This window comes from Diabrotica undecimpunctata, chromosome 1 (assembly GCF_040954645.1).
Source record: "Diabrotica undecimpunctata isolate CICGRU chromosome 1, icDiaUnde3, whole genome shotgun sequence".
NCBI lineage: Eukaryota > Metazoa > Arthropoda > Insecta > Coleoptera > Chrysomelidae > Diabrotica > Diabrotica undecimpunctata.
Window position 1 is genome coordinate 54811194 of NC_092803.1, and position 111959 is coordinate 54923152.

At 32.0% G+C, this 111959-nt stretch overlaps 3 protein-coding genes across 4 annotated transcripts; 2 read left to right on the forward strand and 1 right to left on the reverse strand.

Annotated features, from left to right (window-relative positions):
- Positions 1 to 364: 364 nt before the first annotated feature.
- On the forward strand, positions 365 to 98033 carry LOC140438947 (trypsin-3-like). Of its 2 annotated transcripts, none has more exons than XM_072528582.1 (6): positions 365 to 480; positions 50760 to 50922; positions 53662 to 53815; positions 76853 to 76966; positions 83318 to 83437; positions 97846 to 98033. In XM_072528582.1, the coding sequence occupies exons 1-6, from the start codon at positions 408 to 410 to the stop codon at positions 97993 to 97995; spliced, it is 774 nt and encodes a 257-aa protein (XP_072384683.1). In that variant the 5' UTR covers positions 365 to 407; the 3' UTR covers positions 97996 to 98033. The 2 variants fall into 2 exon arrangements, with proteins under 2 accessions (XP_072384683.1, XP_072384687.1); XM_072528586.1 differs by lacking the exon at positions 365 to 480 and adding an exon at positions 38879 to 39007.
- Positions 9388 to 26114, reverse strand: LOC140449367 (trypsin-1-like). The gene is made up of 2 exons (XM_072542524.1): positions 26048 to 26114; positions 9388 to 10141 (listed from the first exon to the last, which is right to left on the reverse strand). Exons 1-2 carry the CDS (start codon positions 26094 to 26096, stop codon positions 9429 to 9431), a joined length of 762 nt encoding a protein of 253 aa, XP_072398625.1. The 5' UTR covers positions 26097 to 26114; the 3' UTR covers positions 9388 to 9428.
- On the forward strand, positions 34537 to 36082 carry LOC140438942 (5-aminolevulinate synthase, erythroid-specific, mitochondrial-like). Its single transcript, XM_072528578.1, has one exon. It carries the CDS (start codon positions 34673 to 34675, stop codon positions 36059 to 36061), a length of 1389 nt encoding a protein of 462 aa, XP_072384679.1. The 5' UTR covers positions 34537 to 34672; the 3' UTR covers positions 36062 to 36082.
- Positions 98034 to 111959: the final 13926 nt, after the last annotated feature.

Sequence of the window (111959 nt, forward strand, 5' to 3'; positions counted from 1 at the left end):
AAACGAATGAAAAATTAAATAGGTATAAAGGACAAAATATTCAATCAAATGAAAAATACTGTATCGAGCAAAAAAATATATGAAATGCGCTTAACAACGCTATTCCCGTTCTATTGTTTTTTTACTCCACTTTTAAACCTTTTTGACCAAAATACAGTCACGAAATCATGGCTTGCATAAGTAGATTATAAATGATGAGGTGTTGAATGTGTATATTGCTGTCATTATTTATTTTTATTTTATTTCCATTTTCGTGAATTTTTTTGCAAAAATAGTCACGAAATCATGCCTTTCGTGTAAAAGTTATCATCACTAAAAATATGTGGCTACTATAAGTTACAGAATACATTTGCTTATTTTATTTACTTATTTTGTTAAATCATTTTTAGAGTTCCATATAATTTGCTATGAATAGTCTAAAATGGAATATTGGACTGTTAGTTTGTATTGTATTGCTCAAAAGGAATATTGTTGGTGCAGGTAAATATACACACAACGCAAAAGTCTAAGGATATTTTAATAATTTGACAATACCAATGACAGACATTTCATGACCATATAAATTTGCTTGTACTATAATTGTTGATACAGACACTCACTTCTTATCAACAAAAAATTGTAAAACTGATAGCAATACGAGTTTTAGAATGTTTTTTATAAGGGACAAAAAATCGACATTTTTATGTTTTGTTTGTTAATTTTAGTCACTTTATACCATTCTTGCTTAATTGGTAAGTTAAAAATATTGTCTTTTTACCATGCAACGACAACATTTAACGTTGGACGAGATGAATAGAGCTGTGAGGATCCTTCAAGCTGGCATGCGACAAACTCAAGTTACTGACCAGCTGGGTGTCTCCCAAAGCGTCGTAAGTCGTTTGTGACGTCGGTTTAGAGACACTGGGAGTCCAGCCGAGCAACATCCAGGACGTGGTTGCTCTACAACCGTTGCTCAAGACTAACATTTAATTTTAAATGCCAGAAGGCAGCCAAAAATCACAGCAACCGAGTTGGTTAATGAATTACATCTTGCACGTAATGTAACAATTAGCAGCAGTACTGTGAGGAATCGTCTCCATGAAGCCAATCTTCGTAGTCGGCGACTACTGAGATGTCCACTTCTATCTAGAGGCAATCGCGCTGCAAGATTAACCTGATTTCAAGAGTTTCAGAATTGGACTGACAATGACTGGGCCACAGTTTTGTTTAGTGACTAGTCTAGATATGGATTTCATCCAGATTCTCGTCGGACAAGAGTATGGAGATGACTCGGAAATGGAGAACGATTATGACATCTTCAAGAAGTGTATACATACAGAGGTAGTACATTAATGGTATGGGGCGAAATCATGATTGACGGAAGAACTGACCTCATGTTCCTACGTGGCTTTCTCACAAGTCAGCAATATTTGGACACTATTCTTGAACCTGTTGTGCGCCCGTTTGCTGCTGCTGTTGGAGAAAATTTTTACTTTATGCATGATAACGCTCGGCCACTTGTTGCGCATATTGTAAGAAATTGGTTGGATAACGAGGGTATTGATGTATTGCCGTGGCCAGCACAATCACCGGACTTGAATCCCATTGAGCATGTATGGAACATGCTCCAACGAAGAATTACTCCACATATGGGCAATATCTACAATGAATTTCAATTAAAAGAGCTTCTGAGAGAACAATGGACACAACTACTTCAAGCAGACATTAACAATGTGATTCGGAGCATGAACAGTAGATGTAGAGCTGTGATAAACCAACGTGGTGGCCATACTTTATTTTAAGTTTATATTTCGTATTTTTGACATTTTATGGTGGTATGTGAAAGATGGGTGATTTGCAATATATTTTTTTCTGATCCAATTTTCTGTTTTTTGCAATTTATGGTTTTTGACATATTAAACAACAATTTAAACTACAAATTTTGTATTTCTTTTTTTTTTTAAGTTGATTTCAGAAAAACAAAATATTATTCGCCAAAATAAGCAGTATCGAAAATAAACATTGTATTTGCAGTGTAAATAAGCTTCATAACGATTTTGCAGATTTTATAACATTTATAAAGAGTGATTATTTCTTTTGTGGTATATATCAAATTTCTATTAACATCTACTAGCGGAACTTTTGACTTAAATACTAATTTCTTCAGTATGCTTTAAACGTATGATGCATCAGGTGTTGTCAGATCAGGTGATTGAAATCACCACTCAAAGTCTGTTTTAAGAGAAATTCTGTTTCATCGTGAAAAATAATCATGAATTAGGGCTAGGAAATGTATAGCTGTATGTAGTCTAGTATCTCGGGTGGAAAAAAGGACATTACCTCCCAATTCTTACGGATTGCATGAATTTGGCTAAAAATAAATTTGAATTTAAGCTTATCTGACACTTATTTGCAAAAGTTATATATGGTCTAAATGTGCTTTTTGTTTTTAAGGAATTAAAACTACTTCTAAATAAAAAAAATGAAGTATTTTATACAAAAAATCTGATTGAATTGAGTAAAATAAAATTATTCAGTGATAACTTTAATCGTTTTAATACAAATTTTCAAACCTTAAAACCACTGCTTATACCGAAAGTGACGTTAAAAAATAATTTTCTACAATGTAAAATGTTTAACCTATCAATTAAATTTAATATTAATTCATCCGTCGTTTGTGAAATAATGTTTAATTGGTTTCAAGTTTTTTATCTCTAAATAACATACATACAATAATATACATAAATAAAAATTTATTTCTTGCTTATAAGCGATATTTTTTTAGTTTTACTCTTCAACCCCTAAAAATCACCCTAAAGACTACTACAACTTTAAAAATAGTGTTGTATATTAAAATTCTTAACTTCTGTATTTAAATCAACAAAAATTTGATCCTTGCTTTAATTGCAACTTTTTTTAACCATTAGAAACTACCCCCATGCTAATAACAAAACGAAACACTTAATATTATTTGTTGGTGCTGAGATATTCATCTACAAATCTATTATGCAAACGTTTATTAACGAAATCTCTAAGAAAACGTGTAATAATATTTTCCCTGTAGTTCTTTTGTTTAACATCAACTGAATGCTCATAGTTCCGTATCCCGGGCCCATTTTCTGTTCGGGCCAATTTTTTGTTCGTGCTGTTAGGCCTTGCGCTAGACGCTTGCTTACAAGCAAAGCAGTAACATCTCCAGAAGATGCCAACCCCTAGTGTTGGCGAAACGTCGAGACCTAGTCTCAGAAGACAACGCCCTAAGAGCCCGAACAAACAGTTTAACAAGTTAGACGATGACCGTGAAAGCCTAACTCATTTTTTCGTGAGTAGTTTCATTTTGACACCCAACTTTTGCCCTTACAACAATTTTCATTAGTGGTAGCTAACAGGGATAGCAGGGATGAAATATGTTGATTTGACCATTCTCAAAATTTCAAAATTTATTATTAACAGTTTTTTTGTTAATTCCCAAAATAATTATCCCAATTTTTCGAAAAAATATCTTTTCTACAAAATGCAAGGTTTGCACTTTTTTCTGCTGGTTAGGCAATATTTATATAATTTAACAACCACAACCCACATTGTCCTACAAATTGCGTGGTATGTTATCCTGTTGTTACAAATAAATACATATTTGAAATTCATGAAATTAAAAATTTATTTTTATTATTTAAAAAAGAGATAAAAAACAGCAAGAAAACTACAACGGTATAAACTTGTTAAATACTACGCTAAAATTTACAACTAAAATTTTACAAGTGCTAGTAAATCAGAGGATAAGTTTAGCAGATAAACAACAGGGTTTTCGTAGTGGAAGATCGTGTACAGATTAAATATTCGTTATAAAGCAAATTACTCAGAATCACTAGAGTATAATAGACCAGCATTTCTGTGTCTGATTGACCTAAAGAAAGCGTTTGACAAAGTAAGACTCAAAGATGTAATCCATTTTCTATATAATAGAGAAGTTCCCCTAAATATCATATCATATCTGACCAAAGTCAGAATCGGTGGACAGAATCTATAGAAATAGGCAGCGGAATGAGACAAGGGGATTTAAGCAAAAGCATTTAATATGGCAATCTCATCTCAGAAAACTAAAACAATAGTAGTCAGCAAAGAACCAACCAGATGTAAAATACAAATAGATGGCATCAGTATTGAACAAGTAATGGAAATAAAATACCTAGGAATTACACTGTCTTGCTACGGAGACCTGGACAAAGAAGTGAGAGATCAAGTACAAAAAGCAAATAGACTGGAAGGATGCCTTAATAACACTATATGGCGAAACAGACACATTAACACTGAGATGAGTTCAAGAATTTATAAAGCCAGTGTAAGACCAAAAATGACATATGCATCAGAAACTGGACCCGACATAGCCATAACGCAAAGGCTACTGGAAACGGCAGAGATGAGAGTACTGAGAAGAATCACAGGAAATATGCTGAGAGATCGAAAGAGGAGTGAAGACATTAGAAGAAAATGTAACGTAAATTTTAAAAGAAACAATAATTTATTTTCTGCATTTTGCTATTGGAGCTAAATCATATTGGTGCAAGTACGCATACGCACAGTGCTGCTTACTGTATATTAGCAACAAATATAGATAATTTGTTGTTGGTGATGTCGATCGGATAGCCAAGCGGGCTGGGCGGCTGGCTTCTCCTTCGCTTCAATGCGAGAGATGTCAGTTCAAATCCCCGGCTCGGTGAACAGAAAACAAAAAGGCTAACGCAGTAGTTTAAAATTCTAAAATTAATCTGCGGCTTAGTCTAGAATATGTTGGTATCTGATCGGCCTATGGTGGAGCAGTACGGCAAGAGATAAGGGCTGCGGCTAGGTGATACTCCTCCATAGATCCCTACCGGAAGGGCGTGGAACGCCTAAATACCGGGTATATATATATATATATATATATATATATATATATATATATATATATATATATATATATATATATATATATATAGATAATTTAATTTACTAATGTTTGGATTTTGAGAACGATTTCCGAAGTGGAAATCGAAACGTCAATAAACTTACATTTACCTTTAAAAAAAATGTATAGACGCGTAGACATTTTTATTACAGTTTTTTTGTGCGCACGTTAGGGTAAAGAAAGAAAATAGACTTATTGAAAAAAGAAATACGAAAATAACGAAAAAAGTGCCTCAATATGCAAATATTTTTTTTTAATCGATTATTATTTTCATATCTGTACGACAGGGAACACCGAAGCGGTGTCGTTATGGAGTACCTGTGTAAGAGCTATAAATCATTTAAGGACAATACATATTATTGTATAAATTTTCCAAACCCTTTATTTCTTTATAAACAATCTCGTGGTATGACTAGAATATTTTATTTGTATTAAATCCTATTTAGTACATACATTTGTCATTTTTACCTTTAAAAAATTAAATGATCTATTATATTGTTTATACAGTATAATAATATTTTTGTCAAATAATATATTTTGGCAACTATGTGTATGTGTGATTGAAAATATGATTGCAGATTACTAGACTATTACTATTCGCCTAACCAATTTATTAAGCTTCTTCGATCTACGAATTCAACTGTATCTTTTGAAAGACCGTACTCGAATACTAATTAATTGTAATTTAACTATTAAATACTATTTATTTATACTATTAGGCGAACTTTTAATTATCTAGTTTAACTTTAACAGTTGATTTCGGCAAGTAATGAAAATGGATTGACATCATTAATTAGCATGAAAAATTGTAGATTCGTCTCAAATCTCTAAAAGCATTTTTAAACATCAAAATGTCAAATCATCAAAACGGAAATTGAAACGGAAATTTTTTGTAATTAAAAATCTAATTAACCTTACAATAATTTGTGAAGATTATACCTACTGGTCAATTTAATGTTTCATCTTCCTTTTTGCATTTTTTTTGTTTTTTATCTATTAATACTTACGTATGTATGCATGTATATGGATGCTTATGTATATACCTTACCTATATTCATATTGTAGCAAACAGTATTTATTATTTATCGTAGCTAAATGGATTAAGAAGTCCAAAGCCAATAGAAAAAAAAAATAAATTATGGCTTAATCCCACAAAAACACAATATTTAATTTAGACATACCACAAGAAAACATTTTCAGAATCTTTTCAAGAAATATGTTTTCACTTTATGTTGTACTACAAATAGCAAAACGAAAATGACAATTCTTGTCGGACTAGCGCTACATACCTGTTTTATTATAGGACATTGTTTTAAGTCATATAAATATTATCTAACCAACAGAAAAAAAATCAATTGTTTAGTAATTATTTTTCATGACCTCGTTAATGGTACATGTTGGAAAGGTGGGACTCAAAACCTTGAACCTTGCATTTTGTAGGAGAAATTTTTATTTGGCTAATGTAGTTAATTATCTTGAGAATAAATAAGAAAGGACCCCGTTGGTAATAAATTTTCGAGAATCATCAAAACAATATATTTCATGCCTCATCAAAATTAAGCTGCTTAACCCTTATTCTTTTCAAATAGATAATGCATCTACTATCAGTCGTTTAATATCGCTGTTAGTGTCGACAACTAACCTCCTTAAATTATATTGAATTACAGTGAAAGTAGATAGTGCGAATAAAATGTCCCGAAAACCATTATCAGCTGTGTTGTATCAAGCAAGTGAAGAGGATGATCAGCAAGTAGTATTAAGTGATATTGAAGAAGAATGTGTAGCTATAAGTTCCCAGAGTTCAGAGTCTGTAATTTTTAAAACTAAGGATAGAATTAACTGGAAGAGTCAACCACAACCGACAGGACGTATGCGATTCTGCGACATAATGAAAAGCAAAGTGCACAAAGGAATGTTAGCATCTGTTCAAAGTGTAGATGATCCTGTTGACTCCTTTTGTTTGTTTGTGGACAAAAAAATTGTGAACGAAATAGTGAAGTGTACAAATAAAGAAGCCAAAAAAGTCCTGGAAATAGAAAATTGGAAATATTGCGACTGTACAGAACTATATGCCTTTATTAGACTACTACTAACTGCATGGCACCTGAGTTCCAACATCCATAATGTAGATATACTTTGGAGTAAGTTTTATGGATCTACTATATTTAAAGCTACCATGAGGTTAAAACGATTGATGACAAGGACACGAGGTGTGAACAAAGAAGGAACAACAAATTAGCAGCAATACGCGATTTGTGGAATCAAGTCAACCAAAACTTTCAGAAATACTATTTACCAGGAAAAAAAATAACGGTAAATGAGCAACTTGTTCCGTATTGAGGGAGGTGTCCTTTCAATCAGTATATGCCTTTAAAGCCAGATAAGTATGGCATGAAAATATGGTGGGCATGTGTCTCGGAAACGAATTGCCCTCTATGTGGAATACCATATACAGGTAAAAACGAAAATACAGTAGCCAAAGGTCTTACATCTCAAGTTGTTAAGCAACTTGTTGAGCCTTATTATAATTCCAAGTTCTATTGAACGGAACAACTTGAAACTAATTCCTACAGCATACACAAGGAATAATACGAGGAAAATAACAATACCATACATAAAAGGATTATCAGAAAAACTCAAAAGGATAAGAAAATAAATTCAACATTTCAACAACATTCAAAACAACAAACACATTGAGATCTATTTTGTCTAAAACCAAATCTAACAATGAACAAAAAAGTACAAAGAATTGTAGTTATTAAAATACCTTGTGAATGCGATCAGTTTTATTTAGGAGAAACATCGAGGCCATTAAAGGTAAGAATAAGTGAACATCAATCTTATATTAAAATAGTGAATTTGATAGATCTCAAATATGTAAACACGCGTGGGATAATGAACATAGGATTCGATGGAATGATTCAAGTATAGTCCTAAAAGAAACGGATGGTAAACAGAGAAAAATCAAAGAAGCAGCTCTAATTATGCTAAATGAGACCAACCAATTGTGTCGCAAGTTCCTCGGTAAAATTTTGTAGGATCTGGTAACTCATATTAAAAGAGGAAGTTAATAAAAGCAAAATACTAGTATTAAGTCAGTACATATCAAGGATACATCATTTATGGTTTTTACATAACAAACTTATAAAATCAGAATTTGTTGTTTATGGAGAGTAAACTAAATGTACGACCAAATACTTACCATGTCGGGATAGTATTACGAAGTTTTTTCCTGGTTTTTCCCTCATAATTTAGTATGGAATCATTAACAGGAGAATTTTAATGTCATCGTGGCATATAGTTGTTTTTTTAAAGACGAATTACATGCTACGATTTTTTCTGACGGATATTCTCAAGCTAAAGTTCATTTCATCTAATCGATTGAACTATCTTACAAGTAAAGTCGTCCCAAGAACGCAACTCACCAGTATTGGCAATATCATTTTAAAGTTGTCTACTTTAAAATATATAATATATATAATGTCTGAATTGTCAATATAAATGAGTCAGATAAAATTATCAGAAGAATTTTTCACCAAGTAACAAAAAACAAAATTTGTTTGATTTACTAATGTTTTTATTTTGAGAACGATTTCCGAAGTGGTCCGACAAAAAAGGACAGGAAACAAAAACAAGTTTGTGGAATATGCAGTAGAAATGTGTGTAACGATTAATCTTTAATTAAAAAAGTTTGAAAGTATTGCAATAAAGAAAAATAAATGACTAATATGGTTTTGTTATTTTTATTGTTTTTTTTTAACTAATACTTAATATTTTAATTCGTCATATTAATTTGCTATTCCAGTTGGGAATAAGCTAATCTTGTGGCTTAGTCCCGACTAAAATAGTAAACTGATATGACAAAGTTTTCATTTGTAAAAGTAAAATAATAATATTCTTCTGCCTTATGCGTTTTATTCATTTTCTAAAGATTGTATTTGTCGGTACTTTGTACATGAGCTTAATTACCATAATCTTTTTTCATAAGGGTTGTCACACAATAATGAAAAGCAACAGCACCGTAATCTTTTTTCTACGAAAGTTTTCTTGCATTTCATTATTTTGTGCAAATTCTTCAGGTAGATTGCACCCTCGAGGTAGATCTCATACTATAGTAGCATCTATCTTTTTATTTAATCTATACAATTTAAATTTAACTTTAATAAAAAATCAAAAATGGATATTAGAAATATATGGGTAAATATGAATAGTAAATTCAAGAACAGTGGTGGGCCCAAGAAACCCGAGTTGCTCGGTAACGTAAGTAAAATGTGTTGCCCGGATAAGGGTTAAATAATTGTAACACAACTTACTTAATGTTTTAACCAATAGCAGAGTTTTGTAAAACAGACCTATAAATAAAAGACAGGTATAAACTAAAACAGATTTAAAAATTATGTAAATAAAACAAAACATAATTTATTAAATAGAAAATATACCTTGATATAAAAAATGTTTATAACATGATTTTTTTTATATTGTAATTTTATTTTTAATTCATTTATCATATACCCGACACTTCTTTGATGTAACTTCTTAAAACAGCTACATTAGTATAGACCCCAGGTCTTCCCGCTTCTCCACATCCACTCCCCCATGAAATGATTCCCATTTGCACACCATCGACTACCATCGGTCCGCCTGAATCGCCTTGACAAGCATCTTTGCCTCCTTTCACTAAACCAGCACAAAACATTCTATCGGTGATAAACTTACCCATGACTCTTTTACAATCACTTTGATTCAAAATAGGAATTTCAGTTACCCTCAGAGATCTACTGGATGTTCCATTCTCCGTGGTAAAACCCCAGCCAACTATAGTGCCGATATCTCCCCCTTTAACGTTAGAACCTTCAGGTGGAAGAGGAATGGCTTCCGCGTAATCAGGATCCACTGGCTCTTGTAGTTTTAGTAGGGCTATATCATAATCTATAGTGTTAGTATCGTATAGTTTATGCATGTATTTCTTCTTAACTTGTATTACTTCCCCTCCAGTCTGCCTTGCTGTTGCTCCAGCTCTGATTGATATAAAAGGAGTAAACACTCCGAAGACACAATGGGCCGCTGTCAGGACCCAAGTAGGTGATATGAGAGAAGCTCCGCATGAGTGAAGACCCAAGTATTGTAGTGAGAGTTGGTAAGGGTAGAAGTATATATCAGTGTCCATTCCACCCACTATTTTACCCCCGTAGGAGTCTGAAGGCAATTGATCATCACCTAAAATTTAATTTGCCGATAAATAAAGAATAAAGAATAAAGGATGAAAGAATAGACATTACAATAAATAATGTCACTGAAAGCCCACCAATTCTAAAAGTCGAAGTGGAATATGCCATTAAACAATTAAAGACCAATAAAAGCCCTGGACCTGATGAAGTTTATCCTGAAATACTTAAATTGATCGAAAGTAATAACATTGATTTGTTAGTAATTTTGTTTAATACAATCTACGATACTGGGGAAATACCAGAGGAATGGTTAGAATCTATTTTTATTCCCATTCCAAAACAAGCTAACTCCAGGAGATGCGCAGATTTTAGATTAATAAGTCTTATGAGCCAAATGCTTAAAATTCTATTAAAAATACTTCACAATAGGGTATACAAAAGGTGTGAAAAAGAAGTTGGATACGATCAATTTGGATTCAGAGCCGGAATGGGGACCAGAGAGGCCTTGTTTTCATTACAAGTACTGCTGCAGAAGTGTTACGACCAACAAAAGGATGTCTTTCTATGTTTTGTAGACTTTGAAAAGGCATTTGATCGCGTAAACCATAATAAAATGTTAAATTCCTTGCAGAGCATCAACTTGGATAGCAAAGATCTCCGATTAATTAAGAACTTATATTGGAGGCAGAGTGCCAAGATTAGGATCGACGATCATACATCTAGAAATATTAGTATAAATAAAGGAGTAAGGCAAGGATGCATACTATCCCCTATGCTGTTCAATCTTTACTCGGAACTACTATTCAAGCAAGCCTTGGAAAACCTTTCCACAGGAATAAAAATTAATGGAGAACCAATATCTAGCATAAGATATGCAGATGACACTGTCCTACTGGCTGATACAGACACAAACTTACAGAGGGTTATAGACCACCTTAAGGATGCTTGTCGAGAGTTTGGAATGAAGATCAACGAAAAAAAAACAAAAGTAATGGTGATCCAAAGAAAACAGAATATCCCCTTACCTATAAAAATAAATGGGAATATTTTAGAACAGGTAAACCAATACAAATACCTTGGCTGTTGGATTAATTGCAAGCTGGACCCAGAACAAGAAATTAAAGCGAGAATTGCTCAAGCTAGGGATAGTTTCTTTAAGATGCGCGTTCTATTCTGCGATACACATATAAATATTAAATTGAGATTAAAACTTGTAAAATGTTTTATCTGGTCTGTTCTTCTCTACGGAGTCGAAACATGGACTTTAAAAATAAAGAGCCTGAATAGAATCGAGGCATTTGAAATGTGGGTGTACCGTAGAATTTTAAAAATTCCTTGGACAGCACGAAAAACAAATGAAGAAGTACTAGCTAGACTCAATTTAGAAAAAGAACTATTGAGAACAGTCAAAAGAAGAAAAACCAGTTATTTAGGGCATTTGTTGCGCAACGAGAAATACTACATCCCTCAGTTGATAATAAAAGGCAAAATAGAAGGAAAGCGAGGAATTGGAAGAAAAAAATTGTCCTGGTTACGTAATATCAGAAACTGGACAGGACTTGGATTTGAGGAACTCTTAAGAACAGCTGAAGATAGACAAACGTTTGCCACCATAACCGCTAACCTCCATTAATGGAGACGGCACTTGAAGAAGAAGAAGACCTGGTTTGTGATTGCTGATAAACAAGATACGAATTTATTTATTGATTTTGCTTATTTTTGTAATTATTCATTACTTATAAACCAAATTTTATATTTTTTTACATTATGTATATATGCAGCTTGTTTCGAATTTCCTAAATAACACATTAGTAAATGTTAAAATCCAGATATGGATTTTTAATTTTAAATATCGTGTTTTTACTATGTCTCTTTTTCTTTATAGTTTCTTTGTTTGTCATCGTTACGCCAAGGTCATGCTATCTTCTCTGTATCGTTACAATTTTACCGTATTACACTCCTCGTCAAAGACGAAAATACCACTGAACCTCCAAAAATCATAAGAACAAGCTTAATTTTGCTGAGAATATTACTTTTGGGATTCCAAAAAAGAGCAAAAAGTTTACCACTCCTACCATCTCTCTTCCCGCTAAAACCTTCCCTTGTACAGGGGGTAGAAACGGAAAAATCGATTTACCAAGAATTTGTACACCGTAAAAAGAAATATTTAAAAAAAAATGTAGCTAAGATAATTTTGAACAAAAATGTTTATTACCACGTTTTGTGTAGAATAAACCGTTCTCTCGGAAACTACTCTTGAAGCGACCGGCGGTTTTTACTCTGTTAGGCGCGCGAAATTAACTTTAAATAAAATGTGTATCAATTCGACGGTAAAAATTTGATATCTTTTAATCAGAGTATCTTATTTTCAAAAGTCAAAATGTATTTTAAAATGTGAAAAGTTTAGCTTTCGTATGCAATTTCGTATTTTGCTGCAAATATTTTCACTTTTTATAAAGGTACATACAGAAGTTAAAACACTTCACCATTGTATTAAGGTGTGGTATAATTTCACTATTTGAGAGAGTGAGTCATCGTTGAAAGGCCCAGAAATGCGAAAAGCTGTTTGGAAATCCAGTGACGTACACTTACTTTTATTTTAACGTTAATTATATTTTATTTTTCAAATATTAATGTTCGAAATAGGCCACAATATATTTATTTACAAGTTTTGACTGACGTTTCGATCTTTATATCCAAAGATCGCTTTCAAAGATATAAATGATAGTTATATTTATTTTATTTGTTTATTATTATATATTTTTATAATCTTATATTGTTTATTTTCTTTTTTTTTTCTATCTTTAAAAACGGAATAGAGATCGAAACGTCAATGTATTAAACATCCAAATAGATATATTGTGGCTTATGTCCAACCTTCTCCCTAAAAATACAGAATGCCACAAACAAGCAGCTATAGAAAAATAAATATATCTGTCATTTGTATGTTTGAAAACGGTCTCTTTATAGAGATTGAAACGTCCGTAAATTAAACATTTGAATAAATATATTGTGTCTTATTCCCAACATTATTTCTAAAAATACAGAACGGCAAGCATAAAGCCATAGAAAATAAATAGTACTATCATTTGTATAATTGAAAACGGTTTCTGGATATAGAGATCGAAACGTCAATAAATAAACATATGAATAAATATTTTGTGGCTTATTCCCTACATTCCCCTAAAAATACAGAATGCCACAAACAAAAAGCTATAAAAAAGAAGTAATTTTGCAGAAAGTTTACTGATACCAACCGGCTGTCGCGGAAGTTACGCTAAAACGTCTTTTGACGTGACCCGTCCTTAAAGAGTTACACAATGAAATTTTTTTAAAACAAATTTTAAGACAGTTTCCACACCACCCCAGAAGTATGTCTTTATGTCTTGTGGGGCGATACTTTTTTTAAATGGGTGTTCGCCAACAGCCATATTGTCTCATTAAATAAAATGAACAAAACACTTAAACAATATAAAACAAAACAAAATAAAATCCTATTAAACAAAATAAAATTCTATAAAAACAAAATAAAAATAATGTTTGATGTGTTTAAACACAAACACTATACACACTTACTATGTTCTTCTCGTTTTTTTTTGTTTTTGGTTTTTTTTATGCTGATGTTCTTATTAAACTACGGCCTGCGTAGCGCAAGCGGTAGGATGCTTGCCTCGCACGCCGGTGGTCCGGAGTTCGAATCCTACCGCCGGCAAAGAACAACTAAACATTTTTAAAAATGTCTATAGGCCCCAGGTCGACTCAGCCTGCATAAAATGAGTACCTTATGTAAAACCAGGGGTAATAAAAGGCGGTTGAAGCGTAGCACTGGCCATGTTACCTTTCTTGTATACCGTAGGCCCTAGATATAGCAGACTACCCTGCTATACTCCCAAAGCCGCGAAGCGGTATAAAACGGGAGACTATTATATTCTTATTAAACTATTAGAAAATATTATTCGCTGTCTAAACCTGGAGATGCAGTGCTGCTATCGCTGTCATTATCTTCACCACCTGGTGTAATTATAATTGGCTCTAGTAAAACTTTGATATGAGTGTCAAGTTCCCACATACGATGTTCTTCTTTAATTATGTGGCCTATACATTTAGCCCATTTCTCTGGAGTTACATGGAGGATTGCTTGAATCAAAAGTTTCTTAATTTCGTTAAATTTGAACGTTTTGTTATTGCGTGCTACTTCTCCTTTCACTTGCTCCCAGATAAGTTCAATGGGATTAAGTTTGCAATGATAAGGTGGTAGACGCAGAACTTCGACACCATAATCTTTTGCAGTTTCATCTACAGTATATTTACGATATTCAATTTTCCTTAACCGTGCAATGTCAAGTAGCTAAATTTTAAGCATTGATTCTTCGTATGCAATCCCCTTTTCTGTAAGCCATTCTTGAATCCCCCCTTTCAATTTCTCTAATAAGCACCTGTTTTTTTCGACTCAAATTGAAAAAAACCATCATCAAGAAACCCTGTATCACTTCCTATATGGGTGACGATTAAACGCCGTCCCTTTCCTGATGGAGCTTTTAATCCTGTATATCAGCCTTCTATAAATGCTTCGCGTTTACTTTTGACATTTAAATCTTGCCAAACTTTTCCAACTGTATGACCTTTTCCAACCTTGGTTAATCCAGGTTTCATCCAAATAACATATTTTGCGTCCAGTGCTGCGAATTTTGCGTATTTCTTCTAAATATTTTCTTCTCTGCCCAATAATTTTATTTTTTTCTAATAGCATACTTTTTTGTTGAGTTTTACATATCGAAAGTTCATTTCACGCATGGTCCTGGTTAAGACTCTACGAGATATCTTGGATAAGGAGTCATCGTTTTCGAGCTCTTGAGAAATATTTTTCAGTGTTGGAATTTCACTCCGAAAATAAAATGAATGAATTTTTCGACGTATAATATTCCTTGTCTCGTCATCCAAAACAATGCTTTTCCTACCTCTAGTTTTACCTTTTTCTTGCTTTTTATTTTCCGATGTATTTTTAAGTACACGATAAATACAGCTCATGGATACTTTTGTTAAACTGCTACAAATGTCGACCGCTTGGCTAACATTTAATTCCATTTTTCTGCCGACAATGCCTTCATAAACGTTTCGTATTATTACCTTCTCTTCGGACGTTAACATTTTCCGTCTCTTTTGCGGCATTTCATTTTTGGAATCAACATCAGAATTTTGCAGTCTTCTCTTGGAACAACTCGGTTTTTCGTCCAACTCCAATAAAACTTAAACCAAATAATCACAGAATATAACTAAAAATTTACTATAAAACGACAAACTATAACACTTGTATTATCAATAACACGTTTTATCAATAACACAAACTTATCGCATAAAATACCCTACCCTCAGAAACGCCAATGTAAATAACCTATTGTTGATGGGCACTCGCTCGACAAAAACTAGTTTTACGGCTTTCTGTGGATCTGAATTGAAACGGAGTTCCGTCGCTAATTCCAAAGTTGCCAAACGACTGAAAAATATTGTTTTAAAATATCGATTTTTATTTTATAAATTTAAATATGTAACGAAACGGAACATATAAATAAAATTTATTTCATTACAATTTTGTGCTTAATTTTTACTATTGAAAAAATCAGGTTTTTTTGTATTTTTATGACGGTAATAATCGCTGCGTGGAAGAATACAGGTTTTGTATGACTATAATTACTACTTGTGAACAAGAATTGGCTACACTGTACGACAACTTCTGGTTAAGTCTACTATAGAGAAGCACAAATAAATATACTACTTTATATATTCTGAAGATGATCTAATCAGATCATCTTCAGTGCCTTATGTACTTGAAGCTAACAATGAATTTGTGGCTATGACATCCATATATGGGTTTACGTCTTTACAAAATTAAATTATATGTTGACTCTAGGTCGATGACAATGGATAAAATTTTATTTAATACTTGAGGAGCTACATGTCTCTCTGCTCGGTGTTTTAACACGTGGTTCTTGTCAGTTAACACGACACAGACCAACTGGCTGAGGTGACAGGAATATAATTTAAGAAGACACCTAAACATGACAAAGTATTGGTGTGTTCTGCGACTAACGTAATTTTTAAAAATTATAAAATTTTTATTTTGTTGTAATAATACCTAATATCTTATTAATGAACCTTTAATTAAAATTGAATCTGTTTAAATGATAAATTTTTTTTTCTCTCTTAAATCTGCAAATCTCTATTATTGAAAAAACAACAAGTGAGTTATTAAATTAGTGAAATTATTGTTTGAGGTTGAATCTATGACATCATAAATGGTATGAAAATTGATTGACGTGGAAAATGAAAGAAATTGATGTGGTACTATCCACATAATAGTGTAAGAATGATATAAAAATAAGTATATAGATAAAAATATTAAGTTGGAATCCAATGAAATTTAAGTTAAAAATTTTTTTTTATTACATATTTAAATTTGGGTAATAGTGGTTGCCTGACAACAGTAAGAGACCTGGTGTGTAAATCGCTGAGAGTTTGAAATTTTTTATTAATTAATAAAATGAATAAGCTATTAAAATTTTATGAGATATATGATAACAGAATATGATATTCTAACTATAATTATGTTGTAATTTTGATAGTGTTAATATAATATTGCCATATTGTGAAGTATGTTAAAATGAATATAAATGTAGTTGAGAAAGAATGAATGAGAGTATTAATATAGGAAAGAGGAAATGTAAAATGTTTGTTGAGTAATGTACAGCAGCAAGAATGAATCGGATACTATGTTGTTGTGAACTGTATGGACAAAGTTAGATAAGTAAGTATGTATGGAAAACCAGACAAAATGATATGTGTGTGAATATGAAAGAAAGAATGAAATAATAGAGACTATATGTTGAGTTAACTGTGAGGGGATTAGATTGACTTATGTAATATAGGTGGTAATAGGGTCCACAGACTGAAAGTGTCGAATGGATGTGTGAAGATGACTGATGGAGTTTAATTTTAATTTTTAATATAAGAATATGTGAAGGAGTGAGTCATACAATAACTGACAGGAGGACGAGAAATAAGAAACTGCCATAGGATAAAATGGTGGAAGAAGAAGTATGATGAATAAAAAGAAAGAAGTGAGGGGGTGGACAAATTAAGTTATGATATCTGTTATTGGGTGATTAGTAAGGAAGTTAAAATGTTAGATGTTAGTGGGCTGGTTGGGAAAAGGAAAACAGAAGCAAAATGAAAAAGTTGAAATTTAAATGCAATTATGGAATGCTGATGAAAATTAAGAGAATAGTTGTCGGTGTATGGGAGTAAAAGGTCGGTTTAGGGAGTTTGGCGGTTAACACAGTTAGGGCTAGTCCTCATGTCTCTGGAGATCTCAAGATCCTCATACAAGTCCAACCGTAGAGTATTTCTATCTTGGATGTTATGAATTAATTTGACTCCATCAGGGATGTTGAAATAATGATTATTGACTTTAAGGTGGTGTGAAAAAGCTGATGTATTATCTCTTTTAGAGTGTTCAGCAGATCTAGTTGAAAGTGATCTATAAGTCCTGAAAATGTAGGAGGTATCGCAATCAGAACAAGTCAGTCTGTAAACTCCACTACGGTTCATATAGGGTATTGTATCCTTAGTATTTGTCAAGAAATGGTTAAGAGTATTTCCAACTTTGAAAGATATAAAAGAAATAATAAATTAGACTTACTCACAATCAATTTAATTTATTTAATCAGACGACCGGTTTCGCTTTCTACAATATGCAAAGCATCTTCAGGTCAAGATACAAAGTTAAATAATAGATCACGATACAAACTTAATGCATATTGTAGAAAGCGAAACCGGTCGTCTGATTAGTTAAATTAAATTGATTGTGAGTAAGTCTAATTTATTATTTCTTTTACCTTTTGAAATGGACTTACACAAGCAACACATTCATGATTTGAAAGATATGTGTGTGATTTCTGATGAATTCATTATAATACGTCTGATATTTTCAGATAGTTTGGGAGTGTGATACGGTAAAGACCTGTAATTTGGAGTAGAAGAAGAAGATTGATTAAAAGCAGAATTTTGAAGCAATCTAGATTCTCTTTTATGGATGATTTTGTCTATTATAAAATGATCATAACCATTGTTGACAGCTATTGGTTTTATGATATTGAGTTCTTTATTAAAGGAGTCAATAGACATAAGTATTGAATATAGTCTGTGGATGAAACTTCTAAAAGCAGCTAATTTGTGTGATAGAGGGCGATTGGAGGAAGACTGAATGACATGATCGGTTTGGGTGGGCTTGCGGAAGATACCAAAGTCAAATTAATTGTTGAATCTGGTAATAGATAAATCTAGAAAATTAATGGCTTGGGAAGATTCTAGTTCCATGGTAAATTTGATATTTGGGTGGATTTGATTGATTTTAAGAAGTAGTTGTTGTACTGAGTCATGATTGCCTGACATGAAGACTAAACAGTCATCAATATAACGGAACCAGTGTAAAATTTCAGGATTTTTTATGATGTGGTTGAATTCTAAATGATCCATAAAGTCATCAGCCAAGAAGGGGGATTAACAACTGCCCATTGCTAAACCATCAGGTTGTCTATAAAATTTGTTGTTGAATTGGAAGAAATCTTGAGATACACATAATTAAAGGATATCCAATATCGATGAGATGATGTTGGACTGAATCGACTTATTGACTAGGAGTGTTTTTACCAGACTAAGAGTTTCAAGTTTGGGCACTAAAGTAAATAAATTGCTAACATCAAAAGAAAGCATAGTAATGTCAGGATTAAGACTGATGAGTTGAAGTTTATCAACCAATTAATATGAATTTATTACAGTAAACTGTGGAGTAAAATTTTGGCAACAAATGTGAGGCATTGGAAATATGCCCAAAAAGGCTGAATTTACACATTTACATAACAAATGATGTAAAACATTTAAAATAGTTTTTTCTGACTACATAAGTACGTTTTTTGGAACTACGCAACTTCAGCTATAAACTGCACCTAATTATTACTCAAACTCAAAAATTATTGAAGGTTGTATGTATTTTTTAATGCCACATCATAAACTATGTGACACTAATATGGCTAGAAAACAATAGAGGTTGGTGATAGAAGGCTGAAGATTAAGGATTTGCCTGTATTATCTAATGCCACATCATAAAAAAATTAAACAAAAAATTTTGTCCAAAAATAAAAAAAATGTTCCAGTCATTTCGGAGAAGTATGGCAACTAATTCTGTATCACTAATATGGCTATTAAGAAATGGGGATTAGTAATAGAGGGGTGGAAATTAAGTTTTGTATGCATTTTTTAATAAAAATAAAAAATAAATTAAAGAATAATGTTGTGAATAAATGTTGTGAGCCACGCGTACCCCTTGGGGGTATGAAAAATATATAACAACCTATTTTCACAGTCACCAATGTGAAGGAGACTTTTAATAAATTGGTCTAAGGGGAAAACTGGTCTAAGGGTAAACGAAGAGAAAACCAAATACATGTGCATCAACAGACAAAAGGGACGAGATAGAATAGGGCAAAATGTTACAATAGACCCATATAACTTTGAAAGAGTGGAGAGTTTTAAATATCTCGGAGAAACAATCACTGCAGATAACGATATTGCGGAAGAGATTAAAGGAAGAATTCAGGCAGTAAACAGATGTATGTACAGCCTCCACAATACTATTAAATCTAAAAGCCTAACACGAACATCAAAAATTAGAATATATAAAACGGTGATTAGACCGGTGGTCATGTATGGGTGTGAGACGTGGACCCTGACCAAAGAAACTGAAAGAAAACTTAGATGTTTTGAGAGGAAAATCCTCAGAAGAATCTTTGGGCATTATCACGACATTAATAGCAATCAATACCGAATGAGAACATATGCTGAAGTCACGCAGATGTATAGAGCGAGCAATATAGTCCAAAAGATTAAATCCCAACGTCCAAGATGAGCTGGCCATGTCCATAGACTCCCTAATAACCGCCTTGCCAAGCTAATATGGGAGGAAGCCCCCACAGGAAGAAGGCCCTTAGGACGTCCACGAGTGCAATGGAGAGACAATATATGGTCAGATCTAAGAACAATGGGGCTACCCACTGACCCTATTATTAAGGACGACCATTCAAGATGGAAGCAAGTTGTGCAGTCAGCCAAAACCCACCCTGGGTTGTAGTGCTACGAGAAAAAAAAGAGAGAGAAAACCTATTTTCATATCTACCTTATTATAAAAAAGGGGTTGGTAATAGAGGTGCGAAAATTAAAGGCCATTTGTATTTTTTATGCCATATCGTGAAATCAAAAAAAAAATTTGTTAAAAAAATAAAAAAAAAAATGTTTAAGGTGAACCATCCTTGGGGGTATGAAAAATAGATATCAACATATTCTCAGACTTACAGCATACTCATGTAAAATTTGTTAAAAATCTGTTAAGCTGTTTCGAAGAAGGAAGGTTTCACATGGAATCAACATGCGGTGTTCCCAAACGGTTTCCCATCCAAGCATTAACCGCAACCGATACTGTTTGACTTCGGTGATCGAACGAGAACCCGGTATGGCTGTTGCCCAATTTATCAATACTGGCATTTATTTTGGTAATCCAAGGTTCGTTTGTTAGTCATAGTATGGCGACATCTATTAGTAATATTACGATTTCTAATGAGAGAAAAACTGTTTTTGAAGTCTTCCTGTACAACTTTTTGAAAATTATCTTCTACACAAATCTTCTCATAATAATAAGAAATACAAGAAAAAGAGAATTATCTAATTTGGTGGAGTCTTTCTAAAGTGATAACCATACAAACATTTCGGCGATTCATTTTTATTAACATAGATTGATTTCGCACGCGCAGCACATTCAACATCGACAGTAGCTGCAGGCGTTGTTTCTGAGAGAACGGTTCATTCTACACAAAAAGTGCTAATAAACATTTTTGTTTAAAACTATCTCAGCTACATTTTTTATTGAAAATATTTTTTTCTACGGCTTACAGATTCTTGGTAACTATTTTCCTCCTGCAAGGGGGATTTTATGGAGAGCCGGAGGTAGTATTTTTGTGGTCTCAAAATTGCCATCCTTAGCAAAATTCAGTCAATTTAAATTGTGTTTTATTTTATTTAAAAAGTTAACAAAAAGCCCAAAAAGAGACGAGAAACAATATCTTTTTTAAACCATGCTAATAGCAAAATAAATTATAAAAGAAATAAGTATCTGTCTATAGCTATTTTCAAAAGCAGTGGCGGGAATTTCTAGGAAGAAGGCGTAAGCTAACAAAGCAGTGGCTTTCCAAAAAATACTTATGATTTATATTAGGTCAAATTGTTAAATACAAAAATAAATAAAAGGTTTCTAAAAATAATGTTAGTTAATATTTGGCAACCTTTTTTTATTTAAAACAATATGTATTTTAGTATGATTACTTATGTTATTATTAATAGTATTAGTTCTAAAGTAACTTATGAATAGTAGATAAAGGTAACATTTGTAAGTACATCATATCATAATGTTATTTTGTGTGTGTGTGTGTGTGTGTGTGTGTGTGTGTGTGTGTGTGAGAGAGAGAGAGCGATGGCATTAGACAAAAAATCTTTTTGCCACAGAAAATGTTATTTTATGTTTTTTACTTTTATAATCAGGTCCACTGTCGTCATCGCTGGAATCATCTAAATCAATTCTTAACTCTTCAGTAATTACATCTACGCGACGTTTATTTTTCAAGTACTTATTTTAGATCTTGTCAACATTTCCACATAGTTTCTTCCCATCTACAGTTACAATTTGCAAATTTATGCTTCACCAACATTTTTACAGCTCCTAATATAAAATTAACATTGTGTTTTGCAATTCCATTTTTTATCTACGCTGAAACCATTTCTATAGTTATTCCTGAAGTCAGGAAATGTCCACATTCGTGCAGAACTTGTCTAATTTATATTGAATATGATTTTATTGGCATTGTTTAATGATTTCATAGATCTTTGGTTTTATCAATAATGCTGCAAATGGTATACTTGTTATTCTGTCAACAAAAATAACATATCTGCTCTTCGAGAATTACTGATATGTGCTCTATTATGTACATTATGGTATGGAGCATTTTCAGTAAAAACAAAAAATCCTAAAGACAAATTAGGAATTAACTGTTCTTTCAACCATTGCTAGTAATTTCATGCTTTCATATTATTATGATAACCTCCCGACTGGTAAAACTCCTGATACCTGATGTAAAACTCAAAAGGGCATTCGACATAAAACCCATTTTTTTACTACTGTGTACAATACCCAACCTACTTATTTTTAAAAGGTTTTTGAACAATCATTTACCACTATTATCTGACCAGTTGTTACAAGTATTGTATCCTGCATGTATATGCATAGGTTTCATTAACATATACAATTAGCTTACCTTTAGTATACTATGAAGTATTTAATATTGTCTAAATATTTTAGACGCAGAGCACAAGTGTTATTTTGTTTAATTAATAAACGTCGATTATCTTTCATTTTCTTTTATTAAAATCTCAAATTTTTTATACTTTTCTATAGAAAACTTACACTTCCAGTCTACTTGTAGGCCTCTTATATAGCGTTTATGCCAAATGACTCACAACAACTTTTAGTCCCATGAAAATGACAATTATGCCAGAGTTGTTTTCCGTGTCTTGTAAAATTATTTGAATCTGCGTTTGCTACCATATTCGCTTGTTGAATTATCCTGTCTACTGTGCATACAGATACTCAAGTAGCTTTGTGATCAGATACTAATAAATAATTAAAGAAATCAGCAAAACAGATCATTCACCCTGTTTATAAGCAATCCGAGATATTAGAAGGGTGCAGGGAATAAAGTCGTAATGTCAACTTTTACGAAAATCGAGATTTTAGTGCTATATGTCAGGAGTGCTACAAAAGCTCAAATTAATACCTTCCGTCAGGGAATATAAACATTAGGTCAGTAGAAAATCGCAAGTAAATATTTGGAAGTCTGGGGATAAAGGCGGATAGTCCATGGATTCTAGGAATGAAAGCGCATTGTCACTTTAGTGTGGCGTTACTGTGACTACAACTTGTCTTTTCTTGAGCTGTTAGTGTGCAATTTATTTAAGTCTATAATATCGTTAAATTATTGATTAAAACAATGAGTAAAGTTTTTGCAAGTGACTTTATAGACAGTAGTAGTGATGGTTTAGAGAAACCTAAACAAGAAAACATAAAATAAAACGAAAAAAAAACTGGGCGGCTGAATGATGTTCTTAAAAGGCTACGACTACAGAATCACGTAACAGGGCCAGACTGTAAGTGCAAAAGATATCTTTGCTTTGGAATTGTATCACCTAACGCTAGACAGTCAATAATAAGTAGTTTTTAGTTTATATTATTAATAACTTAATTCAGAGGATGCACAGAATGTATACCTATGTGGTCTTATTACAGTTTTACAAATTAAACAATGGAGGTCAAGAAAAGATTTGACCGACCCAGATAAATTACATAATTCAACATGTGTTTACAGAGTTAGATTTAAAAATACCGACGAAGTTACTACTGACGTACCTATGTGCAAGTTAGAGTTATTGCAACGATCTTTGAAATTAACTGGAGAGGCACCTACAAACAAGAGAAGTAAACACGCTAATCGTCCTCATAAACTATCGGAGGCTGTTACTGCTGCTGTGATGGAACACATGTCTTCCTTTAGAGGAAGAAAATCCCATTATATACCTATCTGAGGAATCAAACGTTAAAAAAATGTAGCAGATGGTCATGGAAATGTACAAAGAGGCCCCCATTTCTTACGAATCTTACAGAATTTTATTTACGAATAAGTTTAATATTTCATTCGGGTACCCCCGAAAAGATAGTTGCATTACGTGTGATGAATACGTTGCAAAACTAAAATCACTCGAGAAAGAAAAAGCTGACTTGCCCCCTCCCCCTCACTGCAAGGGAATCAATTCTTATTTGGTTAACACTGCAAGCAAACTTCATAAAATGAAAGCAGAAACTTTTTACAAGAAAAAACGGCAAATTAAAAGGTTATGCAAAACTAATGAAAAATCAAAAGCATTTGCATTGACTACCAAAAAAACTTGCTAGTGCCTAACATTTCAACAAATAATGTCTATTACACAAGACAATTATCTGTATTTACGTTCAACATACACGTACTAGCCTCCAATAAAAGTGTTTTTTATACATACCCACATACAATAGGGAAAAAAGGCGCAGACGATGTGTCCTCTCCTTCACCATTTCGTTCATAATTTCCTTGATCCATCAGTTGAAGAGTTGTTTATATTCGCAGATTCTTATGGGGGCCAAAATAAAAACTATACAGTTGCAAGATTTCTGTATCATCTTGTTTGCACAGAGAAGAGACTTATGACCATACATATGATTTTTCCAATAAGAGAGCATTCATACATGGAAACAGATAAAAATATGAAGATTATAAATCAAAAATCAAGAGTTGAATTGCCAGAGGAATGGGCTGAAGTTTTCCGGAATTTAAGAAAGAAACCAATTCCTTTTGATGTGATTGAAGTTGATCAAAATATGCTCATATCCTGGACTGAGTATTTTGATAACAAATTCTTTAAAAGATGTCCATTTTGAACAAGACCTATAAAAATTTTGAGAAGTGAACAAAAATCTCCCCATTTGATTTTTCGTACTATGGAAATTTCGTTTTAAATAAAGTGATTCCACAGCGGAAAAAATACTAATGACACTCCAGTTACCTTTAGCATCTCATCAGCAGCTGCTACCTCTTTCTAGAGAAAAATTAGAAGATGTAGTGTGTCTTAGTGCATTTTGGTCCAAAGAAGCTTAGCAGTACTTTGAATCTTTAGCACATCAGTAAATAAGTATTCTTCTTAAGTATATTGTTTTTTAATTATAATAAAAGATAATAAAGGCCTTGTTTAACTTATTTTTGTGCGCTAGCAGTAACATGCTTTTTTTTATTAATTTAAAATATTTTTTAATAAATTAATATAATTAACACTTATACTGTCGTATAACACATTTTACTAATTTGTTTAGCAACTTGTTAAAAAAAGGAGTTTAGGATCATAAAAGTTAAATATTACAAAATAAAAAAATAGAAAATGTGGTTTTCTGAAAAATGTACTAATATTGACATTGCACGTTTATTCCCTGCACCTTTCATTTGGAATTATCATAGTATCTCTTGTCAAGAAATATGCAGATTCCTATTGAATCAATTAAAAAGTATAACTTGTGAAATCATAATTACGAGCAAACATATCATCATATAATATTAATACTAGAAGACTCTTTGCATTGCAAAAAAAAGAATAATTATTGGCTTACTTGACTTTAATTTGTTTAACATTATAAACGAATCCCTATATTTTACAAACTTGCAACAACTTTAATAAATATGAAAGTTACAAAACCAAATAATAATAAAATTTTTAAAAACTCGGTCGGTTGAACCATAAAATAAAAAAAGAATACTGTAGTAGAGCTAATAAAGCATGTAGTAGAACAGAAATAGCGATTTCCAGATCATCCATTAAAACGACAAGAACTTCAAGAGCAGATAATGTATTACTGACGATAATAATATAACACATAAATGGTAGATTTCGCATAGTCTTATGTAATGATGATGATTAAAAGACCTGATCGAACCAGATGGATCACCAAATATAATATAACATCCAAAGAATAAAGTAGTATACGAAAAATAAGATTCCTAAAAGTAACAATGCATAAATATTGAAAAAAAACTAATATGAAGTGAAACACAATTGATGACTAACATAATTACAAAAGTCAAAGGTTCCATAGCTTTTTTAAATCGAGAGACACAAATGGAACACTTGCCTGGACAGTTTTTTTTGGGCTCACATTTAGTTAATATCAATTATTTGCACTTTGCTGGGACAATTTAAAAAGAAATTAACAAAAAAATCTTACCCAAAGCACCAATCACGGAAACTAAAGCTAAAAATTTCCAATACATCATGGACTATATGATTTTTTTACCGATAAAATCAGAGGATGACTTTTCATTGTTATTTATAATGTTTCTGTTAATTAGAAGATAACCAGTACATTTAGAAATCATTAGGATTTACCTTAATTGTTTAAAAAATGGGTTAGATATGTACATAAAATAAATAAGCGTAATAATACCACGAGCTGATCATTAAGTTGAAATTAAAAATATTACATAAGAAAAATTAGAAGTAATTTGATATTTAGTAATTTTATATTAAATGATTTTTTTGTATTTAATTATAAAGCTTAGTCCCTGCATTCGGATTATAGTAACAAATTTTAGATGGAACTTTAACACCTTAATTTACCCTAAGTGAAAAAATCATTATTAATATTTAATACTGTTTTGAAAAACGAATAGACAAAATAATAGTTCTTCGGATCCTTATAATAGCCTAATTGTAAAAGAAAATTGTGTGAAGAAATATTAGTTTCTTTTTGTATAATACAGACTTAAGCAACTAGACAAATTATATTAACATAGATGTGTTCTCGTGATCTGCAATGTACAATGTTTCATCTGTCGTTATCCTGTCGTGGCACGTATCCTACCCAGCTCCATTTTATTTGCCAATTCTTCCAATTACATCTGCTACCTTCATCTTGATTTGCACGTCCTCGTTTCGTATAGGTATAATATGTTTTCTCAGAAATTTTCTTCGCATTCCTTGTAAGTTCTGGCATGTATGATTGTAAGAAAAATCTAAAGTACATGACTCATAAGGCTGATAGTTCAGAAATCTTAGCACGTTTCCGCAGATCGTTTTTTTTGTAGTGTTATAAATGTTAACAATAGCCATTCCTCTGTGATATTACCTGAATCGTATATGGTGTTAAACAGTGCAGTTAACTCCTTCGTGCTCACTTCACTCATCACCTTAATAAGTTCAACTGGTATTTATTCCGGACCTGTAGCCTTACCATTTTTAGACTGTTTTAAAGCTGCTTTCACCTCGCTTTCTAGTATTGACGGCCCTGTCATGCAATTTATTTCTGGAAGGTTGCCTCGGTAGTACCAGAAAAGTTCTTTGATGTACATTTTCCAGGTCACCAACTTCTCCTTAACTGTTGTCGCCAGGTTCCCGTCTTTGTTTATGAGGAGGTGTGTGTTTATCCTCTTGTATTGATCAGTGGCTTCTCGAATCTTTCGATGGATATTTATATGATCGTGTTTCACTTGGAGCAATTCGATTAGGTTACATTTTTCTTGCATCCATGTCTCCTATGTCATATGTAGAATTCCACAGAAAATAATAAATAAATCGTGATTTGTAAAATAAAATAAATAGTGAGTGTAAAAATTTCGCGACTAAAAATTAGTAGAATCTGTTCGAAAGCACATATAAATCTTTTAAAAAACAAAAATGAAGGTTTTTATTCTTTTAAACTATTGCTTTTGTTTTTCTCTTCATTCTCACTCTAAAGGGCGAGTTTTAAATATGAAACGCCATAATTATCATGGATATTATGGTTACATTTAGATTATTGTTGAAAATCTAATTAACTGTCTTCTTTCAAAAGCAGCATCCTGTACATTTTTTGTCTTTTGAAGTCCTTAGGATCTACTCATTATTTTTAATGTTACATTTTCTATACCAAATACTATAATTTCGTTATTACTACATTTACATTATCTCCGCCGAAGATAAAATAATACATTTAGCTGATTATGTCCATTACAATAACAACTTTGGCTTTTTAATAAATTGGTATTACACATTTTATGAATCCTACATAAATATTAAAGATATAATTCTCTAAATAGAGTGAATAATTAGCATTTTAGCTTTTGAAACATCACATTAAAATATTCTGTAAAATAAATATATACCGCAGAAACTTATATTGAGCATTATGTAAAATCTTTGGCGTTCAATACGTCGTAGAGAGATTAGGGAGAATACGAAAAATGAGGTTCACAAAGAAATTTAACAAAACAATAGTTGAGCAAGAAGAATAAAAAAATGACTGAGTGGAGAACTGCGGAGTATGGAGAAAGGCAAACCAAAGGTATGTTTAATAAAGAGCATACTAATATATGAATCTGAAAATGTAATCTAAAGAAAAAATAAAGGAAAATAAAGGTAATAGTAATATTATAGAGAATTAAAAATAACAAAATTAACAGAATTTAACCTTGGATTAACCGCGCCCTAAAAAGTAATGCGAGAACTCGTGTGTGAGAGTTTTTCTCACACTAGGATCCCTTTTTTAGTGTAACAGTTTTCTTTTTTTTTTATTATAAATAAAACTAAAGCACTGATAATAGTAAAAGATTTATTGTGTAATTTAAGGTTAAAAAGTTTTTTTTGAGTACATTATAAAGATAAAAAGAAATTTTTACCATGTTGTGAACAGCAAAAATAAATACCCTATATATTTTACTTTAAATCTATGTTTGGATTAATGTTATAACTAAATGAGATAATGTTTTACACAGTTTAATGGAAAAATTCGCTTAAAGTATCGCTATTATCGTTTACGCCAAAATACGTTGAAGGTGATAATATGCATGTGAAGGTGATATGCTATTGCAAATAGCAACATTGCAGCTAATACATCGTTTTTTTGACTTTCTGTTCTCCGTTCTTGGACAAAGTACATAAAATTCTGAAGCTCTTGTGTTTAATCCGGAGCATATTTAAATATATTTTCTTAACATGCTTCGTCTGCTTCGGTTTAATCAAAGATTTGGTCAGTTTTATTATTATTATTCCAGATTTAGCCATACGGCTAACAGTCCCTCTAAGGAGAAAATTCACTCATCCCAGATACCTACGTTATCAAAAGGATTGAGCTCTGGTGTTACTTTTTCCATGTTATCGAGCCCTAGGTAACTTGGTATGCTGAAGTATCTCCCAAAATTTTTCGTACACATCTGGTCGTCGAGAGTAGTACAGCTTTCTGCATGGTCTTATAGAGATGTTCATTAAGACCCAGCTTTTCTATGTTTTCTAGGAAGATCTTCGGAATGACTTCAGTAGTGAAAGAATAGTAGGTGTCGTCTGGGTACTTTTCATTCTCCATTAACTCCATATTTGTATTTTCAGATCTGTGTACTTGGCGATCTTTTTGTTATATTTAACACGCAGATTATTGTTGTTAGGTATCTCCACGTCGATTATTGTTGTTTGTCTTGATAGTTTATTACCAAGTACGAGATTTGGTCTATTGTTTACTACTGTTTGGTCTGTGAGCACAGTGCATAGTTTGCTTGGAGAAGTCGTAGTGTAATAGCTACTTCTTGATGAAGGATTTTCCCTATTGAATCATACCGTTTCTTGTATTCAGTTGTAGCAAATGCCTGGCAGCCCATAGTAAGGTGTTGGATGCTTTCTTGGGTTTGATATTTATATCGGCATTTGTCGTTTTGGACTTGAGGGTCTTTGATAATATATTTAAGGTAATTTTTTGTTGTTATAACCTGATCCTGAATGGCAAGTAAAGAACCTTCTGTTTCTGGGAACATCTTTCCTGATGTCAGCCATCAGTTCGACGCTATACAGTCGACGTAGTCTAGAGTGACTTCATTGGTATGTTGGCCGTGCAGAGGTTTACCCATCTAATGCGCATTTTTTCGTCCTTAGTAAGATGGTTTATGCACATTTCTGATTTCCTTAGTTTGATCGGGGTTGTGTCGTCTACTGCAATAATTACGCGATGTAGAGTAGATGTCTCAGCCTGCACCTGAAAATAAGTTCTTAAAGTATTAATCTGTTTTTCCAATTGCTCGCTTATATCCATAAGTCCTGGTCCTCCTAAATACCGTGATATTATCGTTCTTTTTGGTGTTTTTGTGCCTTTGTGAGGTGTATTCGTAATTTTCGCTGAGGAGTTTCTATATCCGTTTTAGTCCACTAAATAATCCAAAATGAGTAGCTAAGCGCTGAAAATGCGTAGGTGTTTAATGCCTTAAACAAAATTTTCCTATTAAGATTTGAACGGAGTAGCTGTTTTACCTTTCGCATGAACTCCGAACCATAGGTGAGACCGTAAGTCTCACCTATGGTTCTCAAACTTGGACGTTTACAAAAAACATGAAAAAAATAGCAAAGACCCAAAGAGCCATGGAAAGGCAAATGCTGAACATCAGGCTATCAGACAAGAAAAGAAATACTTGGATCCGCAACAAAACAAAAGTGACCGATGTATTAACGCAGATAGCAAAACTTAAGTGGAAGTTTGCTGGACATACCATAAGACAGAAAGACGACAGATGGAATAAGATGATTATACACTGGAGACCATATAGTTACCAACGAAAAAGAGAAAGGCCACAAATGCGATGGTCAGATGACTTGAAGAAACAAGCAGGCCCGAAGTGGATACAAACTGTCTACAATAGAGAGACGTGGAAAAAGGAAGAGGAGGCCTATGTCCAAAATTGGACAGCAATTGCTGTATAGATACATACATAGATAAATAGATAGATGAACTCCGAAGTTAATTCCATTTTTATTTGTTTGTGGTCAATTTTCCGCGCTTACTTTACTCCTAGATATTTATACATGTCATTTCCGCCCATAGCCTCAATGTTTAGGCCATTTTGCATATCGAATCCTCCAGGCTGAACATTTTCCTTGACTATATTTAGTACATGACACTTGTCTAGCCCAAAGTGCATGCTGATATCATTAGAGACATTTTCTACAGTTTTTAGCATTTGATCTAAGTGATTTCGAGTGGAAGAGACTAGTTTCAAATCATCCATATACAACAGATGATTAAGATTCGCGACTACAGTATTGTTGTTTTTAATGCTAAAACCTGAGTCATTGTACATAAAGCCAGATTACTACTCATAATTGTTAAATCAATAGCACTTATATTATTGTTGGGAAGCTAAAACAAGGTTGCTCAACCATCATTTAGGATGGTAAACCGTTATTAAAAAAGTTAACTATTTGTTTACCACCTTTAATAATAAAACATTTATCCCAAATTGGATGATGAGAATTTATATCGCCCATAATGATTCATTTTTTATGTAAAAGTTTTCTAACATTGGCTTTAAAAAGGGCACTGAAATTTGGTTATTTGAACTTGAATAGACATTTATTAGGAATATGCCATCATTTTTTGTTAAAATATATTAAATTTTGTCCGAAATATATTTTTAACTAGTCTGAAATAAAATAGAATTTTTGATATAGGTAGCTACCCCACCATAGCCATCATCTCTATCTTGCCTGATAATGTGTTAAAATTTTAGAGTAAAATTTAAATCTTTTTTAAGCCAAGTTTCATTAATAGCTACAGTATCTGAGTCTTCTATAGATTCTAAATCTGTCAGACGATCCCTATTTGAATTAATACTTCTGATGTTCCATTGAATAATTTTTATTTTTAATTTTGGAATGATTCTAAGTTATAACCTATTAATCACTATCTGATTAATTGTCCAAGTCCATATAGGAGCTAAGTTTAGAATGTGAAAGTACAAGTTTTTTAACCATATTTAAATTATCTGGTGAAATGCTAATAAAGTTTAAACATGATTTTAGGAAGTCTTGTGAAGGTATTGTATCGAAATTTTAATTACTATGCGATGCACTGGCATTCCAGGCTTTTATTTTACATTATAATGAATTAGAAGATTTTGATTTCGATTAAGAGAATATTGTGGATTTAGATCAAGATAAGGCAGTTAAAGAGGAGTAACTTTCTGGTCTACTATTTGGAAAATACAGACATCCATCATGTGCATTTCTGTCGTAACTTTACGTTACGTTACTCTTCTTTTATTATTTGTATTTGATACTACCTGCTGAAATGTCCTTTTCGAAGATTTGAAATTGTGTGTTCTTTTTTATGATGGTGAAACGGTATTATGTTGAATAGATTTATTATTAAGAGGTATCACTTTAGAAGCAAAACGAAAGTAAAAGACGCAGGAGAATATGCTGCCAAATTAAAATGGAGCTTCGCAGGACACAATGCCCGACTGAAGGATAAGAGATGGAACCACGAAATACAACAGTGGAGGCCATGGTTAGGAAAGAGAAGCAGAGGAAGGTCACAAATGAGATGGGTTGATGATATTAAGAAGATCGGAGGACACAACTGGAAGCAAGTGGCGCAAAATAGAAGACACTGGATTAATTTGGGGGAGGCCTATGTCCAAAGTTGGATTACTTAAGGGCTGAAGAAGAAAAGAAGAAGATCACTTTAGTACTATTACTCAGAAGGGACGGAAAATCTTTTGAGTTGAAATAAAATTTGTCTTTTTCTATGTACTTTTTGGGAATATATTCACTAGCTTCAAAAAATGTTAAATTTTCATAAGACATGACTTCTTTAATATTTTTTTGACGTAAATATTCCGGACGCGTACGCGCTATTGAAACATGTGGACCTTTGCAAAAGAAATATTTCATAGTGCAATCATCGGTATGTTTAATTTCACCAAAATTCGTACATTTTTCTATTGCTTTACAATTCGTTTTGGTGTCTCCAAATCTCGAAACAGTTGTAACATTGTGTTACTGGGGAAATTTAAACATTAACCAAATTTGTTGGATCATAAAAAATTATTGTTTTATGCATTAAATCACCATTGATTGTAAACAAAACTACACTTGTAGGTTCGTACGTAGTTGTATCCCCTTCGACTACTCTCCTGTGTAGTCTTTTAGCCTTTAGAATTTAATATCACAGTTTATTCATTTAGCAAATTTCCATCTGTAAACATAAGCACGTGTTGATATTCGCTTTCTCATTCGTCAAGAGGCTATTAAATATAATTTATTGCCTTGAGCCAGACGGATTCTCATGTTACAGATCCAAACTTGCCACTCTATTTAAATTCAAATTGTAGCGTGTTGCTTTTTTATTTAAAATGTTTACTTTGTTATGTATCTCTCAGTTAATGAATATTTTATTTTAGCACATTTTCCTTCAATCGAACATTAAATTTTGCTCACAGTGATTAAATTTCAAGAAATTCTTTCACTAATAGTTTAAAAAGTAAATATTTTTAAAAATCATATAATATACCTCAGTACGACCCTGTTTGGCTTTCACTTGCTTTTGTTAACAGATAGGAATTTGTTAAACGAATTAGGAATAGTAAAACAACATTCAGTGAGTTCATTTTTATTTATTTCAATATCTATTTTATGTACTATACCTTTACAAGATATATAATTAAAAGGTATATAAATTTTGTAACCTTCATCTAATAAATATTTGTTATTAAGGAATGTATTTGCAGATTGATAATTATTAAATTCTAAAAAAATTCTGTTAGAACCTTTGCTTTGAATTTTATTAATATTATTTAATTTTAAATTAAAAATATCTTTCGCAATTTTTATATTATTAAAAGAACCAACTCTAATATTATTTACATTTGTTCACTCTATAAACCATCGAGTTAGAATCTATGGAGAACCTATGAGCATATTAACGTGTGTATTAAAAACGGCGTAGGTAGGCGTGGCTAACGATGATACCAATATGGCGGTGGGATCATGGCCGGATTCAATAATATTAAAACTACTATAAAAATATGACTAGTTATTCAGAAGATTTAATCATAATCTACAAAGTGTAATACATTTTTAATAAACTATGATTTATTTATCCCGCGGTAAACACTAAAAACACGATATATTATACATAAAGATAAATTAATACAGTCAAATACTATTAATTTATTCTCTGAAGTACGGGCCATTACTTTCTTTACATATTTGTATACTAACCTTTAGCACGTTATTCCTGAAGATTTTTTATTAACATTGCTTCTGCTACTGCAACTACGTTGAGAACAAGAAACTATTATTATGCACTATCACAATATATTATTACAGTTTCTATAAAAGTAATATAAAACTAAAAATATTCGAAAAACAACAATTGTAAACAAACATTTACGATCTGTCAAAAGTGTCAAAACAATCTTAACAATATGACCAAAGTGAGGTCGTTTTTAGTCACGTGATGCCCTCTCCATAGATTCTAACTCGATACTATAAACCCAAAAAACGGGCCAACATCTTTTTCAGAATAAATATTAACAATTAAGTTTAATTTGTTATTTACATTCTGATCAGGGGAAGTAATCCCCCCCCTTCTCCTTATTCATAATAAAGAATCAGTCAGATATGTCAAATTTTTGGTCACAAAAAAAATGAATAAAAATTATTAGTTTTATCAAAATACAAATAAAAATAATAATACAACAAAGTAAAATGCTCAAAATACATGTACATGTACAAGTTATAAGGATAGGTTTGATGTTGTTTTATTTGGCACAAACACGCACCTCTTTTATTCATTGACAGTACATAAGTAGCTCTTTACTGCATGAACGACGACATGGAATAGTTCAAAATTATCATATTTTTAGGTTATAAATGACAACGACAAACGATCACATTCAGTTTGACATCCTTCAAATTAAAAACATCTCTTCATACTAGAGATTTTGTTAAAGGTTGTTTTTAAGTACCTCATAGTGTTTAATAAGGTTTTTTATAATTTTTTTGATTCCAACTGAAATAAGAAATCTAATAATTGTTACATACCTGCTAAACGATGCCTTGTCCATTTCTCTCAAAATTTAGTACAGCATACGTGCAAACTTATACCGTACTTCTACTGCAATTATATGGTAAACACTGTCCTGTTATATCCAGAATAATTTCAAGCACTGCTAAAAATAAAGACGATTGCTTTGACTACGATCATTTCTTCAATCAGCAAATAATTAAGAAAAAGAAGGAACATTCCTACAGAGTATTCAAAACGATCAACCGACTGGCAGGGCCATATGAGTTTCCGACAGCCATAGAGTACTCGTATAAACATGCTCAGGTAATCGTTTGGTGTTCGAATGATTATTTAGGAATGTCTTCTCATCCTGAAGTTAAATCAGCTGCCATTGAAGCCCTGGAACTTTACGGAACTGGAGCTGGGGGTACTAGAAATATTTCGGGAAATTCGCTCCTTCATGAACAGTTGGAACTTCGGCTTGCCCAGTTGCATAACAAAGACTCTGCTTTACTTTTTACGTCTTGCTTTGTTGCTAACGATTCTACCTTGTGTACTTTGGCTAAAGCCTTACCAAAATGTCAATTTTTTTCTGATTCTGGAAACCACGCATCGATGATCCGTGGTATTAGTAACAGCCGGGTTCCAAAACATATATTTAAGCACAATGATCCGGTACATTTAAAACATTTGCTTGAAACTGTGGATCGAAGCATTCCCAAAATAGTAGTATTTGAAACTGTACATTCAATGTCTGGAGACGTGGTTCCATTGGAGGACTTTTGTGATATTTCACACCAATACGGTGCGATTACTTTTGTCGATGAAGTACATGCTGTTGGTTTATACGGTGAACACGGTGCAGGAATTGGAGAAAGAGATAATGTTATGCACAAAATTGATATTATAGCAGGTACACTAGGCAAAGCGTTTGGTACTATGGGAGGATATATAGCAAGCACTACTGCTCTAATTGATATGGTAAGATCTTACGCACCTGGCTTTATATTTACTACTTCACTACCTCCAGCCGTTGTTGCCGGTGCTCAAAAATCAATTGAAATTTTGTCCTCACAGGAAGGAATAATTTTAAGACAACAACATCAAACCAATGTCAAATATTTGAGAAACCTATTACTAAATAAGGGTTTTCCTGTTGAACCTACTTCAAGTCATATGATCCCCATAAAAATCGGAAATCCTGTTAAATGTAGTGCTATTTGTGATATTTTGCTCAAAGAAAAAGGACACTACATCCAAGCTATTAACTACCCTACAGTGGCTAAGGGTGAAGAACAATTGAGACTGGCTCCAACACCCCATCATTCCAAAGAATTAATGGATAGGTTAGTGGAGGATTTAAATGATGTATGGTTATACTTAGGACTTTCTTTATTCGACCAAAGCAATAAAACAAGCGACTACTGTCACTAAGCAGATAAATAATTCAAAATAGAATTTAGCAGATTATTCCAAATGTTTTCGTTTTATAAATAGTTACGATTTGTATTAAAAGTACTTTTGTAAAAAGCAACATTTGTTTTTTAAATATTAAAACTGTGCCAATAGACATTATTTACTAGAACTATTACTGTATTAATTTAATTTTATGATGACCTAAACTGACAATATCTTGAATGCTTAAAACAAAAAACAAAAATTTAACAGTAGAAGATCCTGTCAGAGTGCTATAGCCAGACTTCTTTTACTTTAGGTTACATGAAAAAACTGTTTAGCACTTCTTATGCCGGTCCATTCTCGAGTGTTTCATAGTTGGGATTGTTGTTTCCTTTTCAGCTTTCAGATCTGGCGCACAGTGAAGGAGATCAGCTGAAAACGGATTAGAGCATATCTTTGGGAGTAAGGGGTACGAATTGATCCGTTCATGTACCTATCTATTTATTGGGCAATTAATACCTGAAACAGTAAGTGGTGTATGGATGGTGTCTGCAAAAAATTGTTGACTTACAAGGTTAGGTAGACCAGGTGCGACTACTTGTGTTGTATTCTGTTTAAAAGTTGTTAAGCTATATTGGTTAAGTCTCTTTTTGCTAGTTTTCTTTACTATTTATGTCGTAAACTTATTGTAGATATAGATTACAAAAAAAAGCGGGCTAGATTGTTAAAATTGATGAAGGAAATCTTAAGTGACGACGAAAATTATAGTAATGATAACGACGATGAACAAGGTGAAGTTGGCAACATTAAAGAAAATCAGATTATAGTGACAGCGAGCAGGAATTTGATGACAACCCAGAGAATTATTACAATGACAGGATTAAAAAATTATGTAAAATCTAAAAAAACTCCGCATGACTTCTGGGAATGCTTATTTTATCAGAAATTATCTATAATCAGCTATACAAATATAAAAATTAATAATGAGTCATCCAATTTTACCAAGCAGGGGAACGCAAAACATAACATTTCTGAAATGAAATAAAGGCGCTTATTGGTATTCTCTACCATGCTTGAGTAAGAAAAGCCAATCGTATGAACTTCAAAGATCTTTCGACTTATTATGAATAAAACGAGATTTGTATTCTTTATGAGATATTTCTAATTTGAGAATATTCGAACTAGACAAGAACGAATTCAGTAAGACAAATTGGATTGATCAATATTTTTATTTTATTGCTTCTTACATACCAAAGAAAAATCGTAATGTTCCATAATCTCTACTATACACTATAAAGATGACTTTAACCCTACATCTGAAAAACCAAAAATGATTTTGTTAGAATTAAACAAAAAGGCCAATGGTACCTTTTTATAGTCTGGTAAATATAGCTGCCATAAACGCTTTTGTAATTTACAATGGTAATAATTCTGATCCTTTAACATCACGTAAAGAATTTCTAGTGATGATATCAATGTCCCTTGTGAATGCATATCAAAGGAAGCGTGCTATTTCTATCAATTTACGGAGGCCCATTAGGCCGAGGTTGCAAGAAATCTGTGATTTGGAATCAGAACAAGGGCCTTCTTAGATTCTCGGGGCCATAGGTCGCTGTAATTTACGTGATTGACAAAAAAAACAAAAATGAAATGTTTTGTCATCATTGGGTAAAATATCTATGTTAACAACACTTATATGCTGTGTGTATGCTACCTGTGTTTAAAACTTGTGTTAATAATATATATTCAGGTTTTGTGGCGTTTTACAACAGACATGTTTATACTTTTTTGTTTTAGTGACGTGAAGAAACACGTCCCTCTAAACAGTATTTTTTTTTCAGAAAATTATTTAAAAGTTGTTTGTGTTTCTATTTAGTTAATATAAAAAAACTTAAAATTATTTAAGTCAGAAACTGAAAAAAGCAAACCCGGAATTCTAGACCGTTTGCGAGCACTTACGTCTCACGTACACCTCAAGATCTTCTTTAAGAGGCGTAAGACGGTAGATTCACAAACAAAGGCTAAGGACTCGTCAAAAACTACAGTGTCTATGTAATACATGATTCTAAGAACAGTGATAATTGTTTTTGTAGTGTTAATTTTAATTTGTACACAAGGCATTTATGCCATACCCTGTGAAACGCTTCTGCTAAATCCATTAAGATAGTAAAGGATACCTTTTTATCTCTATTAGATCAGTTATTCAATGAACCTGGTCGATAGTTGGGTACTTTTCTCTAAATCCAAATTGGTCTGTCCACCTGACGATTTTTTAGCTGGTCTCAATTGTCAAGGCTCCCAAAAACAATGGTCATTTTTAGATTGACAATAAATGCTTAAATATATGTAAACAAAGTTTGTTTATTTACAAATTTTTGACAATTCTTTTGCAAATTCAGCTATTGATCTTAAATGAACTTGATTATCACACTTATGAATTTTATGAATTTAATTTCTGTTAATCAAATCAAAAAACTAAAAGTAAATCTAAAAGCAGAGTCTATATTTTTGGAAAGTTCAATACTCAGTAGTTTACCGTACACTTCCGGAGTCTGATATTTGAATTGAATTGGGTATTAGAACAGAATTCCATTTTACAGAATGTAGGTATGTTAAAATGACACGGCATATTATTTTGAATACAATACGTACTGCAAAAATATTTGCAATTTTTAATTGTCTTTATACTCGTTGATTTTCGTAAATGTATTTGTTCATCTATAATAAACTATATTAATATTATTTTTTTTTTATATTTATAAAAAAGATAATTATTATTTTATCGGATGAGTTTCTTATCGCTAGCGATGACAATAAACCCGATTTCCACACTTGTGGACCCTATTATAATGAAAAATGAATTTCAGCCCACTTTAATACTGTTTTGAAAGTATAATTTAGATAGTTTAATCATGAATCTGAACTGGAATATTGCATTATTGCTTTACACTTTTTTACTAAGAAACAGCATTGTTAATGCAGGTAAGAAAAAATATTTATTTAAATGCCAAATATTTAATATTATTTAGAATCAATGCATATATTATTGTCATAACCATTTTCATAATTGTCAATTTTTGACATAATTATGTGTTTTGTATCCGCCGGATCTTCGCACACCGTCATCATTCTTATTATAGGAAATAAACCATGGACGTATAAACATAGATGGACCAAGCAATAAGATACCTTAAACACATACTGTTTTGAAGCTTCGATATTCCTGGAAAAGAGGGTAAAGGGGAGTAAAACAGGTATCGATAGACTGTGATACTTCCTCAATGAGCATAAGCGTGCTTGAATTTTTACTCGCGGGGATAATTATTCAGAAGTTAATAATTGGAAGTAGTAATAATGTATAAAAACACGTTTTTATAAAAAAAATAAAATACAATTTTATTTGCTTTAAAATTAATACAATAAAATATAGTTGAGCTCAAGTTAATTTTTTAATAGGTATCAAATAATTCTACGGTAAAAAAAAATTAAAAAATATACATTTGTCAAATTTAAGTGCATACCTATATTTATTGATAATGTGTTAAAACATATTTTTTCAAATTGTGACAAATTTGTTTTAATACAATATCAATAGATTCCACGTAGTAAGGGTTTCTGCTACAAAATTATTTATTGATCATTCCAAAGCTCTTGCTGGCATTTGACATAAAATTATTTGCAAATATACCTACTTATTAAAAAGTAGGCGTGAAAATGTATAAATTATTGGAAAGCTATTTACCGAACAGAAATATTAAAATAAAAATGGTAAATAGACATAATAGAAGACGTTGGTATAGAAATAAATTTTTATTGATTGCGAAATAAAACAGTCTTAGTAAGAACGCTTCTTATGCGCACGGTGTTAGCATCTAAAGTAGTCCTCGTTTCATGATGAATTCCAATTTTAAAATATGTATTTCTCAAGAACCAATTTTAAAAGTTGCATAGAGTGACCATCGATTGCATCTTCATCATACATATGGTCACCAAAATGCTCATAGATTGATTTTGGGACATTTTGTATGGTTTTATTAATCAAAATATTCATAAGGTGTTTAACTAGTCTGTTGTAGATATTTATAGTTTTATTAAAAAATCTGAAATATTTTTCAGCTTCCTTACAAGTTTAAATAACCAAAAAGGATGCTTTTGAACGGTTTTTTTATACTGATTTCTCTGTTGAAGTTTAGAATAAGTTTCATCATTAATCAATATTATTTGGAAACCTACATAGAAAAATAAATGAGTTTTATTCATTTCACTAATTTATTATCAATTCAAGAGAAATATTAAATTAAAAAGCTACTAAACAGATCTTTTTAATCAGATGATGTCTACTTACAATTTAAAAATGTCTATACTAATTTCATGAACTAATATCGTGTTCAATACATTAATTAATATGAATAAACCCAATGGTACGCCTATGAAAGACATATTTTAAAATGTAAACACACAGGCTTCCTCAGTTCGTCATCTTAAATAATGTAGACAAACAGTACTTACAAATTAAATGAGACATTGGGATGTAAATATTTCGTTTTTTTTGCAAATGCAAAACTGTAGCACCATTATTATAATTTGTTTATTTCACTATTTACAAATATCACTTAAAATACAGCCAAAATATCGAAAATCAACTTTTCCTCATCTTGGGTAAAAAGTAAACAAAACATGGACATGACATGGAACAGCAGTTGAAGTTTGACGTAGAGCCATAAGACAGAGAAATGTAAACACCGTTGCCATTAATAAATAGGTTTCAGTGCTTCTACATATAAAATAATTGGTTGATATCTGTTATACGCTATTATTAAATGATATGCACACTATGTGCACATTTGATGTTTTAATTAAAATTTAATATATTAATATAAGTAATAAATTATTATTTTGGTTTGATACCACCTGCAGAGTATAAAATAAATATAGTAATATTTTCAGCTATACGTGAATAAGATATTTTAATAAAAAAATGTGACAACATTTGAAGGTGCTGAGAATGTGACCTAGTCAAATAATTTTGGCTTCACATTTTTATGTAAATAACTGAGTCCATCTGTGTTTATACGTCCATGAAATAAACCAAAAACAAGTGAGTCAAACGTACGTCGCGCGTAGGTTGTAAGAATAAAAAAATGGCTAATATTACAATGGACGTTTTTGTACTGTTCTTTTATTTAACTTATTTCTTTTTTAATAAATATAAGCAAACATATGGTGCTGACATATAGTCAGATTATGTTTCTGTTGTTGGCAAATTTATGTTTAGATTTAAGGTTACAAAAAAGAATACCTAGCAACAAAAAATGCAATATGAGAAGACAAAAATGTAAGGAAATCTACCTCAGAGCTCCACTACCTTAATCATTTTGTTTACTTAGTGAAAAATATTGTTTTCAGAATTATTTAATTACTTTGTTTTATTACTATCACTTCACTGTTAGAATCTTGGCTACTTGTATTACTAGTGTGTTATGATTGGTTGAATGTTAATATCAACCATATTTTTTCTTCGGATATAACACTTTTTAATAATTTCGTAATTATGTCTTACTAATGTTTCCCAAATTTTTGTGTTACATTGGTTTAGTGCCAATTTTCAAATTTTTATAACAGCACTGAGGTCGTCTAAATACTTCTTGGTCGTGTTCTTTCTATAGCTCAACAATTATACACAGATTTCTTTTCTATTCATTTTCGCAATTTGTAATAATTTAATTTTTGTGAGTTTTGCCTCATACTTGATCTGTATTGTTGTCAACTAGGTAATAATTTCCATTATAGTTGAAGTAGTGGAAGGTTGCTGTTCTAAGAGAACTCTGTGGTATGGAGCATTATTCATTACAATTAATAATGGTTCTTTTAATTTGGGAATTAATTGTTCATTTATTCAGTTCAGTTCAGTTCATTTAATTATATTATAATTTTTCATGAATTGTGTGCAAAATAATAAACTTGCTTCAATAACAAATCCTTTCCAAGAACCAGTGTGAACAAGTTTACCATCACGCCTTTCTGGTTTACGTACACTTTTATCTGTTATCTCGCCAGGAAATTATTTTATTTTCCTTTGAATAAATTCACATTTCGTCCAAACAACAAGGTCTTTGGGATGCACACTATTAATATTTTTAATATATTTACGAAGGAACTTGGCTATTAAAGCAACAATACTGGTGCATTTAATTAATGCTCTTTGATTATTGTCCTTTTCATATTTAAATCCCAATTCTTTTAGCAAAATCCTAACAGATGTTTTGCCAATAAATACAACTGCTTTATCCTTTAATTTATTACTTATACTCTGCACATATTCTCTTAAAAAAAAGATAAGTACAGAATAAATCGCACTATCTAACGGGTTCCACGCAAAGAAAATTAATACTTTGTTTTTATACTGCTAAAAGTGCAGCAGGATTCTGATGGTAATTTCTAGCTGAATATAATAGAATAGAATAGAAATTTGCATTATTGCCATTGAAAATTGTACAATTTTATGGATAAAGCTTACAAAAATATAAAAAAATAACAATAACAGTTTAAACTAAATTTAAACAATCTAAAAAACTAAACAGTATTCAATCTACAGCTTTGAGATTAGCACTGGGAGCTTTTAAAACTAGTCCGGTTAGTAGTATGCAAGTTCTAACTGGAGAACCTCCCTTACATATAAGACGACAGCAACTATCTTTGAACTACATTGTAAAGATATCATCCCAGAAACCGCATCCTGTATTTTTTCACATCTGCAACCCTGGACTTCCTTCTAACAATAAGGCCAAAAACTCTACACCTCTCATAGAAAGAATAAAACTCACAACTTCCGATATGAATGATCTCAATGTATCGCTAAATATAAATGCAAACTATCCCCTATGGACAAGCCACCCATTACCTATCGACTTATTAACAATTAAAAAGTATCCTAAATGAACTACAAATTCCACAATAATTAAACATCTATTTATGGAAATTCTAAACCACTATCCTAATTATTTGCAAATCTTTACCGATACCTCTAAAACTCCCAATGGTCACGCTGCTGCCTACTACTGTAAAGAAAATTCTTATAGCATATCGATACCAACCAACTGCAGTATACTAACAGGTGAGGCTACAGCTATTTTGGAAGCCCTAATCTTCTTCGAAAAGAGTAGAACGATGAAGGGCATTATCGTAACAGACTCATTAAATGCATTACTGGAACTGAAATAAATATATACCAACAACCCTATTATACAGAGTATAAAAAACGAACTAGAAAAATTTCGATCATTAGGAAAGAAAGCGGCTTTTATTTGGGTACCTTCACATACTAGTATTTACGGAAATGAAAAAGCAGACCAACTGGCTAACAAAAGTCGAATGAAATCAAAACATCCTGCAAAATTGAAGACATATCCGTACACCGATTTAAAAAAACCTGGTTAAAATCCACTGTATTAATACTTGGCAAAATTATTGGAAAAAATTAGGTACTAAATTAAATGTAATTTGCCCAAAAATAACTGATATCCTGAAGACTCCTTTAAACAGAAGAAACCAAGTCATTATTAATCGCTTAGGAATTGGCCATACTGCCTTAACACACAAATACCTAATAACAAAAGAACCACTACCTATCTGCTCCAGCTGCTCTAACCCACTGACTGTGAAACACATCCTGCTTGATTGTCCTCAATTCAAGGAAAAAAGAAGATACCACGGATTCTCAGATGATGATCTCAAGACAGTTCTCACCAAAAAAAGTTCAACAGTGTTAAACTATTTAAAAGACATCAAGTTAATCAATTTTATTTAATGTAATATTTCATGTATGTGTTATCTTATATACTAAAACGCTAAGCCCTTTTCTTGTCCACCACTTTACTCAAAAACCATATTAGATAATTAAAATATTTTTTCGGAATATTATTAGTATTACGTATGAGATTGTCAAGATATACTTTTGGTACAAAAATTCACTTCCGGTTTTGAGATGACCGGAAGTTAAAATTTACTTTAAGTTTTAGACCCCACAATGTATATATGGATCGAAAGGTCTCGTCGAGACGAATCTAAATATGTACTTCCGGTTGCGATCCGACACCGGAAGTGACCCGAAACGCGCATAAAACGTCAAGATAGAGAAAATCTGATGAACTAAAAATTGCATTCCGGTTTTGAGGTCGACTTCCGGTTTTGTTTTTATTAGTCAAATCAATAGAGAATTCAACGTAGAGTTCAAAAATGTAAGTTTACGAAATTATCATTTATAGTTTTTGAGGTATTGATAAAATATTTTTACTTCCGGTCGATTTTTTTAAATTATAAAACTTTTTTTTATTAAGACTTTTATTTTCTTATTAAGTGTATTAATTATTTCACTTATTAATAAAAATTTCATTTAAAAAACTCGATGTCGAGCTGGTCCGCTAGTATCCACTAATAACCCTGCGCAGTTGATGTGGTTTTGTGTTTAAATAAAAAAAATTAAAAAAAACAATTTAAAATTCACTAAAATTACATAAATCGCCAATATCAAAAAATAAAAGATAATAGAATACACAATCGATTGCAAATTTAAATAAATTGCAAATTGCATAATAAAGTCTTACGAACTAATAAGTTTAACTTTCTGCATGTGACACCCAAATATATATAAAAAATACTTTGGTTGCTTGTTCCTAAACGTACTGTAATTTCTTAGTTATTCGTTCAGAAACTCTTCCACTGAATACTATGGTTCTTTCAAATAGATAGGCTTTTGTCAATTTACGGAATATAATTAAATAAGTTATAGATTTAAGTTAATTTTTTTGCCTAATATAATATAGATTTCTTTACTAACCCAGTGGACGGGATCGGTAAATAGACATCAAAGTTTAAATTTTTGGTGGATAGTCATGATTAGGTCTTGCAGGAAAAACATGTAGATGTTAACGAATTGAGCAAACAGTTTCTAAAATATATAAAGAGGGAAGAGTTAAAATCCCGTGATTTTTGAAGTAGCTTCTGCAATGTATAATTCTACTGAGGCCAAAAAGATACCGTATTGCTCTTTTTTGTAATTTAAAAATAACATCGAATTGGGCAGCTATACTAAAACCCTAAAAAGGAACTATAAATTATTTTAAATTAAAAAATTTACAAGAAAATTCATTTAATATCAATCAATGCATTCAGCACACATTTTCTTAAACTAGTTTTATCATTTTTTTTACAACATACATTTATATAAAGTATTGATTAAAAAGCACTTTCTGGTTTATATCAAATTCAGAATAAAGAAATTGGCAGTTCATTTGTTGGCACATGTCCCATACTGTATTCCGCACTACCATTTTTGATCCCTTAGATAGATCAGATATCTTTTTTTTCGGAAGAGGTCTACTTTTGATTGGCTTTGAATAAATATGAATATTGTCTTTCCTTTTTATAATTGTACAGACTGTCCATCGTAATATTTTTAATGCAGCAGCTACTCGCTTAAATAAAGAATTGTGTAATGATTTTAATAAACTAATGTAAATTTTAATATGTTACCTGCTGAACAGATGAAAATGGCTCCGAAGGCCCTCCATTCATTTTCTTCTAATTCGAAATACTCCAACACATTTAGCACAAGTTGTTATGCTTGAGAGATCAATGGTTTACCAGGCATACTCTTAAAAAAAGATAATGAAGTAGGCGGTATAGTAGACTAGCGCGAAGATTTCCATGTATTTATTATTTATTTTATGATTTATATTTTAAACAAATTATATTAAAATATTTTAAAAATTATTATGTATGTTCCTAACGAAAACTGCTAACGCATGAAAAAAGCTTACGTTGTTCTTCTTCTTCGTTCTTTTTTTGTTGGCTTGCAGGCCCAAGCATATCTTGTTTACTTCTGAAAGAAATATTATTTGATGGTAAATTTAATTATTTTTTAAAATAAATAAGATGTTTAAAAATAATATTTATATTTATATAAAATTATTTTAAAAGAAAAAGAATTATAAAAATTTAAACACATGATTTAATATTGTTATTAATTGGATTACCTTTATGACTTTTAAATTTTGACAATCCTTACGAATCGAATTTTTTATTGATAGATATTCCTTTAGTTTTTTACTTCATATTTTATGTCTGTATTTTGCTAGTTAGTTTTCATACAGTTTTTATATAAACCTAATTAAAATAAATAAATATATGATGACGGGAAATGAATTGATCAAGACTAGTTAATCTATGTGAAGAAGCGCTGTTTTGTGACGCTACCCGTGACGTCATCTCCTCGTGGCGCTAGTTCCGTGACGATCGTCTTAGCATTTTACTGTGGAGACAAAAATAATCCAACGCCAGTATAGAAGCTTCGCTTCACTAAAAACCCTTAATAAATATTTTACATAAATTCGTTGACCTGGTTTTAGTCATATTTAAATAGCATAAATATCAATTTAGAAGTTATTAAATTATTATTATAGAAAAAAAATATATTATCCACTATTAGTTAATAAATGTATTCTTACCCTAATAAATCAAACACCAAGGTAACGGTTAGTCGTGATAACAACTGTTTGTTAAAAAAAAATTATATTTAAAGTACGAATCTGGAGTGAGTATTTAAATCACACTAAAATATTTTAAAAACACTACAAACTATGTCAACACAAAATTCACAATTGTCAATTGTCAGTAGATAAATCAATTATACCCATAAATCCATTAAAAGAGAGGACGTTATAAACCAAAGCTTCTGCACTGGCGTTTTATTACTTTTTCTCTATAGTAAAATATTGAGGCGAGCGTCACGGAACTAGTGCCACGACACAGCGTCATGGAAGTAGTGCCACGAAATACTGGTTAGTGGTTTGCAGTCACAGTAAGTCCATTTGAAAAAGTCTATTTACGCGTCGATGAAAGTCCATTATCTTCTTTTTCTTTAGTGGTTTATCCGGCCTGGATGTTGACGATCATCAAGGCTATCATGGTTTTGTTGACTGCTCTGCGAAACAGCTCCGCGGAGGTCATCCCAAACCATTGTCAGAGATTTTTTAACCGTCCCGGTACTCTCCTGCTAAATACTTTACCCTGCATAAAGAGCTGAAAAATTCGATATTTTTCTTCGTTTCGCATCACGTAGCCGAGGTTCTCAAGCTTACGTTGTTATACTGAATTAAGCACTTCTTTTTCTTTTATCTTGCGCTGTAGGACCTCAACGTTGGTGACATGGACCCCATACGATATTTTTAGTATCCTTCTGTAGATCCACATCTCGAAAGCTTCAATCCGCTTTTCTGTAGCTTGCGTCACTGTCCAGCCTTCAACTCCATATAGTAACACTGGAAGAATGTAGCACCTCACTATCCGCATTTTGGTTCCCAAACTGAGATCACTGCAGCACAGCAAGGATCTCAACTTGATAAATGTAGACCGTGCCATTTCAATTTTGGATCTAATCTTCCGATCGTAGTCCCATTGTGAGTTGAGGGTAGTTCCGAGGTAAGTGAATCTGTCGACTCTCTGGATCTCTTCGCTACCTGCCATTAGTGTTAGTCTAGTGAAATATCAAGTTCTAGTCCGTATGTTACGTTCTCACTCGGTCTAGCACGGCTTGTATTATTTAGGCTGGTTGCTAGTGATACAGTGTCATCGGCGTAGCGGATAATATTGATGTATTCACCATTTACTCGGATTCCCATCTCTAGGTTTGTGAGGGCTTCAGTAAAAATGTCCTCATAGTATATATTAAAAAGAGTCGGCGAGAGCACACAGCCTTGCCTTACTCCTCGCATGATCTTCCCTTGGTCGGTCAGCTGGTCTTCGATCTTGGCTTAAGCACGCTGGTTCCAGTATAAATTAGATCCGAATGTCCTTCTCATCCAATCCTACTCTTTGTAGAGCGGCGACCATCTTTTGCTGCTGACAACGGTCAAATGCCTTGGCGCCGTCAATAAAACAAATATAGACATCACAACTGACATCGCGGCATCTCTAAAGTAGGACTTGTAAGGTGAAAAGTGCTTCACGGGTACCCATTGAATTGCTGGATCCAAATTGCATTTCACCGACATGTTCTTCGCATTTGTTGTAAACTCTGGCATGTATGCTTTTAAGAAAAATCTTGTGCATGACTTATAAGGCTGACAGTTCGGAAATCTTCTTTCGGAAAGTTTTCGCAGATCGTTTTTGTGGTAGTATTACAAATGTTCACAATAACCATTCCTCTGGGATATAACCTGAATCGTATATGGCGTTAAAAATTTCAGTTAACTCCTTCGTGCTCACTTCACTCATCACCTTAATAAGTTTAACGGGTATTTCGTCCTAGCCTGTGGCCTTACCATTCTTAGATTGTTTTAAAACTGCTTTTACCTCGCTTTCTAGTATTTTGACGCGGCCCTGTTATGCAATTTATTTCGGGAAGATTACCTCGGTAGTCTCAGAAAAGTTCTTCGATGTACATTTTTTAGATCACCAACTTCTCCTTAACTGTCGTCGCCAGGTTTCCCTCTTTGTTTATGAGGAGATGTGTGTTTCTCTTCTTGTATTGACCAGTGGCTTCTCGAATCTTTCGGTGAATATTTATATGATCGTGTTTCATTTGGAGCTCTTCGATTGGTTTACATTTTTCTTGCATCCATGTCTCCTTGGGTCTTTGTATTTCTTTTTTAATTGTTTGGTTGATTTCTTGGTATTTCTTTGCGTTCCTGTTTTTCACCTTTCACGTTTTGTCCATCACTTGCAGAATGTCATCAGTCATCCATTGTTTATTTTTTACTCTTGTTTTCTTTGCCAGATGTTTTTTTCCCGCATTTAGCATAACTTCCTTGATATAATTTCATTTTTGTTCTACACTCTGTTCTTGTTTTTTAGCGGTTTCTAGTTTTTCTCTCATTACATCACTTACATTCCTGCGAACTACAGGGTCTGTTAGAGTGGCATAATTCAGGTTCTGTTTGGGTTAACTTTTAATAAGTTTCTCTAGTTTAAGTTATATCTGGCCCACTAATGGATTGTGGTCCGATTAGACGTCTGCTTCTGGAAAGGTCTTCGCCGAAGTCAAGTTATTTTTGAATCTTTTGTTATTGAGAATAAAGTCTATCTGGTTTTCGATTATATCGTTGGCTGTATCTGCAGGTGACTTCCACGTATAAAATCGTCTCGGGGAAGTCTAAACCAGGTGTTAGCAATGGTAAAATCGTCTTCTCGATAAAATTGGATAAGTCGGTCTCCCCTATCGTTTTTCTCGCCTAAGCCGTGTTGTCTGACGATGTCTTCTATTCTGCTTTTGCCAACTTTGGCATTGAAATCGCCCATGATGATGGTAATCTCGTTCTTATTGGTATATTTTAGTTCTTTTTGTACAAGTGCGTAGAACTCCTCGATATTCTCTTCTGGCCTGTCTAAGGTTGGAGCGTAAATTTAAATGATATTCGTATTAACGGGTCTGCTTTGCAGCTTCATCAGAATGACTCTATCAGAGAGAGGTAACACGCTGATCACAGCATTTAAGTGTTTAAAGATTGGCAAGGATTTCGCGGGTTGACAACCTAGGAAACCTTACATTTTCGTATTCTTCCTTTCATGCCGGATCTTGGTATCTGACGTCCATGATCAGTACCTTCTGATGAATGAACTAGGGACTATTTATGGACTGGTTTCCCATTGCCTTCCTCATCGCAGTGTCACAGCCGTTTGACTTATAATGCGAGTGGCACCTGTGAGTATCTAGAATTAAGCCTACAGGATTTTTTTTACTTTCTCAGAGCCTTAATCCAGTAATAATATTACTGCTGCCTAATGTCATGTCCTCAGTTGATCCGCGGGTACTTATTTGGCTATGCCTTATTCGTACCTGTTCTGCATATCTGCAGGAACTTTCCCTACCAGCCATTGAAACGTGTTGTATCGGGGTTGAGGACTTCCCCAACTAGTCTGTCTTACGTAAAGTACTAAAGGGCCCCTACTCAATTTAAAGTACCTCCACGCAAGTTGAGACCAGACACGGAAGTCCATTATACAACATGTAAACTTTTTCAATTTTATTAAAATCTATAAAAAATAATAAATAAATAATAAAATCACTTTATTCAATTTTAAAAATATGATTTAAATTTTAAAAATACAGAAGCCATAGTTGAAGCCCCGCGCTATTCTACAGTACTGCCTACTGTACCACTTTTTTTTTATTTTTAACTGGGTATCAAACTCAAATCATTCGACAAAAAAGGTGTATACACTCATCTTTAAGCTATCTAGATCGAACTTTCACCTATAAAGGATTGTATACAATATATTTTATTGATACCACTTCATGACTTAATGTCTTTTCTGATATTGATATTTATCTGATGCTCTTAAATACTCACAATGAATTAATTGCTTAGTGATTTATTCTTTAATTATACGTATTCCACTGATATTTCTGCTTCTTTTTTCTATTAAAGCTTTTTAATTTTGCTTCGTAGTATTCGTATTTATATTGTTTCTAATGTTGTGCCTCTTCCTTATTGTGCATATAATGAAGTGATGATTATACCGAATCACCATTAGCACAAAATTCTACTTAACACAGAAATTTAACTTTTGACTGATTACCCGTCTACTATAGTGTAAATATATATAACAAGGTGGAATATAAAACTTTTTTTACGTTTTAATAAATTTTCCACTTGACTAAATTGACAATGAAGTTATAACCTATCATAAATTACTTTATAAATTAACATTTGTTTGTCAATAATATTTTTTGTAGGTCCAGAAGGTCATTTTAGAATTTTTGGAGGAAAGGAAACCTTTATAGAAAAACATCCTTGGATGGTCTCACTTCAGTTACCTCTTGTTGGTCACTTCTGCGGTGGGTCACTTATAAATAAGGACACCGTAATAACAGCAGCACATTGTCTTAATAATCCTCTGTAAGTTTGACAAAAAGTACCTTTTTTAGCACTCGTAAGTAATATAAAAATAGTATCTAACTATGATAAACTAAATTTAATTTACGAAATTAAAAACCTAGTTACACAGTTATTTATGATAAGTGCAAAATTAGTATCCTTAATTACATGTCTTTAGTGGCGAGTAGTACTTTTCCACAATCTATGCAGATTCTGTCACATAGAGAAAGAAACAGGAGATCACATTTTGTGTCTTCTTGACAGCCTGTTAAATGTGCGGTTATTTACAATACGCGAAGAAAAAATATTGATAAACTACTACATGGAGGGTTCAGTCCCGAAGTTATAAGACCTTTTAAAAATGGTTAAGCTAGAGAAAGTAATCTAAGATTAGAGGATCATAATAGATCTGAAAAGGTCTCAGTGAAATAGGCCTTTTGGCCACCTCATTTAATCTATCTATATCCTAAGATAACAAAATGAAAAAAGTGAAGGAAGAACTTAAACATGTCAAATAGGATAGTAAAGTAATTAGTGAAGTTAAAAGAGAAGATGAAGATTAGATTAAACTAGAATTAGGCAACATATTCCACTATGAAGAGAAAACAAAATCGACAACTGGAGTAATAGAGTCTAAGACTAAATAGGAGATACAATTTCAAAGTAATTTAGATATAAGCATCCTAAAGCGTCCCCTCTAGAAGGACTAACGTACTTGCTAGATCGAAATACGTCCAAAGATGATTTATATTAGTATGCGTTTGACTATAGAAGCAAGAGGGGAGGATATGTTTCCAACCTATGCTGCAATTGCAACTGAAAATGGGGAATGTAGAATGAAGTTTGTAAAATTACAGATACTGTAGCAGAAGTTCATTTGCAATCTTGACTAAACCACACGGCTAATTATTGAAAGCATAGAAAATAGTAAAACGGCAGAACTTAAAGTTGTTCTAATTTGTTCATGAGGAATTGATGGAAGTTCTGGGCATTCAGCGTATAAACAACGGTATGCAGATATGAGCGTGAGCAATATTAACCATGAAAATGTTTTTGGTACTACGCTTATAATATTACTATTAACGTCTATTAACTTCCTTATTGTGAAATATTAGAGCCCCACAATCTGCAAGATCTATCAATATTCAATGTTGCACCAAATCAAAAGATCTCATCTTGAGTCAAAAGAAATATACATATTCAAAATAAAATTGATAAACTGGAACCATTGGAAATTAAATAAGATAATTTAGAAATTAGAACCCACTATTAATTGTTCATTACTTTAATGGATGGTAAAGTTTTAAATATAATAACAGGCACGACGCCGATGTAATCATGCCTTATCTGTCAAGCAACGCTTAAGTAATTTAATGATCTTCCGAATAATAAATGTGAAACAGAAATATTTTTACCTAAAATTCAAAGTCATTGCAGTAAGGAATTAGTCCTTTGCATTATTAGATGGATTTTTTGAGTGTTATCTGCATATTTCGTACAGACTGAATGTTAAAGTGTATAAGGTGGAAAGACAGGATGCCAAAGATGAATATGAGAGACGAAAAAAAAGAGATGCACACCATTCTTTGGAATAAATTAGGATCAAAAGTAGATAAACCAAAAGTAGGAAAAAGTGGTACGAGTAATAGTGGTACCACGAGTCGTGGATCATTTGAAGATCCAAAACTATTTTCTGAATGTCTTGGACTAGACTATATATTTCATCCTTAACATAAAAAGCATATTAATTGCTTTGTTTGTGGCTTTCCGTTAAACAGTATTCTTTTTAACACACTGTGCCTCGAAAAGGCTAGAATTTACATATCTCATTAGTCATGATATCCCAAGCCATTATTTGTCCATAAATTTCCTATTGATGGTGCTCAGATAAATAAAAATAGCATATTGCCAGAGGAAATGTTTGGAGAGAAAGCTTTTGAAGCCTGGCATAAGCATTACGAATCATATAGAAATAAACATGGTAGAAAACACGATTGTGTAGCAAATTTACATGACATGTTTTGTATATTAATGGATACAATAGATCCTATTATATATTCATCACCGAATGCAAAAAAATAAAATATTACAACTTCACACAGATCTTCTTACTGTACCTGAAACAAATACAAGTTTAAATGCAGATCATGACGAAGACAAAGAACAAAACATGACTGAAATTCTTGGTATATTTTTATCATCGCAATTGAATGAAGTTGTCAGATAAAGAAGTTAAGGAATAAAACGTATTTATTTAATAGAAATAAATTATATTATTATAATTAATCATAATTATATTTTAATTATTATTATAATATTGTTTTCTGTGTATTACACTATTTTCAATAAGGTCGTAGAGGTTGTTCGGTTATAAATATTATTTTATGTTGCCATACTGGACCCGCCATTTTGAATTTTTAAATTGTAATCAAATTCGGAATCCGAGAACACAAAAACTTTATATTAGTATATAATTTTAAAATTATAAACCAAATTTTTTATTTATTTATATACGGCATCCATTTACTATTATCTGTATTATCTAATTATCTGTATTAACTTTTTTCTGCCACTTTTTCGGGATTCTATCCCACAAACACATCAAATAAGTCAAATTGCGTCTCCTCAAAAATGTAATCTGAATGTAACTTTTTAGACTATTAGATTTAAAAACTGAATTTTTTAAACATGTATATATATATATATATATATATATATATATATATATATCAATCGTGTTAATGTCATTTTGTGTTTTAGTTTAAAACCAACCTCAGTGTTACTTGGAACGTCTGATCAAAGCCGCTCAGGTACTACTATATACATTAAAACTTATAAAACGCATGAAAATTATTCTGTGGACGATGCTGATAAAAATAAAGTAAAAGCTCATTACGATATAGCGTTTGTTAAGGTGAGTACAAATATATATTGCATATCGAACTGACTTGTTGGTCCTATTTATTTTTATTATACAATTATGTTGAAAAAATGTATTTTTAATAAACTCGATGGTGATGTTAATAGTATTCAATATACAGGGTGTAACAAAGAGGTAAGTAATAAATTAAATCGCGTATTCTGAGACCAAAAATAGTTCGATTAAACCTAACTCACCCTAGGACAAATGTGCACATAAAAAAAGTTAAAGCTTTTTTAAGTTAGAAAATGAAAATTGATTTTTTCCAGTATATCAAAAACTGTTTTTATATTTAAAATGGACATGTGGCTCTCTTAAGACAGGAGTATCTTTAAAAACAATAACAGTGAAACTAGACTCAATAAAAACTTTATTCTCTTATATATAATTACCAGGTCTCTATAATCTTACTTAATCAGTTGCAAATATGTGGTGGATTTTATAAATGTTCAAAATGGCCTCCATTTTCTTGAAATCACATTCGAAACCGTTTTAAAAACTAAAATCGAATATTTTGAAAAATCATGGGTTTTTGACGAAATCGATTTACAGCTTCCATAATTATATTACTTAGTTGCTGTTCGTTAATAATTGGTACAGAATATACGTATCCTTTATAAAATCCCAGAAGGAAAAGTCAATTGGCCTCATCATCCAATCCAAAGTCCAAGATACTGATCAAAAAGATATTCTCTTACTTCATTATGGTAATGCGCTGGAGCGCCGTCCTGTAAAAACCACATATTTTCCTGACTGCGAGATTGACCTAGTCTAAGAACTGTGGTAAAACGTTTTGTAGAAAGTGTAAATAATGTTCACCGTTTAAATTTTTTGGTAGAAATACTGGTCCTATTAGGTTATTATCCACAATTTCTGTCCAAACATTGACTTTAAAATTTCTTGGGTGATGAGAGACTTTTTTGTGTGGGGGTTCTCTTCAGCCCAGATGTGCGTGTTAATATGATGGTTCGTAATGCCATTTCTGTTAAAGGTAGATTCGTCGGTGAACAAAACATGATTAATAAAATTGACATTCTGCGTGCTTTCTCTTGTACTGCTTCCTGGGATTTCTTTAAATGATTCCAAAATATCTTCATCGTTGATATCTACTTTTGGTTGACCATTATTACCAACAAGTTGGGGTTGCAATGTGCCTGTCTATCGTAAACGAATATCAATGGAAAGAAATAGTCGTCTGATTGGTGTACTTAGATTAGGATATTTTGCTGCATAACGACTTGTAATGCTGCACTATTCCCCTTGCATTTACCTGTAATTATTAAATTACCAATAATTATTTAAAACCCTAATTTAGCCTTATTTTCTTTATTATCTTAAATGCACAATAATTGGAAATTATTACAGAATTTATTACTGATAATATATGTATTGTTAATGCTACTATTTAATATACAGTAACCATAGCAACAAGTGTTATATAGACTACTAGAGAATTTTTAAAACATACTAAAAAAGTAGACTCATCTCGATAAAAACTGGCTTATCGAAAAAGTACTATAAGGCAAAAAAGTTTAAAAAACATTGTGTTTAACTAATGGTACCACAATAATAATTTAATTGAAAAGTATACAAACATTTGGAGGGTGTTTAAGGAAACAGAACACCCATGAAATTTTTATGGGGTGTACAAATTTCACTGTTATTTTTTTTTAAGATATTCCTGACATAAGAAAGCCACATATCTATTTTTAATATTAAATCTCTAAGAGTTTTTGATTTGTTGGAACAAATCGATTTTCATTTTGTTACTTCAAAGGGCTGTAACTTTTTTTATGTGCACATTTGTACAAAGGTAAGTTAGGTTCAATCGAACTGTTTTTGGTCCCAGAATACGCGATTTAATTTATAACCTACATTTTTGTTACACCCTATATATTGACACAATTTGCATGTATCCGTTAGCGTCATATAAAAAGTGCTTAAGTCCAAATAAACATATTTTATAGGAGAAAAAAAACTAATTTAAAAAATTATTTTGACTTAGGACTTTGTCTTAATTGACACAGCTACTTAGATTAGTGTGCGTCAGCCTTCTCATAGAATAGAATAGAATAGATTATTCTTTAATAATTTAATGAGATCACAATGTGATATAGGACAAGTCATATAGTTACATAAAACATAATCAACAAGTTATATAGGACAATTACATAAAACATAATCAACAAAATATAGATTAATATAAAAAAAAGATATGCAAAATAGAGCGTCTCTGAATCCCGTCGGTCCTCATTCCATGTAGTCTTTTATTAAGTCAAAATAATCATTTAGGTTGTAAACACATAATTGAATTAAGCATGATTTTAATTTATTTTTGAATTTTTGGAATTATTTTCATTTCTCATAATAATTGGCAAACTATTGTAAAATTTACATCCTGCAAAATCAGGACTAGTTTCAAAAATAGTTGTGGAGTGTTTACACACGCTTGTCAACCTCTCGTGTCTTGTCGGGTAATTATGAAAATCAGAGTTGAGGGTAAAATTTTGAAATTTAGTTTTGACGTGAATAATACACTTAAAAATATATAAAGCATGGAAAGTCAACAGTCTGTGTTTAATAATAATAAAATATTTACGACATGATTGTCTATTATCAATATAATCTCATTGCCTCATTGTATAATTGAGGAATATTGGTAGGTAAGAAAATAATATAGTTTCGATCGTGAAATAACACCGTTTTTGTTTGTAAATATTCTAGTTGGTTCAGTATTTTTACAGTTAAGTCCAAAACTAAGCATGAAATCCATCAATATAGATTTTTCCCTTGACTCTCTAATATAATCGATGTTAAGATCACCACAAAGAATAATACAATCATATTTATCGTAACACATATGATACCGTAACGTATCGTAACAATGATATAATTTATGTATAAAAATATCAATCTAGTTGCTGCCAACTAGAAGAAAACGAGGTAGACCAAGACGATCCTGGAGAGACGATGTCGACGATGCAATGACCGCCAGAGATCTAACAACTGAAAACTGAAGATTGCTTCAGACAGAAAACGCTGGAAATTAGGATGCGAGAAGCGGCGCCAGCTGTAGAAGACTCGCTTGTTATTATATAAATATCAATATCCCCATTAGGGGAGCGATACACATTTAGTAAACAAATTTTTTTTAAGTCACATCTAAAACTAATACAACACTCAAAGTTAAAATCTAGACAGATGTTCGTGCAAAAACTTGGAATATCAAATTTAAAATTAACTTTTCCAAATAAAAGTACACCACCATGTATAATGATTACTTTAATTATAGTACAAACCTAAGAGATAATTAGGAAAATAAAAAGAATTTATATTGTTGTCATTACACCATGACTCGGATATACAAAGTAAATCCGGACTTTCAGTTTTAAGTAATAATTCGATAAGATTTATTTTGTTTACAATAGATTGAGAATTAATACATACGATTTTTAGTTGATTGGTGTTACCTTTAAACTTATTTGTAGTATCTATTGCCTAATTCCGGACTCTTAACAATTATTTCTGATTTTTTTGGGGACTGCGGCTGGTAAAATTCTTGTAATTGAAGTCAAAACGACAAACCACTGAACTTTCAGGTTAGATGCTGGGGTTGAAGACTTCATTTTTGTAATTTAATGGATATGCAACTTTAGAGCTTGCTTGGTACTTGGTAACCTTTATCTTCTTGCAGTAGAAATTGACATTTGGAGCATTTACTTTTAAATAATTGGTCAAGTCTTCGGTTGTCGTTTCAGGATGCAAATGATAAACATTTAAAAATCCAAGTCACTTCTGTCGATGAATTAGAGTTAGAAGCTGTTTCAATAATGGGTTTGTTATACATCTTCGCTGCTTCAACTGCATCTCGCACTTGTTCATTAGTGATTATGTTTACCTTTGTATTAAGGTTAGAGTTATCACGACGTCGTTCATATCTGCCACTGTCACTCTTATCATATACAGATGTATGTTGTGTTGTCGATTCTAAAGGCATTACGTCTGTTGATAGTTGGCGCGCCACCTGTTCCTTTTCTGAGATACCAATAGAGGAAATTGACGTCTGATTTCTTGATGTTTTTGTTGATTTTTTTTTTTTTTCGTCAAGACATAATTGCAATAATTAGATCAACGTTTCTTGTTCATAAGCTCTTTTCTCGAGGTGATGAATTAACTTACCCTGTGATTCTTTACCTTGTTCTAATAGCCTATTTTCTATGTATAAGCTGTGGGTTTCGTTTTCGTCGATAGTTTTTTCTTCACTTTGTAACTCGGATTTTTTACACTTATTACACACTTTTTCACTAAAAAAACTTTTGATTATGACATTATTAATGGTATTAGGTAGACAATTGCTAACAATTATTTTAATTAATTGCTACTTTTTAAGTTTTGCGAGCTCTATAGAAATCACAAACACTTCCAAACTTCCAAACATACAGATAGATTTATTTTTAAATATTATTATTTTAAGAATATAGTTAGCTAACTTTTACTTTTGAAATAAAGAAAGATTTTGGAATTATGCAATTTTTAATTAAGTATGAAAATATAAAATAACAAAGTTAATCTTTTACAATCTATTATTGAGAACAGACAAAATAACATTTTACTTAAAATAAAAAAATGGCTAAAACAGAACTAAAAATATCAGTATTAACGAGTTAAGTAATTTCTTATAAACGCTAATTATTCATACCAAGACTATCATAGAATCTATGATAGTCATGTTCCATCGTCTTTTTTAAAAACTGAAGGTTTTCATATTTTTAGTTTTTTATTTCTAATGAACCTTTGTATAAACTGGGCAAATCACTAAATTAAATTGCATGCAACGGTTTAAAATCGTCTGAGTGACGAACCTTATAGTGAATTTATCCATCACTGTTATATTCTAAAGCCCTAACGAATATGCCTTTTTTCTGCACTCCATTTGAGTATGCCCTTTTTCTAAATATTTCTGTATAATTCATAGATCATTTTTTATGACAAAACTTATTTAAAAGAGCATTAGATAGTAAAGCATTGATGTTTTGGACACTACAATCATCGCTATAAAATATAATTACCGGCTTATAATAAATACAAAATAATTTGCTTTGAGACTTTCTTATCCCACGTGCCATGTGAAGCAGTATCCATCTTTACTATGTACATCAAATATGGTAAAATTATAAACAGTTAATTTTGTTCTATAATAAAGTGCCGAAACATTTGATTTTTATTTTCATATATGTATGAAAGGAGTTGAATGCAAACATTTTTTTACATATACTCATTTACATATACGCAGTAAAATTCATTGTTTATTTTGTTATTAATATAATAATACAATACAAATTAAAATGCAATATTCATAAGTATTTAAAAATGACAATAATATATATAAAAAAAATACACTACAATACAGTGCAACATAATTCAATACAATAATACAATACAAATTAAAATGCAATATTCATAAGTATTTAAAAATGAGAATAATATACATAACTTTTCTACTTCCCCATATATGTATAATTTACCATGTAATAATATTAATAAAAAAGTCCTCCCCGACTGGGAATCGAACCCCGGTCTCCCGCGTGACAGGCGGGGATACTGACTACTATACTACCGAGAACATGACACAAACGTATTTCAAAATTGACAGTTCTAGATCATACAGTGATCATACAAAATTATCAAAAAACCTTTGTTTAGAATTAGAAGACATTTTACCTGTAAGTTAATCTTTTCATTGTTTGTAGAGTCGAGTATTAAATGACCATATTCTAATCTTTTGAAATATGTATAAATGATGTATTGAAAAAAACCAATTTTAAAGTAAGCTATTTAGTTTTCTCTGAAACCGAAATAAGGCTTTTCCAAAATCATAGTAAACACAATTTAAGCTTTTTGATTGGACGGTCGTTTTTAAATGGGAATTTGGGAGTCGATGATGAGACAGGAGAAGTCAGTCATATTTTGGTCATCGAAAGGAAACAGTCGTTTTTCTCAAGTTAGGGTGTGGTTCGTGAGTTTGGATACCGGCGTAACGAAAAGAAGTGAATAGTTTGAAGAAGGAGATAACAAGTAGATTAAAAGAGGTCCTTGTATCTACCGTGGGCATTTTATAAAGTATATGTGAAAGTATTCTTACGGCATCAAGTTGACAAAAGGAGGTCCTGGTGTCATAAATAAGTAGCGGAGTTTGGAGAAGTGAATCAGGTGTTTTTTGTGTAGTCTGAAGGTGGTTTGCAGAGACGTAAAGAAGGAGTCGAGGTGCTAAAGAGAGGAGATCACATCTTTGAGGAGACTGAACTTTTCTGGGTATGTTCCAACATACAACTCAAGAAGAAAATAAACTGTAAGTGTTTGTACAATTGAATTTTATATCTGTGAAGGATCGTTTCGACATCATGGTAATTAGCATTAAAATTTAAGAACTGAGGTTTTGTTAGGCTAATCAAAAGTTTAAAGTTTTGTGGTTTCTTTTTTCAAGTAAAGAAAATTTTAAGTAAAATTGGTTTTTCACGTAATATAAATGTATGTAGCTTTATAATCTTATTATCATAATAATTTGATTTATTTTCTTGTATGCTGATTGATAAGATAACGACAGAATTTAATAATTGTTTTATTCGTTCAGATAAAATAAAGAAACTTAAATCTTTGTAATATAATATATTTGTATTCTTATCCTTTTCTTCTCTATCCCGATAAAAGACAACTAGAAAATCTTTTGAATCCATCGAACACAGGTAATATAAGAATTATTTTACTTTTGATAACAAATAAGTTATAATTCTTTTTTATTGGCTTAATAAACTAAGTTTGAACTCAAAATAAACAATCATAACAAATGGCCCCCAACGTGTAAGGCGTAGAAAGTATTTCTAGTTAAAATTTAAACGGATAGAGAAAGAAAGCAGATTGATTGAAAATTTATTTGCCGATGGTTAAAGTTTATAATATTTGCTTTTATGACATTACATTTCAAATTTATCTAGGTACAAATTTTTACATGATATAATTTATGATATTTGATTGATTTTTACAACTGACAAAATTTTAAAAATTTATTGCATTTATTTGAATTTATTGCATTTGGGATAAGAGGAAAAGTTTTCGTCTTTGCAGCATTACTCGAATTTCATATTTGGCGGGGATATTATTGCACAAATTTCAAAGCTCAATATTTGGCGGGGATAAATAATCTAACGAACATGTCGACCACAAGGAGTCAAAGCAAAATGCAGGAAAGGAAGGAGGATAACAGAGAAGATAAAACAATTTTAGAAGAAGGATCGGATAATGAAGGAAATGTTATAATAGTCGAGGAGAGGAAAGAACCATCAGGAATAGATAAAATATTACAACTAATGCAACTCCAGTCACAAAAAATGGATAGAAATCAACTGGAAACAAAGCACATAATGGATGAAACAAAACAAACAATGGAAGAAAACCAACGGGAAACAAGGCAAGCAATAGAACTAAATAACAGGAATATAGAGCGGCGTCTGGAAAACTATGAACAGGAAATTAAAGGATGTGTTGAGGGGATAAAGAAAGAACTAATACAACAGATAGAAGAAATAACCCTGAAGAATGCAAAACAAGAGACAGAGATTAAAGATATCCAAGATACAATGAAGGAGATACGAAATTTCCAGAAAAAGGAAATAGAACAGTTGGAAGAAAAATTTGAAATAGCGCTACAAGAAGACAAGAAGGAAATAGAAAAACAAATTGAGGATATCAGAAAACAACGAGAGATGGGAGACAGGAGAGAAGTACTCATCCAAAGTCCGAGTGACATAAAAATACAGTTTGGCGGGGACGTAAAAAAATTACACCCAGTAATTTTCATTAACAATTTAAAAAAGAAAGTACGACATATCGGTAATTTCGAAACAGTAAAGGAAACGATAAGCAACCATCTTAAAGATGAGGCAAGTTTATGGTTTGATAGCAAAGAAGAAGAATTGCAAAATTGGCAAACATTTGAACAAAAATTTCTGAACTATTTCTGGGGGAAAATACAACAGATAGAGATAAACAAGGAATTACAAAATGGGAGATACCAGGATAGTATAGGTATATCAGAAAAAACATATGCCCTACAACTATACAACAATGCAAGACACTTACATTACAACTATTCGTCCGAACAGCTAGTGGAACTAATAGCCAGACATTTTGAAGATACCTTAGATCACATAACTCTACAAAACTACAAAGATATTGACAGTTTATGTCAATTCTTACAAATACGAGAAGGAAAATTAAGAGAAAGAAAAATGAGGAGAACGCAAGAAAATTATAGACAACGAGAAAATCAAGACTATAGAGATAGAGGACAAAACTTTAGGAGAGAGTACACAAGAAGAGAATTTGTCCCGAGGAGGGAAAACGAAAGTAGAGACAACGGAAGAGTAAATTATGAACAAAGAAATCGGCAATGGAACGAAAACAGATATCGAGAGAACCAGAATAGAAACAACAATCGCACATATCAGGAAAACCGAAATAATAATAGAACGAATGAACCGGAAAATCGCGGAAACCGATACGGGTCCGAGAGACCAAGAGAAAATAGAAGAGCGGTCAACAACACACACATAGAGGAATATGAGGATGAGAGACAAAGCGACAGAAGTAGAAGCGAACAAGAACAGCAAGCGTCTTTTTCACGAAGGCGCTCACTAAAGACAAAGAAACAAACAGGAATTTTTTGTCACCCGAAGGAATTTATTAAATTGGCAGAAAATAAGGACGAAATAAGTGGAGCAAATCTGAAATTTGTAGATGGTTTTATCAACGAGACACCGATTAAAATTATGATTGATACTGGATCGGAAATTACACTGATCAACAGAAAACTAATAGAGGAAGTTAATTTAACGAATTTGATTTACAAAATTCCCAAGGTAAATTTAGTGGGCGCAAATAAACGGACTTTGGCAACGATAAATGAAGGAATACGAATAAAAGTACGATTGGATAAGAAATTTTATGCACTACAATGTGTTGTGATGCCAAACATGTTGCATGATATGATCGTAGGAGTGGATGAATTGGCAGAAAAACATGTGGTGATAGATTTCAAAAATAACACGATGAAAATCACAGAGGAAAAAGAAGAAGAACAGGACAGTAAGAAAATGGAAAAGGAAAATGAGAAACAAAAAAATGATTTAGACAAAGAAAAAACGGTGGAAATGAATTTGGCAATGAAACAAGGACAGAGAAGAAAGAGGAGATTGGCAAAAGAAAGTGAAAAGTGGGTTTTTTCAAAAGAAGAGATGAGCTCAGAAGAAGAAAAAGAAGAAAGATTAACAAAAGAAGACGAAAAAGGTACAATTGAAACAGTGGTATTTGAAGAAGTATTCGAAATGGAGGAGGCAGAATACAAAATAAATATATGTAAAGAAATTGAGGAAAAAGAAAGAAAATTGATATGTGGAGAAGAAAAGGAAAAGGAATTGCGTGTAATATTAAGAAAGTATGAAGATTTAATAAATGAAGAAAACAGAGTAGCCAAAGAGTATGAACATTCATTTGAGGTTAAAGACTTAGGAAATTTTCGATCGAAAACTTATCCGATCCCATATAAATACCGACAGGAGGTGAAAAGAGAAATTAACAAAATGTTAGAAGATCAAATCATAGAGAGATGTGACTCACCGTACATCAACCCAATCGTGATTGTAAAAAAAAGCAGTGCAGAATTAAGGCTCTGTTTGGATGCCCGGAATATAAATCAACACACGGTATCTCAATATGAATCACCCCTCAACATTGAAGCTATTTTTGGGAGAATTACGGGAACACACATGTTTTCTAAAATTGATTTGAAACATAGTTTTTGGTTAATACCGTTAGCAGAAAGATGTAGAAATTACACCGCTTTCTCAATCGATGGTATTGTATACCGATTTAAAGTAGTACCGTTTGGATTACAAAGTGCGTGTGCAGCATTGGTAAGAGCTCTCCATACAATATTAAATAAATATGAAGATTTCATAGTGCACTACATCGACGACTTACTCATTTATTCACCAGATACATCAAGTCATTTGGAACACATAAAGATTATTTTGGGAGAATTGGACAAGGCCGGATTAAAACTGAATATTGAAAAATGTCAATTTTTTCAAAAAGAAGTGATATATTTGGGATTTAAATTGGACACACAAACAGTTAGTTTAGCCGAGGACCGGGTAAAACTCATAGATGAATACCCAAGACCAACGAATTTAAAAACATTGAGAGGTTTTCTCGGGACGATCAACTATTTTAAAAAACTAATTCCTGATTTAAGCCAGAAGGAAATTCCTCTGATCAAATTATTGAAGAAGGGTGTTAAATGGAATTGGAAAGAAGAACAAGAGAAAGCTTTTCAAATTTTAAAAGAGGAATTCTCGAAAGGAACGAAAATATATCACCCCATGTACAATTTGCCTTTCATACTACGAACTGATGCATCCATACAAAAATTTTCGGGAGTTTTGTCGCAAATACAAAACAATCAAGAAGTGCCGATTTGTTTTATTTCCCGGGTGACAAAAACACACGAAAGAAAATACAGTGTGACTGAACTAGAGTTTGCTAGCGTACTTTTCTGTGTAAATAAGTTAAGATTTTATCTGTTGGGAGCAAAATTCACAATCGAAACTGATCATGCAGCTTTGGTACATATAATGAAAAATCGTCTGGTTAACAATCGTATACATAGAGGCATTTTGTTACTACAGGAGTATGACTTTGAGTTTCGATATATAAAAGGAAAAGACAACATTATAGCCGACGCTCTCACAAGGGATGAAGACTCGGGGAAAAAGGAAGCAATTGCTTTTCATGTAGGATTGAACATTTTGACACAAGAGGAAGGGGTATTTTCGTTAAACGAAATTAGAACAAATCAAGAAGACCTGGAAGAAAGAGAAAAAAGAAGAGCGGAGAGGGAAAACGGTATATTTTTCAAACGAATTGATGGAAAGGAACTATACGTGATAACACAGACATTGGCAGAAAGGATCATACAGAAATTACACGAAGACAATGGACATATCGGTAGCAGAAAAGTCTGGCTGGTTTTTCGAGAAAATTATATTTGCCGACAAGATTACCGCATCGCAAAAGAAATTACACAAAAGTGCCAGATCTGTCAAAAATATAAAATTAGAAATTTCAAAAATGAAAACGTTACAAAAAATATTATATCCCGGAACAAATTAGATATTGTAGCAATAGATATGTTAAGCGATCTAATTATGACGACGAAGAGGAATAAACATGTTTTAGTCATGGTAGATGTGTTTTCCAAATATGTAAAATTATACAGTTGCCGTACCACGAGAGGGGAAGAAATAATGAGAAAAATCGACAATTTTATAGCCACCGTAGGAACACCAAGAAGGATTCTTCTAGACAATGCAACATATTTTAGAAATGATCGTTTCAAGGGACAACTTCGAGAACGGGAAATAGAGACAAATTTTGTTAGCATCAGACATCCACAGAGTAATCCTTCGGAACGTTTTATACAGGAAGTGACGAAGTTTCTACGGATTACAACAGAGGGTCAACATCGACGATGGGATAGGAAAGTCGCCGAAGTAGAAACGTATCTAAATACCATCCCGAGCACTGTAACGAAAGAGACCCCAGAATATATAATGAAGGGTATAATACCACTAAGACCATGGGAAGATAGAGAACAAAAGGAATACACACAGATAATGGAAAATGTGCAGAGGAGATTGCGGAGAGCAAACGAAAAATATATCCAGAGGCAAGACCAAAATAGAAAAAGAAGACCAGAATGCCTGTTTTTGAGGGTCCGTACATAGTAAACAATGAGAATGGGATAAATAGTTATGAGTTGAAGCACATAGAATCAGACAAGATTAGGGGAATTTATAATATCAACGATGTTTACAAATATTATGAATAAAATGCTGGTATTGTTTTTGCATAGAGAAAAATCCCTGCATAATTCAGTAATTTTTTATCATATGCAAAGGCGGGGATTTGTCATACTTTTTCTTTCCCAACCAAAGAAAAGTAAATAAAAATATCCATCGGAATAAAATTTTAAGAAATCATTATAAACAAAAATGTATATATTAATTTAAGATAAGATTTAGTGTAGATAAGAATAGAAAGTTGTTTGGCAAACGACCTGTTTCCGTTGCAAACAAAATTATCAAAAAACCTTTGTTTAGAATTAGAAGACATTTTACCTGTAAGTTAATCTTTTCATTGTTTGTAGAGTAGAGTATTAAATGACCATATTCTAATCTTTTGAAATATGTATAAATGATGTATTGAAAAAAACCAATTTTAAAGTAAGCTATTTAGTTTTCTCTGAAACCGAAATTAGGCTTTTCCAAACCAAAATCATAGTAAACACAATTTAAGCTTTTTGATTGGACGGTCGTTTTTAAATGGGAATTTGGGAGTCGATGATGAGACAGGAGAAGTCAGTCATATTTTGGTCATCGAAAGGAAACAGTCGTTTTTCTCAAGATAGGGTGTGGTTCGTGAGTTTGGATACCGGCGTAACGAAAAGAAGTGAATAGTTTGAAGAAGGAGATAACAAGTAGATTAAAAGAGGTCCTTGTATCTACCGTGGGCATTTTATAAAGTATATGTGAAAGTATTCTTACGGCATCAAGTTGACAAAAGGAGGTCCTGGTGTCATAAATAAGTAGCGGAGTTTGGAGAAGTGAATCAGGTGTTTTTTGTGTAGTCTAAAGGTGGTTTGCAGAGACGTAAAGAAGGAGCCGAGGTGCCAAAGAGGGGAGATCACATCTTTGAGGAGACTGAACTTTTCTGGGTATGTTCCAACATACAACTCAAGAAGAAAATAAACTGTGTTTGTACAATTGAATTTTATATCTGTGAAGGATCGTTTCGACATCATGGTCATTAGCATTAAAATTTAAGAACTGAGGTTTTGTTAGGCTAATCAAAAGTTTAAAGTTTTGTGGTTTCTTTTTTCAAGTAAAGAAAATTTTAAGTAAAATTGGTTTTTCACGTAATGTAAATGTATGTAGCTTTATAATCTTATTATCATAATAATTTGATTTATTTTCTTGTATGCTGATTGATAAGATAACGACAGAATTTAATAATTGTTTTATTCGTTCATATAAAATAAAGAAACTTAAATCTTTGTAATATAATATATTTGTATTCTTATCCTTTTCTTCTCTACCCGATAAAAGACAACTAGAAAATCTTTTGAATCCATCGAACACAGGTAATATAAGAATTATTTTACTTTTGATAACAAATAAGTTATAATTCTTTTTTATTGGCTCAATAAACTAAGTTTGAACTCAAAAATAAACAATCATAACAATATATATATATATATATATATATATATATATATATATATATATATATATATATATATATATATATATATATATATATATATATATATATATATATAATATTATATACAAAAGGAACATTTTTATATTCGAGAGAGGAAGAGAGAGAAAATATATCTTCTGTCTCTCTCTTACTCATTATCTGACATATGTAATGATTTCACAGATTCACTCCCATACAAATTTCCAACGTAGAGCGCGCGTTTAGAAGTATAACTTCAAAAACCTTGGCAAATAAAGCAAGAATACAAAATAAATTACATATTATTTATTCATTTATTGTTATGTTTACTGCAAAAACGGTATTAAAAATGTAAATATTTCTGACCGATTTTTGGAAAGTCTGTACTATTCTTAATATTTGTTTCTTTATTTAATACCGAAAACCACGAAAAAATATGCGTAACTCCATAAAAAGTATCCAAAAATAAACTGCGACAAATTCTTAAGTCCCACAAAAAAAATGAATGTCGGTTTTTAGGATGATAATACTACTGAAATTTAATTAACACAAATACTGTAACAAAATGATCAAATTGAAATTATCTTCAAAAAATTTACATCATTTTCTTAAACATACGATATCTTTTAAAACTTTCTTTGAATGTTTGCCTGAATATGTAACTTAATAATAGAAAATAAATGTTAGTTGACTAACTTACTTAAATTGTTTTGCAGAAGGGAACCAAGGCACAAAAGTGATTTTTTTTAAAAAACGACTGTTTTCTTAAATCAAACAGTATGTGTTAAATTAAATCGAATGCATATATTAACGATCTTAATATTAAACCATAATTATTTTTTCCGTCGACCATCCATTTATGATTAATTTTAACACCCTCAAAATCATTGATTAATGACCCCTATTAATGAATGATTTTCTATTATTGAACGATTTTATTATAGGCAACATAACATACATTGCTTGTATAATAATTTAACCACATTTAACGCACTGTGACTGGCAGTGACCTGTGGTGTAGGCAACCAAACATATAGGTACCTATTTATATTCCCACTATAAAATGAGTAATTAATATATGTATGTTGTGTTGCCTATAATAAAATCGTTTATTAATAGAAAATCATTCATTAATAGGGGTCATTAATCAATGATTTTGAGGGTGTTAAAATTGATCATAAATGGACGGTCAACGGAAAATAACTATTAATAGAGAATTTTAAATTTTATCGTAAAATTTTTGGCTAATATCTTAGTTTTAATAAAGTGTGGGTTGGATCCTTTCTGCAGAATCTCATCTAGTTTTAAGACTACTGCAACACACTACAATACATAAGAAAACATTTTAATACAAAATTATATATTCTAAATTTTAAACTTACCTCTATTTAAAGCATTAATAGTAAAAACGTCCCGCCATTATTTCTTGTTCAAACTAATCTATCTTATTTGAAAGCTTATCAGCTTTCTACAGACTATTTAGTTGTTTTGGCATAGCACAATCAGAATACACAACAATAATTAGTTTTTAAAGCTGTTAATCTAAATATAAATTTAATATGTATTAATAAATACAATTTATTGATATATAATATATTATGATCAAATTGTGTAAGAAATCAAAACATAAACAAAATTCTTACTCTAAAAAAGCGGCAACACTTTAAACAATTTTGCCACACACTGAACTGTCAAAAAATTTGAAGTATTCCCATATCAGTTGCGTACAATTGTCTAATATATTTAATTAAAATTATTATTTTGTGGAATATTAGACTTAAAGAGTTATTTCATAAAATTTATATTATTAATAATAACAAATGTTTTTGGTTATTTAATCAATATAATTCTACAATTCTCAATATAGTGATGATTACATTTTTTTGATTATTATACCATGTTGACGCCTATAAAAGATCGAGTAGTTCGGTATGGGTTTCGTATTAATAGCTGTGTTAGAAAAATTTGAACTCTAAGGTTGACGTTCTGGAAATTTTAAATATAAATGACGTCACTTTATATAAATTGTGACGTGCACGCATTTTTAGATGAAAAATACTATATAATGAAATACAATTTAATTATAATAGAAATATTAAATTTTTTTAATATAATGAAATACAATTTAATTATAATAGAAATATTAAATTTTTTTATACTTCTGAAATTACTTATTTTTTAATTAACTTAAAAACTGATTTTATTGTTTTTATTATTTTATAGCTATCAGTAAAATAAATTTTATAGTTTGAAATCACATTTTTATTGTTGTTTTCCGTAATTTTTCATAATTTATAAGTACACACATACCTATATAATATATAAGTAGGTACTATGTATTAATTGTTTTTAATAATTTTGGTGCACTCCTGATAAAGCTAATAAACATTAGCGAAATATCGAGTTTACGAGATAAATTTGACCCCCGCCCCCACAGAAACTCAGAAACTAAGAGTTTATTAGAAATTAAAAAATACATGTCAATTTGTATTGGGAGAATGACGAATTTTCATGCAATATTTATGCCCTCAAATGTAACCTCCTACTGCCCCGCATCAACCCACTTTTTTTTTAAATAGCAAATGTGGTCGAGTAAAATATCCTTTAAAAGATTTTTTTCTTTACACGACACTCTATTTTTTTAATTTACGGAATAACTTTGAAGATAATTTCGGATTTAACTAATTTATTGGTTGAACATCAGTTATAACAAAAAACATAAAATTTTATCAAATCAACCAATTAAATGTTCGAAATGACCTCCCTATTTTCAAAGTCTCTTCGTACATTTTCATATGCATCCGGTGTCAATAATCGGCATTCTGTCACAATTCTTTGTCGCAACTCTGCAAGATCTGCAGGCGGAGTGGCGTATATATTTTTATTTGTCGGTCACTCTATTGGACCCCTTCTGCCAATCTAATGCCCTGGAAAACGTTGATTCAAAAATTGTCTTTCGCTTATATCCTAATATGGGTATGCCCCGTCCTGGGAAAATCAGTTCATCCTCTAAAAGACTACAACGTCTTCTAACAAATTTAAATAGGTTTTACCGTTGAGATTTCTTTCAAAAAGTAATGGTCCAATAACGTGATTAGCTAAAATGCCAACCCATACATTTAATTTCTGAGGTGTTTGTGTATGTGTCTCCATATATAAATGAGAATTACTATTACTCCAATAACGACAAATTATGTCTATTAAGTTTACTATTTAACATAAAAGTACACTCGACGGAAAAACACGTATTGTACAATCGATGTTGGTTGTTATTTAAGATTTCACTACATTTTCGTTTAGTTGATGAAGTATTCGTATTTTATAAGGGAAAAATTTATGGGATTTTATAATTCAATAAACACTATGACTCAAAACCGCCACTTGAACAGCTTCATTTTGGACTCGACGGTCTATTTCGTACTTTGTGTTGTTAACGTCATCTGTAGCTTCAAACTTATGGGTTACATGTTTATTGTATTAATTATTTAACTGATTATTTCCATAATATAGCTTAACTAATTATATTTTTTCTTTACTAGAATATCCCATTTTTGTTAGCCTTTACAATAATATCTATGATTATTCAATCGTTAGATAATTAGGATTCTTTATCTTTAAAAAAAAATCATATAAAAAAGTAATATTAAAAAAAAATTATCTTTAACACAGTGGCGTGTTGATATCGATGCAGGTTGATTAAATTAGTGTGTTGGAGGTCACTAAGAATATTTATTTGGTTTATTTGGTGAAATTATATGTTTTTCTTTTTATTATTAATACTCAACTAATAAACTAGTTAAAACCAAAATTATCTTTAATTTATTTAAAGTTATTAAGTAAATAAGAAAATAAAGTGTTGTGTTAACCCTGCGTGGTTGATGTGGTATAAGTGTTTTAAATAAAAATAAAAAAAAAGTGTTGTGTAAAGAAAAAAAATTATCTTTCAAATGATGTACTTCTCGACAACACTTGATGCGGGGTTGATGCGGGGGTGTAGGGGGTTACATGTAAGGACATGAATTTTGCATGAAAATTCGTCCCCCTCCCAATACCAACTGACGAAACAAATTGACGTGTTTTCTTAAAATTTGAAGAAAACCTTGATTTCTGAGTTTCTTGCTGGACAAATTTTCGTTTATATATATATATATATATATATATATATATATATATATATATATATATATATATATATATATATATATATATATATATATATATATATATATATATATATATATATATATATATATATATATATATATATATATATATATATATATATATATATATATATATATATATATATATATATATATATATATATATATATATATATATATATATATATATATATATATATATATATATATATATATATATATATATATATATATATATATATATATATATATATATATATATATATATATATATATATATATATATATATATATATATATATATATATATATATATATATATATATATATATATATATATATATATATATCTTTTTTCTTATATATATATATATATATATATATATATATCTTTTTTCTTATATATATATATATACATATATATATATATATATATATATATGGTTTCAGTTGTTTTCCGGGTTTGACTCCGCGTTAAATATTTTTGGTTTTTAGAAAAACCATTGTTTTGACGACGTTTCGGCAAGGTCACACTTGCCATTGTCAAGTCAGATTCTGCTTCGTCTTGATGTTACAGGCGAACTGATTTCTCGGTCGCTGCACGCTGAGTTTAAATATCTTGTTGCGCTTCTTGTCATTGGTCCTGTGCGCAGAGTGGGCGTGGTCTTCTTCGCTATTTTAATTTTTTCGTTTTTCTGCAGAATTGTTTTCCACGTATTTGGGAGTCTTTGGGCATCATCTCTGGTGTTTAAATTTTTCGGATGTTTTTCGATCTCTATGGCTTCTCTGATTACACGTTTGGCCTTATTTTCGATGTTGGCTAGCATTGTTGTTCCATTTAAGTCTATTTTATGTCCTGTGTTTATGACATGTTGTGCTAGGGATGAAGTTTTTTCTTTTCTTTCGATGGCGTTTCGATGTTCTTCGCGTCTAACCTGTATCCTTCGATTTGTTTGTCCGATGTACGATTTATCGCAGTCTTCACACGGGATCCTGTATACGCCTTGATTTTCTAATGCAACTTTTGTTTTTGCTGATGGTAATATGGTTGCTATTTTTCTGTCGGTGTTAAAAATAGTTTCTATTTTGTTTTTTCTTAGAACTCTGCTGATTTTGTCTGTCGTACCCTTTATATAGGGCAGGATAGTTTTACCGACTGGTTTTTCTTCTTTTTCTGGATCTTTGCTGTTGTTTCGGGATTTATGTGCTTTTTCAATCATGAACATGGAGAAACCATTTTTTCTTAGACTTGTTTTGACTTTGTGCATTTCTTCATTCTTATGGTCCTCATCTGCCAGTTTCTCAGATCTTGTTATTAAGGTTTTTATTACCGAATTTAATTGTGCAGGATGATGGTGTGAGTCTGCGTGTAAGTACCTGTCAGTATGGGTTGGTTTTCGGTATACTGTATGTCCTATGCTTCCATCTTCTTTCTTAATAACTAACACATCTAGGAATGGAAGTTGTTGGTTATTCTCCCGTTCCATGGTAAACTGTATTTTTGGATGGATATTGTTAATGTGTTGTAGAAATTTATTAAGTTTCTCTTCTCCGTGCGTCCAGATAATAAATGTGTCGTCAACATACCTAAGCCACAGTTTGGGTTTATGCTCTGCTGTTTCTATTGCTTTTGATTCCATATCTTGCATAAAAAGGTTGGCTATTACGGGGGACAGTGGTGAACCCATCGGTGCTCCTTCGACTTGTTTGTACCTCTGGTCCTTGTAGATGAAGTAGGTGTTGTTTAAGCAATGCCTCGTTAAGTTTAGTGTATCCTGTGGTATTGGATATTTTCTATGTATAATTTCTAATGTTTCTTCTACTGGGACATTGGTGAATAATGAGATTACATCAAAGCTCACTAATAAGTGTTCAGGTTCCAGAATAACGTCCTTGATACGGTCGATAAAGTGGCTTGCGTTCTTGACGTAAGAATCCGCTGTCGTCAACATACCTAAGCCACCCAAACTGTGGCTTAGGTATGTTGACGACACATTTATTATCTGGACGCACGGAGAAGAGAAACTTAATAAATTTCTACAACACATTAACAATATCCATCCAAAAATACAGTTTACCATGGAACGGGAGAATAACCAACAACTTCCATTCCTAGATGTGTTAGTTATTAAGAAAGAAGATGGAAGCATAGGACATACAGTATACCGAAAACCAACCCATACTGACAGGTACTTACACGCAGACTCACACCATCATCCTGCACAATTAAATTCGGTAATAAAAACCTTAATAACAAGATCTGAGAAACTGGCAGATGAGGACCATAAGAATGAAGAAATGCACAAAGTCAAAACAAGTCTAAGAAAAAATGGTTTCTCCATGTTCATGATTGAAAAAGCACATAAATCCCGAAACAACAGCAAAGATCCAGAAAAAGAAGAAAAACCAGTCGGTAAAACTATCCTGCCCTATATAAAGGGTACGACAGACAAAATCAGCAGAGTTCTAAGAAAAAAACAAAATAGAAACTATTTTTAACACCGACAGAAAAATAGCAACCATATTACCATCAGCAAAAACAAAAGTTGCATTAGAAAATCAAGGCGTATACAGGATCCCGTGTGAAGACTGCGATAAATCGTACATCGGACAAACAAATCGAAGGATACAGGTTAGACGCGAAGAACATCGAAACGCCATCGAAAGAAAAGAAAAAACTTCATCCCTAGCACAACATGTCATAAACACAGGACATAAAATAGACTTAAATGGAACAACAATGCTAGCCAACATCGAAAATAAGGCCAAACGTGTAATCAGAGAAGCCATAGAGATCGAAAAACATCCGAAAAATTTAAACACCAGAGATGATGCCCAAAGACTCCCAAATACGTGGAAAACAATTCTGCAGAAAAACGAAAAAATTAAAATAGCGAAGAAGACCACGCCCACTCTGCGCACAGGACCAATGACAAGAAGCGCAACAAGATATTTAAACTCAGCGTGCAGCGACCGAGAAATCAGTTCGCCTGTAACATCAAGACGAAGCAGAATCTGACTTGACAATGGCAAGTGTGACCTTGCCGAAACGTCGTCAAAACAATGGTTTTTCTAAAAACCAAAAATATTTAACGCGGAGTCAAACCCGGAAAACAACTGAAACCACATATAGCTCCCGCGGAAATTTCAAATTCAATATATATATATATATATATATATATATATATATATATATATATATATATATATATATATATATATATATATATATTTTCACAACCTGCATTACTGGGCACATGACAATCCCCATCTACCGAAAGAAACATCTTTTCAGCAAAAATTTAGTGTCAACGTTTGGGTAGGAGTTATCGGACGAGAGTTAATAGGACCTTACTTTTTGCCAGGCAGGTTAAATAGTCAAGTGTACTTAGACTTTCTAGAGAATGAATTACCACCACTCTTAGAAGATTTACCCCTCGCCCTCAGACGAAGAATGGTGTACCAACATGATGGATGCCCTGCACATTGTGCACGTGCTGTTACGGCTGGCTTCAACAATCACTATCCCAATAGGTGGATCGGACGAACTGGACCGATTTTGTGGCCTGCTAGATCGCCCGATTTAACGCCGTGTGACTACCACATCTGGGGCAGATTCAAAGAACTTGTTTATCAAGTTCCAATCCGAACTAGAGCGGATTTAATGGAAAGGATTATCGAAGCAGACATTATAAGGGCAGAACTGAGGTTAAAAGTAACCACATCAGAAATACGACGCAGGGCAAGAGCGTGCATTAGGAATGGTGGTTCTCATTTTGAACAACAATGACTGTTTTATAAAGTTTATGTACACACTTAATAAGGCATAATAAATGTTGCAAAAAGCATGATGTATCGTTGTTGTGTTTTACCTTTCTTACCCGTTTCATTAATGAAGGTTATTTTAACAATGCATTAAGATTCCACGAAGCGTTTTTGCAATCTGAGCAAGTAATACGTAAGGCATTTTGTATGTCAGGAAAGTATCTCGCTTAGATAATTAAAACGAGCAGCCTTATTTTCGAATATTGACAAATTTAACTTTATTTCGGAAACCTTAACAGTTTGAGCGATACATTATTAGCAAAAAATTTTGCAAATGGCGTCCTCTATTATCCCTTAAAAAATTTCCATCGACCTACCAAACACCCTATATATATATATATATATATATATATATATATATATATATATATATATATATATATATATAAATATTTTAACCGTGTTTTTTGGTTTTTTAGTATGTTCTCAATGATAATAATATTAATTTTTGTCTAGTACTGTATTATGTCAAATTTAATTTCAAAACTTTTCTATCTATACAAAATTATTCTAAAACTAATAGTTCTTGAGATTTAGGCGAAGAAAGAATGAAAAATATTTAATTTTTCCAATTTTTTCTTTCATATTTTGTTTAATAAAAAATTAAACTCACATTTTACAACTCACGCGTGAAATTATGATTTGTAGAAATATTTTCGAGCGATTTATGCAAAAAACTGCAATTACATGCTTCACTCCCAACTCAAAACAAATACTGCCTGGATTAAATTTAATGTACTAATCTACTTATATAGTTAGTTGCATTGAATTTATTTTTTAATATTCAGTAGATTTTTTTATTTTGTAAGATGACTCGCCACGTAGGTCCAATGGACGCATTATGTAGAGTATGTGGAAATAAGCGATTATAAACATATGAGTTGGATACGTACATATATGTTTATTTATCTATTAAGTACATTTATCATAATTTAGGCAAATACAGAAGTGAAAATGAGTAGAAATAAAACACTCACTCAAGAGGAATTGGCAGCGACAATTGAAGAAATTAGAGACTTACAATGTGATAACACTGAGGATAAAGACGGGGAATCAACAGATGAGGATAAAATGGATGAAAATGAAATATGCGATGAAAAAAGGGACACAGATTTTAAAACTATTGATGATGTTATTGAAGCAGACCAAGCAAGTACAACGACTTTTATTATGTCGCAAGACAATGATTACATATGGAATGTCAATGACGTTGTTAGACCACAAGGAATACATGCTCAACAAGATATTTTGTGAGAAAAAGCAGGACCTACAAGATTTGATAAGTAATAAAAGGGGTTTTTTTTTCGATAGATGAAAGGTTAAAAAAAGACATCATGGTTAGTTATAAATATATGTGACCGGCTTGTACGTATAAAGAAAAAATCTTGAAAAGAAAAAAAAAGAGAAAAAACTGGAAACTAAATCGTTAATCGTAACACCATGTTCAATTCTAATATAATTAGAGTCCATGCGGTTTTAATTATGCAGAACATATTGCTGTTGGGTTGGCTTTGCGTCATTTGCTAGTACTGCATATTCATTTGCTGTTGGAACATATTGAGAACCTGTTGGTTCTATTAAATTTGGTTGCTGCTTGGTTACCACTTTTGCCGTTTTATTTATTTTAGAATAATGTATATCATTGTATATTATTTGCAATTTTACTTTAATTTTTAATGTATTTTAGTTAGAAGAGGAAGTGAAGTTTTCCAAAAAAATTCGACCCATAAAACTACCTAAACAAGATGCTAAAGTACCAGAAGGGACACCGCTTATAGCTGTAGGCTGGGCAAAAACTACGGTAAATTTAATATTGTTTAACAGGTTGACTTCCAAGCTGAAAATTCTAATTTTTCCTGTTGTGCCAAAGTAATTTATACTAGAAAGGTGTAAACTTAAAAAACAGTTCGGCACAAACTAAATTTTGTTATAAATTAAACGAAAAAAATTACGGCCAAAATTTAAAATCAGCTAAAATGACCGCTCTGGCGTAGGAGGACAAAATAACCTGTCTACGCCAGAGCGGTCAGCTGTAGCGGCCACCTCTATCCTTATGCTAAGGTAATAGTTCGCGCGTTTTAGCTAGTTAGTTAGTGTAGACTATTATTGCAAGGGTGTGGCTCGTTGTTTTTTATTGTGTGTGTACTTGTATTGCAAAACTACATTATGTTTACAAATCGGCGTACTTTACGTCTATTGAAATTAGCTGGAGAAATGCCTCAAACAGATGGTAATACCTGCATTATTTTATTGTTTTTCTGTAATTATAGGTTAGATTGTTTTATTTCAGAAGAGTCAGAAACAGATGACGACTTTGGTTCATTTAATTCTACAGATTTATATGTACCCTCAAGTTCGGAAGAAATGGACATATCATCTAATTCAGACGATGATGAAAATATTAGTCCAAATAAAAATAAAATGCGGTTTGATATAAACAAAACCACTGATACTTGTGAAGCTCAAGCAGGTCCATCAGGTATTGGTAATGGGGTAAATATCAATCCACTGACAACCGAGCCGCTTAGAGATGTCACCAATATGTCCGAAGATGAGTTACTACCAGAAAATAATGAGATTGGAAATGATCCAATGGTTGATAGAGGCGATTTTGTGATTGATCAACCAATTAGTAGCCCAGTTCCAACAGAATGGACAAATCCTGTTAGTAATCACCAACAATTCGATTTTACTGAGACATGGGGACTCAACCCAATTTATGCAGCAGCTATTTCTTTAGAACAAGTTTCACCGTCAACCTGTTTTTACGCATTTCTTGATAATGAAATAGTGGATATGATAGTCAATCAAACCAATTTATATGCAATACAGCAAGTGTTAGGAAATGATGTTTTACTGAATTCGAGGTTACACGCCTGGCAACCAACGAATAAAAAGGAGATGTATTAGTTCATCGGTCTTCTGGGTTACATGGGATTAGTTCAAATGCCTTCAGTATCACATTACTGAAGCAGAAAACCCTTATTTCGTAATGATATTGCTTCAACTGCTATGAGTCGAAATCGCTTTGAGCTGTTGCTCAGAATGTGGCACTTTTCAAATAATGAAGAACGCGAAGAGTCAGATAGACTGCACAAAATTCAACCACTTGTCGACCTACTCTTAAGAAAATATCTAGACACATATACTCCAGGAGAAGTATTTTGTATCGATGACAGTATTGTTCCCTTTCAAGGAAGATTAGTGATGAAGCAATACATGCCTCAAAAAACTCATAAATATGGTGTTAAAGTATTTAAGTTATGCTGTGGTAAAGGTTATACTTGGAATTTACAAATTTATGCTGGCAAAGAAAGAGACAGAGGAGCTTCAGTTCCTACCAAAGTCGTGATGAATTTGTCAAGAAACCTCCTGAATGCAGGTCGAACTGCCATTACTGATAATTATTACACCAGCCTTGAATTGGCTAATCGTCTACTAGACAACCGTACACATTTGATTGGAACTTTGAGATCAAATCGTAGAGGTAACCCAAAGGAGGTTTTGGATAAGACATTGAAGAAGGGCGAAACATTTTGCAAAGAAAATTCAAGAGATGTATGTGTGATAAAGTGGCATGATAAACGCGATGTTCTTATTTTGTCTACTAAGCACACTGATAGTTGCCAACTTATTGAACGCCATTCAGGACCCATAAGAAAACCGGATGCTATAATTGATTACAACGCTGAATAATCATCAATCGATTTGTCAGACCAGATGTCCAGAACTTCTGCTAGGTACAACTATTGTAAACGCTTATATAGTATTCAAGACACCTTCTAATTCAAACATGACGATTACTAAATTCAGAAAAGAAATTGTATCTGACTTAGTCAAAGGTGGGGCCGTTTATGATCAAGTCGAACAAGCTGAAGATGAACCACTGCCACCAGCAACTACAAGAAAGACTTTACGAAATCATACATTGCTAAAAAAAGATGGAATTGCTACTTCTGTAAGGAAATACTGCAGAGGTTGCTACAAGAAAAAAACTACAGGAGAAATATCTAAAAACAAAGTAAAAAAAGTTACTACATATTGAACAGACTGCCAGGGGTATCCTCATTTTTGTCTGCCTTGTTTTAATTTCAAACATTTAAAAACGTAATGACTTTTAAAACCATGTTATTTTTCAATTATTTCAATAAAAACTTACTTATTTCTATCTAAAATCATTGATTTTTTACTTATAATGTACAATTTTTTGTGGTATACACATATATGTAAGTAATATAAAGCATAGCGCATATGTAAGTAAATATATTTACTCACATATCCATACAGGCCAGGCGGTCATGTTGCCTATGCATTTTTAACGAAATCGGCGGTCATATACCCTTTACAGACACTTTTGTTAAACAATGCAGGGCGGACAATATGACCGCCATGGCGTGAGTTACTAGTACTATGAGCGGGCATAATGACCGCTCTGGCAGTCAACCTGTTAAATTATTAAATATAATAAAAAAAGGCTACTATTAAAAATTTAAGAATAATCTTTTAGCATTGACTATTTTACGGTAAGAGTAGATAATTGGCAATTGTATAAAATTACCAAAATCGACGGTAAATGTATGAAATTATTTTCAATTATCTACTTTAAGGACCAGCGATAAAAGTATAAAATGATCAAATAAAAACAATAAATTTTAACAGCTATTCAAAAAGTGTGATTTTTATTGAAACGAATTAAAAACAAGAGACGTTTTGTTTAACCTGAATTAAGTTTTTTTGCCTGAATTAATACTACTGCTTTGCTTATTTACTATTTGTTGTGACATAGCAAACTCTTATAGCACTTTGAATTACACAACTTTCCATTTTTTTTTATTAAGACTTATCTGTTTTACATTTTTATTTCTGCAAGCACATCGCTGATAGCCTTCCCCACCTGACAAAGACGTTTTTTAACATACTCACGCAATGAAATATTTAGTTTTGGATCCAGGTCTAGAGAAATTACTGATTCTCTGCAGATGGTAAATTGATTTCTGCTATACAACTGTGAAAGTACATTTCCTTAGTACCCAATTCGTATAAATAATTTTGAACACTCATAATAACAGCCAAAACATTCTATAGATAAATTCACATTCAGATGGCAGCGTTCCAGAGATAGGCCTGTACTTTCTATATGCCAGAAATAACTACATTGTTGTCAGTTTTTAATCGTACCTACAATCGTACGTTATGGGCCGGCTCCTATAAAAGAATTATAATTTCGGAAATATTTATGAATGTGAAACGGAAAAATACTACATTTTTTTAATTATATAATTTTTCTGTTGGTATTTTAAAAATAGAAAGTTATATTTCTAGTGAAAATTATTCATCGCACCCTCTTTAATATTGGTCTGATATCATTTTATTGTAAAGTGACTAGAAAAAAGTTAGGCAGAAAAAAAAATAGTTCAAAAATTTTTAGTTATTTTTGTGAATACTTAACTTTCTTATTTTTCATTATAAAAATAAATTTGTGGATAAATTAATTTGCTATAAATAATGTTTTATACAATTTTCTGCAGGGTTACTAGTTTACGAGATATAGCGCGAAAACTCTTTGCACACATTTTTCCAAGATGTCGAGTATTCAAGAACCCGGCCAACATCGGAGCGCTGTTAAATACAGAAAAAACCCTCTATCATATTGCTCTAGTCTCATTTTATTATAAACTTACCAGAAAAAAGTTATAAGGCCCAAAATTTTTAGTTATTTTTGTCCATAACTTTTTTATTTTCGATTTTACAATTTAAAGTAATAGAAATAAAATTCTGCCAGTGTTCCTTTTTTTATCTAACTAGGCAGAGTGTCTCAAAACAAATGGAACACGATTTCTACTTAACACAAAAATAAATATGGATAACAATCAGAGGACAAAGAAAAGAGATGAACGAACTAATAAAAACGAAACACATTTAGAAGGAAACATGGTTAGACTACTTTCGATCCCTATTTGCTAAAACCGACGATAATGAACCACCAAAATCAGAGCTGACGACAAACGACGAAATAAATATTGAGGAGGAAGAGGTAAAGGAAGCATTAAGGAAATTAAAAAATAGAAAATCACTAGGAGAGGACAGAATACCGAACGAACTCCTTAAGTACGGAGGACCAGATATGACCAAACAACTATTAAAACTAATCCAAAAAATAATAGAACAAAACAGAATTCCTTAAGAATGGAGAACAAGCATCCTAATACTAATCTCTATTCAAAAAGGGAGACAAATGGGACCCGGAAAATTACAGAGAAATTAATTTAGTTAACACAACACTAAAATTAACAATCAAAGTGATAACAAATAAATTGAATAAAATTATAACACTAGCAGAAGAACAACAAGGTTTTACGTCGGGAAGATCATGCTCCGACGCTATATTTATATTAAGGCAAGTGCAAGAGAAATCATTAGAATACAACAAACAGGCATAACTATATTTCGTGGACCTTACAAAGGCATTTGACTGGGTCAAATTAAAAGACGTTATCTACTTACTGTATGCAAGAGAGATACCTCTAGGGCTAATCAAAACCACCAAAACAGCACAATAAAAGTAAAAGTAGAAGAAGAACTAACCGACCCTATTGAAGCTGGCAATGGGATAAGACAGGGAGATTCCCCATGTTTACAACAGCAAATTTACTAAGATGTAAATTTGAGCTAGAAGTTTAGATACTAAAACAAGTGATGGAGTTTAATAAATATCTAGGCATCACATTATCTAGCTACGGAAAGCTCGAAATAGAAGTGGAAGATCAAGTGAATAAAGCAAAAATAGCCGCAGGCTGCTTGAATGAAACAATATGGAGAAATGAAAATATCGGGAACGAAACAAAAGGCAGAATTTACAAAATCATCAGACCAATAATTACATACGCGGCAGAAATAAGACCTGACGCACAAAGGATAAAAAAGATGTTAAAAATAGCAGAGATGAAAACACTTGATGAATAGACAAATTGATGATAAGACTCTATAGGACAGAGCTAGAAGTACAGATATACGACGTAGATGCAAGGTAGAGAACATCAAGAACTGGGTAAGAAATAGAAGAGTAGAATGAAAGGATCATATAAGCCGAATGATAACAAATAAAGTAGTAAAGACGGCAAGAGACGGTTCCCCAACAGGAAGATGATCAGTAGGAAGACCACGAAAAGGATGAAACGACAGCTTACTGGAGGCAGATTGAAGAACAGACAGAGACATGTCTATATAAAAAGAAGAAGGAGAAGAAATATAATTATAGACAATTTAATTTGCTACAAATAATGTCTGATACAATTATAGGGCTGCCCACTTTTTCTAAGTAGGCGGCCGGAGGACAAGTGTGGCGACTCCACAAACTTGAATAAACTTAATCTTATAATTATCATCCAAACACATCAAAAAAAGAAAATTAAGTCCTCTAAGAAGTGCATAATAATGAATAAAACGTGTACCATTTTAATGGACTACTTGTCTTTCAGTGGACAGAAGTGTTTTTGCGAAGAAAAAAGATGTTAAAACATATGCGATGTTTTGATGGCTGCTGGACAGATAAAAAATTTAGGACTTGGTTTTCTTTTAGTTTTAACTTACCGACTTCGATATCACTGTATTTCCTGTCATATGGAAGGAATTTAAAAAATATTTATTTCTAAATTCATATACTAAAGACGTGTTTGTAAATATTTGATCCAGTGTCGATCTTCCCCGTAGGAAGCCCGTCTGATACTATTGTAACTAACTGTTACTTCAAAACATTCTACTGAAAAATTGGCCATGTATACTGTAATAAATTAAATACTGTCACTCTATAAGTACTTTCACACCTATACATAATATTAGATAATGTTACTAGAAAATATACTTTTACAAAATAGCTCTTTATTGACCATATCATTTCATTAAAGTTAGTGGTTTGCTAAACTGAGAACTTCCTACATTTAAAATAAAAATCCACACCGTACTTCAATTACAATTTTGATAACCTTATAGATTAGACGACATTGCCAAAAAATATCGTATTATAAATTTAATATCATTAGGTGTAAGGTAAAGTTAGCTACATCGCCAACCTTGTAGACGTATGAATATAAGAGCCTGAACCTACTCGAGTTATGAGTTTTTGAGACAGCTTTATAGAATCAATCATTTTCAGCCAGATGGATCAACGTCGAAGGTGTTGAGAGAAACCAAACTTGCCGCTTCGAAAAACGCCCGATTATGTGGTAGTGACGACAAACTTTGCGCTGCAGATAAAAAATCAGGAGTTTGCGAGGTAAATTTGATACAACTATTGAATAAATAAAAAAGTTTGGTTTAAACTAAAATAATACTTATAACTTAACTTGCGGGCAAAAAATCGACTCAAAAGTAAAAGTCGTTATATTTTTAGACTACTCTGTTTGATCAGTGTATATCCACATATATGTAAAATTAATAGTAAAAAATTGTGAACAGACGTAATATTTATTGCAATGACACAAATATTTATAAAGTTTGTAAGTGACGAACATAACAAAGGTAACTTAATATTTTTTGTAAGAAAACATGTTTTGAATTAAAGCCATTACGTAATGAATATAAAAGTATACCTATTAACATAAAAATCAAAATTAATAGTAAGTATTTCCTTATCTGAGTTGTATTATACTTTCCATGTGATTTGTTAAGGTCCTTACCAAGTTTCTGACTAATTCTTGAAAAATCGCTTTCACCCTTTATCTAATGCAGTTTTTAGCTCTGCCAGTATCGCTGATACTGGATTAGGAACCCAAACCCTGCGTTTCAGTTCATCCCATAGGTGCTGCATGGGATTAATATCCGGACTTAATGGAGGCCCGTCCATTGTTGGTATATCGTTGTTAACGAGGTCATCTCTCGTAATCCGCGCTGTGTGATATCGAGCATTACCATATTACCATAAAGCCGTCGTCTACATAGCCGACATAAGAAACAGTATAGTCTTGGAGAATATCCATAATGTAACGACCCGCTGTCAAACCCATTCCGAGACCAACACCGGGCATGAACACAAGCTCTGTTTTTCTAAAGGTATATAACTAAAGATATCCCACTCCAAAACATACACGAACCACCTCCATAGCTTACTGTTTCGACACTGCAGCACTATACAAATCGTTCTTCGGACTTTTGATAGACGCGTCGTCTTCAGTCATTATTATACAAGCACATTTAACTCTCATCGGAGAATAAAACCCCGCTCTATTGGCAAAGGTAAAAATTGAAGTGTTTTCGGGGAAATTGAAGTCGAGCTTGTTTCTGACGTGCGTTTAATTTGGGCCCATGTTAGCTCGTTTGGAAGTCAATGGCAGCCTTAAGTATTCTCCTAACTGTCCACTGAGTGACGGTGATATCTTGTACATTCCTCAAGGATTGTTGAAGTTCAACTCCTGTCGCGTAGCCATTCCGCAAGGTACTCAGGACAATGAATCAATCCTCCCTCTCTGTCGTTGTCGCCGACCCAAATCTGGTCATCGACTGTAGCTACTGGTCTCCTGGTATCGACAGTAAGCCCTAGAGACTGCAGACTGCGCCATAAGTAGGCGACCGGCGGCAGTCCTCTGACTATAGACTTCTCGTAACAATGCAATTACTTGATCGCCTTTACACTGGTGAAGTATATATCTGTAAAATATTCACTTACTGCACTTTGTAGTATACACATACGTTAACGTTTGAACAGCGACGGAGACGACCACCGACCAATTCATAGAGGTCTACATTGCGTAGAACATGCCCGTTACAATGATTGCTGCATTCCCTGTTCCATACAAAAATAGGCAAATTTTACAACACTGCCAATTTGCATAAAAATTATTTTTTGGAAGCTCTACAATAAACAATATTTTAAGTTATTTTAATTTATTAGTTATTAGTTTTTTTAAATTAAAGAAACACAACATAAAACTACTAAGCATAAACTATAATCTAACGAGTGAGTCGATTTTTTTGCTTCCAAGTGTATTTATGGAATTGTTTAAATTCATTGTTGGTAACTGCAGTTGTGTAAAGTTTGACTTTTTATACCAACTATGATTTTAAACGCTAGTTTTAACGATGAATAGCAATATACTGCCGTGTTAAGGTAAAAGGCAGTAAGTGAAATTTTTGTCAAAAATGAGATTTTAATGTAGTGTACCTAAGTAGTAATTGCTCTTGTTTTTACAAAGGGTTTGGCGCACATTGATAGTCAACTTACACCAGAAATAGCAATGGCAAACAGCAGTAACTAACAAAATATCTCTCAATGTGATGGTAACAGACAGTATCTAACGTAATAACTAATTACTGCTGTTTGCCTACACAGAGTCCTGGAACACAATTTTTAATGTGAATGTAAACGGCAGTAAAGTAGATACTGCTATTTACCTTCACATTTGTATTCCAAGTTTGTATTATAATGTCATGACATAAGGCAGTATCTTCTCAGATACTGCCATTTGCTTTAAACATCACCTGATTTAATATCCGTTAAAATAAACACATGGCATAACGCAGAAAGTTTAGTTTGCAGTTTCAGCCCGTACTTAGATTTGTTAAGTCTACCGTTTGGAGTGTATGTAAGGTGTTGTATTTTGTGGAGTGCACCAAAACTGTTTAAATAACATGTTTACTCACGGGGTAAATATTTAGTGTCCTTGGTAACACAAGCAGAAGTATCAGTTCAAGACGGTAGGTACTTATATGTTTTTAAAATTAACGCTTTTTTGGTATAAACGAGTAATATGTCTCCACCAGTTTTTGTTATAGTACCAATTTTTATTATATTTATAATTTTATTTTGTTGTTTAATAATGATATTGTATATTGTATTGTTTTTTTTTACTTTTGTCTAATATCTAGTTGTCTCTAATCCTTTGTGTGAATTGTATTTTATTTATTAGTCAGCTTTTTTTAACTCTTGATATTTGAGGATTTTTGAAGCAATTAATATTATTATTATTATTAAAATTAATAAACAAATTTAAACTAAATAAAAACATTGATTTGATTTTTTTTCGTGAAATACTGCGAATTTAATTATAAATATCTTTCAGATTTTAGACCTGTCAGCACTTAACTCATCAGTCTCGGCTATCGAAAAACAAAGCGACGAAGAAATTACTAGGACTACTGAAGCACAACTGCCCGTTTTTAAGACGTATGTGCCAGAAGTATCAGATCAAGAAGGTAAGTCATTGGTTTTTTAATAAATTCGGATTTAAATCTACATAACTTTCATATTTTAGACCTTTCAACACCTGGTACATCGGTTAACAAGGCGCAAGACAACAGAAAAATACTAGATGAAACTAGTGGATACTCCGACAATTCAATTGATGATCCAAATTATCTCCCTGAGATTGATAGTTCAGAAGACAATAATATTACTGAAGGTAATGAAACTGATAACATAGGTGATGAAGTTCGTACCCGAAAAAGGAAAAGGAAAAGAGTAAGAAGACATTCAGAAAGGAGAGAAAGAGATAAGAAAAGTCATCAGTTAAGCAGTCCATGCGTATGCAAGAAGAGATGTGTAGAAAAAATAAAAGAGGAACGAAGAGTAGCCATTTGGAATGAATTATATAAAATGGATTACAATGCAAGAAGAGCTTGGATACATGGTTGTATTATTCAAAAAGATAAAGCACGTGGAACAACTAAGGTGGAAGTAAGAAAAAGAAGTAAAACTTTAATCTACACGTTACCAGATGAAAACCCACATACACAGAGCATATGTAAAAAATTATTTTTAAGAACTCTTGGCTATAACGAAAAAAACGATGTTTATCACAACGATGTTATGCAATTCAAGATCGGAATCAATAACTCCAAATAAAGATAGACGGGGATTAGCAGCACCGTCTAACAAATGCAATCGTCAAATTTTGGTTCATCATATTTCATCGTTTCATCCATGTATAAATCACTACCGAAGAGAACATGCTCCTAATCGTTTGTATCTATCTAACGATATCACAATTCGAAGTATGCATGCTGATTACCTTCAGAAATATTCGGAAAATAAAGTTAGCTATTACACCTACCGGAAAGTGGTGTCCGACATGAACATTAGCTTTACAAAATTAGGAAATGAGGAGTGCGACTACTGTATGTTGCATGTTCTGCATGTAAAATCTCATAATGAGGCAATAGCCATAACAGGTGAAAATGTTGTTGAAATTGTGGAAGGTTCTAATGAAGATAAAAAAATACACGGAACAAATATTATTAATACAACAGCTAGTTCTAAACTAAGTCTCTTATCTCTTGAGTCTGCAAGCATTAAGTTTCAAGCATCTTGTACATCTTGCATAAAATGGCTACAGCACTCTGAAAAGGCTAAAAGAGGAAGAGTTGAATACAAACAGGATGTAGCACAGGAAAAAGTGGAAACTGAAATAGTAAAGACTGTAGACTTACAAAAAGTTATAATGCTACTAAGGATTCCTGGAAGCCAGAAGACATTTTTTACAAGACGACTTGTGTCTTTTCATCTAACCTTTGCATCAATGGCAGACAAGAAGAGTAGAAGCGTTAAAAAAAAACATATCGGTCATGTGGCATGAAGGAGTGGCTAGAAGAAAGGCAGAGGAAGTTGCATCTGCATATTGTAGAGCTTTAGTTGAAGAAAGAGACGACGTTAAAGTATTGTATTGGACAGACAATTGCTCAGCCCAAAATAAAAATTGGTGCTTATTTACCATGTTTGTCACAATGGTTAATACAAAAATGATTGCCACCTCTCAAATTACCCTAAAATATTTTGAGACAGGCCACACCTTCATGAGTGTGGATTCAGTTAATCACGGTGTGAAACAGAGTATGAAGATCACAAATGAAGGAAATATCTACGACTTTAACGATTTTATTAAGGCTGTAGAAAATTCAAATGGGAAAAAAATGAATGTAATTTGTTTGAAACACGAAGATGTTTTAAATTGGAAATCTGGAGATTCAAAAGCAAAATAAAAAAAAACGGATAGACCTTTGCTTTGCGATATATCTGTGGTACAGTTCAGATGAGGCAGCCGATTACTTTTTTATAAAAATAATATAAACGACGAAAATTTTAAGGAATATAATTTTCTTAAACAAAATTTCGAATAGTTTTTTCAATATTATGTAATTAATTATGATTTTTTTCTTTTCCATTAATGTGAATTACATTTTAATTTTAATTTGATTATACTACCGCTTTATTCTGCATTTTTGTTTTATTTTCAAAACCGATATTTACATAAAGCTGAAAATTCTATATTTTTACTGCTTAAGAAAATAACTTGATTATTATGGTAAACAGCAGTAACTGCTGAATTTTCAGCCAAAAACCAAGTAACACAATTGTTTTGTTTGTAAAAAAATAAAAGACATATTTTTTAATGTCTTTTAACGTTTTTCTGCTTAAAATTAAATAAATAATAAATTGTGTGGAAGAAAAAATCCTAAATTGCAAATAGCTCAAAAACCATTATTTTCGCACTTACTGCTTTTTACCTTATTACGGCAGTATAGACTATTGATTATATACTATAAAAGGAAACTACAACGTTAAAGCGGTTTTATTATTTTATATATACAATGGACCCCCAAATATAAAAAAACCGTGCTACCTTTAAAGTGGTGCATTTTTGAGAAAGGTGTGAATTTGTCCCTATGCACTAGGTGGATTTGGGTGAATTCTATGCAGTTTTTGTACATATACATTTACAGAAAAGTTGTTCAAATTTAAATTTCCTATCAAAATGTCATCTTTTAAAGTCAAACATAATTTTTATTAAAAAAAATTCAAAAAATAAAGCAAAGAAAACAGGAACACATGCAATTTTTTTGTCCCATAACTTTTTTCTACGGGGGTATAGGGTACCTATTGCGTTACAAGCATTGCTTTACACAAAAAACACTTTTATCCTTCCTTTTCAAAATGTCTGATAAAAGTATTTAGGATTTAAAATATCCCAGATACTATGTTTGAGACTTTGAAACTCACACCATTTTTTGGCCATTTTCCCTATTTTTGTTCTAACATTATTCTATAACTTTTTGCTACGCAGGTTTAGGTATAAGCAGTTGTACATTTAATTGAAAGAAAAATTAAATTACCTTTACAATGGTCTATAGTAGAGGGTAGTTCTTCAAAGTTTTTCACATTTAACAAGTTTTGCTATTTACGGCCAAATACAAAAGTTGTATGAGAAAGCTTCACTCTTCGTCTGTAAAACCAATTTTAATTTTTGTCGCCAAGGCACTGTGATCAAAAGCTATCGAATTTTTACAGTAGAGTTGATAAAATTTTATTTAAAAAATTGATTTCGCACTAGTATAACATTTAAAGTTGTCGGTCAATTCAAGCGTTGTTTCTGAGAAAACGGTTCATTCTACAGAAAAACTTCTAATAAACATTTTTATTCAACAATATCTCTGCTACATTTCTTGTTTAAAACTTTTTTTTGTAGGGCTTGCAGATTCTTGGTAAATCGGTGTTTTCCTTTCCCACCCTCAGGGGTAGAAGTGGCAAACATTTGTTTGTCTCCAAATTAACATTTTTAGCAAAATTCAGCTTGTTCCTATGATTTTTAGAGGTTCAGGGGCATTTTCGTCTCTGCCGACTGGAGTATTCTTACATTTTCTTGAACATTTAGGTATATACAAATCGTTGCAAGCATAAAAATTGGACACACCATACGTTGGTTACCGTTAGTGCTAGAATATTTTAAAATACACTATTTTAAAGTACAGAAAATAAGCTTTTTTATTTAGTATTGCATATACCTAAATGTACAAGAAAAAAGTTAGCATAAGAAATTTAAAAAATAGACGTAAAACTTAAAATTAGTCCTAGAACCTTCTACTATAGACCACTGTAAAGGTAATTTAATTAAATTTACCACTGCATGCACCTAAAACTGCGTAGCAAAAACTTATAGAATAATGTTTGCGAAAAAATATCCTGAATTCTTTTACCCGACGTTATTTTCAAGAGGAAGGATAAAAGTTTTTTTTCTGTAAAGTAATGCCTATACGTATACCCCTGTGGAAAAAAGTTATAGGACAAAAAAAAATTACTTGTGTCCTTTTTTTTCTGCTTTGTTTTTTAAATACGTTTTTGTCAAAAAAAACTCTGATTTCAAAGGTGACATTTCGATGCGAAATTTAATTTTGAACAACTTTTCTGTATGTGTGGATGTATGAAAACTGCATAAAATTAACTCAAATGCACCCTAGTGCATAAAAACAAATTCACTCCTTTCTCAAAAATGCACTCCTTTAAATGGTAGCACATAATAGTATTTTTTTTGAACATAATTAGTATCCAAATAAAAAAAATTTTGATCTTGATGATCAGAGTAAAATAAGTTTTTTATTTAAATTGAATTATTTAGTACTGTTAAATCTATGTTACCCTTCCTACTGGTAACTTTACTATTCTCTACTGCATCACCTTACCTTTCTTTGTGTAGATGATTTCTCCAAACAAACTATATCTAGATATTTTTAAAAACAGTTATTGAAAGTTTTGAGAAATTCTATAATTTATGGTTTAAAAGAAGTTTTATTTTTCAATATAATATACTCGTATGTCCTCTGTAGAAAGAAGTGGTATATAGAGAAGAAAGATGTCTTGGCTGCGAAATGTAATTTACGAGTAGTTTGATTTTAACTCCAATCAAATATTCCGTTCAGCTGCATTTAATATCAAAATAGCAATAGCCTAAGTTTGAAATGGAAACGGCACGTGAAGAAGAAGAATATGTCCTCTTGTAACATATTTTACAATGCGACAATGTAATAGAATTATTTTCTCCCCGTAGTATTCTTCTGGTAGTGGTACAAAAAGTAAATGAGGTCCTGTTATTTTCTTTTATTTTAATCTTTATAAGCACTTCTGCTTGTTCATTGGCGGATTAATACCTCTATGGAAAGTTGTTATTCCATCTTATGTGCGATTATGCGATACTTCTTCTACCGATGGTTGATTTATCTCTTACTATTTTGACCACACGGGTCTCCCACATTCTGTTTTGTAAGTCTTCCATTCTTTTTTTCTGTTGTATGTCCATTCGTTTAGACACTGTGTGTTACATTTTTTTCTAGTGTCTTCCCTCCTATTTTGTTTTCTCACTATATTTCCTGTAATTGTTCCAATAGTCTTTTTATGGTGGCTATATGGTGTCTTGTTTCAAAGTGGCTTTATAAATGTACGCTTTTATCTCAGTGTTAATAATAATGTCGGTTTTGCCATATGATATTATCAAGGCATCTTGTCAGTCTATTTTCTCTTTTACTTGATCACTACTTGTTTGTTGAGTTCTCTATAGCTCAACAGTGTAATTCCATGATAATTTTATTCCATTACTTGTTCAATACTAATGCCATCAATTTCTATTTTACATCTGATTAGTTCTTTGCAGATTACTATTGTCTTGGTTTTTTGAATTGATCCCTATTAATCTGATTTAAAGGTTCACATTAATATCTCTATTAATGAGAATTTTCTTTAATTTATAAAAGGCGGATCTATTTCTTTGCTCATATCTAAGTTATCGTTGCCTAATAACGCCTAAATAGGTGATACTGTGTTTCTATCACCCTGTTTATAAGTCATTGCAACTTTATTTCATTGAAAGCAATCAGTACCGTATCGTCTGCGTATCTGAGATCATTGACATTAATCCCGTTGATTTTAATGCCTTCATCTTCATCTAAGAGTTTTTTGCAAATAAATTCGGAGTAGATTTTAAAAAGAAGGGGCGACACTTTTGCCTCACTCCATGTCGTATTTCTGCTGCTTCCGTTATGTTTTAACCAATTCATTTGTTTACAAATTCATGCCAATAGAAATTTTTGAAAACATGGAGGTCTAAGCAATCAATGCCCACCTGTTTCAAGACACCGATTAGTTTGTAGTGGATAACCCGGTCAAAGGCATTTTCTATGTTAATAAAATACATACAGTGTGTCCATAAAGTATGGAATAAATTCGATGTTTCCAAAATGAAAAATCCTTTTTACGGCTTCCTTTATGTTTTAACCAATTCGTTTGTTTACAAATTCATGCCGATAGAAATTTTGTAAAACATGAAGGTCTAAGCAATCAATTCCAGCCTGTTTCAAGACACCGATTAGTTTGTCGTGGGTAGCCCGGTCAAAGGCATTTTCTATGTTAATAAAATACATACAGTGTGTCCATAAAGTATGGAATAAATTCGATGTTTCCAAAATGAAAAATCCTTTTTTTCCTTTTTAAAAACATCTAAAACACGTCGATTTTTAAATTCAATCGATTTAAGTGATACACATTAAGATGATGTCATCGGCTCTTTTTTAAATGTAACACCCTATATTTTATGAAATTTTTAGATAAATAAAAATTAGCTAATTCCAAAAATATAATACTCGGGGTCTAATGGATATAATTTGAAAGATATACGCTTAGAAAATAAATTATTTATTATCAATTGCAAAAAGTAGCCTACTACTAGTTTTTAGTGAAATGTAATTATTTTTAGTAACGTTCAATAACAATTAAGTAGTACAATAATTGTATTAATTCGTGAATGTTTTGTATTATTGCTTAGAATTAATTTGAAGTAGAAATGAATTTGAGTGTCAAGCAAAGAATTGAAATACTCATGATGATTGGGTATGGAGACAAATCGCGCACTCAGATGGAAGTGTGTAATTTATTTAATGATAAATATTCAGAAAGACCCATAACGAGGTCAACAGTAAGTAAGATTAAAAAGAAATTTAGAGAAACTGGTACGGTTGAATATGCACGCAAATCAGGTCATCCCTCTGTAAATTATGATACAAAATTAGATGTTCTACTTGCTTTTAAAGAAGATAGGCACACTTCTGCTCGTAAAGTTAGTCGTGATCTCGATGTTTGCAAAACAACGGTGCACAAAGTAATAAAACTTGAAAAATGGTACCCATTTAGATGCACACTTGTACAGGACTTAAAGGAGGATGATCCAGGTAAAAAAATACAATTTTGCGAAACAATGATGGATAACTGTCACCGAAACCCTCTCTTGGTTCAAAATATTATTTTTTCTGATGAGCCTAGGTACATTTTCATTAATTGGCTAGGTCAACCATCAGAATTGTAGATACTAGTTAAAAGAAAACCCCAACCGGATGCGGGAACATCATACACAATATCCGCAAGAGGTAAACGTATGGGCTGGCATTGTAAGAAATAGAATCATCGGACCCTACTTTTTCGAAGGTAATTTAAACGGGCCAGCATACCTTCAGTTTTTAAGAGGGTATCTCATACCTACTTTAGTTAAGATGAAAGTTTATGGTTGCAACAGGATGGTGCGCCTCCGCATTATGCTGCAGATGTTAGAAGGTACCTAAACGAAATTTTTCCGAACAGGTGGATTGAAAGTCTTGGACATATTGAATGGCCAGCAAGGTCGCCAGACCTTAATCCTTTGGATTATTTTATGTGGGGTCATTTGAAGAAGGTTGTTTATAAAACGAAACCTGCAAATATTGATGACTTAAAAACAAGAATTCGTGAAGAAAAAAACAATATTTCTTAAGAAACCATAAACAAGGTTCTACAAGAATTTGTACAACGTTTGGGTTACTGTCAAATACAACAAGGGCTATGTATTAATTACTGGATTACTTTTAAGTTATTAATTATAATTTATGTATAATTTATTAATATAAGAAATCAATAAAAATTAATTTTCTAAGCGCATATCTTTCAAATGATATCCGTTAGACCCTCAGTATTATACTTCTTTGGAATCAGCTCATTTTTATCGATCTAAAAATGTCATAAAACATAGGGTGTTACATTTAAAAAAAGAGCCTATGACGTCATCACTTCAATGTGTATCACCTTGTATAATGAAGTATTATTCTAAACTGTAGAACATTAAACTTAAAAATCGACATGATTTAGATTTTTTTTAAAAAGCTTTTCATTTAGGAAATATCGAATTTATTCCATACTTTACGGTCACACTGTATAACCGATTGTTCTATATCCCTACATATTTGAACCATGACCTACAAACTGAGTAAGATTACTCTGGTTTCAAGGTTTTTTCTGATACCAAACTGTGTTTCGCTTAGTTGTACTTCTATTCTGTTGTAGATTCTCAAGTGCATTATTCTTAACCCTAATAACCCTGACGTTCTATATGTAGGACGCTAATTTCAATCATTTTTGAACACGGCCCTGTTTAAATTTGATAACGCCGTCTATCACAAAATGTTACTCAAGGACAAATCGTCCCATTGTTGTTTAGTTTGTTCCTATCGCTTGAAACGTCTACTTGTGGTGCGGTTGTAAAAAACGTAAAATATGGCTGAGCATGGAATCAGATTTGCAAGGTAAGAAATGAATATTAAACTTTTAATAAAATATACTTTTTTATGATGTTATTTGTATATAAGTGTTCATTTTTCCAAATCGTGAAATAATTTTATCCAAAATGTTTGCCAGTTGGCTGCCAGGTGGTGATAAATTTGACCGTCCTACATGTAGGATGTCAGGATTATGTACTATTATGGCATGAAAATTATAATTTTGAGTAATTATTGTAATCATTGGATTTCTTTGTTTATTTTACTTAGTATTTAGCCCAAAAGAATTTGTTGATAGTGTTATGAACATACTGCTTTTATTGTTTCAGGGGTTTTTCTTTACATGAGGCCTTGGAGATGTTAGAAGAAGATGAATTTCCTCATTCTCAAGCTAATATAATTCTCTTACCTCCGGAAGATGCCGCTGAAACAGATGAGGATTCTGGTGATGAAGAAAACGTGTCTCCGGATAATTTGCCTTCAAATATGTTGAGAATAGTAGCTGAAATCCATGTACCTCGTTCGGTTGACTCAGACTCGGATGATGATATTCCATTATCAAATTCTGTTAAATCTGAGAAAGTTTTGAAAATTCCACGGCAATACCACTGGTCTGAAGTAGCAACCACCTCAGAGGAAGCAGAAATACTTGATTGGTCAAAGGATAATGATCTCAATATTGATATAGAAGATACTCCCATAGACTGGTTCATGAAGTTGTTCAATGAAGAAATTTTTGATTTACTGGTTGTCGAATCCAATAGATATGCAAGTATGAAAAATAAGAAAAATAAGCCTATATGTATCGAAGAAATCAAAGCATTCGTAGGAATTCTTATTCTTAGTGGTTATGCTCAATACCCAAGGAAGAAGATGTATTGGGAAAAGGATAGAGACGTCTGTAATTCCTTAGTTTCTGGGGCACTTGCTAGGGATAGGTTTGATTTTATAATGAGCGTTCTGCATATAGCCGATAATAATAATTTGGATCATTCTGATAAATTCAGTAAAGTTAGACCTCTCTTTAGGTTACTAAATCAAAATTTTTTAAAACATGCAGTTTTAGAAGAGAACCACAGTGTTGATGAAGTCATGGTTCCTTATTTCGGGCGTCACGGCTGTAAACAGTTTATAAAGGGTAAACCGATAAGATGGGGATATAAACTTTGGGTTGGATGTAACAAAAATGGGTACATAACGTGGTTTGAGCCATACCAGGGAGCATCAACACACGTATCGCCTAAATACAAGGATTTTGGTGTCGGTGTAGGTGTGGTACTCAGTTATCTTGACATTCTTAGATCAAAGTGGGAGCTGAAAAAATTTCATTTATTTTTTGATAACTTTTTTAGTACAATGCCTTTATTTGAAATGCTGACAGAAAAAAATATCAGAGGAACAGGAACCATAAGAAGTAACAGAATACCAAAAAATCCGCTGAAATCGGCAAAGGAGTTACAAAAAGACGAAAGAGGTTCGTACGATGCTAAGTTTGACGGTAATAAGAAATTGACAATTGTCAGCTGGCACGATAATAGTGTTGTATCGCTCTGCTCGAACGCAGTTGGTACGAATCCTATTCATCAAGTAAAGCGATATTCGCGACAAGAAAAAAAAACGATACTTGTTCCTCAACCATTTATGGTAAAATTATATAATCGAAATATGGGCGGCGTAGATCGATGCGATCAAAACGTAAGTTTATATAGAACTGGTATTAGAGGAAAAAAGTGGTACTTCTGTTTGTTTACTCACTGTATCGATTTGGCTATACAGAATGCTTGGCAACTACATCGAAGCAATCAGGGCACTTTGGATCAATTAGCTTTTCGACGACGCATTGCAACTTCACTTCTTCAGCTTTATACAAAAGCGACTTCATCTTCTTGTGGACGGCCAAGTCGAAGAGAAAATGCCGATTCTCGTTTCGATGGAATGCATCATTATGTGATTGATCAAGAAAAACAAACTAGATGTCGCTACTGCCATAAAAAAACAACTACAAGATGTCAAAAATGTGATGTTGGTATCCATGTACGCTGTTTTGTGAGTTACCACACAAATGGTAGTGCTTGATCCTGACGTCCTAGATGTAGGACGCTAATTTTTTTTGTGTACATTGCGATTTTTTGCAATATTATTACAGTAATGTATTCAAGTGTTCCAAATAAAACATATTAATAACAAAAAATTGCAGTTTTAATACTATTTCTTATGTCAGGATTATCTGGGTTAAGAGCGTAGGCGCAAAATTTCGGGCCAATGCTTTTTAAATACATTGTTTTTTTTTCGAATCCTGAGAAAACTAATAAATATTTTTTAAAAATTTAAACGCAGAATGAAAGAATACATTATTACCGAGGGCCGAAATAATGTTTATTCTAATAAGTTACAGGGGTGAAAATTTAGTGTGATTTTGAATTTCAAATATCTCATTTAAAAAAACTTTTTGTTTAGTCTAAGGGACTTTCGGCCCTCGGTAATAATGTGATCTTTTATTCTTCGTTTAAATGTTTTAAAAATATTTGTTAGTTTTCTCAGGATTTGAAAAAAATGAATGCATTGAAAAAAAAATTGCTTAAGCGATTGCTTTCCTATTCTTTGCTAGTTTTATATCTGTTTTTATTTCATCAAAATTTATGCTTGGACTAGTCGATACATCTTCGATTTAAATTTCTGATCTTTCGTCATCAAATAGTTCCTAAATATAGGTATATTTTAAAATCTATTTGTATCTTTAGGCATTTTCGCTTTATCGCAATAACCAGTCAACCATTCTTACTATCTATGTATGTGTGCAGAGGTTTGGCTTCGAATTATGTTCATTAGCCACAGATCTTATTAATGAAATATTACTGACTTAAAATTAGATGTATTGTAATATACCTATTTTTAAATAGTATGTACTTGTGCGTACAATTGTATGTTAGTGACTAACTTAAAATGTTTTAAGCTATTTATGCTAAATATTTATTTTTGTTTTCGTGAGAAAATCAATTATTAAAAGATCATACACTTATTTGTTGAATGTGTCAATTAAACATGAGATATTAACTGGACCCGCAATGTGTAGTTTATACAATTTGGATAAACCATTCTCACTAGTATTTAAAAATAGTACCACTAAATTGCAAAAGTGACTTTTTTATTCTTTTTCACAATTTTTGCCTATTTTTGTACATCGTGTACCAAATCCTTAGACACATCCTGATAGATAAGTTTGGTTTTTATGCAAACAATACCTTTGAATAATTGCAAACCTTTCTTAGTGCATATATTTGAATTACTAACGTAGTGCTATTCGATTTGATAGTATGTAATAATTAATACGATTTTTAACTATTTTAGGGCGATTCGGGAGGTCCTTTAGAACTAAATGGTACACTAGTTGGTATTGTGTCCTTTGGTGAACATGACTGTGTAAAAAGTGATGAGCCATCAGTCTATGTTAATGTCGCCTTCTTCCGTACATGGATAAAAAACGAAGCTGGTGTTTAATTTATAGGTCAAATTATTTCTCGTAATAAATGTACATAAACTAATAGTTATTTTCGTTAATATATACCACCCACAGATTGTTAATTTATCTCCAAACCTATATTAAAGTGGCAATAGAAAGACTGACAGAAGATAATATAAAGACATAAAATGGAATCAATTCAGAAAATGACTATTAATGAAATAGATTTTCCAGTGGATACCAATGTCAAATACTTGGGAATTATACTAGACAAAAAATTTACTTGAAAATTGCGGACAAATTTAGACAAAATGCAATAAAGTTTTAAATTTTCTGAAATCCATTATGTGAATTTGGTGGGAGCGGATGAAGTGGAAAAAGAAATATTACAACTAAAAGATGGCAAAGCTCCTGAACCTGACAATGCATATTATGCTAAACTCATAAAACTATTTAATATCGACGGTACTTGACGTCTAACAAAAATATTTAATAACACTTTAAGCGGAATAATACCAAGCACGTGGCTGAAGTTGACGTTTATTGCTTTACTAAAGAAAACAAAACCCGTATCCTGCAGTGATTTCCGGATCATCAGCTTAATGAGCCATCTTTTAAAGTTACTTCTTAAAATCATACATAAAAAAATATATAGACTGTGCTAAGAAAAAATCAACTGTCAAAGTTTGGTTTTCTGATTGCAGTGGATACGAGAGAGGCTCTCTTTAGCATAAAAGTGCAATCTCAATAATGTAGAGACGTGAATTGCGATATTTATGCATGCTTCATTGATTACCATAAGGCGTTTAATACAATAAGTCACAACAAGCTGGGGGAGATGTTAATAAATATTGGAAGAAATACCTGTAATCTAAGAATTATTATCAATCTTTATTGGAATCAAACATCATCTATCCGTACACAGGCAGGAGAATTCGACGAAATAAAAACAAACGTGGGGTCCGATAGGGATGTATACTATCAGCCCTGCTGTTCAACATACACTCTGGGGAAATCTTTCAAGAAGGAGTAAAGGATATTGAATCTTCAATTCTAGTTACTCCGACTACTTATATTACCAGTGCCCATTATGAATAATTAAATAATAATGTCAACGATATGTTTTTCTCGGATATACCTCTTATATACCACGTTTAATAATGTTATGAGTATGTCTTACATAGTTTTCCCAAATTTCTGTGTTACGTTGGTTTAGTGCCTCTTTCCACATATTTATAACAGCACTATGGGAATATCCATCTCTACCAATATACCTACTTATTGTAAAATGACTTGCATTTTTCCCAAATTAATTCATCAGCGTGGAATTCGCTGTGATAAGGAGGTAGTCTCAACACTTTATGGCCATGTTCTCTTATTAGGACATCAATAATTATATACACTCTTTTCTTTTCTATTTATTTTTGCAATTTGTAATAAGTTAGGTTTTGTGAGTTTGCCTGATACTTGATCTTGTTTGTTGTCAACCAAGTAATAATTTGCCTTCTAGTTGAAATAGTGCAAGGTTGCTTTTCTAAAAGAAGAAACAAGGTCAAAAACACGTTCCGTCCAACAAACACGTTTCGCCCAAAAAAAATCTAGTGGTATCGGGACACCCCCATTAGATATTAACCAATATTAACGACATGAATAATTGCATCATAAGCAACTTACAAGAAAGTCACCGAGTGCACTGTCCCAAAAGAAAATCAGATAGTAAAATAACTCAATATACTGAAACGCTAATGAAAGAAGACAAATGAGAAGCGATAAGAATGCAGACAGTCACACTCTGAGAGAAATAAATAAAACTGTTTCGAAGACAAGCAGGAAAAATTTAAAGTAATTTAAAACCGATAATATTAAACGCACTATAGAGGAAAATAACAGGCTAAAAGTTCTACGTAGAAACCTAACGAATGGGAAATTTGAAATTCATAAATTAAGAAACACACAAATTGAAATAATATCACGTAGATACGAGTTAATACAGGTCGTCGAAGAGTTATACGGGGAATTAGATAGAAGTAGAGGAGAAGATCAAACAGAAATACAAACAGATATCTCAAATAAGATCATGAATCAAGGTTCCGAACTAATGCAGAGATAAAGGTAGATGAGATTTACAAGCGCATTGATAAAAATAAAAATTAACAAAGCCCCAGTAGAGGATGGAATTGTAATAGAAACTATCGTAAATGGAGGAGATATGCTATTAAATAAATTAAGGAAACTGTTCAGCCTATGTTAGCAGCAAAGAGAGGTTCCCAAAGAATGGAACAATACTACAACCATCCTTTTGCATAAAAAAGGAGATAGAAAGGACCTAGAACATTATAGACCTATTAGTCTGTTGAACCACATATACAAGCTCTTCACTGGGTTAGTGACATCAAGATTGGAGAAAAAATTAGATTTCCACCAACCGAAAGAGCAGGCAGGATTTCGATCAAATTATGGTACCAATGATCACCTCCATACAGTAAAGACACTCATTGAAAAATCTATAGAATATACCAAACCTCTTCTCCTCACTTTCATAGATTTTCATAAAGCATTCGACACGATCGAAATAGACATCCTTATAGAAACTATGAATGAGAGCAGAATTGATCATAGGTATAGTGAACTTATTTACAATATTTACAAAAACGCCACTATGACTCTTAAAATACACGATAAAACCCGACCAATCAAATTAAAACTTGGGATAAGTCAAGGCGATACATTGTCACCGAAATTATTCTTTACGGTATTAGAGTATGCATTTAAGATGGTCAATTGGGACTACAGAATAGTAACGACAGGCGGCGAAAAGTTTAACCATTTCGAGGAAAGCACGAGTATTGTTGATGTTGTGGAGCGGACAGCGGAACTGAAAAGGAACTGGGCTGTCCATGTAGCGAGAATACATGACTCACGATAGACGAACAAAATTACAAATTGGAGGCCAAGAGCTGACAAACGTAAGAAGCCATACACGTTGGGCTGACGATATCAGGCGTATCACCAAAAATTGGCAACAGATCGTAAAGAATGGAGGAGTTTAAGGCCTATATTCAGCAGTGGACGTAATAAATAAAGGCTGGATGATAATGATGATGATGATGATAATATTGATAGACCAATAACAGTATCCCCAAAATCTGAAGAGAATATAGCAAATACAAAAAGGAAAATAACGAAATAAAGATAACCAAAAACAAAATTTGCTTAATTTATTAATGTTTGTATTTTGAAAATGATTTCCGAAGTGGAAATTACAACGTAAATAAACTTAGTTTCAACTTCAATTGTGGCTTATTCCCAATAAAATAGTAATTGCTTTAAGATGCCAAAAGAAAATAGCTTCAGAACAATATTAGTATCATATTAAAAACTAGCGGACCAACTCGACATAGAGTTTTTTAAATGAAATTTTTATTTTGCGAGAAAAATATACAATATATACAATGACCGGAAGTAAAAATATTTTTATCAATAACTCAAAAACTATAAATGATAATTTCGTGAACTTATATTTTTGAACTCTACGTTGAATTCTCTATTGATTTGACTAATAAAAACGAAACCGAAAGTCGACCTCAAAACCGGAATGCAATTTTTAGTTCATCAAATGTCGACATGGATATCATTTAGCAGTTAATTTTGCATGCTGATCACGAATCCGGTGTCAGATTTGCTCTATCTTGACGTTTTATGCGCGTTTCGGGTCACTTCCGGTGTCGGATCGCAACCGGAAGTACATATTTAGATTCGTCTCGACGAGACCTTTCGATCCATATATACATTGTGGGGTCTAAAACTTAAAGTAAATTTTAACTTCCGGTCATCTCAAAACCGGAAGTGAATTTTTGTACCAAAAGTATATCTTGACAATCTCATACGTAATACTAATAGGTAATATTCCGAAAAAATATTTTAATTATCTAATATGGTTTTTGAGTGAAGTGGTGGACAAGAAAAGGGCTTAGCGTTTTAGTATATAAGATGAATTTTGGTACCAAAAGTATATCTTGACAATCTCATACGTAATACTAATAATATTCCGAAAAAATATTTTAATTATCTAATATGGTTTTTGAGTAAAGTGGTGGACAAGAAAAGGGCTTAGCGTTTTAGTATATAAAATCTGCACAGTCTTAGCTGTATACCAATCAGGTTTATCCTGTACATTTCAATTGCATTGCGTCTTGGAAATGAATTTTACATGATCGCATGTAGGTATGTTTAGATGACACGTATACACGGTGCGGCAGATAAACGACCAATTAGAAATATCTCAAAAACTAAAGGTAAGTGAATCATGAAAATTGGAATGAAGAGGTTTTGAAAAGTGACCTACTTAATGAAAATATTTTCATCTATTTGCTACTTCCGGTTATACTGAAAGTTGCTTATAACTTCTTTTTTATCGAAATACCCTGTATATTTTTTAATTTTAAAGCTATTCACGTTATTCTGTACATTTTTTGTTAATACTTCCCTATACCATAATGGTTTTCATATGAAAATTACACTTTTCTACCATGTATATAAAGTTCAATATCCTCTAATGTACCTAATTTGAATAAAAGTTTAAATTTCTTATTAACTTATTCACCAGATACAGCATTATCGTTTACAGTATAAATTTGCCTTTTTCATTATACAGGGTGCTGTCAAAATTGGCATAAAACCGGCATACTAAATTTTTGCCTAATTTCTTTTTTATCAAATGCGACACCCTGTATGTGATTCAGTATTTTAGAAAAGTATATTTTTCACTATAGATCTGTATTAGTATTGCCTATACCTATCTATATCCAATCATTTAGGAAGTCTTTTAATCAGATTTTCATTAGTAGCTCTTGATATTTGTTCTTTATCTATTTCGTTAAGAACTTAAAGGACTTTATTTATTATAGCTTTCTCAGTAGTGACAGGTTTAGACAACACTTTATTTTTAACACATCTCCAAATATCGAACCTAATCTAACGGTGACAACGGGATCTTGGTGACAAGAGAAACGGATCTTTCATCAAGCAATGTGCCGACTCTCGAATATTGTGAGCCGGTGCTTCATCTTGTTGAAACAAAGCCTCGTTAGCTTTATTATTATGTAAAGGGTGTAGTGTTGGTACAATTACTTGCCGTAAAATGTTGTGGTAACGCGCTCCATTTGTAGCATTTCAAATCATCTTGTGTAAGTGAAAACCCCGAAAAAGTATTTTCAATCTTTTTGCATCGCTAGAGTAAACACATTTTAAACTTTGTTTATACATCACAGATGTGTATTTCCTCGGTATTCTTTTGAATCGAGAGCCGCTTTTAGGATATTCTGCGTGTCAGATAAATAGGATTTTAACCGTACATTTGTAGAACGGCGGTTACAACAACTTTGAAGGATAACCACATGTTTCCAGCTGAATTCCAGTTGTATTCGAGTTTTTAAGAAGCCGGGTGTCAAATTTTGTGTCCCAGTGAACAGCTTCCATTCTCATTTTGGATGTCTCAGGTCATCAGTTAGAGATGCATTTATTCGTGTGGCAGAGAATCTAAATCCAGTTCTAACCCCAGAAATTTCAAAAGAAAAAAATTAACATTTAGTGAAATACCAGGTACCATTTTATGGGTAAACTTTTTTCATGTAAAAATAAACAGTCTTTCATTTGTAAATTAAACATTATAACATTTGTAAATTATAACCACATAAATTTTAATCTGTTTTGTTGAATAATTGCTTTCACAACAGGTTAAAAAATTGTAATAAGTAAGATTATAGATGTTAGGGTGTGTTTAAGCTGTTATATTAATTGTTCTCAAGTTTTAAAATTTAATATTGACCTCTGACAGCTAGTTTTATTTTGTGACATTTGGTAAATACATAATCATAATTGAGATTTTGTTTTGTTTTTGTTTTTGTTTCTTAAAAAAGGTTAACCACTGTGGATAGTTCCATTTAAAAGCTATTTTTCATTTCTAATTTTTTCAGTTACAAATTGTCGCCCATTAATATAATTTAATTAATTAACATAATTAATTAACACTAGCGGACCAACTCGACATCGAGTTTTTTAAATGAAATTTTTATTTTGCGAGAAAAATTAAGAGATCAATACAAACAATATAAGCAAGAATATACATAACATTCATCAATAATAATGCAAGTAAAAAAAAATTTTAGTTCATCAAATGTCGACATGGCTATCATTTACCAGTTAATGTTGCATGCTGATCACGAATCCGGTGTCAGATTTGCTCTATCTTGACGTTTTATGCGCGTTTCGGGTCACTTCCGGTGTCGGATCGCAACCGGAAGTACATATTTAGATTCGTCTCGACGAGACCTTTATATCCATATACAGATTGAACGAATTTAAAACGGAACATACGAAATCAATGTATTTCGGCTCAACTCCGCTCTAGGTGGTTGGCCAACAAAAGGTTGTCAAATAATTATACTATAAAAATCCAATACTTCAGCGGGCTACTGGATTCGGAACTCATTCAAGAACAAGTCAAAACTCCACCCAAATAGGTTGCCTAGAATCACTGAAAAACTAGACTTAAAAAGCAGTTATTATGCTGTCAATCCACTTATCGCTTCCTTATAGTCCAAGAGATAGGGCCGAATTTATAATGTTAACTATTAAATATTTTTGGTATAACAAATAGTAATTTTACTTATTTTTTATTACAATAAAAAGGTTTTTAAATTTACATTGCATAAATAATGATTGTTCAGATATAAGAAAAATTTGATTTATTATTACATTAATAATCAAATACAAAATATATTATTTCTATTTATCAATAGGTAAAATTCAAATTGTAGAATTCCTTTAACATTTTATAAATAATTATTAATAAAAATCAATTTAATAGTGGAATTATAAATTTTGAATAAGTTTTGATATTTACTCTACTTATAAGTTTTGAAATTTACTTTGTAGATATTTTCAATATTTTTTTGACGTGACAACGTCTTAAATTAGGTTGTGGCTCGGAGTCATTCATGAAAAAGTGTAACGCCCGCTCACGTCTGTTACAGTGAGTCACCGAACGAGAGAGAGGCCCGCCAGACCGGCGAATGCCTTGCGTCTCTCTCCCACTCAAACATGATCGGTCCGCTGCGCGCGCAGCACTAGAGAATTAGGCGCGTTGAATCGGTGCGTGCTTCCGTGCTTGTGTCTCTGTCTTTCTCGAGCGTTCTTGGCGTTCAAGACACATTACAGCAGAAACACTTCCTTTCATTTCATATTTCTCCTATCATCGTCCTATCCTCAACAAAATTACTCAAATAGAAATTAGTTAAGTTTAAGTTTACATGTACAATGTTTTAGTAAACAAAATATATTTCTATAGTTAAAATTTGTGCAATTCTTATTTTCATTCAATTCCTTGTTCCTATTGTGCAATTTAATAATATTCATATCAATAAATATTCTACCGAGAAAAAGAAGTTGTCACGTAATATCTTCGCCCGTAAAACCGACTTTACAGGCAACCGATTTTTTTTTAACTTTCAAGTTGATTGAATTTTTTTTCATTAGTTAATTATAATTTTACAAATTCTGTTTGGACATTAATTTTGCATCATTATTATTTTAAAATATTAAAATAATAATGATGCGCGTTCATTTAGATCAGTAATTCTAGACGCATGCGCTAAATGTAATAAGTATCAAGATGCTTTTATTCAACTTCGATTTGACTGACTTCGATTGTAATGAAGTTTTTGAAACCTTAGTCACTTATATGGAACAGGACTGACGAGAACAATTCCAAAAAGAAAAGTAAACGATGTCAGATTTTTACTATTTAACCGGCAGTATAAGTTGCATGATGTGAACGAGCCTTAAAAAAAAACTAAAAAATTTCGATGCTTCAAGCTTACCACCATGTCAAGATGAATTACACCAACATCTACTGCGAGCTCATTATATTTCAAATATTTGGACAAATGCTCATAAAAAAGTACCAACAGAATTGATTGTTGAAGAACATGGTTGGGAGTTTGAAGATGAAACATATAAATTCAAATGGTTTAGTGGACCTCAGATGCCAGAATCAGTTCGAGAAGTAGTGATTGAAAATGAAGCAGATAATGAATGTGATATTATTGAAAGTAAAAGTGACGAAGATTATAAATGTGATAACATCAATGAGAGTGAGAAAAATGACGAAGTTTTTCTAAATTTTTTTTTCTTATCGGAAAAATCGTTTGAAAATTTTTGGAAAAAAATCATGGTATAACTTACAGAAAATTAAAAGGATTCTACAAATTAGATTTTACCTCAAAAAATTACGAAAATTTTCATTTACGGAAATTTTTTTGGAAAATTTTGAGGAAAACTCTACTTGACGCTTCTCAGAATAGTAACAGCAGTGAGCATACAAATTTTCAAATCAATCGGTATAAAAATATCATAATAAAATCAGTTTGAAAATTGTTACCGAGACCTAAAATGCGCAGGCAAGTGGTACATTTGACCCCGTTTTGTGGCTCTCTGTACCAACCCAGCTGTCCGCCCTTTTGGATTTAGAGTTTTTAGGGGCTAAATAATAAGCCATGAAAATGGCGGACATATTACTTATCGTTAATTTTTCCCCAAAAAATTGCAACTTCACCCCTGTCCGCCACCCCTTATGTATCCACTCTCGCGTCCGCCCTTTGGGATTTCGTCTAGTTATACCAAGATCTTACTCTGGGCAAATTTTCAGCCATATTATCGATCGTTAATTTTTCCGAAAAAAATTTCAACTTCATCCCTGTATAGCCACCCCCTGTACCACGAGGGACGTCCGCCTGTAAGGCAAAGTCTTAACCCAGATACAATGAATATATTCCAATAGAGAAATGTCATATGACTGATCAGTTCAAAATTTCGGCTCTATCTCTCCGACTATTAGGCAAACTCCTCTTTCCTTTAAAGGAGACAGATAGTTGAACGATATTTTATACAATGTCTATCACCGGGTATGTATTTATTTTTGTCCAAGTTTTATATTGGTCCACTATTTCAAATGCAGTTCAAACAGACATATATTAAATTGTATGTTCCGTTTTAAATTGGTTCAATCTGTATACATTGTGGGGTCTAAAACTTAAAGTAAATTTTAACTTCCGGTCATCTCAAAACCGGAAGTGAATTTTTGTACCAAAAGAATATGTTGACAATCTCATACGTGATACTAATAATATTCCGCAAAAATATTTTAATTATCTAATATGGTTTTTGAGTAAAGTGGTGGACAAGAAAAGGGCTTAGCGTTTTAGTATATAAGATAATTTGTAGTATCTCCAACTTCTAGAGTTTGTAAACAGATAGAATATAGTGAGTTTGTTTTTGATATTTTGTATTTTATTGTTATTATTGATATTTGTAACTGTTTGTCGTGAGATAACAATAAATATTAAATTTTTTCCCTAAATCATTTTGTTTATTTCTGTTAAAAAAGTTTCTAACCCCCTTTTGTATTTTTTTTAGGAAGGAAGGGCCTTTTCTTTCATCCAGTAAGAAGATTCTTCTAAGCGGCGTCCATTTTAAATAGCTTGAGAACTTTCTTGTATCGTGTTTGTCCGGGAGATTTATGTAAGTACCCTTTTTGCTTTACTTTTCGTAGTTATAGTCCTTTTCCATCAGGTTGATAGCACATTATGTATGCAAATCCTCAACAGGTCAAAAAACCATAGGCGTCACCCTATACTTGTTTTGAAATAAATAAAAAAAATTAATATTTTAAGATGCCGTCAACAATTCATTATCTTTTAAAAAATCGTCTGTAAAATAGCTGTCCACTAATCTCACTATACCTTTTTTGTGCGTAAAAAACGGTATATATGCCACACGATTATTGTTAATTATACACGGGTGATTAACGAGAGAATTCAATGTTTCACGAAATAAATTAATGTAAACAGTAATTTAAAGGTGATTATTGTTTTCTATACAAGTTATCGCTTAACACAAAAAGAATACCTTCTTTGAACGATTACCTGGAATTACTGATAAGGCTTCACAAATGATAGTTTAAGTAGTTTTTATGCCACATTACAGCTTATGCCAACAATATAAATTAGAAATTGTTTGCATCTTCCATTTAGTTTGTAGATGTACATTGTTCATGTCTTACCTACCTACGTTTTTGGTGTCGATATTTTGTTATTTGCATTTAAAAATGACGTCGACAACAGGTTTTATCCCGGTTAAGTGTAGTTTTAAAGGTGCCTTTAGTCTAAGAGGGAAAAATATAATATTAAATGTACACGATGCACTTGTACATCAACGCCCTTTAAGTAATGTTCGTGAAATCGTTAATATGTGTTCAAATATGACAGGGGTTGGAATTTATAGATTCCTAAAAGAAAGAAAAGGAGGAACTGTTTCATCTCCCAAGAAGAGTGGAGGGAGTAAACCCTTGGAAATTGAAGAAATACATAAAAACATGATAAGACGCAGCGTTCACTAATTTTTTTTAACAAAGAATTTCCAACATTGGACAAAATCCAAACATTAATTAGGGAAAACGAAGAGTTACCAATCATAAGCAACAAGAAATTATGGAGACTATTGAGAGAGATGGGATTTCGTTGGCAAAAGAATAGAAGAAAATCCGTTTTAATTGAAAAAGATTACATTGTATGTTGGAGACAAGATTATCTAAGAACTATTAAAAACTACCGAGAAGAAGGGAAAACATTTTTTTATTTGGATGAGACTTGGCTAAATGAAGGTCATACTGTACCATATCTATGGGTTGATACAAATGTGAAAAGCTCCCGTCAGGCATTCATCGAAGGTGTATCTACTGGAATAAACAATATTCCCGTTGGAAAAGGACGCAGACCAATAATAACCCATATCGGAAACGAATACGGTTTTGTCAATGATGGATTATTAAGTTTTGCCTCAAAATCAACTAAAGATTACCACGAGGAAATGACTTCTGACGTTTTTGAAGAATATTTTGAGCAAATGTTGGATTTAATTCCAAAAAATTCTGTCATAGTCATGGATAATGCTAGTTACCATTCAAGACTAGCAGAAAAATTGCCAACAACGTCATGGAAAAAAGGAGAGATAATCGAATGGTTGAATAAACACGCAATTGAGTACAAGGAGAATTCGACAAAAAAGGAATTATCACCTATTGTAAGGCAACATAAAGCAGCTTATAAAAAATATATAATTGATGAAATGGCATTAAACCGTGATGTAATTATTTTACGTTTCCCCCATACCACTGTGATCTGAATCCGATAGAAAATATATGGTCTCAAGTAAAGGGTGAAGTCGGACACAACAACAAAATTTTTAAATTAGAAGACTTACAACAATTATTAGAACATTCCTTATCAAAAGTAACTCCAGAAAATTGGAAAAATGCTGTTAGTCATGCTCACAAGGAAAAAAATAAAATGTGGAATTTGGATAATATGACTGATGCAATGCTGGAACCGGTAATAATTAACATTGGAGTTGAAGATTCCTTAGATTCTGAAGAAAGCAGTGAATCTGAAATGGAATTTGATTAAAATAATATTCATTTTTTTACAAATCGGCCCCTGTTACGGCCACAAATTATTTTATATATAACCAATAAAATAAACATCTTACATTTCTTTCAAATTCATTAGTACCTGTTAATCTCCATCACTCCGACACCACACATATTTAGGGATTAGTAACCCTCAAAACTATTGTATTCTATTCTGCTTCAACCTTTATACCTGGTGGTCGTACTCAATTTAAAATTTTTTTCCTATATACTTCTGTAAACTTGTTGACAAATATCTATTTTTTATTGAGTCACCCGTATCAACAGTTTAGAGATTTGCATACATAATGTGCTATCAATATAATGGAAATGGACTCTAATCCAGTCCTCTTGTTATTCACTTATCCATGACCTCAGCTCTCCGAATAAACCCTGAGTAGCGGTTCGCAAACGTTTCGGTTTGTTTTGCTTGCCCTATCTCCACCCCAATAATTTCTGTCCCTAACTTTCAACCCCCTATAGTAATACCCTATGTGGTAGGCAAAATAACCGTTATAGGTACGTTTAAATTTTTGTCATAAATCATGAGAGCGACTATCTTATTATTTTTCACAGCACAAAAAATATTCAACGAAAATAATGTTTGAAATTTACTGTATTGCGTGAGCTGAGGATTTATTTAACTCCAGAAGTGACTGTTATGGTGGTTAAACATACCGTTTTTTATAAACTTTGATTCATCACACCAAATTTTTTTTTTCTAAAATCTGGATCTTGGCATTTCATTAAAACCCATTCACAAAATTCTATACGTCTTTCATAATCTCCAGGATGTAAATGTTGAGCTAGTGTACACGAATAAAGGGTGCAATGATGTTATTTAAAATTATGTGAATTGTTCGAGTCGATACCTGTAACAATTGCTCATATTACCGTAAGGATGACTTTGGATTAGCTGCAACATATTCCAGTATATCTATTTGTAAATCTTTATTATCAACGTGGGTCCTTTTACTTTTAAACTGACCAAACTGGAAACAGTTGTTCGACAAACGTTTTACAGTTTTAATCCTTTCCGACACGAATTTTTTAAAACGATATATAATTTTTTTTTTAAGTTTTAGCGATTATTAGAAATATTTTTCTACAATTTTTAAGCTTCTCAGGAAATTTGTCAAATTTGACATTCTGAAGTTACGTCATGTACACTGCAGTGTACACAATGATTAACAGACACATATCAATATGAAATAATTTTTATTTATAAGACTGTAATTGACAAAAACTATTTATTTGGTATGAAAATCTGTAAAACAGTTTTGATTTCGAGCAATACATTTCGACATTTTTTTGCGGTATTTTCAGCTCCTCCGATTGCTTTCTATATTCCAACCAGCTGTTGGTGACAGCCATGTCAACAGCATGTGACATTAATCGAACAGTCCATTTCTTTGTTCTGATAAACGATATGTACAAAGAAATAAGAAAATCGCACTTGTCAACACCTCCCATCCCATTGTTATAAAGAGAAACTACTTTGGGGCGTGTCACTTCAATATACTCTTTTATCTTCTTATCCCATCTTCGACATACATCAGAAGAACTTACTCCAACGAAATTGGAACCCAGAGTAACAACTCCGCTATCAATCCACTTGGTTAGTACAACACCAGATTTTCTGCAGATAACGTTCTCGACAAAACCCCTGGTATTTCTTTTTATTCTCTTGGCACATAGTAAAAGGTGGTTTAGAAAAGCGGTCCAACCGAATTGTACCAGCGGCATATATTGGTTTCTTTGACAACCATTGAAATAACCAATAAGAACTGAAATGATTGTCAAAATAAAGTTGTGCTCCTGGAGGTATTTGCTCGGATAGGTGCATTACTACAGCCGGAGACTGGCCAAACAACATATACTCTGCCTTCAGTTCTGTATTTGCACCTTGGTAGACGATGAAATCATATATTGTTCCACTTATCCCACATAATAGGAATAATTTTATACCCCATCTCGTCGGCTTATTTTTAATGTATTGTTTAATATTCACAGCACCCTTAAAAGGAACCATTTGTTCATCGATACTATATACCTCCTCCGGTTCCAACTGCCTGCATCTTTTTCTTATGGTATTGAAAAGGGGGCGTACTTTCCACAGTCGGTCTTCCGGCTGTTGATCTTCGTTGGAAGTGAAATGCATCCTATTTCGTAGTTTGAAAAATCTGTTTACTTGCATATTTTCAGATATTAGAGAAACTGCAAATTTTTGTTCCCAGTACATTCGGACTCTCGGATAATTCAAATTACCCATTATTAACAGAATTCCAAAAAATGTCTTGACTTCTGCAATGTTTGTAGCGGGAAAGTTTGGCACAGAGCTAACAACAGCATATAAGTTTGTTTTTTCTACGCAGATATTGAGGAGCTCATCCGTGAAATACTGGTAAAAAATTTCTACTGGACTGGGTAAACTTATCACTTCTTGTTTCTTACTTTTATAAAACTGAATATTTTTTG

Coding starts and splice junctions, on each gene's coding strand:
- LOC140438947 (XM_072528582.1), top strand. CDS start 408: ATGAATAGTCTAAAATGGAATATTGGACTGTTAGTTTGTATTGTATTG. Junction 481..50,759: donor AAGGAATATTGTTGGTGCAG/GTAAATATACAC, acceptor TATTTTTTGTAG/GTCCAGAAGGTCATTTTAGA. Junction 50,923..53,661: donor CATTGTCTTAATAATCCTCT/GTAAGTTTGACA, acceptor TTTGTGTTTTAG/TTTAAAACCAACCTCAGTGT.
- LOC140449367 (XM_072542524.1), bottom strand. CDS start 26,096: ATGATGTATTGGAAATTTTTAGCTTTAGTTTCCGTGATTGGTGCTTTG. Junction 10,142..26,047: donor TTCCGTGATTGGTGCTTTGG/GTAAGATTTTTT, acceptor ATTAAATTTTAG/GTGATGATCAATTGCCTTCA.
- LOC140438942 (XM_072528578.1), top strand. CDS start 34,673: ATGCCTTGTCCATTTCTCTCAAAATTTAGTACAGCATACGTGCAAACT.